The sequence below is a fragment of the Microcaecilia unicolor genome, chromosome 5 (genome assembly GCF_901765095.1).
Source record: "Microcaecilia unicolor chromosome 5, aMicUni1.1, whole genome shotgun sequence".
Classification (NCBI taxonomy): domain Eukaryota; kingdom Metazoa; phylum Chordata; class Amphibia; order Gymnophiona; family Siphonopidae; genus Microcaecilia; species Microcaecilia unicolor.
Window position 1 is genome coordinate 362941013 of NC_044035.1, and position 119507 is coordinate 363060519.

Genomic DNA, 119507 nt, shown 5'->3' on the forward strand with positions numbered 1-119507 from the left:
TGGGAGGGTATGGGTAAGTGGGGGTGGGTGGGGGGTTGGGGTAGGTGTTGGTGTGTGTGGAAGAGAGGGGGTGAGGTGTGTGGGGAGGGTGAGGGGGGGGGTGTGTGTGGGGAGGGTAGGGTAAGTGGGGGTGGGGGTAGGTGTTGGTGTGTGTGGAAGAGAGGGGGGGGGGTGTGTGGGGGAGGGTATGGGTAAGTGGGGGTGGGGGGTTGGGGGTAGGTGTTGGGTGTGTGGAAGAGAGGGGGTAGGGTGTGTGCGGGTGTGTGTGGGAGGGTATGGGTAAGGGGGTGGAAGAGAGGGGGGGGGTGTGTGGGGAGGGTAAGGGGTGGGGGTGTGTGGGGGGGGTATGGGTAAGTGGGGGGTGGGGGGTTGGGGTAGGTGTTGGTGTGTGTGGAAGAGAGGGAGTGGGGGTGGAAGAGAGGGTGGGGGTGTGTGGGGAGGGTAAGAGGGGGGGGTTGTGTGGGAGGGTATGGGTAAGTGGGGGTGGAAGAGAGGGGGGGGGAGGTATGGGCAGTGGGGGTGGAAGAGAGGGGGTGGGGTGTGTGGGAAGGGTAAGATGGTGGGGGTAGGTGTTGGTGTGTGTGGAAGAGAGGGGTGGGGGAGGGTATGGGCAAGTGGGGGTGGAAGAGAGGGGGTGGGGTGTGGGGAAGGGTAAGATGGTGGGGGTAGGTGTTGTGTGTGGGAAGAGAGGGGGGGGGGGAGGGGAGGGTAAGTGGGGGTGGAAGAGAGGGGTGGGGTGTGTGTGGGGGGGGTAAGAGGGTGGTGGTGTGTGTGGGAGGGTATGGGTAAGTGGGGGTGGGTGGGGTTGGGGGTAGGTGTTGGTGTGTGTGGAAGAGAGGGGGTGGGGGAGGGTATGGGTAGTGGGGGTGGGGGGTTGGGGGTAGGTGTTGGTGTGTGGAAGAGAGGAGGTGGGGGAGGGTATAGGTAAGTGGGGGTTGGGGTTGAGGGTAGGTTGGGGTGTGTGAGGAGGGTGAGGGTGGAAGAGTTAGGGTGTGTGTGTGTGGAGGGTATAGGTAAGTGGGGGTTGGGGTTGAGGGTAGTAGGTGGGGTGTGTGTGAGGAGGGTGAGGGTAGAAGAGAGGGGGGTGGGGTGTGGTGGGGAGGGATGGGTAAGTGGGGTTGGGGTTGAGGGTAGTAGGGGGTGTGTGTGAGGAGGGTGAGGGTTAGAAGAGAGGGGGTGGGGTGTGTGGGGAGGGTATGGGTAAGTGGGGGTTGGGGTTGAGGGTAGGTGTGGGGTGTGTGTGAGGAGGGTGAGGGTTGGAAGAGTTAGGTGTGTGGTGTGGAGGGTATGGGTAAGTGGGGGTTGGGGTTGAGGGTAGTAGGTGGGGTGTGTGTGTGAGGAGGGTGAGGGTAGAAGGAGGGGGTGGGGTGTGTGGGGAGGGTATGGGTAAGTGGGGGTTGGGGTTGAGGGTAGGTGTTGGGGCTTGTGTGAGGAGGTGAGGGTGGAAGAGTTAGGTGTGTGTGTGTGTGGAGGGTATGGGTAAGTGGGGGTTGGGGTTGAGGGTAGTAGGTGGGGTGTGTGTGAGGAGGGTGAGGGTAGAAGAGAGGGGGTGGGGTGTGTGTGGGAGGGTATGGGTAAGTGGGGGTTGGGGTTGAGGGTAGTAGGTGGGGGTGGTGTGAGGAGGGTGAGGGTGGAAGAGAGGGGGTGGGGTGTGTGGGGAGGGTAAGAGGGTGGGGTGTGTGTGTGGGAGGGTAGGGTAAGTGGGGGTGGGGGGTTGGGGTAGGTGTTGGTGTGTGTGGAAGAGAGGGAGTGGGGGTGGAAAGAGGGGTAGGGCGTGTGGGTGTGTGTGTGGGAGGGTATGGGTAAGGGGTGGGGGTGTGTGGGGAGGGTATGGGTAAGTGGGGGTGGAAGAGAGGGGGTGGGGTGTGTGGGGAGGGTAAGAGGGTGGTGTGTGTGTGTGGGAGGGTAGGGTAAGTGGGGGTTGGGGTTGAGGGTAGGTGTTGGGGTGTGTGAGGAGGGTGAGGGTAGAAGAGAGGGGGTGGGGTGTGGTGTGGGGGGGGGGTAAGAGGGTGGTGGGTGTGTGTGGGAGGGTATGGGTAAGTGGGGGTGGGGGGTTGGGGTAGGTGTTGGTGTGTGTGGAAGAGAGGGAGTGGGGGTGGAAGAGAGGGGGTGGGGTGTGTGGGGGGGGTAAGAGGGTGGTGGTGTGTGTGGGAGGGTATGGGTAAGTGGGGGTGGGTGGGGGGTTGGGGGTAGGTGTTGGTGTGTGTGGAAGAGAGGGGGTGAGGTGTGTGGGGAGGGTAAGAGGGGGTGGGGTGTGTGTGGGAGGGTAGGGTAAGTGGGGGTGGGGGTAGGTGTTGGTGTGTGTGGAAGAGAGGGGGTGGGGGTGTGTGGGGGAGGGTATGGGTAAGTGGGGGGGGGGGGGTTGGGGGTAGGTGTTGGTGTGTGTGGAAGAGAGGGGGTAGGGTGTGTGCGGGTGTGTGTGGGAGGGTATGGGTAAGTGGGGGTGGAAGAGAGGGGGTGGGGTGTGTGGGGAGGGTAAGGGGTGGGGGTGTGTGGGGGAGGGTATGGGTAAGTGGGGTGGGGGGTTGGGGGTAGGTGTTGGTGTGTGTGGAAGAGAGGGAGTGGGGGTGGAAGAGAGGGTGGGGTGTGTGGGGAGGGTAAGAGGGTGGGGGTGTGTGTGGGAGGGTATGGGTAAGTGGGGGTGGAAGAGAGGGGGTGGGGGAGGGTATGGGCAAGTGGGGGTGGAAGAGAGGGGGTGGGGTGTGTGGGAAGGGTAAGATGGTGGGGGTAGGTGTTGGTGTGTGTGGAAGAGAGGGGGTGGGGGAGGGTATGGGCAAGTGGGGGTGGAAGAGAGGGGTGGGGTGTGTGGGAAGGGTAAGATGGTGGGGGTAGGTGTTGGTGTGTGTGGAAGAGAGGGGGTGGGGGAGGGGAGGGTAAGTGGGGGTGGAAGAGAGGGGGTGGGGTGTGTGTGGGGGGGGTAAGAGGGTGGTGGTGTGTGTGGGAGGGTATGGGTAAGTGGGGGTGGGTGGGGGGTTGGGGGTAGGTGTTGGTGTGTGTGGAAGAGAGGGAGTGGGGGTGGAAGAGAGGGGGTGAGGTGTGTGGGGAGGGTATGGGTAAGTGGGGGTGGAAGAGAGGGGGTGGGGTGTGTGGGGAGGGTAAGAGGGTGGTGGTGTGTGTGGGAGGGTATGGGTAAGTGGGGGTGGGTGGGGGGTTGGGGGTAGGTGTTGGTGTGTGTGGAAGAGAGGGGGTGGGGGAGGGGAGGGCAAGTGGGGGCGGGGCTTCCGTTATTCTCTGCTGGGTGTCGGTTGTTTTTTCTCCTCAGTTTAGTTATCGTTGCGCGCGCTCATGTCTCCCTCGTTCACATGTCTGCGCGCGCCTCCGCTCCGGTCACCGTGGCCGCGGGGCGGGTTCCCGCTACCGCCGCCATCTTGTCCGTCTGTCTGTCCGCTGACCCAGTCTATTCGTTGGCGCATTTGCTCAGAGTCCAGAACCGAAGAAACGGCAGAAGCTGCGTCGCAGAAAGAAAGAAAAGCGGATCAGCGGGTCTGTAAAGTGGTCCCGAACCGTCTCTGTCCGTCTGTCCCCTCCCCTCCCCTCCCCTCCCCCTCTCTTTGTCTGTCTGTCTCTGCCCCTCCCTCTCTGGCAGAGATTTCCTCCTTCTCTACCTTGGGGCTTCTTTTTGGCTGGCTCTGGGCTTTCCTCTCCTCTCTGTCTCACACACTGTCTCTTTGTGCACTCCTCTCTCTGTTATACACTGCATGTCTCTTTTTGCACCCCACTCCCCTCTCTCATGCACTGCCTATCTGTGCACTACACTTCTCCCTCATGCACTGTCTCTTTTTGCACTCCCCTCTCACACACACACTGCCTGTCTCTTTGTGCACTTCCCTTTCAGTCATATGCTGCCTGTTTCCTTCTGCACTGTACTCCTCTCTCTCTCTCACACACACTGTCTCTTTGTGCATTCCTCTCTCTGTCTCGCTGTCATACGCTGCCTGTCTCTTTTTGCACTGGACTCCCCTCTCTGTCATGCATTGTCTGCCTTTTTGTGCACTGGACTCCCCTCTTTATCATTTACTGTCTGTCTGTTTGTACACTTCCCTCTGTCATGCATTGCCTATCTCTTTTTGCACTGCACTCCCTCTCCCTCCCTCACGCACTGTCTCTTTGTGCACTCCTCTCTCTGTTACGCACGGCCTGTCTCTTTGTGCATTGCACTCCCTCTCCCTCACGCACTGTCTCTTTCTGCACTTCCCTCTCTCTCGTGCACTGCCTATCTCTTTGTGCACTGCACTCCCTATCTGTTTGTGCACTGCACTCCCTCTCCCTCACGCACTGTCTCTTTGTGCACTCCTCTCTCTGTCACGCACTGCCACTCTCTTTGTGCACTTCCCTTTCTGTCATATGCTGCCTGTCTAATTTTGCACTGGACTCCCCTCTCTGTCATGCACTGTCTGCCTTTTTGTGCACCTCACTCCCTTCTCTCTCATGCACTGCCTATCTCTTTGTGCACTGTACTCCCTCTCCTCTCTCTATCACACACTGCCTGTCTGTTTTTCACTGGACTCCTCTCTCTATCAATTACTGTCTGTCTCTTTGTGCACTTCCCTCACTATCATACACTGCCTGTCTGTTTTTGCACTGGACTCCCCTCTCCCTCACGCACTGTCTGCCTTTTTGTGCACTGAACTCCCCTCTCCCTCACGTACTGTCTCTTTGTGCACTCCTCTCTCTGTTACGCACGGCCTTCTCCCCTCTCACACACACTGCCTATCTCTTTGTGCACTTCCCTCTCTCACATGCACTGTCTCTCTCTTTGTGCACTTCCCTCTCTGTTATACACTGCATGTCTCTTTTTGCACTGGACTCCCCTGTATGTCACACACTGTCTGCCTCTTTGTGCACTGCACTCCCCTCTCTCTCATGCACTGCCTATCTCTTTGTACACTGCACTCCCTCTCCCTCACGCACTGTCTCTTTGTGCACTGCCTATCTCTTTGTGCACTTCCCTCTCTGTTATACACTGCATGTCTCTTTTTGCACTGGAGTCCCCTCTCTGTCACGCACTGTCTGTCTCTTTGTGCACTGCACTCCCCTCTCTCTCACACACACTGCCTGTCTCTTTGTGGTCTCTTGTATTCTGCCTGTCTCCCTCTTAGTGGTAGTCTGTGTTCAAGGCCTCTCTCTGTCAGAGATGTCCTCCCTGTGTATCTTGAGTCGTTTTTTTTGTCTGTCTGTCTGTCTGGGGCATTTTCTGTCTCTGCCAGCCTGAGATTAACCATTAAGCAAAATAAGCAGGTGCTTGGGGCATCACAGAGAGTTTTTTTTCCCCTAGCCGTGTCTTTAACTCTTCCGCTGAAGTCTGCCACAGCCATTATCCAACTTGAATTTCTGTGTTTTTCTAATTATTATGATGTGTTGCTTCCTACAATATTTCTTGTCAGCTCTTATTCAGTCTTATTGTATTGTTAGTTAAGCAATAGAAGGGATGAGGAGCAGCTCAGTGCTCCCCTCTCTTGTCTGTGCATCTGTCTGTCTCGCAGGGCAGTGCCAAGGGTTGTGCGGTCACATTGGATGCAGTGGAAACAGGGGCACAAATATCAGTCCACATCGGTTGTCTTTCTCTGCTGCAAAGGCTGTAGTGCAGTGGGTGGGGTGGGTACTAGAGGCCTTGTGGTACAGGAGGCCTTAGGATTCTCCTGCCATTTTAGGGGGGGGGGGGTTGTCCGCCCCTCTGTGTCTGGGCTCCATTGTTCCTGCTAAAGAGCAAGAATGTACCTGAGAGTCCTCCGCCAACGTTCCTGCTGGTGAGAGATGGTACAAATGTGTCCTGCTTTCCGTCAGCAGAGCATTGCAGTATTTTTGCACTACCCCCACTGGCGTGGACGTTGGTGGAGGACTCTGTGCAGCTTTTTCTGCTGCTTTTTTTTTTAAGCAGGAATATTGCTGTGCCCCCACCCCCAGCCCTCTGTCTCTCTCTCTTCGGGGTCTCTGTGTCTGTCAATCTCTATGTTCTCCTGTGTCTGTCTGTTTCTCTCCCCGTAGGGACTCCCTTCTCTTGTACTTTGGGTCTTTTCTGTCTTTTCTCAGGGGTCTTTGCCTCTCTGTCTTTAGGGTCTCTGCTCTCAACATCTCTGCTGTCTTGAGCTACTATTGTCTGTCTTTTTTTAATCTCTCCTCTTTTGGTGTGGCTGAGAGATCTGTTTCCAAGATCTCCATTTGTTTGTTTTTCTGCCTATCTCACCTCTATCCTTGTTTTTATCATATGCAGGGGCTCATTTTCAAAGCACTTAGACTTACAAAGTTCCATTGGTTATTGTGAAACTTTGTAAGTCTAAGTTCTTTGAAAATATGCCTCCAGATACGATTCTGATACAAATGTACAGAGAGACAGTTTCATCTTCATGGAGTTTTTATTCTAGTCAGCACACAGAGGTGATAAAATAAGAAATGTCAGGGGTATGATCTATCATAGTAAATATGGGTAAAGTCGGCAGTATTAGCAGATGAACACAGTTGAAGATTTAAAAAGAGGGTTTTAGGTGATATTTGAATATAGCTGGAGGGAGGGGGGCTGATGCACCAACTCAAGAAGGCCATGCCAGACGTATAGCATAGCAGGTGAAAAGCATAGGGCCAGCTTAATTGGTCCTGGTCTGTAGGTGGCGAACAACTGTGACAAGGCAAGCGTTAATGCCCCTGTACAAGTTGTTGAAACTTTTGTGGTGATCCAAATAAACTGACCCAGAACCTGTTGGTGAAGCCCCAATTCTCCTTACCCACAAGTCCTTTACTCTGGTTGCCTGTCATATCTGTCCTCTGTCATCCCCTACACCCCGGCCCATTCCTTTCGTTCCCTAAACGGCCACCGTTTAGTCCTTTCTCTCTCCGGTTTGCACACTATGAATCTACTTCTCCCTCCTCTTCAGTCTGAACTTTCTTTCTATGGAGTTCCTGTCCCTCTTTTTTATTACTGTATGTAAACTGCTTTGACTTCACCTATGTAAATGTGGTATATCAAGTAAAGAAATCAACGTAAAATTGAAGTATTGTCTTCAGTTTTGGAGGGACATAAAAAGACTTTGAGGCCCTCCACCACGGGCTTGCTATGCACCGATCCGACACTACCGCCGGGCTATCGCAGGAGCCTACCCCCACCACGTAACATTTCCAGTGCTTCAAAAATATTTTTCTATTTTTAGCACCGGGGGCTTACCCGGTTACCGTCGGGTTAGCGTGGGAGCCCTTACCACCTCTTAAATAGGTGGCAGTAAGGGCTCCCTGGAAAATGGCCGTGTGGCAAGTGGTAACTTACCACGTCGCCATTAACTTTTTTTTAAATAAAAAAAAAAAAGTCCTTTTACCCGCTGCAGTAAAAGGAGGCTATTGTGCGCAGTAAACCTGCACACCATGATGCCACCGCAAGGGGCCTTTTACCACAGCTTGGTAAAAGGACCTCTTGAAGTGGTTCCCAGACAAGTTTGTGCCAAAAGATGTAGTAAAATGAGCTTGAGAAGCTGAATATGTATACCCTAAGGGAAAGGAGGGATAGGGGTGATATGATACAGACATATTTGAAAATATTGATATACAAACAGATCATGTCCAGGGAAGGGGACGTGGGCGAACTAGAGAATATTACAAGTTGGGTTGAAAGGAGACTTAAGGGCTGGTGGTTGGGAGGCGGGGATAGTGCTGGGCAGACTTATACGGTCTGTGCCAGAACCGGTGGTGGGAGGTGGGACTGGTGGTTGGGAGGCGGGGATAGTGCTGGACAGACTTATACGGTCTGTGCCAGAACCGGTGGTGGGAGGTGGGACTGGTGGTTGGGAGGCGGGGATAGTGCTGGACAGACTTATACGGTCTATGCCAGAGTCGGTGGTGGGAGGCGGGGATAGTGCTGGGCAGACTTATACGGTCTGTGCCAGAACCGGTGGTTGGGAGGCGGGGCTGGTGGTTGGGAGGCGGGGATAGTGCTGGGCAGACTTATACGGTCTGTGCCAGAGCCGGTGGTGGGAGGAGGGGATAGTGCTGGGCAGACTTATACGGTCTGTGCCCTGAAGAGGACAGGTACAAATCAAGGTAGGATATACACAGAAAGTAGCACAATTGAGTTTATCTTGTTGGGCAGACTGGATGGACCGTGCAGGTCTTTTTCTGCCGTCATCTACTATGTTACTATGTTAACGAATGAGAAACTGATTGCTACAGTGGCTGTATTGTTACCTGATTGTATGGAGTCAGATCTTGAGACGGAGGAGGGTGCTTTTGTTTTCCTTCCTAGGCAAGTTGACAAATGATTTGATATAAACATGTTGGACTTTCACTGGCACTAGAGCCTACAGTTGGTTACATTGTGGTTTAGTTTTAGCCCATCACCAATTGCAGCATTTGGAAAGAAAATGACGCAAAGACAAATTGGATGAGTCTAAGAGACCGTGTAGGCTGCGTAGTGCTTACTGTCTTCAAGAAATTTATTAAAAGAAGGACAACGTGAATAAAGGATTACAGAGGCTGGCAATATTTCTCCCCAATTGTTTAACATAGTTAAGGAATTTACAGATATAAAAGATGTCTCCTCTGTAAGTTCATAAACCCATGAAGGATTTGCTCTTTTTTTTTTTTTTTCAAATGAAGATTGAAAAGGTGTCAGATCAAGAGGAGGTTGGTATTCTGGGAGATTCTCGATTAGAAGATTCAAAGATTTTTTAAATTTGTTACTAAGATGGAGATTCTTCTGTATATGAAATCTATTAAATCTTTAGCAGTGTTGTTGGAATCCTATTCCTTGATCCATTATTAATAAAGTGTAGTGAGATGTTATGTTTTCTGATGATGCATATAGTGAAACTTTCACTTCAGAATGGAGTGGTTCCAAAACAACTCAAATGAGGCTATTGTTACTCTTTCACTAGAAAGATTATGAGCTCATTTCAAATTTGCCTTTCTTATCCAAGGTTCTTGAGAAAGTTGTACTAGCTCAACTATTGGAATTTTTGGAACAAAGTAGTATTTTGCATTATTGACAGTCCTACTTGCAGTTATGGATAGTATACATACAAGAGCTGACCAAGACAATGGTAATGTTATTCATTCAACTTGATCTAACAGCAGCCTTTGACTCGGTTTCAGGTTTTTTTTTTGTTGATTGATCAACTAAGTAGTATTGGTCTTGATTCTAATATGCTAAACTCTGCCTGCAGTAGACTTCCTAAATCTGCACGTCAAGCTCCATCTCTGGCCGTCTTCAAATCGAGGCTAAAAGCTCACCCTTTTGATGCTGCTTTAACTCCTAACCCTTACTCACTTGCTCAGTACCCATGTTTTATCATTCCCGCCTTAGTAATTCCCTTATCCTTTATTTGTCCTGTTTTCTGTCCTAATTAGATTGTAAGCTCTGTCGAGCAGGGATTGTCTCTTCATGTCCAGTGTACAGCACTGCGTATGTATTTATTTATTTGTTGCATTTGTATCCCACATTTTCCCACCTCTTTGCAGGCTCAGTGTGGCTTACATGATACCGTACTCGGCGATTTCGGTATGAACAAATACAAGTTACGAGTAATGTCAATGTGATATTATGGTAGAGTGAGATACATGTATGGTAAAGACAATTGGGGAGAACTTAATGAGGGAAAGGAAGAGTTAGGATATGTCCGTTATGATCTTTGATTAAGTTGTGTCGCAGATGTCCAGGTTTTTTATGTTGGGTCGGTGGGGTATGCCCTTCTGAACAGTTCTGTTTTTAGTGCTTTCCGGAAATTCATGTGGTCTAGTGTGGTTTTTACTGCTTTTGGCAGTGCGTTCCACAATTGTGCTCTCAGGTAGGAAAAGCTGGAAACATAGGTGGATTTGTATTTGAGTCCTTTACTGCTTGAGTAATGAAGGTTTAGGTATGATCGTGCTGTTTTTATGGTGTTTCTGAGTGGTAAGTCGATGAGGTCTGTCATGTATCGCGGTGCATCGCCATAGATGATTTTTTTGAACTGTCGTGCAGATTTTGAATGCAATGCGTTCCTTCATTGGAAGCCAGTGCAATTTTTCTCGGAGTGGTTTGGCGCTGTCAAAACGTGTTTTTCCATATTTAAGCAGTGCTGCTGTGTTTTGGGCGGTTTGAAGTTTCTTTATGATTTGTTCTTTGCATCCCGCATAGATTCCGTTACAGTAGTCTGTGTGGCTTAGTACCATTGATTGTACCAGGTTGCGAAATATTTCCCTCGGGAAGAATGGTTTCACACGTTTTAGTTTCCACATTGAGCGAAACATTTTCTTTATGTTGAGTTTAGCTTGGGACTCTAGTTGGAGGTTTCGGTTGATAGTTACTCTGAGAATTTTCAGGCTGTCTGAAATAGGTAGGGTGTATCCTATCGTGTATAGAAATAAGTAGTAGTAGTTTGGAATGACGGGTCTCTTCATTGCAAAACATAGGTAGAGGAGTTCCTCAAGGATCCATTTTGTCTCCAGTTCTTTTCAATTTATATTTGATACCTACCATTAGCAAGGAGTTTGGAAAATTTTAATCTAGAATGTAATTTTTTCACTGGTGATATTCAATTGATTTTATTTGTGAAGGATGATCAGAAGGAAATGATTATGAAAATGAATGGTATTTTATCAGTGGTAAATTCTTGGCTTAATGCTCATAATCTTAATTTAAATTCTGACAAAACTGGTGTTATGTGGTTGTCTGGAAAGGATTCTTATATTATTCGGACCTTCCACCTGGAAGCATGATATATTAAGTTGTTGCCTATGTCTTTGCTGTATGGTTTTGTGTGTGTGTGTGTTGAAGTTCTTTTTCCTTCTCAAACATTTGTTTTAATTTTATTATAATTGTACACTGCTTAGATCCATCATGTGTGGCTTATGCGGTATAGTAAGTTGAATAAAACATAAACATATTGTAGCATCCTGTGGTTCAGGATAAAATCACTACTCTCTGTGTTCAAATTGATTGAGCAATGAAATTTTATCTGCATGTTGGGACTGTTGTTCGTACTTGTTTTTATCATATGAAAATGATACATTAATTGAGACCATTACTTTCTTTAGCAAATATGGTGTAAAAGTTTTATATTTTAACCATGAACTTTTAATGTGCTGATCATTTAATATTGTATGCTTTAATACTGTCGTGCTAAGTGGTAAATTAAGGTAATAAATCAGATTTGAATTGAGGTTGCAGGGTGGTAAACTTAGGAGTAACATGGTGGTGGATGCATAGAATAGCCTCCCAGTTGAGGTGGTGGAGACAAAAACTGTGATGGAATTCAAAAATGCATGGGAGAAGCATAGAGGATCCCTATATAAAAAGAGGATTGTTGGTTTACTCAATATTGATGATGAACGTGACTGTTGGCATGATATTGTGGCATCATATAGAGCTGCCTATATTGATAACCATTTGTTATCATGTCTCACTGCCCTGGTTGTGATGCCAGAGTTCAATTATGAAGGTGTGTAACCTGCATAGAGAGATGGATGAGGCTATGGCTGCCTTGTTAGGCAAACTAGATGGATCATGCAAGTCTTTATCTTATTTATTTATTTATTAGGATTTATTTACCACCTTTTTGAAGGAATTCACTCAAGGTGGTGTAAAGTAAACTGTAAGAATAAATCAAACATGAGCAATAGACAGTTACAGCAGTAAAAACATTTGAATAACAATACAAAGTATGGCATAGTATACTACTTACAATTGACAGTGTAGGGTATAAGCAAAGCTGGAACATATAAGTAAGAGAGTAAGAAGGTAAGGTGACTAATTTAAAGAAAGTTGCACATGAGGTCAAAGAGATGGTTAACATATAGTTAGGTAAGAGAGTAAGAGGAGTTAGAAAATAAGGTGACTAATTTAAAGAAAGTTGCACATGAGGTCAGAGAGATGGTTAACATATAGTTAGGTAAGAGAGTAAGAGGAGTTAGAAAATAAGGTGACTAATTTTAAGAAAGTTGTCATCATTTACTGTATTGTTCTGTTAATTTAGCAATGAAAGAGAAGAAGACAAATAAGAAGAATTTGCCCTGCATACAGACTTGTCAGGAGGAATGGGACCTGAAGATCAATAGTGTGGCTGGATGAGAGGATGGGGTAACCTGAACAGTGTGTTTTTTCTAGCGAAAAAGATGCCGGTACTCAAATGCCAGGCCATCCTTCAGGGGTGGGGTGATCACTGAGGGACCCACCCTACAATAGCCAGACCCCTGCAACCAGTCGCAGAATTGGTGTGTAGGGCCTGAGCTCTTTCACTAGGAGACCATGGATCAATTTTAGCAGACAATGAAAAAGGTGCCGGTACTCAGTACCCCCTCAAAAAAAGCCCTGAACCTGAATGAAGTGGGCAAAGTTACATCCCCTAACATCAATGAGCACAGGCCAGCCACATTCTTGGACTACAGCCTTGCTAGTTTTGCTAGCAGTTTGCAAAACTCATTGGTAAGACATGGGAGGGGGATTGATGTTGATTAAGCATGGACTTTTAAAGTGGAATATGGCAACAAAAACTGACCTAGATGCTGAACAATATTCTCTGAAGCAAGGACATAGTATGGCCTTCTTTGTGGTGGAATTTGGTCATTCGTGAGAAAGATACAGAGAACAGTGTTGAGGGAATGAATAAAAAGCATGGAGCATATGAGAGCTGGTGTCTAATCTACCCAAAGTGGAAATAATCAGAGAAGAGGACTGGGTAGGCTATCAGGGGCATTTTCGAAAGAGAAGGGCGCCCATCTTCCAATACAAATCGGGAGATGGGCGTCCTTCTCTCAGGGTCGCACAAATCGGCATAATCAAAAGCCGATTTTGGGCGTCCTCAACTGCTTTCCATCGCGGGGACGACCAAAGTTCCCGGGGACGTGTCGGAAGCGTACCGAAGGCAGGACGGGGGCGTGTTTAAGAGATGGGCTTCCTCAGCCGATAATGGAAAAAAGAAGGGCGTCCCTGACGAGCACTTGACCGACTTTACTTGGTCCTTTTTTTCTTACGACCAAGCCACAAAAAGGTGCCCGAACTGACCAGATGACCACCAGAGAGAATTGGGGATGACCTTCCTTACTCCCCCAGTGGTCACCAACCCCCTCCCACCCTAAAAAAAAAACTTAAATTTTTTTTTTGCCAGCCTCAAATGTCATACCCATCTCCATGACAGCAGTATGCAGGTCCCTGGAGCAGTTTTAGTGGGTGCAGTGCACGTCAGGCAGGCGGACCCAGGCCCATCCCCCCCCACCTGCTACACTTGCGGTGGTAAATATGAGCCCCTCAAAACCCAATGTACCCACATGTAGGTGCCCTTCTTCATCCCTTAGGGCTATGGTAGTGGTGTACAGTTGTGGGGAGTGGGTTTTGTGGGGGGGTTGGGGGGCTCAGCACACAAGGTAAGGGAGCTATGCACCTGGGAGCAATTTGTGAAGTCCACTGCAGTGCCCCCTAGGGTGCCCGGTTGGTGTCCTGGCATGTGAGGGGAACTACTGCACTACGAATGCTGGCTCCTCCCATGACCAAATGGCTTGGATTTGGTCTTTTTTGAGATGGGCATCCTCGGTTTCCATTATCGCCTAAAACCGAGGTCGCCCATCTCTAAGGTCGACGATCTCAACATTTAGGTCGACCATCTCTTAGGTCGACCTAAATGTTGAGATTTGGGTGTCCCTGACCATATTATCGAAACGAAAGATGGACACCCATCTTGTTTCGATAATACGGGATGCCCTGCCCCTTCACGGGACCGTCCTTAGAGATGGGCGCCCTTAGAGATGGTCGTCCCTGTTCGATTATGCCCCTCCACGTCACCAAGGGCGACCAGCTGGTCCGGAGCCCGCCATTAACAGGGGGGTGAGCTTCGCCCCAGCGTTGACCTGAGCAATCATGGTGGGCTTCAGAAAGAACCTTGCTCACCCTGGCCGCAATAGATAAAAAGGGGCAAGGAGTTTTGTTGGCCTGTGGCTCCACTGGCCAAGAAAAAAGTTTAAAAGACAGTGTGCCTTCTTTCACCCATGCAGCAACTGTGATTTGCTCTCCGCCTGGCCTTGCTTCCTATGCTATGTTGGGAAATAAAGGGGAAGGGTTGCTGGTGACAGTACCGTCTGCTGGGACTGCTTCCTCTCTACAGTTTGCCTTTTCTGTCCGGCTTCAAAACAGCATGGCAGAGGCAAGCTTCTGCAGCAAGGTGTCAGGAATGCCTCTGTGAGGTGCTGAGCCTTCTTGCTCAAACCATGTAGGGCCTGCGTGGGGGGAAGTGTACTGAAAGAACTCAAACATAAAATTGCTGATCTGCTATTAGTGATTTGTAACCTGTCATTAATATTGCCCATAGTACCTGAAGATTGGAGGGTGGCTATAACGCCAATTTAAAAAAAAAAGTTCCAGGGGTGATCTGGGAAATTACAGACTGGTAAGCCTGTCTTCAGTACCAGACAAAATAGTGGAAACAGTTATAACGAATAAAATTATGGAACACGTACACAAATATGGTTTAATGGGACAGAGTCAGCATGGGTTCAGCCAAGGGAAGTCGTACCTTGCCAATTTGCTTCATTTCTTTGAAGGCTTGAATAAACATGTGGATAATGGTTGATGTAAGGTATCTAGATTTCTGCAAGCTTTTGACAAAGTTCCTCATGAGAGACTCCTGAGAAAATGAAAAAGTCATGCGATAGGAGGCAATGTCCATCTGTGGATTAGAAATTGGTTATTGGACAGAAAACAGAGGGTAGGGTTGAATGGCCATTTTTCTCAGTGGAAGAGGGTGAATAGTGGAGTGCCACAGGGATCTCTGTACTGGGACCGGTGCTGTTTAACATATTTATAAATGATCTGGAAATCAGAAGGACAAGTGAGGTGATTAAATTTGCAGATGATTCAAAACTATTCAAAGTTGTCAAAAAACAACATGCAGACTGTGAAAAATTGCATGAAGACCTTAGGAAACTGGAAGACTGGGCATCCAAATGACAAATGAAATTGAATGTAGACAAATGCAAAGTGATGCACATTTGGAAGAATAATCTGAATTATAGTTACCTAATGCCACCTTAGGAGTCAGCATTCACGAAAAAGATCTAGATGTCGTAGACAATGCACTGAAATCTTCTGCCCAGTGTGTTGCGGTGACCAAAAAAGCAAACAGGATGCTAGGAATTATTAGGAAAAGAATGCAAAATAAGATCACGAATATTATAATGCCTCTGTATTGCTCCATTGTGCGACCTCAGCTTCAGTATTGTGTTCAGTTCTGGTCACTGTATCAAAAAAGATAGCGGAATTATAAAAGGTTCAAAGAAGAGTGGCCCAAATGATAAATGGGATGGAACTCCTCTCCTATGAGGAAAGGTTAAAGAGGTTAGGGCTGTTCAGCTTGGAAAAGAGACGGCTGAGGGGGGATATGATTGAGGTCTATAAAATCCTGAGAGGTGTAGACGGATAAAAGTGAATCGCTTTTTCATTCTTTCAAAAAATGCAAAGACCAGGGGACACTCAATGAAATTACATGGAAATACCTTTTAAGCAAATAGTAGGGAATATATTTTCACGCAAAGAATAGTTAAGCTCTAGAACTTGCTGCTGGAGGATGTGGTAACAACGGTTAGTGTATCTGGGTTTAAAATAGGTTTGGACAAGTTCCTGGAGGACATGGGAGAAGCCACTGCTTGCCCCTGGATTGGTACCATGAAATGTTGCTACTAATTGGGTTTCTGCCAGGTACTTGTGACCTGGATTGGACACTGTTGGAAGCAGGATACTGGCCTAAGTGGACCATTGGTCTGACCCAGTATGGCTATTATGCTCATATGTAGGAGGATGATTGGAATTACCCACTTACCCCTCCATGGGCCCGGAGCTGGGGACCTAGGCCAAAAGGCTCTCCCCTTCTTGGTGGGAGTGCCACAGAACTTATGGGGACTGGGACTGGGGGGGTGGGAAGTACCCTTACCCCCACTAGGAAGACTCTGGGTCTTATGGGCAAGGACATGTCCTTCATGGGATGCTGCTCCTGCTTACTCTTCTTATCCACAGGTGCAGCTAGAGAACGAGGACCCGGCCTTTCCTGGACAGAGATCTACAGAATCATGCAGTGTGTGCCAGCGGCAGAGTTCTGCTTCTCATCAGAGCCCGGCATTACCAGTGGAACTATCTACTTCTGCATCTTCAGCCAATCTTATGTCTACAAATCGGTCTGAAGCTTCGGGTGAGGTTGGGGAGGGGGGCTCTTGTAGCTGCCGGATTCATTGACATTTTCTAATAAAGTAAAACCGGAAAAGTCTAGAACTTCTTCTAAACACAAGAAGGGAAAGGGTAGAAAGTGTAGGGATTCTCCTTCATCTAGTTCTTCCTCCTCCATGCCCGGCTTCTTCTCTTCCAGCTCTAACTCCTCCCCCGAGTGTTGGTTGACCCCTGCTATTTCTGCACCTGCTAGTGGGGGGGGGGGGGGGGGCTCCTCCCCTCATGGTGTTGACTGAGCTTTGGGAAACCGTTCCAAAATCACTGTGAAGAAAGATCAAATAACGTACTAGCAAGGGATATGTAAGTTTAAAGCTAAAAAGAAGTCCAAGTTGGACTCCGCCTCCAAGGACAGGATTGTGTCAAGAAATGTGAATTGGGTCCATTCCTTCCTGTGTTTGGGGGCATGAGGAGCTGTCTCAGTATGGTCTACTTCTTAGATATGCTGACATCATCCTTGATGCGTAGCAGCGCTACGGTGGATGGTATTAGCTTATCTATGATAAAGAATTCAGGGAGAAGATGGAGGAAAACCTCCTTATGTCCTGGGGGACCCAAGATGCGAACCTGTGGTTGACTCGCATGCAGAAATCTACAGGCTGTGCCATGCCCTTTAAAGCCCCTGTTATTTTGACCTCGGGCAGTTCTCGTTCCTTTTATCCCTCCCCAGCCGCTCAAATAGCAGCTGGTGGTTCCACTTCTGCAGACTTGTGTTGGAGGTACAAGTTGGGTTGCCCCTTCATAAACTGTAAGTTCAAACATGTCTGTGCTGGCTATGGTGTGGCAAGTTCAGTTAACAAATGTCTCAAAAATGGGCCTGCCTCTTCCACCTTGTTGGGAAAATAATTATGTTATTGATCTAGCTCCCACATCTGTTTGTGTTCGAGCAGTGCAACTATGGCTCCAGGGACACCTGGATAAAGTGGCAGCGAATGTTCTTTTATCTGGTTTTTCATTTGGTTTTCTAATCCCTTTTAATGGCTCAGTTGAGAACACTTCTGTCTGCAATTCATCTTCTACTATTAAATTGGTGGAGGTGGTTCTCGCCAAACTCAGTGAGGAAATTGCTCTGGGTCGTGTTGCTAGCCCATTTTCATCTTCTCCGTTTCTGGCCATGAAACTGGTTGTCATTCCCAAAAAGGAGCTAGGTAAGTTTTGACTTATCCACAACCTATCCTATACCCCTGGAACGTTGGTTATTATGTGATGCGTTATGCCTCCTTCGATCAAGCGGTGGCTCTTATACGCAGATGTGGCTTGGGTTCTTTATTGGTCAAGGTTGATATTGACTCTGCATTTTGTGTGTTACCAGTTCACCCTGACCCTTTCCCACTTTTAGGATTTCGGTTCTGCGATTCCTACTACTTTGACAAATATATGCCCATGAGCTGCTCTAGTTCCTGTGCCTGTTTTGAGTGTTTTAGTACCTTTGTGCACTGGGTTGTGGAACATAAATTAGATCTATCTACCTTGCTCACTATTTAGACCGGTGGTTCCCAAACTTTCTTGGTTCAAGGCGTCCTTAGCGTGTCAGTAGTTTTTTTTAATGGCGCCCCAAAGTCACAAGAAAGTCCTGCTTATTAAATAGGACCAAATTCTATAGGCCCCTGTTCTATATTGGCACCTGGGCACCTAGATACTGTTACAGAAGTCGAGAGTAACCCAGTATTGGGGCACCTAAGATCAAGCACCCACAGTTACACTAGCTATAGACCCAATGTACCTAAATGCAGCAAGGGCACACTTTGCTGCTAAACTCGCCCTTAAAGAAGAGCACTTAACTGTTTTGCTAATACTTACATGTATAGTTCCTTCAAGTGTCAGGTATTATATACATTCATGTGCAAACCCAGTTTTAGAATTGCCGCCTTTATTTTCAGTCAGAAAACTGTCATTCATTAGGTAGATTCCAAGCTTCCATTCCAGCCTTGTAGCTTCCTGAAGTCTCCAACATGTATTGTGACAAATCCAAGCATGGTAACAGGGTTGCCAGCACAATTCTTAAGAATTCCTCAGGTCTGAAAGCTGCATTAGAAAGCCAGTGTCATTCATGCTTCATATGCCTAAAATAAATTTTGTTTTTAATCCCAAACCCTCCTTTTAGAGACCTTTTCCCTAAAGGGCAGAAGCTTAGCCAGGTTTTTATGTCAGTGGGAGCAGACATTTTGTAAAATAGGCACCTGTTGAAGGCTGAAGGGCCAATTTGCACAGGCACCTCTGCTAAAGGGCTACTGCTGTATCTTTAGGGTTTGCTGCTGTTTAACATATTTATAAATGATCTTGATTTGGGAATAACTAGTGAGGTAATTAAGTTTGCTGATGACACACAGATATTCAAAGTTGTGAAGTCGCAAGAGGATTATGAAAAATTGCAAGAGGCCCTTGGAAGACTGAGAGACTAGGCAACCAAATGGCAGATGGCTTTTAATGTGAGCAAGTGCAAATTGATTCCTCCTTCGGTCTGTCCCAGTATGGCAATGCTTATGTTCTTACCACTATACAGTCATACAAGGCCACTATTTAGAAGCATAGCGTGTGCTAGAACAGTAGCCGCTATGTTCCCGTCCCTCTGGACACCCTTCTGCCCCGGCACTCACCACAGTGGAAGTTCCCCATGTCCAGTTCATAAAAATAAGCGACTGTCTTGGCCATGGTTGTCCTCAGCGCTGCTGGCCACCTGTGGTGGGGAGGGATCAAAAGTCCACGCACTCTTCTGCGACTCGCAGCCGAGCAGCGCTACCTACTGGCCTATTCTGCAACCTCTAGCTTGGTCACCACCATGCCCTACGCGTCACCGCATCCTGAATGTTACAACAGCATGCTCCGCCCAGAAGCCAGCACACCGTGTGCAGCGTCATCTCCCTCTGTGGCATCCCTTTGAGTTGGTGCACTGCAGTGCAGTTTGGGAAACACTGATTTAGACTAATTTCCTTTTCGTTGGCCATTCGTTTTCAAGTGATTGTCATTCTCTGATGTCTGTTTTCTTGCAAGTGGTGGGTGATTTTGGTATAACACTGTCAAGGGAAAAAACTGAGGGCCCAGTAAGGATCCTGACCGTTCTGGGTATTGAAATTGGTATGGTCCACATGGCGACTAGATTACCTCAGGGAAAGTTTCTGATCTCCCAGACCTGGTTTCTCAAGTCTTGCTTGCAGGTTACTTCCTATGAATTCTTCACCGGCTGCCTGCTGCTACTGCTAAAATCTCCAAGCCTCAACATTTTGTTTGCCTTTTGGCAGGCATCTGCAAGGATTTCGATGTTTAGGCTTCATTTTTACATTTCAATGGTGTACAACCTATCGAGCAGACAGAGGTGTTTAATGCAGATTCCTTAGCGTCCCTCCGGACCGGACCAGGATTGGACTGATGGGTTGTGCTCGCCTACCAGCAGGTGGAGACTGAGAAAAAAACTCTGACTCTAGAGAGCCAATAGGAGCCTGTGGAGCTATTTTTAGACGCAACAGGGGTGCGGATTTAGGTGCAATGGCCACCCAAGGGAACAAGACTGATTTGACTACAAACATCACCATTCTCGAGTTGTTTCCTATCTGGGTGGGTTGCAGACTCTGGTCGGACAGGCTGCTTGATCATAAAGTTATTTTTTGGTGCGATAATCAAGGTGTTGTTGAGGTTGTTATCTGATATCCAGTACATTGCCCCAAAGTTGATGCCTTAATGTGGCAAATTATTCTCAAATATCTAAATTAATAGTGTTTTCAGGGCTCATGATGTGCCAGGGGTGCACAATCCTATTGCTGATGTACTTTCTCATTTTCATTTTCAGCGATTCCGCAAGTCCTCGGGTGGACCGATACTGTACTCTTTTCCTGATCTATCTCTGGCATGTGGGACTAGCGCAGTCTACGGAATGTTGAGACGTGGTAGTCATATGTGACTGGCTTCAAGAAGATTGACACCTAGGGAGGACTCTCTTGTTTCTCATTTGGTGAGTTACATTCTATTCACTAAAGATTGGGGATTTTCAAAACGATCTGTTGCACAATATATTGTGGGTTTTGTATCCTTTTTCAAAGTTGTTCTTTTTCATGCCGCATTCAGTCTGGCCTTCTATGCGGCTTTGCGAGTAAGCGAGTTGGTACCTAAATCCACTTGTCATGGCAGTGAAGGACTGCGGATCAAGCACGCTAGCCTGTTGTCCGATATGCTACAGATCACAATCGCTAGATCTAAAACAGACCAATACTATCACATTGCGAAGGATAGTTGGGACTAGTCACTTGTCCCCATTCTAATATGCTTCAGTTTCTGCAGTTCCAACCTCATTGGTTGTCCTTCTTCCTTTTCCATGCCAACGATTCACCACTGACGAGATTTCAGTTTGCGTTGGTCCTTTGAATGTTTGTACTTCACATTGAATATACCACTCACTCCTTCCGTATTGGTGTGGCTACCATTGCTGAGGTGGCAACAGGCCTTAGTCATGAAGCTATACAGCTACTGGGCAGATGGAAGTCGGGGTCTATCAAGAGCTATATCAGGCAGATTCAATAACCCAGTTAGTCTTGTTACTAAGTTGCATGTTTTTCTGTGTGGCTTTGTGCTCTCTCTTTTCTTTTACAGGTGTTCTCTCTCCTTATGCTGTATGGATGGTCGGGCATTCCTTAATTCATTGGGCGGGTTGACATGCAGCGATTTATCCAGGCAGACTGCACCTAGGGCTGATGGCTTGAGGAGTTCAACTGTTGTGGCGGGGTGATTGGGGAATGCGCTCGCAAGACCTCTAGTCCCCTTACTTTGGACTTTCAAGCGGCAGAACAGGGGGCCAGACCTTCTAATGAGCCACCTCAGGGGAAATAATATTGGTTCCTTCACCAACAAACAGCTCATCAATGTCATCAAGGATGATCTGGCAATTTTATTGGAATGTTTCCCGTCTCTTCCCTATTCTGGTCAGACATTATCCCCCTCCCTCTTTGTGTCAGTGACAGGACATGGACTAGAGGACTTGTAAAAGTTAATTGTCCAGGAGCCAAATGGCTTCTCTCCAGAGGGGTTACCAGATCTGACACCCTTGGGTTGACTTTGCTTGCTGTGAACTGTATGGCCTGGACAGCGTCCACTTGTCGGATGTTGGCCTTGAGTTGCTGCTCAACAATTTTCAAGAAGCCGTGGAGTGGGTTTTGTGGCCTGCATCTTTGTTTTTTGGTCGAAGGGCCACCAGTTTGGCAGTCCCTGTGCTGGGGTGGTGGGGGTTACCTGAGCCTGGAACACCTTCAAAGGAGGTCCTTTGAATGAGGCCTTAACATTCACTGGGCGGTCAATGTTAAGTCTATGCTTACAAGCTCAGGCCTGTTTTTGCTGTAACTGGTATGGCAGGGTAAATGTTTCTCTCAGGTTTTGTTTAAAGTTTACTGTGTATGGCAGGATGTTCGCCTTGTTATGGTCGAGTTTTATGTTATCCAGTGCTTGAGTAAATTTTGTATTCCACCAATAAAGCACAGCTATGGCCTTGTTATCTTCCACTTGAAATATGTTTATTTCTTAAAATACATAGTGTGATGGGGTGAATAGTCTCAAATCCCCTGTTTATTGGTCCTTGTCAACAATCATCTATTTGGTTACCTTGAGGAGTGCAAAATAAAGGCATTTGTGAGTTGGAGAATCTTGGACTGTATATGGGAGCAGATAGGGAGGCACTGAAGTGACATAAGAAAAGGGATTACATGATTGTAGCAACATTGAAGGAAGATAAGTCCAAGTATGTAACATAAGTAGTTGAAATTTTTCTAGATTGTAGTGTAATAGTGTAGAAAAATGGTTAGCAGGAGACCTGTGAAGAGCAGGTTACAGTAGTTTAAATGTTAGGTAATGAGAAAACGGAAAAGGTTTTAGAAGTGTAATCAGAAAGGATAGGATAGATATTTTTTTGATGATTGTATAGAGAAAGAAACAAGCAGGTTGATATTCAAAGCAATTTAACTGGCCAGAAATGGCTCCTGAATGGTTAAATTGCCTGTTCAGGGAGCTAACCACTAATTTTCAGCGGCAGGTGAGTGTTGCTGAAACTAACTAGTTAGCACCAAACTGCAAACTGGCTATTGTGGGTCTTCTGGGAGTGGAGCCAGCACTTGGCCTATTAGGTGCCAATATTCAGCACTTAACCAGCCAGGTTAACCGTATAAATGGGACAGCATAAAAGTCAGTCCGATCTTTATGCAGTAACCTATAGCCGGTTAGATGCTGAAGGTCAGACTTAGCTGGCTATGTGTTGGCCGGCTCCACAAAACTGGATATTCAGTGCCGGTCTGGACAGGGACCGGTATTAAATATCCGGGAATAACGCCGGCAGTGGTCAGCAAAATGCTAATATTGACCCCCAACATTTCCAGTGTTTCTTTTTTTATACAGTATGTAAGATTGTTGCTATTTGTGTTGTGGAAGCTACTGCTGTTATGGTGTAGGATGAGTAGAAGTAAATCGATTTTTTACTTGTTCCAAAAGTACAAAGACTAGAAGACACTCGAAGTTACAAGGAAATACTTTTAAAACAAATAGGAGGAAATATTTTTTCACTCAACGAATAGTTAAGTTGTGGAACTCTTTGCCGGAGGATATGGTAACAGCGGTTAGCGTATCTGGGTTTAAAAAAGGTTTTGACAAATTCCTGGAGGAAAATCGTTCATAGTCTGCTAGTGAGACAGACATGGGAAGCAACTGCTTACCCTGAGATTTGTTGTATGGAGTGTGGCTACAATTCGGGTTTCTGCCAGGTACTTGTGACCTGGATTGGCCACTGTTTGTTTGGAAAACAGGATACTGGGCTAGATGGACCATTGGTCTGACCCAATAGGGCTACTCTTATGTTCTTATATATTAACCTAATGCTTTCTGATTCAGTTAGTATTATTATTATTATTTTTATTATTATTTGTTACATTTGTATCCCACATTTTCCCACCCTTTGCAGGCTCAATGTGGTTCACATATAACCGTTAACGGTGTTAGCCGATTCCAGTTTGAACAAATACATAGAATGAACGAATGCAAAGCGATATTGTGGTATAATGAGGTATATGTATGGTAGGAAACAGTTGGGGGAACTTAGAGAGGGAAAGGGGGAAGAAGAGTCAGGTAATGTCCGTTGCCGTCTTTGATTATGTTGTGTTGCAAGTGACCGGTATTTTTATGTTGGGTCATTGGGGTATGCTCTTATGAACAGGTCTGTCTTTAGTGCTTTCCGAAAATTTAGGTGGTCAAGCGTAGTTTTTACTGCTTTTGGCAATGTGTTCCATAGTTGTGCGCTTAGATAGGAAAAGCTGGTTGCATAGGTGGTTGCATTTGTATTTGAGTCCTTTGCTGCTTGGGTAGTGGAGGTTTAGATATGATCGTGCAGATTTTGTGGTGTTTCTGGTTGACAGGTCAATGAGGTCTGTCATGTATCCTGGTGCCTCGCCGTAAATAATTTTGTGAACCGTCGTGCAAATTTTGAAAGTGATGCGCTCTTTGATTGGTAGCCAGTGCAGTTTTTCTCTGAGTGGTTTGGCGCTGTCAAAATGTGTTTTTCCAAATATAAGCCTGGCTGCTGTATTTTGGGCGGTCTGAAGTTTCTTTATGATTTGATCCTTGCATCCCGCATAGATTCCATTACAGTAATCTGTGTGGCTTAATACCGTGGACTGTACCAGGTTACAAAATATTTCCCTCGGGAAGAATGGTTTTACGTGTTTGAGTTTCCACATTGAGAAAATCATTTTCTTTATGGTGGATTTCGCTTGGGTCTCTAATGATAGGTTACGGTCGATTGTACTCCGAGAATTTTCAGGCTGTCTGAGACAGGGAGGGTGTATCCTGGGGTGTTAATGTTTGTGGGTTTGTATGTATTGTATTGGGATGAGATGATGAGACAGTGTGTTTTTTCTGTATTGAGTTTTAGTTGGAATGCATTTGCCCATGAGTTCATGATGTTTAAGCTTAGTTTGATTTCGTTGGTGATTTCTGCCAGATCATGTTTGAAGGGGATGTATAATGTAACGTCATCTGCTTAGATAAATGGGTTAAGGCCTTGGGTGGATAGGGTCTTAGCTAGTGGAGTCACCATGAGGTTGAAGAGGATCGGTGATAGTGGTGATCCTTGCGGTACTCCGCAGCCTGGTTTCCACGTTAATGATATGTTTGTTTTTGATTTCACTTGATATGTTCTTGTGGTTAGAAACCCTTAATCCAATTCAGAGTGCCACCACTGATTCCGAGGTATTCTAGGATTCTTAGCAGTATGTTATGGTTAACCAGGTCAAATGCACTTGACATGTCAAATTGGAGGAGGAGAATGCTCTTGCCTATTGCTATTTCCTGCTTGAATTTGGTTAGGAGAGTGAGTAGTACTGTTTTGGTGCTGTGTAGGGGTCGAAATCCTGATTGTGACTCATGTAGTGGCCTGTGCTGTCCCTAGTGTGGGTCTCTCCTGCATGCTGAGGCTATTTTTAGCATGGCTGTAAAATGGTCCCATTTCCCGTTATTCCCATTAATGACCACATGCTAATTTCCCCATTAGCTCGTGGCCAATAGTGTGTGAGCACGTACCAATGCCTATTATTAGATGATAAAGGCTCACATTAGCCAAGTGTTTTTATTGTAAGACCAGGGAATAAGTGGCAGTTTCCATCCATCATTGGTGCAGCTTCTGGATTCTTTCCCAGCACATAGTTTTCTTTCCACTTTCTCCAGAGGCTTGTTGTCAGCACAAATTCTGGAATGCTTGTTCTGTTTTTTTTTTTTTCTTAAGAATGTCATAGCTCTTAGTGAGTTTAGCCATGCAGTATACAAATTCCTGCTTTGTTCTTCAAGGTGTGATCATGTTACCCAAGACCCTTCTGTAACACCTAATGTCTATTTTGTACTATATTTCCACCTATCATGATGTGTTGTAAGCCACATTGAGCCTGCAAAGAGGTGGGAAAATGTGGGATACAAATGCAATAAATAAATACATTTTTATATGCCGCTTACAGGTTAGAAAAAAAAAACTATCGAAGCGGTTATAATCTTCTCTAAAAACATGCCTAGAAAATATAGGAGTGGAGGAGTGGCCTAGTGGTTAGGGTGGTGGACTTTGGTCCTGAGGAACTGAGTTGGATTCCCACTTCAGGCACAGGCAGCTCCTTGTGACTCTGGGCAAGTCACTTAACCCTCCATTGCCCCATGTAAGCCGCATTGAGCCTGCCATGAGTGGGAAAGCGCAAGGTACAAATAAAATAAAAATAAATAAATCTAGCAAATACTGTAAATAAAGAAAGAAAACAGAAGAGTTGTTCCATGAGCAGTGCTAGTAGCAAACGCATGGGCGTATTAACAAAATGAGGAGGGAATCTGACTTGGGAGGAGGAGGAGGAGGAGGGCTGGGGACAAGATGATGACAGCTGACTTAGAAGAGAGAATGATAGGGATTGAGACTGGTGGGATGGGAGTGAGGGACAGATAACACACTGAAACCTTCTGCTCAGTGTGCTGCTGCGGCTAAGAAAGCGAATAGAATGTTGGGTATTATTAGGAAAGGTATGGAAAACAGGTGTGAGGATGTTATAATGCCGTTGTATCGCTCCATGGTGCGACCGCACCTTGAGTATTGTGTTCAATTCTGGTCGCCGCATCTCAAGAAAGATATAGTAGAATTGGAAAAGGTGCAGCGAAGGGCGACTAAAATGATAGCGGGGATGGGACGACTTCCCTATGAAGAAAGACTAAGGAGGCTAGGGCTATACAGCTTGGAGAAGAGACGGCTAAGGGGAGACATGATTGAGGTATATAAAATAATGAGTGGAGTGGAACAGGTGGATGTGAAGCTTCTGTTCACGCTTTCCAAAAATACTAGGACTAGGGGGCATGCGATGAAACTACAGTGTAGTAAATTTAAAACAAATCAGAGGAAATGTTTCTTCACCCAACGTGTAATTAAACTCTGGAATTCGTTGCCGGAGAAAGTGGTGAAGGCGGTTAGCTTAGCAGAGTTTAAAAAGGGGTTGGATGGTTTCCTAAAGGAGAAGTCCATAAACCGCTACTAAACGGACTTGGAAAAATCAAAAATTCCAGGAATAACATGTATAGAATGTTTGTACGTTTGGGAAGCTTGCCAGGTGCCCTTGGCCTGGATTGGCCGCTGTCGTGGACAGGATGCTGGGCTCGATGGACCCTTGGTCTTTTCCCAGTATGGCATTACTTATGTACTTATGTACTTATGTACATTGCGAAAAGAACATGTGGAGAATAACTGGGGAAATTGTGTTGAGGGAAACAAGATGAGCTGAGAGACAAAGAGTGTCGGGGGAATTATTCAATTAAACAAAATGTGTATACTGCTAATACAGTAAATACCATTCAAAGCAATAAACAATCATTCTTGCACTGAACATATAATATGATAAAAATCCCAAATACAAAAGCATAAAAATTCATAAAACAACTAAAACAACTTCAAATAACAAATAAAACTAAATAAAATAAAACAGAGACAACCTGCACTTAAAAGCTAGAACTCAGTATTCAGCCATGGTGGTGAGTGTTTTTAACACCAGCTGTAGTGTTAGAACATAAGAATAGCCATACTGGGTCAGACCAGTGGTACATCCAGCCCAGTATCCAAATAGTAGCAACATTCCATGCTACCAATCCCAGGGCAAGCAGTGGCTTCCCCCATGTCCATCTCAAAAACAGACTGTGATAAGAACATAAGAATATTCCTGGGTCAGACCAATGGTCCATCTAGCACCCAGTTATTGATAGTTAAGGGCTTGTTTCTCAATTAAGTTGCATGTTCATCTTGGGCACGTGCCCAAATTTCGGCACACAATTGTAGGCACTATGTATAGAATACAGGCTTTAGTGTCCTGGATTGCCCTACCATGTCTCTCATAGGTGCTGACATTTCAAAATGATAGGGTTTGCCACAGAAAATACAAATTATCACTCAATATTTGGGGTGCTTGGCACCTATGACATCTCTTTTGATGTTGTCAAAACCTCTAAAGGATTCAATGAATCAACCACTCCAGACATCTGTTTTTTTTTTTCTTTTAAGGAAGAGTGTGAGTCTACGCTACAGAGTTGCATGGGGACAGAAATCTTGCCTGTCCCCGCTGGAATCTTACCCATCCCCACAAGAATATAACGCGTCCCCGCAAGACTTTAACCTGTCCCCATTCAGTGCTGCAAGAATTTAATTGTACATAAAAAAAAAATTGTGTTTGGCTCTCTGTCTCTCTCTTGGGTTTGAGCTGCAGCACTGCAGGCAAGGAAGGAACAGAAGTTGGAACTTGGAACACTCTGGTGTGCACATGTAAGATTTGTCTCTGATTTGCTGGCACCGTGTGGTCAGTGGTCGCCACATGCACGTGAAAGTAGGTCAGGTGACATCTGATAATAGTGCCTGTGTCAGAACTGAGGTCTGCGCATCAGCTCGGGAGCAGAGAGGATTTACATAGTAAGTGACATCACTGCCGTTGCCCAAACACCATCCTGTCATTATCAGTCTTTTTAAAGGTATGTTGCAAATTACCAGATCACATTGCTTTTCTGAACCCCAACACATGGTCTTTATTCCTTCAGTTTGTTCGTTACTCTTCTGTCTTCATTCATTTTTTTTCTTTAAAGTTCGTGTTCTCTTTTCACACTGATACAAGTCAGTACACTATCCCAGATACCTACTTGAAACTTTTTTCCGTTCTATCTTAATCAGTTCTTTGTAATTCAAGATGCACTGTGATATATTTCCCTTTGGTTATCTATCAGCCTCATTTCTCTGTATCATTTTGAAACCATCATCTTAAATACGTGTTGAGTTTCGGATTTTACCTTTTGCAGATGGGCTTTCCCTCACCTTGACATTCTAAACCTGTCTGTTCATTTTCATTATTCTGCTGTAAACCTCAATGTATATTCACTGCCCTATGTATAAATGCTGTTATTTCTTTACTGTAGACTGTTTTACTTTTGTACAACTCCATGGTTCACCATTGGGTTACAACTAAATACAGGTTAGCTTTCCGTTTAGTCACAATTTGTCACTTATTTAGATTTTTACATGTATCTTCTTGTGTGTAATATTCTTTAACTAGTAAAAAAGGCCCGTTTCTGACACAAATGAAACGGGCGCTAGCAAGGTTTTCCTCGGAGTGTGTATGTTTGGGAGAGTGTATGTGAGAGTGACTGTTTGAGAGTCAGAGTGAAAGTGTGAGTGTGTGAGAGAGAGAGTGAGTCTGGGTGTGAGTGTGTTTGTGACAGAGTGTGTGTGTGAGAATGAGAGTGTGTGCATGTGAGACACAGTGTGAGAGAGAGTGTGTGTGTGTGGGCGAGAGAGAGAGAGTGTGTGTGAGACACAGATTCTCTGTGAGAGTGAGTGTATGAGACCAAGCGAGTGTGTGAGTGACTGTGTGGCACATAGAGAGTGAATGTGATACAGTGTGAGATAGAGTGTGTGAGAGTGAGAGTCAGAAAGACATTGTATATGAGAGAGAGAGTGTGAGCCCTGCCCTCCCAATCCATGCCCATCTGTCCCCTGCCCCCTCCATTCATCCTTTTCCAGCAATTCCCCTCTCTTCCTGAGCCCTGCCCTCCCAATCCATGCCAATCCATGCTCCTCTATCACCTGTCCCCTCCATTCATCCCTATCCAGCAATTCCCCTCTCTCCCTGAGCCCTGCCCTCCCAATCCATGCCCATCCATGTTCCTCTGTCACCTGACCCCTCCATTCATCCCTATCCAGCAATTCCCATCTCTCCCTGAGGCCTGCCCTGCAATCCATATCCATCCATGCCCATCTGTCCCCTCCATTCATCCCTATCCAGCAATTCCCCTCTCCCTGAGTCCTGCCCTTCCAATCCATGCTCCTCTGTCACCTGGCCCCTCCATTCATCCCTATCCAGCAATTCCCCTCTCTGCCTGAGGCCTGCCCTGCAATCCATATGCATCCATGCCCATCTGTGCCCTCCATTCATCCCTATCCAGCAATTCCCCTCTCCCTGAGCCCTGCCCTTCCAATCCATGCTCATCCATGCTCCTCTGTCCCCTGCCCCCTCCATTCATCCCTTTCCAGCAATTCCCCTCTCTCCCTGAGCCCTCCCCTCCCAATCCATGGCCATCCATGCTCCTCTGTCCCCTGCCGCCTCCATTCATCTTTTCCAGCAAGTCCCCTCTCTCCCTTCCATGACCCCCCCTCGCATCCATGCTCCTCTCTCTCCCATGTCCCAGCCTGGCCCGCCCTCTTCTCCCCCCCCCCCCCTTCGCATCCATGCTGTCGTTTCTCCCCTGCCCTCCCGCTCCCATTGTTGTACTTTACTGGCCATCCTCTTCTGTCCCCCCAACATGCGTTTTTTTTTTTTTTTTCTTCTTGTTAAATTTACTTCCGTGGCGGTTCCGGCAGCGAAGCGTCAGGGAAGGAGGCGGTGCTCCCGACGTCTAGGTTTCCCTTCGCTGTGTTCCGCCTTCTTTTGACGTCATCCTTGACGTCAGAAGAAGGCGGAACACAGCGAAGGGAAGGCTAGACGTCGAGAGCGCCGCCTCCTTCCCTGACGCTTCGCTGCCGAGCGATGCGATTGGTTGAGTGTCATTGCTCCGCCCTCGACGTCATCACGTTTGACGCGTGGGCGGGGCAGACACAAAGCGATCTCACCCCCTTCACTTTTAGAATGTTGGCTAAGAGAGGCTTCATTAGAACGTTGGAGGTGCGTTTTATATAGAGAGATAAGATGATCATTTGATTTTCATTGTAATCTATGGTTGGGAGGCGGGGCTTCTACGGTCTGTGCCATGAAAATGGTAAATACAAATCAAGGTCAGGTAAACACAAAAAGTAGCGCATATGAGTTTATCTTGTTGGGCAGACTGGATGGACCATGCAGGTCTTTTTCTGCCGTCATCTACTATGTTACTATGCTTTATTTTCCAACTAAGGCCCTTTTGTGACTCCTCCTCCATTTATGTTTTACATAAAATGTATATATGTGCTCACATCATCACTTAGGGCCCTGTTTAGTAAGCTGCGCTGTAGCCACGCACTTTTTAGAGCACACTGCTAGAGACACGCATAGAAATATAATGGGTGTCTCTATCATTAGCGCACTCTGATTTTTAGTGCACGCTAAAAAGTTAGCGGGCCTACAGTACGGCTTAGTAAACAGGTCCCTCAATGTCTTATTATTTTTAAAAATTTTTATCCTTATTGTTTATCTTTTTTATGAGAATGTATTTTTATGTATATGTATTTACTAGTTTTTGTTGTGATTTTTAGACTCCTGAGGCAGACACTATTGCCAAAACACGGTGCCATGTCAATGTTAATACGGAATAAAGTGCATTATTTTTCATCTTGTCTCCTGGGTTTTCTGGAAAAGTCTTGTTGATCACGCTACTCCCCCTTCCTTGATGAGCAAAGAACTAGTCTTAAAACATTGCACTGAGTCAATCTGAAGAATGAGTAGCAAAACAATGCTATCATCTACATTAGAGATGAACAATGCATTGTAAGCCTCACTAGTTTTAACATGTTGAACTCCCACTACCCCCTCTAACAAAATGATCTGCTTAAAGTTGCAGAACATTAGCCATGCAAGAATAAATGAACTCTGAACTAACCCAAAAATGTCTCCTCAAAAAATGTTTGTGTTTCTTGTGATAAAACCAATTTACTTACCTTTAGCAGGTTTTTTCTGTGGATGGCAGTATACAAGTCCTCATTGATGGGTGATGTCATTGATGGAACCCAGTGAAGGAAACCTTCTCCAGCTTAGATGCATACAAAAGCTTTTGAGATGCCTACCATGCATGCATGTCACGAACAGAGATTGCCTACAGTCTTTATTCAACCTTAGATTAGAACTATTTGAGGGGGGGGGGGGAATAGGGTGGGTATGCAAGGACTTGTACTGTGCTATTTATAGAGAAGACCTGCTACAGATAGGTAATGTGGTTTTCTCCAAGGACAAGCAGAATAGCAAGTCTCCCCAGTGGGACTGCCCTCAACAGTAAAGGCGGTTAGCTTAGCGGAGTTTAAAAAAAGGTTTGGACGGCTTCCTAAAGGAAAAGTCTATAGACCAGTATTGAATGGACTTGGGGAAAATCCACTATTTCTGGGATAAGCAGTATAAAATGTTTTGTACTTTTTTGGGATCTTGCCAGGTATATTGTAACATGGATTGGCCACTGTTGGAAACAAGATGCTGGACTTGATTGGCCTTTGGTCTTTCCCAGTATGGCAATACTTATGTACTTATGTAACAAAAATAAAGGATATAATTATGAAAGGCAATATAACAGGCAAACACCAATATATTTTTGGTGGCAACCAGATTTTTTTTTTCTAATGTATTTTTTTAAGGGCAGCCTGGAAATGAAGCCAAGTGGCCTAAGGGGAAAAAGTTGGAGACTAATTTCTAAAGACATTCTGGAGACCAGACTGGCCAAATCTATTGTCACATTGGGAGTCTCTTTCTAAACCAATGGTCTTTGCTAATTTTTATGGGGGCTTTCTTTGGAACCAAGGGTGCTGAAGGAGAGTTGACATATCTTCCCACATACCTTGTGCTACCACACTGTCTCTCATCCCATTTCCACCTTGTACCACCATTCTCTCTCCCTCTCTCTGAAACCCACCACGGGGAAAGACACGTGTTTTAAAGACTTGTATTGCAGATACTGAGGAATTTATATATTCTAATGATTAATTTTTAAATGTTAATTGGAAATTGTATTTATGATGAACATATTATATGTTAATTTCAGCTATGAAGTATAGTTGTGATCTGCTTTGATTAATATCCAATCATTGTGGCTGTCTGGGTTGTATTGCATTCAGGTAAATGAAACCAATGTTTCAATTTCCATGCTGTCGCTGTGATGAGTATTTATTGGAAGGGTGGGAGTTAAAAAACAGAAGATTAAAGATAAAATTTGGATTTACCGGATAATTACCTCTCCTTGATTCCTGCTACACCAGTCCAGACCAATAGGATGAACCAAGGTTTATCCCATGGGGTGGCGCAAGGACAAGGTCCCGTCTAAAACTGCTATGCCAGAAGTCTGTCACTTCTGGCTCAGACATCAACTTTATTGTTATTATCCTACAAATATCCTCCAGGGTTATTCCTTGGCCTCTGTGCAAGAAGCTGCCTGAGACCTCATAGAATGAGCATGAATCCTTGCAGGACCACCTTCTGGCTGAGAATGGACACTGTGGGCGCATACAAATACAACCCTTTTTGAGATGTTATTGGGGTACTTGACACAGCATAAATTCTAAAAGGAATAGGTCTCTGGTAATACCAACCTTAGGGAGTGAAGTGTCAGAAGCAAATGTGTTCCCTCTTATCCTTAGATCCAAGATCACTATGCCCTACATAATAGAAAGAACTCCACAACCAAGTATTATAAAACAGTGTGTTTATTTTTTTACAATAGCAGAAAAGATTATGTGCAAAGAAGGCAAGAATAAAGACATAGGAAGTCTTCCCATAGAAACGGCTCAGAGTAAACACACATAAATCCCTAAGCTAGTCTTCTAAGTAAGAGTCACCCTAAGCCCACAACACTTATACAAAAGTACATGGCACATATATGACCTGATGCAGACTTCTAGCAGGTGGCAGCGTGTTCCTCAGATGTGCAGTCAGATTCAGTGCAGGTCCGCTCCTCGAATGAAATGTCAATACAGCAGCCTTTTGCCTCAGATAAGAGCCCCTTTTTATACAGGAATCACGGGCTGCAGCTGTGTAAAGAACGTACATTCTGGCCTTGGGGGTGTGCACACATAACACTATTATCCCCATTATTATGACTTTAGGTGCTCCAACATTGTCTCACTGGCTCCACATTGATGGGGTCACCTTGTCAAGAAGCCGAGGTTTCATAAACAATGTGCAATTTGCAGCTACAGCGTCTGTCCAGCTGCAAGGATAATTCCAAGAGTCCTTGGCTGTTCTGTCCATGATATCGAAACTGATAACAACTTTGTTATTCTAGCACATCGGGACCCTTGTCAGCAGTCTTCATCTGTATGCAAGGTTACAACTTCAGCAAATAATAGGCTTTGCATTAAAAGATGGAATAATGTCATTAATAACCTGAAGTCACGTTATTGATGCTGGATAGTGCCATGTATTATAATCCCATATATCTTTGTTATATAGGAAGATGTATAGGGGGAAATTCTATATATGGCGCCTGGAAAATCCGCACAAAGCATATTCTATAAGATTTAAGTGCAGTATATAGAATACTACGCTTAGTAGATATCTCAGCGCCTAAAACAAGGAGCCTCCATTTACACCAATGAAAACATGGCGTAAATCCCTGCACATAGATTTACGTGGACTGGGCCATATTCTATAACAACATGCGTAAATTTTGGAACACCCATGAAATGACCATGTCCCCACCCATAACCACATTCCTTTTTGGATGTGCACGTTAGAATTTAGGTGCAGTGAGTTACAGCATACGCTTAGCGAGTTATGTGTGTAAATTCTAATTATTGCCAATTAGTGCTCATCATTAGTGCTGTTAACAATGCTGACAGACGTGGGGAAGCTACTACTTGCCCTGAGGTTGGTACATGGAATGTTGCCACTGTTTGGGTTTCTGCTGGAAACAGGATACTGGGCTAGATGGACCATTGGAGTGAACCAGTATGGCTTTTCTTATGTTCTAACTATTTTTCATCGAATGGAAACTCTGAATATCTTCAAGGACTGATGGAAGAATGTCAAATGTATGGAAACTTTTCAGTCTTAAGGCCAGACAAGCAGGCTATCAATCCAGTAGCCAGTCATGCCAATATTAAATTGGATGTCCAGCAGTCTGTTGTGATAGAAACGTATGTCTGTTCATTAAGAACTGCAACCAGCTTGAGCTTCATCTCCACGTCAAAGTGACTGAACTCATCACTGCTCTGTTTGGCTGGAAACTAGTAACCAGTTCAACAAGCACCTTAAAGCTAAATCAAAAGGAAACAAAAGAAAGCAAAAAGTAAAAAAAAAACCATATGTGATAATAAAGAGGAAACACCCCAGAGGTGGCAACTGTTATCTAACATATTAGTAAAATAGTAGGTGACGGCAGAAAAAGACCTGTACAGTCCATCCAGTCTGCCCAACACAGTAAACTCACATGCGCTACTTTATATGTATATCTGACCTTGATTTGTATCTACCATTTTCAGGGCACAGACCGTATAAGTCTGCCCAATACTAGCCCTGCCTCCCAACCACTAGCCCCACCTCCCAACCACCGGTGCTGCCACCCAATCTCTGCTAAGCTTCTGAGGATCCATTCCTTCTGAACAGGATTCCTTTATGTTTATCCCACACATTTTTGAATTTCGTTACCATTTTCATCTCCACCACCTCCCACGGGAGGGCATTCCAAGTATCCACCACTCTCTCCATGAAAAAATACTTCCTGACATTTTTCTTGAGTCTGTCCCCCTTCAACCTCATTTCATGTCCTCTAGTTCTACAGCCGCCTTGTCTCCGGAAAAGGTTCGTTTGCGGATTAATACCTTTCAAATATTTGAACGTCTGTATCATATCACCCCTATTTCTCCTTTCCTCCAAGGTATACATGTTCAAGTCAGCAAGTCTCTCATACGTTTTGTAACACAAATCCCATACCATATGTGATAGTCTAGTAGAAGGGGAAACCATCGTAGAAAAAGCAAATTACTTTGGCTCCTTTGCAAGTACTTGAAAGTGCGTGCACACACAGTTTAACCAATGGAGCATGTGGTAATGGTGGAATAGTTCTCTATATCATATCAATTATGGGTGACAATTGTAAAAACGGTGCTCCATGTAGTGAGCTTGATAAATAGACTGAAAGTGCAGTCGGGAGAGGAAAGTACAATCACGGAAGAAAAGGGTGAAGTGTTGACGAACCTTTAAAATAATTTTAAAACCATAAGTTAGACAGTCCTAATCATTTTTAAATTAAATACCTCTGGACCAAGTGATAATCCATGAACGCCAAATGTAGAACTCTGCTTTGACAGCAGTGAATGGTGCGTGTGATGTAATGTGTATTTAAATGAAAAAAAGAGCACCAAAAATGCTCCATTTCTCATCCCGATATATATTATTTGACTTTAAATATGTCAGTTCCTGGCTTCTGTCTGCTCCCATCTATAGAAATATGTTTACCTGCTCAGAATCAAGGTTTGTTACTTGCGGTCATTTGTGGCTTGGTCTAGTTTTGGCAATTGTAGTTCTTCTGTTTCCCTTTGTACTTCTGCTTCAGACTAAACGATTGCGCCTAAATTTGTGTTAGTATTGTGTAACAGGTTAGGCTGATCCTAACGCCATTATAGATTTGGTACTAAGTGCGAAACCTTTGTGGTGCCTTAGAGTTTAGAACTGCCACCTTTGTGTGTTAGGCCCTGAAAAGTAGAATTAGTTATTTCTTGCTTTAAGACAGAATTTAAAAATGTTTCTTTTATATTTTCTGTTTTGTTTTTTTAAATATATTTCTATTCTAGATAGATTATTTTTACTTCAAACAGATGATTTTTTTTAATTAAGCTTTAGGGTTGAATTTTTTTCCTGTCTATACGTATTTGAATTCTGTTTCTTATTAATTTTGGGCCCTGTTTACAAAGGTGTGCTAGTGTTTTAACCCGTGCTAAAAACTAGCGAACACTAATGCTAGAGGCATTCATATGGGTGACTCTAGCATTAGCGTGTGCTAATTTTTTGCATGCGCTGAAAGCGCTAGTGCAGCGTAGTAAACAGGACTCTATCCAGCTCATTTTCGAAAGAGATGGGCACCCTTCTCTCAGGGGCGTCAGAATCGGCATAATCGAAAGCCGATTTTGGGCGTCCCCAACTGCTTTCCGTCGCCAGGACGGCCGAAGTTCCCGGGGACGTGTCGGAACGGTAGCAAAGGCGGGACAGGGGCGTGCCGGGGCGTGGTTAAGAGATGGGCGCCCTCGACCGATAATGGAAAAAAGAAGGGCGTCCGTGGCGAGAATTTGCTCCACTTTATTTGGTCCCTTTTTTTTCAGGTCCAAGTCTCAAAAAAGTGCCCGAACTAACTAGATGACCACCGGAGGGAATCGGGGATGACCTCCCCTGACTCCCCTAGTGGTCACTAACCCCCTCCCACCCTCAAAAAAACAACTTTAAAAACTTTTTTTGCCAGCCTCAAATGTCCATGTCAGGTCCATGACAGCAGTATACAGGTCCCTGGAGCAGTTTTAGTGGTTGCAGTGGACTTCAGGCAGGTGGAACCAAGCCCATCCCCCCCCCTACTTGCTCCACGTGGTGGAAAATGGGAGCCCTCCAAAACCCACCCGAAACCCAGTGTACCCACATGTAGGTGCCCCCCCTTCACCCCTTAGAGCTATGGTAGTGGTGTATAGTTGTGGGGAGTGGGTTTTCGGGGGGCTCAGCACCCAAGGTAAGGGAGCTATGTACCTGGGAGCAATCTGTGAAGTCCACTGTAGTGACCCCCTAGGGTGCCCGGTTGGTGTCCTGGCATATGAGGGGGACCAGTGCCCTACGAATCCTGGCCCCTCCCACGACCAAATGCTTTGGAGTTATTCGTTTTTGAGATGGGCGCCCTCGGTTTCCATTATGGCTGAAAACCGAGGGCGCCCATCTACAGTCGGCGATTTCAGCATTTGACCCAAATGTTGAGATTTGGCCTCCTCCAACGATATTTTTGAAACGAAAGATGGACGCCCATCTCATTTAGAAAATACAGTTGGCACCGCCCCTTCACGGCGCCGTCCTCGGAGATGGGCACCCTTATAAATGGGCGTCCACATTCGAAAATGCCCCCCACGTCTGCAAGCCATTTTTAATGAATTTTATTGAGTAAGATGGCATATAAAACCTTTAGATAAATAAAATAGTTTAGGACCCTAGTGAAGTATAAATTCAGGCACTCCGCCCTAATAAGTTTTCATAGAGGCTAATTTAGGAACCTAACTCTCAAACCCTTTGAATATTGGCCTGCATTTGATTCCCAGATGCTCCATTCTTATGGAACAGTCTTTTCAATTACTTGTATGTTTTTATAATAATATTATTTAATAAATCTCTTTGATTTATTTGTTAAATAAGGTGATTCATCTTTATAAGAACATCCCAAGGATGAATTTAAACAAGATGGAGGTATAGGAGTAAACCAGTAATCACACTGACTACTGATGGACAGTGTAGGATAGAGACATATATGAAACAATTACCTTTTCCAAGCTCAAACTGTTTATACTACTGGCCTAGTGGTTAGAGTGGTGGACTTTTGGTCCTGGGGAACTGGGTTCGATTCCCACTGCAGTCACAGGCAGCTCCTTGTTACTCTGGGCAAGTCACCTAACCCTCCATTGCCCCAGGTACAAATAAGTACCTGTATATAATATGTAAGCCGCATTGAGCCTGCCATGAGTGGGAAAGCGCGGGGTACAAATGTAATAAATTATTATAATAATTATAAATTACATTATTCTGAAGGCTTTTCTTGGAATTCTGGGCACAGCATGACAAAGTCCTTTCACGTTCCCATGTTTCTTTGTCTTGCATCACTCAGATTGCTTAACAGGGATACGGGCATGCCTGAGCAAGTTGTAAATGCAGCAAAGGTCTTTTCTTTGTTATAGCATTGCACTGAATTCTGTGATCTTGAGCAATACTGTAGGCATGGCATAACCAAGTGCTGTAATACACTGATTATATTGTGACAGGGGGTTTTACCCCCACAGAGGAAGTGAGGATCCTTGCAGCAAATCCCTGGGTCATGAATAAGGTGCTAAGCATACTTTGAAATGTCTGTATACAAATGCTAGAAGTTTAAAAAGATGAGAAGGTTAGTACTGAATAGATATAATTGGCATATCAGAGATCTTGTGGCTATAGGATGGATCAAACTGCTGAAGGGGTGGCAATATATGTTAAAGAGGGCATTGAGACAAACAGGATCGAAGTTCTGCAGCAAACAAAATGCATTATAGAATCTTTATGGATAGAAATTCTATATGAGAATTTGCTTATTTCCGATCTGAGGAAGAAGGGCAACCTTTGAAAGCTACTCAAGAAATGTATTAAGTTATGTCCAATAAAAAAGGTATTGTCTTATTTTCTTTTCCATGTTTTATTTTGTTTGATTTCTAATGATAACCTATATGAGAAGAGGAAGAGAACTGTAGTGGGGATATACTACTGTTCATCTAGCCAGAATGGACAGAAAGACAATGACATGCTGATAGGAATTAGGGAAGCTAACACGTTTGAAAACACAACAATAATGATATCATTTACCCAAGTATTAACTGGGTAAATGGTACATCAGTACATGCTAGAGAGCTAACATTTCTAGATGAAATAAATGATTGCTTCATGGAGTAGCTGGTTCAGGAACTGACAAGAGGGGGAGTGATTTTAGACCTAGCCCTTAATGGAACACAGGATTTGGTGCAAGAGGTAATGATTTTGAGGCTGGTTGGCAACAAAAGTGCTGGCCAAAACTGGCACAAATTGCACAGGGACTCCTGTGTATTCCTGCTACCAGCATGTCTTCTGGGAGGACATTTTCTATTGTGGGAAGGACTGTGGAAGACTGGAGAGCTAGACTGAGTCCTGCAATTGTTGATGACTTTATTATTCATCCACAGATTAAAAAATCATAAAAGTGCTTCATAGGACATATTTCTCCCCTGCTAGGGCATACAGAGCGGGCTGTATTTTGTCCCACTGGAAATTTTAACAGGGTGGATTAGGGTTCCTTGGGCAAGTAGAAGCAATTGTTGGGGTTGGAAGGGCGGGGCATCACCTTATGCCTGGAACAGACTTCCCGAACCCATACGCCATGCGCCCTCCCTGCCCATCTTCAAGTCCTTACTCAAAGCCCATCTCTTCTCCCTTGCTTTTGGTGCCTAACCACCTTCCCCATTCATGATACCTACACTGACTACATAGTTTGTAACCTTTAGATTGTAAGCTCTCCTGAGCAGGGACTGTCCTTCCCCATGTTAAACTTGTACAGCGCTGCGTAACCCTGGCAGCGCTATAGAAGTGCTAAGTAGTAGTAGTAGGGGTAAGGGGGTTATTATAGTTGCTCGTTGTTATGCTTGTTTTTTATTTGTGGTTTATAAACAGTTGTACGGAATATTGTTCCTTTATGTACTTTAATAAAGAGATTTATATATAAAATCATAAGTGTTCGAGGCTTGTGCAGATGAGGACAGGGCCCATGGGGATGGGGCCTGGATGAGGCAGGGATGGGGACTAACTTTGTCCCCGTGTCATTCTATAATACAAAACTTAAGGCATACACAACAAATGCAAAGTCTTGGATTTCAAACACTGCAGTAAAATAAGTACCTGAAGCAGGAACTGGCTGGGTGGGAGGAGATAAGCGATGTGGAAAGACGGTAGGTTAAACCGAAAGAAGTTATAAAAAAAACCAATAGATCTTTATATAAAGTAAATTAAAGCAAGAGGAAAAGGAAACCAATATGGATCTCCAAAGAAGTGGCTGCAAAAATAAACGCAACAAAGGTAAATGTTCACAAAATGCAGAATATTGCAACTAGAGGAACACAAAAAAGAATATTGGATAAAGCTGAAAAAGACAAAGAAAGAAATCAGAATGGCAAAAGCACAGGCCCAACAAAAATGTCTAAAAATGGGTTTCTGTCAAGTACTTGTGACCTGGATTGGCCACTGTTGGAAGCAGGATACTGGGCTAATTCGACCAGTGGTCTGACCCAGTATAGCTATTCTTATGTTCTTATGTAAACAGAGGTGATGAGACTTTTTACTTTTTAGGTATTCTGGGGAAAGGAGCAAGGCTAGAGGTGGAATTGCAAGACTAAAAGGTGCTGAGGACTGATGAATGGAAAATAAAGAGATAAAAGAAGAAATGTTAAACAAATACCTCTGTTCGATGTTCACAGAAGAAAATCCTAGAGAAGGACTGCAGATGATTGACAAAGCTACATATGTGAATGAAGTATATACCACACCATTTCAGGGACAAAAAAAGTGTTTATAAGCAACTTGCAAAACTGAAAATAGAAAAAGCCAGGGGCCGGATGAGATACATCCTAAAATGCTAAGGGAGCTCAGAGATATTCTGGCAGGTCCTCTAAAAGAAGCGTTTAATAGATCCTTGGAGGTGGGGGAGGTTCCATGGGATTGGAAAAGGGCTGATCTGGCCTCTCTTATCAAAAGTGACAATAGGGCAGAAGTGGAAAACTGCCAGTTGTTAAAGCCCTACCTCAATGGTGGAAAAAGTAGCGGAGAAGCTGCTGAAGGAAAGCATAGTGAACTTCCTACAATCCAGTAGGTTGTAAGATCTGAGGCAACATGGCTTTTACCAAAGGCAGATTGTGCGAAATGAATTTAATTGATTTCTTTGGGTGACCAAAGGTTGAGGGCGAGTGCGATGTGGTCTACTTAAATTATAGCAAAACCTTTGATATTATTCCTTAAAGGAGGCTAATGAATAAACTGAGCAGCGTGAGGATGGAATTCGAGGTAGATAAATGACAGATGGTGGTGGTAATTGGAGTTCACTCAGAGGAAAGAAAAGTGAGTAGTTGAGTGCCTCCAACTAGTTCTTGGACTAGTTCTGCTCAATATGTTTTTGAGTGATGTTGGTAAAGGATTAAATGTTGTTGTTTTTTTGGCAGATGACATGAAGATTTTACAGGTGTAGTTTGAGGTGGACATGGGTGGGTGGTGCTAATGCTGAACTTGGGCTCCTGCTGCCCACTACCAGTATGACTTCCTTACCCTTTCCTCCCCCCCCCCCTTCCCCCAAAGTAACCTGGAGAACTATGCCTGTGAACCAAGTGGATGCTCTGGAGTGAATGGGAAACATGAGAAATGAGCTACAAAATGTAAAAGTATGGGTTAATGCTTGGAAGTTAAACGGTTTAATCTGAAGACGTGTAGAGTGATGCACTTGGAATTCAGAAATCAAAAAAAAAAAAAGCTCTATATGATAGGAGTTGAGAGCCTGATACGCAGAGACAAAGAATGGACCGTGGGCAATAGTGTCTGAGAATCTCAAGGTGGTGAAACAATATTATAGGACAGTGACTGAAGCCAGAAGGATGCTGGGCTACATAAAGAGGAGCATAGCCAGCAGAAAGGTGTGGAGGCGATAATGCCCCCTTACAGGTCACTGGTTGGACTCACTTGCAGTACTGTGTTCGGTGTTGGAGGCCATCTCTTTCTGTCTAAGGTTATAAAAAGACTTAAAGCAGTTCAGAGGAAAATGACCAAAATGGTATGGGTTCTGTACCAAAAACATATGAGGAGAGATTTAAAAACTTGAATATGTATACCATAGAGGAGAAGGGGGACAGGGGGCGTATGATGGAGATGTTTAAATGCTTTAAAGGTATTAATGAATAATTAAACTTTTTTTCAAAGATGTGGATGCACAGAACTAGAGGATATCGAATGAAGCTGCAAGGAAACAAACTTAAAAGCAATATCAGTTCATATCTTTTTTCATGGCCTATCCAGGCCATCTACTCTCCTGTCATATATCACTAGGCTACTCATATATCCTTGGAATTCAAAAAGGTGGGATAAACACAGTAGATCTCTATAGCATGAGGATGAAACTTAATTGACTTACCCTCCTCACATGGAGAGGGAGATACAACCCTAAACAACAACAGGTACAGACCTCACCCCCTTATTGGGCAGGCTAGATGGGTCATACAGGTCTTCATCTGCCATCATTTAGGGGATGGGACTTGATATACCACCTTTCTGTGGTTTTTGCAACTACATTCAAAGCGGTTTACATAGTATATACGGGTACTTATTTGTTCCTGGGGCAACAGATGATTAAGTGACTTGCCCAGAGTCAGAAGGAGCTGCAGTAGAAACCAAACCCAGTTCCCCAGCATCAAAGTCCGCTGCACTAACCACTAGGCTACTCCTAGTTGAGGGAGAATATGTGCACGTATTTGGAGGAGAGTGAGTGGGTTTGGTTGGAAGGGGTGTTCTTACATCTTTCTTCTTGTCTGGTTCTCACCCTGGAAAGTATTGGTTTAGTTTTTTTGGTATCTAATTTTGAATGTTTCAGATGTGCATAGGGAAGGTATTTGCAGCTGCATTGGGGTTGGCCAGCCCTGGCTTTCTGTCCTGGTACTAACAGTTATCTTCAAGAGGCAGGATTCAGCCAGTATTGTAAAGAAAGAGACTGGAGACTATCCGCTTCAGGACTTTTCATATTTTTTCTTCTTTTTTCTAGTTGGTTATGCTATGGTGAGCTGTTTCTGAATAGGCAGCAGTTTTTGTGCTGGGTGTGGCAGAAGAAGCAGCTTGGCCTTTGGAGGGCAGAAGATGTCCCGACGCAAACAGACAAATCCAAATAAAGTGCACTGTAAGTACACTCCCTCTCCTTTATTCTGTGGGGGACGTGCAGGCTAATAGAGGGGGAAACACGTTCACATTGCTCACCCGGACTGAATTGTTGAGAAGAGGGCTCAGCTTCAAAGTAGAAGAGACTTTCAAAGACGAAACAAAAAACCAAAATGATTACAAACTACTTCAAAAGCACGTTTTAAAATGTCACCAAAGAATCAGTTCTGCCAAATTAATTTTGGGCTTTGAGGTTCAAATAGCAACAGGTATGCACTTGCTTAAATACTCAGTATTGTAAAAGCAACTATTTGGGTGACATTCAGCAAGAACTCGCCTCTCACCCCCACCCCCCAGCAAACAAATCTCTATACTAATTACCATACCAATATAGAACGATTGCAATTATTCAAAATGTATACAGAGAGGTGCCAATGTAAAGTTAGTGTTGCTTAAGCAGTGATGAGATTGTTTGTTTATGCCACACTGAACATCTTCCTTTGAGTAGTCAGATTATGTCCCTGTGTAACCCCCTTGGTTGTTTACGTGGGCTAGGCAGATCTCTCACTAGTAACTACTAACTGTTTACCTACTATCTCCGAATCCTGGGGTTTGCCACTCAAATGCGCTACATCAAAGAAAGGTGTCTAGCTTCATTTCCTTTAACAGTTCTTACATAATGTCTTAGCTCTGGACAAGGGTTCCTTAAACAAGATTCCCATTCAGAGTTCAAAGGTATTCCTCACCACAACCCCATACAGCTACTTCAGTCTGTCTGTATGTATATTCCACGGGATAGAACTGTCTGCATCTACCAAGTGCATTGTACACTGATGGCAAGACAGCAACCATCCCAGCCTCTAATTCTATCCCTGTTTCTTTATAGTAACAAAGTAGATGACAGCAGAGAAAGACCTGCACGGTCCATCCAGTCTGCCCAACAAGATAAACTCATATGTGCTACTTTATGTGTATACCTGACCTTGATTTGTATCTGCCATTTTCAGGGCACAGACCGTTGAAGTCTGCCCAGCACTAACCCCGCCTCCCACCACCGGCTGTGCCACCCAATCTCCGCTAAGCTTCTAAGGATCCATTCCTTCTGAACAGGATTCCTTTATGTTTATCCCACACGTTTTTTAATTCCGTTACCGTTTTCATCTCCACCACCTCCCGCGGGAGGGCATTCCAAATATCCAACACTCTCTCTGTGAAAAAATACTTCCTGACATTTTTCTAGAGTCTGCCCCCCTTCAACCTCATTTCATGTCTTCTAGTTCTATCGCCTTCCCATCTACGGAAAAAATTTGTTTGCGGATTAATACCTTTCAAATATTTGAACGCCTGTATCATATCACCCCTGTTTCTCCTTTCCTCCAGGGTATACATGTTCAGGTCAGCAAGTCTCTCCTCATATGTCTTGTAACGCAAATCCCATACCATTTTTGTAGATTTTCTTTGCACCGCTTCAATTCTTTTTACATTATTATTATTATTATTTATTGCATTTGTATCCCACATTATCCCACCTCTTTGCAGGCTCAATGTGGCTTACAATTCATCATGGATACTGGAAACAGAAGTAAATATACAATTAGTTTACAGAGGGTTTTGTGTTACATGGTGGCGAGATACATGATAGTGTTAAAGCTAAAAGACATTATAAGACAGTTCTAGAAGTTTTCAAGATTATACAGTTACACATGTTGATCTTTGTGATATATCTTGTCGAAGAGATAAGTTTTCAGTAGTTTGCGGAAGTTGGTCAATTCATAGATCGTTCTCAGGTTACGTGGCAGCGCGTTCCAGAGCTGCGTGCTCGTATAGGAAAAGGTATATGCATGCATTGATTTGTATTTCAGACCCTTACACTTGGGAGGATGAAGATTAAGGGGTGTGCGAGAAGATTTTTTTGCGTTCCTGGGCAGTAGTTCTATCAGGTCTGACATGTAGGCAGGGGCGTTACCATGGATGATTTTATGGACTAGGGTGCAAAGTTTGAACGTGATGCGTTTTTTCAGTGGGAGCCAGTGCAGTTTTTCTCGTAGGGGTTTCGCGCTTTCGTATTTTGGTGTGCCGAATATTAGTCTGGCTGCCGTATTCTGGGCTGTCTGGAGTTTTTTAAGTATTTGCTCTTTGCAGCCATCGTAGAGTGAATTACAATAGTCCAGATGACTGAGTACCAGTAGTACCAGTGATTGTACCAGATTGCGGAAGACCATTCTTGGGAAAAATGGTCTGACTCTTTTTAGTTTCCACATTGAATGAAACATCTTTTTAGTTATGTTGATTGCATGGTTCTCAAGTGTTAGGTGTCGATCAATGGTGACTCCAATGATTTTTAGGGTGTCCGAGACTGGTAGATTTAGTTTAGGTGTGTTGATGGTAGTAAATTTATTCTTGTTGTATTGCGAGGTGAGTACCAGGCATTGGGTTTTCTCAGCATTGAGTTTCAGCTGAAATGCATCTGCCCAGGAATAGTAGTGTGCAGAGATTGAGTAAGGGAGGAAAGAGGAAGTGATTAGGCAGGTGATTGTGGGGGTGGATTTTCATAGCTGGTTGGGTTGGTAAAGTGGGTCATTAAAGCTGTTGGTTCTCTTTGTAGGCCTTGTTGAAGAGGTGGGTCTTCAGAGATTTGCAAAAGTTATTTGTTTCGACGATTGATTTCAGATCTGTGGGTAGAGCATTCCATATCTGCGTGCTCGTGTAAGAGAAGGTGGTGGCATGCATCAGCTTGTATTTTAGTCCTTTACAGCTGGGGAAGTGAAAAATTGAGAAATTTGAGGGATGTTCTTGTGGCATTTCTGGGTGGTAGGTCCACTCGGTTCAACATGTAGGTAGGGGCGTCTGCGTGAATGATTTTGTGTACAATCGTACATATCTTGAACGCAATGCGTTCCTTAAGTGGGAGCCAGTGCAGTTTCTCTCTAAGGGGTTTTGCACTTTCGTATTTGGTTTTTCCAAATATAAGTCTGGCGGCAGTATCCTTAGCAAGATACGGCCTCCAAAACTGAACACAATACTCCAGGTGAGGCCTCACCAACGACTTATACAGGGGCATCAACACCTCCTTTCTTTTGCTGGTCACACCTCTCTCTATACAGCCTGGCAATCTTCTAGCTACGGTCACCGCCTTGTCACACTGTTTCATCGCCTTCAGATCCTCAGATACTATCACCCCAAGATTCCTCTCCCTGTCTGTACATATCAGACTCTCACCGCCTAACACATACATCTCCCGTGGATTTCTACTCCCTAAGTGCATCACTTTGCATTTCTTCGTATTGACTTTTAATTGCCAAACCTTAGACCATTCTTCTAGCTTCTGCAGATCCTTTTTCATGTGTTCCACTCCCTCCCGGGTGTCCACTCTGTTACAAATCTTAGTATCATCCACAAAAAGGCAAACTTTACCTTCTAACCCTTCGGCAATGTCACTCACAAATATATTGAACAGAATCGGCCCCAGCACCGATCCCTGATGCACTCCACTACTCACCTTTCCCTCATCTGAGCGAATTCCATTAACCACCACCCTCTGGCGTATGTCCGTCAACCAGTTCCTAATCCAGTTTACCACGTCGGGTCCTATCTTCAGCCTGTCAAGTTTATTCAAGAGCCTCCTGTGGGGAACCGTGTCAAAAACTTTGCTGAAATCTAAGTAGATTACGTCTATAGCATGTCCATGATTCAGTTCTCCAGTCACCCAGTCAAAGAATTCAATGAGATTTGTTTGGCATGATTTACCTTTGGTAAAACCATGTTCTCTCGGATCTTGTAACTTATTTGCTTCCAGGAAATTCACTATCCTTTCCTTCAGCATCACTTCCATTACTTTTCCAATAACCGAAGTGAGGCGTAATTACCGGCCTGTAGTTTCCAGCTTCTTCCCTATCACCACTTTTATGAAGAGGGCAGTGGCATAGCCAGACCTGACTTTTTGGCTGGGCCAAGAGCTAATATGGGTGGGCACTATATATATATATAGATAGAGAGAGAGAGAGAGACGGTGATTTTTAAATTATGATGTAAAAAAAAGCATTTAAAATTTTATTACCTGCTGGGCTGGGCTAGTGGGCTGGGCTGGCAGCTGCTTGGCAGTAAAGTTGCACCATGGTTCGGCACCGACGAGACTGGAACTCGATTCTTGAAGAACCTTTCCTATGTTTCCAGGGCCAGGCTCACACTTGTTCAATGCTCAGCAGCTCAACCCTGCGTCCAGCTATTTTTTTAGCTTGCCCTGATGGCCACGAGCGAGCGGACGGAGCAGAGCGAGGCTGAGCACACCGCCGCCGCCGCGCACAGCCACATCATACGGTTGGGTCATACCATGTAGGATGGAACAACAAGCTGCACCAAGATGCGACCTGCATTTCAGTGCTGACTGCCGACTCCAAGTCTGCCTCTGAAAGCCCGAAAGGTAGGTGGGCTGGACTCGCTGGAGCCTGGAGATCAGCTGAGCGGGTGCCGTCTGCCGTGGTACGCTACACGATGACTCACGTCACACAGTAGAAAACATGTGATAAAAGGCTGCTGCAGTGTGGGTGGGTGGGCGGGCCTGAGCTGAAATTGGAAGGGCCTGGGCCCACCCAGGCCCACCCGTGGCTATGCCCCTGGAAGAGGGACCACATCCGCTGTTCTCCAATCCCACGGAACCTCTCCTGTCTCCAAGGATTTATTAAACAAATCTTTAAGAGGACCCGCCAGAATCTCTCAAATTTATGCTGACATTTGTTTTTTTACTGAGCATTGTAACATTTGTCTTCTCTCCTGTTCTATCCCTGATCTACAAGTTATAGTCAAATTCAGTTTGATCAACAAGTCACGTCCCAGCAAATTAACGGGTGAATCAGGTGCATATAGAAATCGGGTATTGTTGCATTCTCCTCCTAGTTCAAGCTCCATGGGAACTGTGAATCTTGAAGAGTGTGATCTTCCTGAGAACCCAGTAGTTTTTGCAGTTTTATTAGATAGTGGGTAGGGGCTTTTCCCTCTTTCTCTTGCCCCAATGCTAGAAATAATGGCTCCAGTATCAATTAGGAAATCTACAGGTTTTCCAGCAATGCTAGCTGTAATAACAGGTTCCTCTTCTCCAAAGCTAGCTGGTCTAGTCATTGCATGCTTATTAGGTGTATCATTAGTATTATACTACCATTGTAACATAGTAACATAGTAAATGACGGCAGATAAAGACCTGTACGGTCCATCCAGTCTGCATTGTATTATATCTCTGGTATTTGAATTCCAGGTCCGTTAAATATGTATATTTTTGATACTGTATCGTGGTAGTTCTGTTATTAGGTTTTAATTTACTGTTTTCAAGATTACCTCATTTTTTTGTATTTATGTTTATTCTTGGTTATTTTATTTATTTGTTTGTTACATTTGTACCCCCCATTTTTCCACCTATTTGCAGGCTCAATGTGGCTTACATAGTACCGTAAAGGCGTTCGCCAAATCCGGTGGAGAACAAATACAAGGTTATATTGTGGTTGGATAAGGTCGGTGTGTTTCAGACACCATGAAGGTCCAAGGAAGGTTAGGTTGTATATTGTTCAGTACGATCTTTGGTTTTGCTGTGTTGCCGGGTGTGGGGATTTACGTTGGATCGGTAGGGTAAGCCTTCTTGAACAGGTTGGTTTTTAATGATTTCCTGAAGTTTAGGTGGTCATTGATTGTTTTCACAGCTTTTGGGAGTGCGTTCCATAGTTGTGCGCTTATATAGGAGAAGCTGGATGCATAGGTTGTTTTGTATTTGAGTCCTTTGCAATTTGGGTAATGGAGGTTTAAGTATGTTCGTGATGATCCGGTACTGTTTCTGGGTGGTAGGTCTATGAGGTCTATCATGTATCCTGGGACAACGCCGTAGATGATTTTGTGGACAAGGGCGCAGATTTTGAAGGTGATCCATTCTTTGATTGGGAGCCAGTGCAGCTTTTCTCGGAGGGGCTTGGCACTTTCGAATCGTGTTTTACCAAATATCAGCCTAGCTGCTCTGTTTTGGGCGGTCTGGAGTTTCTTTGTGAGTTGTTCTTTACATCCCGCATGGATTCCGTTGCAGTAATCTGCATGGCTTAGAACCATTGATTGTACTAGGTTTCTAAATATTTCCCTTGGGAAGAACGGTTTTACGCGTTTAAGTTTCCACATTGAGTAGAACATTTTCTTTGTTACGGAGTTTACTTGGCTCTCAAGAGTAAGGTTGCGGTCAATTGTGACGCCGAGTATTTTTAGGCTGTCTGAGATAGTGAGGGTGTGTTCTGGGGTGTTTATGGTTGTGGGTTTGTGTTTATTGTGTTGAAATGAGAGGATGAGGCAGTGTGTTTTTTTCAGTGTTCAGTTTCAATTGGAATGAATTTGCCCATGATGTTCAGGCCTGTCTTGATTTCATTGGTTATTTCTGTTAGATCATGTCTGAAGGGAATGTAGATTGTGACACCATCTGCATAGATGAACGGGTTGAAACCTTGATTGGATAAGGACTTTGCCAGTGGGATTGTTGCAGGACCCATCATTATATTGAAGAGTATCGGTGATAACAGTGATCCTTGAGGTACTCCGCAGGCTGCTTTCCATGATGATGATATGTTTGAGTTTGATTTTATTTGGTATGTTCTGGTGGTTAGAAAACCTTTGATCCAATTAATTATGTTTCCACAAATCCCAAAGTGGTCAAGGAGTCTTAGTAGTATGTTATGTTGTGGTTTACCATGTCGAATGCGCTCGACATGTCAAATTGGAGGAGAAGTATGCTTTTGTCTGTAGCTATTTCCTGTTTGTATTTGGCCAGGAGAGTGACTAGGACAGTTTCAGTACTATGGTGGGGGCGGAATCCTGATTGTGATTCGTGTAGTATTGAGAACTTGTCCATGTAGTCGGTAAGCTGTTTGGTCACCAAGCTCTCCATCAGCTTGTGGGATAGAAGCAACTGGGCGGTAGTTGGTGAGATCATTTGTGTTTTTCTTGGAATCTTAAGTACATAAGTCTTGCCATACTGGGAAAGACCAAAGGTCCATCAAGCCCAGTATCCTGTTTCCAACAGTGGCCAATCCAGGTCACAAATACCCGGCAAGATCCCCAAAATGTACAAAACATTTTATACTGCTTATCCCAGAAATAGTGGATTTTCCCCAAGTCCATTTAATAATGGTTTATGGACTTTTCCTTTAGGAAGCCGTCCAAACCTTTTTTAAATCTTTTGGAATTGGAGTGAGTAGGATGTTACCATATTCCTCGGGGAAGAGACCTTGTTGTAGCATGAAGTTTAGGTGGGATGTGAGGTCTGCTGTGAAGTGGTTGGGGGCGGATTTAAGAGTGGCCTAGTGGTTAGGGTGGTGGACTTTGGTCCTGGGGAACTGAGGAACTGAGTTCAATTCCCACTTCAGGCACAGGCAGCTCCTTGTGACTCTGGGCAAGTCACTTAACACTCCATTGCCCCATGTAAGCCGCATTGAGCCTGCCATGAGTGGGAAAGCACAGGGTACAAATGTAACAAAAATAAATAGATGGCTGGGACAAGTATCCAGTTTGCATTGGGTGTTGGCGAACCTATGAGTTGCTTGTGTAACTGACTCAGTGGTGAGGAGAGTAAATGTTGACCAGATACAGTCAGCTGGGTATCCACCAGGGGTTAGGTCCAGGTCGTTGATGAAGTTTTCAATTTTACTATTGTTATGCTATTAACAATATTGCAAGTTTTATGTTAAACTGTACCTGCTATACACCGCCTTGGGTGAATCTCTTCAAACAGGCAGTTAATAAATCCCAATAAATAAATAAATTGTGAACTTCATCCTGCTTCCACTGAGGTCATAGAGGTTGAAAATTCTCAAAATGTCTTCTGCGCTGCCTTCACCCCTTGCTAAGGTGGCCCATCCTCTCACAGTTCCAACACTGTAATTAAATTCACTCTCCTGTTCCCCCAGTTCTGTTTTGAGGGTTATTGAGAAGAGGGGATTTAAACTGAATGTTTGCCTTCTGAGTCTGTATCTGCTCAATGTGAGTTAACAGAAATTTATTTCCTAACTCTTTGTGTTTGTTCAGTTTCTTCTCCTTTTCTTCCTGTCGCTGTTTCAAGAAGTGATTTATGTGGGCTACTATGTCAGCCCCATGGTTTTACTTCTAACCTGACCACATCCTCTAGGTTATTCTGCAGTTCTTTTGGCAACCCTTTCTTCACCACATGAAAAAATATCACCGGGGACCCTCCTGTTTCATCCCAGCGAGTGCCCACCTCAGCAAACCACAGGTCTTGCAAATGCTTAATATACTGGTGGATATCATCACCCTCTTTTAACTGCCTGCTAGTTATGTTATTAAAATCTCAGACGTCCAGGTATATATTCCTCAGGGACTTCCTGTCTGAAGTGATGTAATGGGAGCTCTATTGTATTGTGATGAGATCATAGTAACTTGAGGCAATGTACCCCAACAAAAACTTGTGAGCTCTGTGCCCAGTGACTTTAGCCAAGAGGACTTTAATATTTGCCACAGCCAGGCTATACCCTTCTTTTAAAAATTCCACTTTTCCTATCCATGCTGATGTTCCTTTCTCTACTGGGGGCAGATACTTTGTACAATTTTCCATATCAGTAAAGTTCCAATTAACATAGTGCCTGACCGGAGCCTGTCCCAGTCCACTACTATACACAATGGGATATATTTTAACATCTTCATATTTCTTCCCTGCTGCATATAATTCATTTTTCACCCAGGATCTTTTAATCCTCCTCTAATATGTATTCTGGCAGTATTTAAATCTCGGGGGACTCAGGATACCATTTTGTGGCCACAGTTTTACTTGGTCCCCTAATTTTTCAGTCCAGCCCGCCAAATTATCTGACCATGGTTGCACATAAAATGCTGACTGTTCCTGGGCAGCCACCTATTCACATGCTGTCTTTTGGGATCTTGGGCAATTTACCTTCACTTGTACTGCTTCCAAATCAGGCATCGATATAACTACTTGTCCCTTTTTATCCAGCATACTCCTAGTTTTATTGCCTAAAGAGGCATTAGGGGTAGAACTGCCCACCCACTCCTTTACTGTTCCCCAAGTCACCTGTCTGGTTCTTTAGAAACCCTCTGAGTATGTCCATTGATCACTGTCAGGGTTAGTATCAGTAATAGAAATAAACCTTGACCTCCCAGGGGAATAAACTCAGCCTCCTGAGGGGTCTCAGTTGGGCTAGGTCTCTCCGTTAACAATGCTGGATTGCAATATCCTATTGTGGGGACAACTGCCTGGGGGTCTGATTTCTCACTCATACTCTTCTTTACTTGTCCCTGTGTCAAAGGTGCCATAACATGAGACATTGAATAGGAAGGGGAATCGGACTTAGTTACATCCGATTCCCCAGCCCTCAGTCCCTAAGATAGTCACGTGCTTTGCTACAGTGTACCATAATTTAAACATTTTCTGATGATTCTCTCTACTTTTTCTTTTCTTTTTCTACATTCAATCTAAGTACTCGATGTGTCTAGACAATGACTACCGAGGGACCCTTCTTTTGGCCCCCTCGTGCTTCTGTACCATTTATCACATATTTGTCTCAGCAATTTCAGACTTATCTAAAGGGATAGACATTCTTAATTTTGTTTCTGAAGACTACTCAACGCTGGCACAGGGCGTAGCCACGTAGGCTATGTGTGTTGGAAGTGCTCTCTTGTATGAAGAAAAAAACACTTAGAGAGATAGGTAGAAAAGCATAAATTTATGGGTGTTCACAATAAAGACCACGTCTCAGAACTATGCTTACAAAAGTTTACCATCTCATGAAAGACTGGAAATTTAGGTTTGAATTATAGAAAAAGAGATATGTTAAAAGAGTAAAAAGGGTGTCAGGTATCAGTTCCGGCACACGTATAATCGTGTGCTTTCACCAATTTACATGCTGACAGAAATTTAGACAAAAGAAGCATAAAGTGAAATTTGCTGTTAAAAAGGGGAAACATATGAGAAGACTGTTCTACAGGTAGGACACAAGACAAGGCAGAAGTGCTCCTATCAGCACCAGGAGGGTAATCCTTCCCCATGTTTTAACTTGTACAGCGCTGCGTAACCCTAGTAGCGCTATAGAAATGCTAAGTAGTAGTAGTAGTAGTTAATGCAGGGAAGCTTAAACAAGCAAGACAGAAGTGCTTTAAACGGCACAGCAATACAGAAGTGCTCCTGTCAGCACCAGACACTAACCTGGACCTTTGGCGTTGCAAAGGCCCTGAATGGAAGAACACCACTTCCTTATCAAGGCCCTGACTGATGATATCGCCACTACAGGACACAGGCAGAAAGCATACTGAAGCACAGAGAGGCTTAACACACACAGGTGCAGTATAGTGAAGTAATTAGAGTCATGCTGGAAGCAACCAGCACACAGAGACAGAGGCAGAGCTAACTCAGGAAGAACAGACAGAAGCCAGCTCAGAAGCTGACCGCCGGAAATAAGGTGAGTCTGAGAGGGGTCACGACCACAATCGTGACATGTTGTAGTCGTTTTGGTCAAATAGGTTGGTAATGACCATGAATTTAGGTTTTTTTTCTTTATTTAGCTTTAGTTTATTTTTTATTTTGCTGCATTTATATCCCACATTTCCCCACCTATTTGCAGGCTCAATGTGGCTTACAATATAATACTAGCCGTTGAGCCCATAAAAACGGGCTAGTAAAGGAAGGGTTGAAAGCCCCACCCGGATAGGTCGCCGCCGCTCCTCCCCCCCCCCCCCCCCCCCGGAGTGGCCGCCACCCCCCCCCCCCCCCCCCCCCCGGAGTCCCCTCCGCCGCCGAGGGACGCCACAGTTCGGTGACCAAGCAGAGGATAAGGTTCCTTTCATTTTCACTTTGTAAGATCTTGATTTCAGGAATCCTTGAAACCATCTCTGAACTGTGCCATATATACCAAAGTTGTCTAGTATATTTAGTAGGATATTATGATCTACTCAGTGGTGTAGCTAGGGTAGTTGACACCCGGGGCCGGTCATTTTTTAACACCCCCCCCCCCCCCCCCCCCCCCAAATCCAGTACTAGGCATACCGAGAATACAAAGCACTACTACTACTACTACTTGACATTTCTAAAGCGCTACTAGGGTTACGCAGCGCTGTACAGTTTAACATAGAAGGACAGTCCCTGCTCAAAGGAGCTTACAATCTAAAGGACAAATGTACAGTCAGTCAAATAGGGGCAGTCTAGATTTCCTATAGAGCAATTCTAGCATACCATAAGCAGTAATTTGTACGAGTCACACAAGGAAAAGGAAAGCATCTTAAACACTACAGTGAGCGCTAGAACATCAATTCACCTATTGTAAAACGAAAACAGACAGATTAGTACAGATCGTCAATACTGCACAGTCAGTGCCAACCGAAAGCCATATCTTTTTCACAAACACAGATACACCCTAATCCACTATAGAATAAGTAATCATAAACTTTCTATTTAGTCAAACATTAAACTGCCAGACTCTGCATACAATGCAACACCACAGAAACAGAAAATGTCCCCTAGTACTGTGCAAAATATAAAGACAGCAGATGTAAATTTGAAAAAACTAACAAATACCAATCACCACTTTACAAATTAACAAATAGAAATAAAACAAATACAGAAAATAAAATAATACCATTTTATTGGACTAATACATTTAGCTTCCAGAGGCCAAAATCTCCTTCCTCAGGTCAGTACAATATAGTGCTGTTACAGTATCCTATCCTGACCTGAGGAAGGGGGTTTTGTTCTCTGAAAGTTAAGTCAAAATGTATTAAAATTAGTCCAATAAAAAGATTTCCTTATTTACATGTTCTATTTATAAAAATTTATTAACACGGCTACAATACTATATCCTAAAGCAAAAAAATAAAAATATATATTTTATTTACAGTTTGTTGTCTCTGGTTTCTGCTTTCCTCATCTTCTTTTCACTGTCTTCCTTCCATCCAGCATCTGTCTTCACTCTCTCTCTGCCATCCAGTGTCTGCCCTCTCTAATGTCCCTTCCATCCAGTGTCTGCCCTCTCTCTCTGCCCGTTCCATCCACTGTCTGCCCTCTCTCGCCCTTCCATCCACATCTGCCCTCTATTTCTGCCCCTTCCATCCACCATCTGCCCCAGTCTGCCATCTCTCCCTCCTCCTTCCATCAACATCTGCCCTCTCTCTCTTCTTTCCATCCACATCTGCCCTCTATCTCTGCCCCTTCCATCCACCATTTGCCCCAGTCTGCCCTCTTTCTTTCTCCCCCTTCCACCCACCATCTGCCCTTTCAATCCGTCTGCCCTCCCTCTCCCATCCATCCAAGGTCTGCCCTCCCTCACGCTCCCCCTTCCATCCAGGGTCTGTCCCCTCTCTCTCTGCCCCCTCTGTTCAGCCCCCTTATTCCACCTGCCCCTAGTTCCAGCCCCAGCCCACATCTTCCACCTGCCCCCCTTTTCAGCCCCACTATCCCACCAGTCCCCAGCCCTTTTCTCCCATCAGTCCTGAGCTTCAGCCCCCAGCCACTTCTCCTTGTCCCCTTTTCAACCCCAGCCCTTTTCTCTCACCAGTCCCGAGCTTCAGCCCCTGCCAGTTCTCCCTGTCCCCTTTAAAGCCCACAGTTTCAGCCCCTGCCCCTTTTCAGCCCCCAGTTCCAGTACTAGCCCCCTTAACCCAACTACCCCCCTTTTCAGCCCCCAGTTCCAGCCCCCTTCATCCACCACATGCCTTACATCCCCCTTTTTCAGCCCCAGACCCATTCTCCCACCTGCCCCAGGCATGGACCCATTTTCCCTCCTGCCCCCTTGTCAGACCCCAGTTCCAGCTTCAGACCCCTTCTCCCATCTGAGCACTCCCCTCCCCAGTCCCCTTCTCCCCTCTGAGCACCCCCACCCCTCTTCTCCCCTCTGAGCACCCCTCTGAACTCCCCCACCCCTCCCCAATCCCTTTCTCCCCTCTGAGCACCCCTCTGAACTCACCCACCCCTTCCCAATCCCCTTCTCCCCTCTGAGCACCCATCTGAGCTTCCCACCCCTCCCCAATTCCCTTCTCCCCTCTGAGCACCCATCTGAGCTCCCCCACCCTCACCAATCCCCTTCTCCCCTCTGAGCACCCATCTAAGCTCCCCACCCTCCCCAATCCCCTTCTCCCCTCTGATCTCCCCCTCTCCCATCTGAGCCCCCCCCCCCGACCCGGTCCCGTCCCCCCTCCATCGAGAGCCGACAGAGCCCTCTTCTCCTGCCACCACCCTGCCTTTTTTTTTAATCCATGCAGCGACGCAGGCAGCACCTCGCGTCTGCCCTGCGTGTGCTGTGAAAAGAGAAAATCGCATAGCTGGCGTTGGGCCTTCCCTCGCTGTGTCCCGTCCTCGAGGAAATAGGAAGTTACCTCAGAAGAGGGCAGGACACAGCGAGGGAAGGGCTGACGCCAGCGAGGCGATTTTCTCCTTCACAGCACTCGCAGGGCAGACGCGAGGCGCTGCCTGCATTGCTGCATGGATTTTTAAAAAAAAGGCAGGATGGTGGCAGGAGACGAGAGCTGTCGGCTCTCGACAGAGCACCCCCCACCCGCTGACACCCAGGGCGGACCGCCCCGCCCTTGCTACGCCACTGGATCTACTACATCGAATCACTAGACATATCAAACTGCACTATTAAGATCTTCAACTCTAAGCTAATTTCTTTTCTGAGATTTGATACTAGGGTAGTAAGGACAGTCTCGGTGCTATAGCATAATCTGAAACTTGATTGCGATTTGTGTAGTAGGGAGAAATGTGAAAGGTAGTCCATAGTTTATGCTGCTATTATTCCTTCCATCACCTTTATCATCAAAGGAACGGAGCTGTAATTTGTTACATTAGTTATGATGTTTGAATTATTTGGTGTTAGGATAATAGAATCTTTATTATCAGGGAAAGTGCCATGGAAGAGTAGGAAGCAGAGATGTTGCTGAAGCAGATTGATGAATATATAAGGAGCTTCCTTTATAAGGTAACTAGGACAAGGATCTAGTATGCATTGCGAGGTTGAGTATTTTAGGAGGTGATGTTGTACTGTGTCATGGGTTGGTAGTTGGAAGGAAGACCAGATTCTGTTGGTGGCTATACCTCTATGTGTGTCTGACTGTTTTTCGTAAATATCTTGAGGGTTGATTTTTAATTTGAGGACTCCTCTGATTTTAACTATTTTTTGTTCGAAAAAAGTAGCCAGTTGCTCTGCTGTTGGTGGATACTCTGTGGTTGTGGTTATTTCTTTTGTGGATAATAGGCTTTTTATCAGATCGAAAAGTTTACTGGTATTAAGGAAATTGCCACTGATTATTTTGTTATATTATTGAGTTTTTGCAATGTTTTGATGGCAATTTTCCAAGTTAATTTGTTTTCGTTTGATTTGTCTTTAGCCTGTTTTCTTTCCAGTTTTCTTCATTTCCTTTTCAAAAGAAAGATAGATTAATTAAACCAAGGTGAAATTTTCTGGGTTGGTTTGGATGTAGATTTGAAGGGAGCTATGTTATTTAAGACATTTTCACATAGGTCATCCTATTTAATCATGAAGTTGTTATTGTCTTCTGGAGGAAGAGCAAGATTGTTCAAGGCGTTAGACCAGAAGGTTGTGGTATTTATTTTTCCTCTAGTTTTGTGAGGAGTCCTAATACTTTTATTTTTCATTGATTTTGTATTTTCCCTCCAATACAGGGAGAACTCGAGTTTACTGTGATCTTCCCTGTTTTGGTGATATCTTTGAAAGATACCTTATTCCGAACCATGTTCTTTTGAGTGACTGTCGGCCTTTCCCCAGTTTCTAGTTTAAAAGTTTGTCTATCTGTTTTTTAAATGTTGATTCCAGCAGGCTTGTCCCACCATGGTTAAGGTGAAGCCCATCCTTTTGGAATAGGTTCCCACTTCCCCAGAATGTAGCCCAGTTCCTAACAACTCTAAAACCCTCCTTCCTGCACTATCGCTTCATCCACACATTGAGACTCCGGAGCTCTGCCTGTTTCTTGAGCCCTGCGCGTAGAACGGGGAGCGTTTCTGAAAGCAGTGATGCTGAAAGTGACACATGGTCACTAGACTTCTGGGATAGTGACAGTGAAACACTTTAGTCTTTGAAGGGTAGAGTTTTATTATAGGCAGTGGAACAAGGTGGGCCCCACACAGGATCAGCAAGTAGGGAGGATGGGGGTAGGGCTGTGGGGAACAGGAACAGACCTTGGTACATTTGACCTTCCCAAGCAAAAAGATGTTCCGCTCCCCCTGACTTTAACAAAGCATTTTCCACATGGAAAGCATGTTTTGCACATAGAAAATAACTCTTATAAAATTGTGCAGACATAAAAGTAGATGCCTATAAATATAGGGGTCGATATTCGAAGTGATGTAAACGTCTCCTGGTCATTTAAATCACTTATGTGGGGTATTGGGGGATATTCAGCAGCCTTTAACTGGATAGTACCACTGAATTTTCCCTCTAACTGCCTATGCCCAAACCAGCTAGTTTGTTGGCGATCCATAGGCGGGTTTATGGTGGAGTTCCAAAAGTACTAAAGGTTTTGTTTTTTTTGCAGCATGATTATGAAATTTTGATTATTTGGAACTACATTTTAAAGTGTGAGGGATTTTTATTTTTTTTTTGGCCGATTAGTCTGTCAGAAGGCATTATAAATTCATGCTTGAATCAGTTGCGGCATAAGCCTTCCCCCCCTCTCACGTTATCAATTATACATCTAAAAATGAATTTATGAATGCTGATTCACTTAGAATGGTGGTATAGCTGCCCATATAGGAATAGCTTGAACAGCCTTCTGTCTCGCTGCACCCTACGCCTGGAATAAACTTCCTGAGCCCCTACGTCTTGCCCCATCCTTGGCCACCTTTAAATCTAGACTGAAAGCCCACCTCTTTAACATTGCTTTGACTCGTAACCACTCACCTCCACCTACCCTCCTCTCCTCCTTCCTGTACACATTAATTGATTTGATTTGCTTACTTTATTCATTTTTGTCTATTAGATTGTAAGCTCTTTGAGCAGGGACTGTCTTTCTTCTATGTTTCTGCAGCGCTGCGTACGCCTTGTAGCGCTATAGAAATGCTAAATAGTAGTAGTAGTAGTCTCTTGTAACCAGAGCTAATATTGTGATGTCATAATGCCTCAGTCCACCAATAAGAGCCAACCTCATCAGTGATGTCACAATGGCTTGATTGTCCTATACTTGGCTCACTTTTATTACATAGCTCTTTGAGCAGGGACTGTCTTTCGTCTATGTTTGTGCAGCGCTGCGTACGCCTTGTAGCGCTATAGAAATGCTAAATAGTAGTAGTAGTAGGAGTGGAAACTTAGCCAGTTAGTGGCAGTTTTTAGTCTGCTAAATGGTAAAATAACCATATAAAATGAGGACAGCAAAACAACTGTCCTAACCAGGACTGGTGGTTGGGAGGTGGGGATAGTGCTGGGCAGACTTATACAGTCTGTGCCAGAGCCGGTGGTGGGAGGCGGGGCTGGTGGTTGGGAGGCAGGGATAGTGCTGGGCAGACTTATACGGTCTGTGCCAGAGCCGGTGGTGGGAGGCGGGGCTGGTGGTTGGGAGGAGGGGATAGTGCTGGGCAGACTTATACGGTCTGTGCCCTGAAAAAGACAGGTACAAATCAAGATAGTGCTGGGCAGACTTATACGGTCTGTGCCAGAGCCGGTGGTGGGAGGCGGGGCTGGTGGTTGGGAGGCAGGGATAGTGCTGGGCAGACTTATACGGTCTGTGCCAGAGCTGGTGGTGGGAGGTGGGGCTGGTGGTTGGGAGACAGGGATAGTGCTGGGCAGACTTATACGGTCTGTGCCAGAGCCGGTAGTGGGAGGCGGGGCTGGTGGTTGGGAGGAGGGGATAGTGCTGGGCAGACTTATACGGTCTGTGCCCTGAAAAAGACAGGTACAAATCAAGATAGTGCTGGGCACACTTATACGGTCTGTGCCAGAGCCAGTGGTGGGAGGTGGGACTGGTGGTGGGGAGGCGGGGAATAGTGCTGGGCAGACTTATACGGTCTGTGCCAGAGCTGGTGGTGGGAGGCGGGGCTGGTGGTTGGGAGGAGGGGATAGTGCTGGGCAGACTTATACGGTCTGTGCCCTGAAAAAGACAGGTACAAATCAAGATAGTGCTGGGCAGACTTATACGGTCTGTGCCAGAGCCAGTGGTGGGAGGTGGGACTGGTGGTGGGGAGGCGGGGAATAGTGCTGGGCAGACTTATACGGTCTGTGCCAGAGCTGGTGGTGGGAGGCGGGGCTGGTGGTGGGGAGGCGGGGAATAGTGCTGGGCAGACTTATACGGTCTGTGCCAGAGCTGGTGGTGGGAGGTGGGGCTGGTGGTTGGGAGGCAGGGATAGTGCTGGGCAGACTTATACGGTCTGTGCCAGAGCCGGTGGTGGGAGGTGGGACTGGTGGTGGGGAGGCGGGGAATAGTGCTGGGCAGACTTATACGGTCTGTGCCAGAGCTGGTGGTGGGAGGCGGGGCTGGTGGTGGGGAGGCGGGGAATAGTGCTGGGCAGACTTATACGGTCTGTGCCAGAGCCAGTGGTGGGAGGTGGGGCTGGTGGTTGGGAGGCGGGGAATAGTGCTGGGCAGACTTATACGGTCTGTGCCAGAGCTGGTGGTGGGAGGTGGGGCTGGTGGTTGGGAGGAGGAGATAGTGCTGGGAAGACTTATACAGTCAGTGCCGTGAAAAAGACAGGTACAAATCAAGGTAAGGTATACACAAAAAATGACACGTGAGTTTATCTTGTTGGGCAGACTGGGTGGACCGTGCAGGTCTTTTTCTGCCGTCATCTACTATATAACTTTATGCAGCGAGTTAACTTCCAGTTCAGTGGTCATACCTGGATATTCAGTGCTGAGAGCTGCACATGCCCTAGTATTGAAGATGCGAGGTTAGTTCAACCAGCAGTTAGTTACTGCTGCAGGCTGAATATCGGGCCCGTAATATCTGTTTTTACCTGACAACTTTCTGGGCATTTCAGGGAGTCCAGTTTGAGTAAAATAAGGGTAGAGTTCTTATGTGTGTACATACTTGCACAGAGGTGCATCTCCCTCTTAGCAGGTGTAAATCTGTATGACAGCATTTGTGCACTATTTGGGGTTATTATAGGATCCTATTTATAAAGATACATAGACATAACATAAGCGTCTTTTTAAGAATCTTTACAGGTGTCATGTTATAAAATGTATTTCTGACCTGGATTGGCCACTGTTGGAAACAGGATGCTGGGCTTGATGGACCTTTGGTCTGTCCCAGTGTGGCAATACTTATGTACTTAATGCTAAATTTCAAATACTGCTCTGCATTCATTTTGATGGAATAACCCATGTTCTCTTTCCCATGTAGCTAAAATGTGGCATGATATTTGTCCTTTCTTCCAGGGGAGCAGGTGATTGCAGGACTTGAGGAGCAGGCTCGCCAAGCAATGATGAAAACTGAATTCTCAAGACAGTTTGCTCAACAGCACCCATCACTACAGCAGCCAGCAGATCAGGATGTCAGTAGCAGTAAGTCAAAAGCTACTAAAAAGGAGTTAATGGGCCCAATATTCATATGATTTATGCTTCTAACTTTGACAGTTATGTACGTTTGGGTAGCTTGCCAGGTGCCCTTGACCTGGATTGGCCGCTGTCGGGGACAGGATGCTGGGCTCGATGGACCTTTGGTCTTTTCCCAGTATGGCATTACTTATGTACGTTTGTACTTATGTACTAAATTGGCCTCTCTGAAAATTTTCTAGGGTTGACTGCCTAAATTTATACTCAGAATTTCACTGAACTCCTAAACTAGGAACATAAACGGGTGGCAACAGGGGTGGATTTAGGGCGGGATAAACTTAAAAGCTTAGTGACAATTTTCGGGATTATTCTCATAAATCTAGATAAATAAATGATATTCTCTGAAGACAAGTAGGCATAATATTCTCACTTGTGGGTGACATTCTCCAAGTGTACTGTCACTTTAAATCTTTGAGGCAGTACTCCCACTGCACATGCACGGGTGCCTTCCCACCCAACTTGGTTCAGCACAGAGCAGAGAGGTTATGTTTTTAATCTCTCTTCAGCACGAAAAACTTTGCCTTTTTAGTGCCTTCTCTTTTTCTGGATATTTTTTTATTGTATTTTACTTTTTTCAGTGATACTTTATATAGTTTATTCACTTTTTCTACATTTTTATCGATTTTTCAAATTTCAGCCTGAGGAGCCTCTGAACCCTTTCTCATACCCCAAAATCATCGACCTTTTTCGGATACGTGACTACTTGAGCTCCCCAGGCCATAGAGCCTTTTGACCTTGTGTCAGCATTTTTCTTCCATGTCATCGAGAATGCCAAATGGCTTTAAGAAGTGTACAAGAGAGAAGCAAGTGGAAACACAGTTTCAAGAGATCAAGCCAGGATCAGGGGTGAGATGCTCCAAAAAACTTTATTGAGGACCCAACACGGTCCGTGTTTCGGTTTTTAAAAAAACCTTCATCAGGGGTCAATCAGTAGTAGCACAGGGGATATACTGACAGACAAAGGAGCTTGTAAAAATGTAGTCTCTTGAATGAAATAAAAAGTGTTGCCTCGTACCAACAGGTATAATTTAAAATGGTATATCCCCTGTGCTACTACTGATTGACCCCTGATGAAGGTTTTTTTAAAAACCGAAACACGGACCGTGTTGGGTCCTCAATAAAGTTTTTTGGAGCATCTCACCCCTGATCCTGGCTTGATCTCTTGAAACTGTGTTTCCACTTGCTTCTCTCTTGTGTTGAACTTTTGTGGAAATTTTTGGACCTTTTATTTCTACGGTTTAAGAAGTGTACTCAATACAGTAGGACTATTTCAGGCAAAGACTCCCATAACTGGTGTGTTCAGTGCCTAGGTCCAGAGCAATGAGACATTAACTGTAACCTCTGCCAGTGCATGCAAGAGAGGTCCCTTAAAGTCCGCAGAATTCAGTGCAAAAAACATTTTGGTTCTGCATAGACATCGACATCAAGTATGGCAGGAGACTTGGTACACGATGTGGAACCGGTATCAACATCGCATGCACCCATTTAACATCAAGAGGGTGCTACATCATATTCGATGCCGTAAAAGCGTCAGGACTCTACGTCCTCGTCATCGGTGCAGTATGCACAAAAAGCCTAAAAAGCATTGTTTTCCCTCCACACACTCGTCCTATATCTCTCCTGCATCGATGTCCTCAATGCACGGGAAGGGTCTTTGCTGCAGTGACCGCTCTCCTTCTCTCCAGGTCATTTCGTATCGAGAGCCTTGGAGATCTCCGAGATATGCACAGGCTTGATTTTGATTTATTAAAACTTAAATAATCGCTTTTCCTCTAGAGATGATAAAGCGATATATGTAAAAATGTTATAAAATTAACATGAAAGAGGAAAAGAACTCCAAAATATAATAGGAAAGAAAAGGATAACAAAGAAATAGGAGATAAAAGAAAAAAGGTGCAAAAGCTGCAATGTTAATGGCTATATCTCAGGCTGTTCCCACACTGCTTTCTCAGCTAGTACCAACACCTACCCTTCATGAAGAAATCCAGGCTGTGCTCAAGGAGGAGTTTTTCAGGGCTATTGCATTTGCAGTCTATACAGGCTTACAGGGTGTTTGCGCTGGCCTTAGCCCAGCCCATGGATACATTGGAGAGACAGTCACAGGAGAGGTTCCACACACCAGCTCAACTTTGACCATCAGAGGCAGCTTGCACCCGACTGATGCATGTGTTATCGGCAAAAGAGCTTTCTCTAACTTCAGAAGCTCATATGCTTCGACGCACCTAACATAGTAACATAGTAGATGACGGCAGAAAAAGGCCTGCACGGTCCATCCAGTCTGCCCAACAAGACAACTCATGTGTGCTACTTTTTGTGTATACCCTACTTTGATTTGTACCTATGCTTTTCAGGGCACAGACCGTATAAGTCTGCCCAGCACTATCCCCGCCTCCCACCACCGGCTCTGGCATAGACCGTATAAGTCTGCCCAGCACTATCCCTGTCTCCCACCACCGGCTCTGACACAGACCGTATAAGTCTGCCCAGCACTATCCCTGCCTCCCAACCTCCAGTCCCGCCTCCCACCACTGGCTCTGGCACAGACCGTATAAGTGTGCCCAGCACTATCCCCGCCTCCCAACCTCCAGCCCCGCCTCCCACCACCGGCTCTGCTATCCAATCTCGGTTAAGCTCCTGAGGATCTATTCCTTCTGAACAGGATTCCTTTATGTTTATCCCACGCATGTTTGAATTCCTTTACCGTTTTCATCTCCACCTCAACACAAAGCCGACGTTCTGGTCAACACTTTCTTCCATGTATTTCTCATGAGCAGTACTTTGAAGAGTCAGACTTGGTCCTCTCCTGGGAGACAGATAACACCCACAAGACCTCTCAGATGAAGAGTCCTATGGCATTCCATCTGATCCTTCTCCGCCACTTCAGCAACTACTATTTGGATTTCTGCCAGGTATTTGTGACCTGGCTTGGCCACTGTTGGAAGCAGGATACTGGGCTGGATGGACCATTGGTCTGACCCAGTATGGCTATTCTTATGTTCTCCCCCAGAAAGTATATGCTTTCCAGGCTTTGTCTGTGAAATGGCTTAAGCTATAGCTATAAAACTAAAAAGTCATGGGATATGAGACTATGTCCTTCTGTGGATTAGGAATTGGTTATTGGACAGAAAACAGAGGGTAAGTTAATGTCCATTTTTCTCAATGGAGGAGGGTGAATAGTTGAGTGCTATTTAACATATTTATAAATAATCTGAAGTAGAGAGGTGTGGTAGCTGTGTTAGTCCACTCTTAAAGGTTATCAATAGAAATCAAACAAAATAAAACATGGAAAAGAAAATAAGATGATACCTTTTTTATTGGACATAACTTAATACATTTCTCGATTAGCTTTCGAAGGTTGCCCTTCTTCGTCAGATCGGAAATAAGCAAATGTGTTAGTTGATAGTATATGTAAGTGAAGCTTCAAAGCATTTCAATGACAGTCTAGCAAGGTGGTGCCAGTCAGATTCCCACCCCACTTCATTTGGGCTTGAATCCCACAAGGCCTGTGGAACTGCAAGAAGATGAGTTTCCAGTTCTGGATCCATGCTATCAGTATGGACAGGCTCCTTGAGAGACATAAACATTATGGCTTCAATGTCCTGTAAGAGTTGCTCTGGAACTTGAAGAAATATAGGCAAACCAAACCACCACAAGGTGGTTTACATATGCACTCGAGTGTATATTTAAATAAAGAGATTGTTCCTAACTCACGTCGCCTACTGGTGTTGTTGAAGAGCCCACTCCTCCTACTCCCCCCTTTCCTCAGACTTGAAGAAATATACCATCTGGGGTACAGTAGATCGTACAGTCCAGACGGCACAAAAGGTCTCTGCCCATCAGATTGACTGGAAGGGTAGGGCTCATAAGCAAAGTGTTTCCTTGATATGAAGGCTTGTGACCTGGATTGGCCACTGTTGGAAACAGGATGCTGGACTTGATGGACCTTCGGCCTGGCCCAATATGGCAATATTTATGTACTTATGTAAGGTCTCTCTTGAATAAACACAGGTTCAGATAATGCATGAGGTATAGGGTTCCCAGATAGTCCTTCAGCTTGGACCATTTCCCCTGACAGAGAAATTGTGGGAAATTCTGAACATTTGAGAGCAGAGCATGTGGCTCCAGTGTCAATCAGCAACCGGGTTGGTTGTCCATTCACTATAGCATTAAACGATCAATCAGCATCAAAGGATATGAAAGGATAGAGGGTCTTAGGTGATGGTTCTCCATGAAAAGTCTTCTTGGGTTCTTCAGTACTGGAGTTCCCCATATGTAGTCAGTCACTTGGTGGATCATGGATATACAGGGATTGTTCCACTCCAGAATCAAGGGGTCCTCATGGAGGCTTTTCAGGACATGAAATTTTCCAGTGTCCCATTTGGTCACATATAAAACATGGTCCTGTTAGTAGGCCATTGTTATTTCCAGGCCCTTGACCTCTTCCGCTTCCCTGGTTATTTGAGCTCTGGAAAGATCGCAATTGCAAATTCAATAATCGTTCTTGTTTCTTAGCTAATTTGGAGCCTTTCTCTGCTTCCTGATCAAGTATTTTGTGATGACAATGTTTAGCTACTTCAAAGAGTCTGAGGTGTTTCTGTACTCCATCCAACACATATGGTTTTGAGCAATGATTGTACAGAGGGCAGGAGCCAATTTAACATATACTGCACTGACACCTGGAACAGCATTCTCCAAAGCATTGTCTATTCCAGAATATTTCTTAAATTCATTTGCCAGTTGGTCCCAATATTTAGAGGGATCTTCCCCAGGTTTCTGTTGACATGTATTTATAGTACCCAGGGTACTAAATGTAGCTCACCTTGAGCTACTACTAAAAAAGGTGTGAGCAAAATCCAAATAAATAAATAAAATTATACTCCAGTCAGCCTTTGTATTCTATAGTTCTGTAACTTTAGTTACTATCTCATTACATTTGGCTTTAAGTTCATCTAAGTTGTCATCTTTCGAATAATCAATAGTTGGATCCTCTTGTTTACCATTTAGCATCCTTGAAGAGTTTACTTAATTTGATATCAGGACGAAGAGCTCTCGAGACAATTCACATCAGTGGGATTATAACCATCAAACATGCTACGCAGTTCTTTCTGCCACTTTACTGGATCTTCCTCGCTATCAGGAAAATCTTTGACTATGGCTCTGATCGCAGAGACATTCCAAGGGACTGGGGCCCAGATGCATCAACCAAACGTAAAAAAATCTAAAACATAAAAGTGCATACCGAATTTGAAAAAACGAAGAATGCACCAAAAAAACAAGTCACACATGTTCGGTGCGGTATTGTAAAGTACAGTGCATTACAGATTCATAATCCCTGTCGGTAATCGGCTCCTAAAACATGCGCAGAGCCACAAACTTCAACACAAACGTATTAAACCTATGTAGGTTGCTTACGTCAGATGGGAGCGTGCGAGGGGGGGGGGGATTGGGACATGCGAGCATTTAGCTCTGTGATCCTAGCAGGAGAGTGCAGTTGAAGAGGTCCTCCTCAAGACTCCAAAAAGGATGTCCTTCATAAACCCCCCTTTCTAACAAAAGACCTCTTTCACTGTGATTGCCTATAGCTCAGCAGAGAGACCTGGGCCCGCCCCCGGCTGGGGGAAACAGAGGAAGGGAGGGGGACCTGACCTGAGCAGCTTAAAGTTGTTTTCAGAACCCGGAAATTGGCTTCAGAGGAGAGCAGAGAAGCGAGGAGGTGTTGTTTATCTCACTTTTGTTTTTAAACATGCCAGCTTGGAATTTTAAGGTGAGGGGGGGGGAAGCGGGGAGATGACAACTTAGGCCTTTACGACTGCTCTGACCATACATTTAATATGTCGCGGTAAATGATTCGGTGTAATCGTCGGTATTGTTAGTGCATCCCGCATCGTCCACATTACAATGGTAGTTACTCTTTTGTATTCCGTTTTTGTTAGCTGCTTGCTTCGTCGGAAAAAAGGCCTTTAATGCATGCAAAGGTTAGGAATTTCCTTCGTTAAAGGGTTGTTAGAGGGTCGTTAAGGTTTAGTGCATCTGGCCCTGGGACTCTCACTAATTTATCTTGTTCCCCAGGCAACAATCATAATGGATAAGCTGTAACCAGTGGCGTAGCCAGAAGTCAACTTTTGAGTGGGCCAACAGGTTGGATGGGTGGGCACTAGACCGTGGTTTGCTGGTAAATGTTTAACAACAGGCTCTCTCCCCGGTCCACCTCTGCGCCCCCCCCCCCCCCCCCACCTCCCCTCCAAATTGCAGAGCTGGCTATAGCTGGGGAGAGAGCCTGGGGGGGGGGGGGGGAGGCAATGCATTACTCTCTCCAGGAAAAAAAAATAAATGATCCCAGGTTCCAATCTAATTCATGTTTAATGTGGGATAAAATGCCATAAATAAGTGAATAAATATAAACGTTTAATGTTGAGCATCTGATTCTCAAAGTGGACATATTCCAACACTATAATGAAAATAAAATTATTTTTTTCTACCTTTGTTGTCTGATGACTTTATTTTTCTGATCATGCTGGCCCAGTATCTGATTCTGCTGCTATCTGTCCTCTTAACTCTGTTTCCGGGGCTTCCTTTCCATTTATTTCTTTATTTTCCTCCTTTCTTCTTCATTTCTTGCTCTACATCTGTAAGTAAAAGCTGGGTCCTCCGCAGACTTGACTGTTCAGTGGATCCAGCTTCTGCCTGTTTTCTCCATCCATGTGCAGTTTTTCTCCTCTCTTCCTTTTCCCTCATATCATCTCTTTCCTCTCTCTTCCCTCCCCTCCATCCATATCATCTCTTTCCTCTCTCTTCCCTCCCCTCCATCCATGTCAGCATTTCTTCTCTCTCCCTTCCCCTCCATCAATGTGCATCTCCTTCCTGTCTTCCCTTCCTTCCCCTCCATCCATGTCCAACAATTCTCTCCCTGCCCTCCCCTGGTCCACCCATGTCCAGCAACCCTCCTCTCCATGTCCAGCAATTTCTCCTCTCTCCCTGGGCCCTGTCCTCCCCTCCATGTCCATCGATGCTCCTCTCTCCCCTTTGACCATCTCCCTCTCATTCCCTCTCCAGCACTCCCATTCCCCCCTCTGTCTCTCCCTTACCCAGTCTCCTAAATTCCTCCCCCATCTTTCACCCACTTCATTAGTCCCCCATTCCCCAAACTCTGTACTCACCACCCTCCCAGTCCCATCCATCTCCTGCTCCTTCCCTCTGCTCACCACCCCTCCCAGTCCCATCTATTTCCTGCTCCTTCCCTCTGCTCACCACCCCTCCCAGTCCCATCCATTTCCTGCTCCTTCCCTCTGCTCACCACCCCTCCCAGTCCCATCCATCTTCTGCTCTTTCCCTCTGCTCCCCACCCCTCCCAGTCCCATCCTTCCCTCTGCTCACAACCCTCTGCTTACCAACAATAAAGAACGACAACGTGGATGCAGGCAGCAGCTCACAGGTTTGCTTGCTGTGATTTGAGTGAACGGCGACGGCTGTGCGGGGGAGTAGACAGAGATTTTCTAAATGGCTTCCAGTTCCTTCCCTCCATCTCTAGTCGCAGCGGCGAACTGGCGGTAGTAAAAGCATAAAGCAGCCAGGCTCCTCGACTCCGTTCTTCGCTTCCCTGCCCTCTCTGCGTCCCGGCCGCCCGCCCGAAAGGAAATGACATCAGAGGATTCCTCTGATGTCATTTCCTTTCGGGCGGGTGGCCGGGACGCAAAGAGGGCAGGGAAGCGAAGAACGGAGTCGAGGAGCCTGGCTACTTTATGCTTTTACTACCGCCGCCTGCCAGTTCGCCGCTGCGAGTCTGGAGAGATCAGCTGAGCCAGAGCGGGTGCCGTTTCTGCTGCAGTGTGTGCACGCTTGGGCGGGCCTGAGCTGAAATTGGGTGGGCCTGGGCCCATCCAGGCCCACCCGTAGCTACGCCCCTGGCTGTAACCCTCTCTGTCTCTGATTCTGAGTCCTGCTTACTAGCATTTGTGTGCCTAAGCCTGGACTTATCCTGAATTATGTGCCTTGCATCAAAACAAGCCTGGACTTGTTTTGATGCAAGGCACATAATTCAGGATAAGACAATTTTTTATAATCTTTTTCTAATTTCTCATAATTGTCAACACTTTTACAATTAGCCCTTGTCAGTAAATCTTTAAGTAAACCTTTTACTTCTGTGTCATTAATTTTTTTAGCTTTTCTATATATTTCCTGCAACTCATTAAGAGACAAATCATTATACATTCTTTTTAACTCCAATCCAACCTGTATAAATATTGCATCATATTTTCTCTTGTCACACTGTAAGATTTACCCCCTGTATCTGGAAAAGCAGGTGATTGTTTTTCTCCGAGGTGTCCCTGAATCAGATGGAATACATCAGGATTTCTACCACTAATCCCCTTCTGCAGGACAGAAAAAGGTCTGCTATATCTTCCTCTGTGTTATCATCTGCTTGATAATCAGAAGGTGGGACACTGGGCTGAAGTACTGGATACAAAGAAGCACATCTTTTTTCAAAATAATCAGCTTTATTTTTTACCTCAGCTAATTTCTTTTCCATATTACATTTAACATCCTCAATCTGTTTCTCCTTCGTGTTTTTCAAACCTGACAGAGCATGTACTTTATCACGTTTCAAACATTCCTCATACCATTTAAAATACTGGTAGGCATATTTTCAAAGCACTTAGCCTTCCAAAGTTCCATAGGTTTCTAATTCCTAGAGTCTATAATCTGGCCCCCCAATCGTTTATTGATTGGAAATATATGTGAAGATTGGCTCTCAATTTTCTTAAGCCACAAAGTGACTTTTAAGCTTAGTGGGTCTAAACCAATCAATAAACGATTCACAAACATTTAAAAGCTTATTTTCCACATGTATTTTAAAACTTTGAAATACATACAATATCCATTTTACCCAGAAAAGGGCAATGTTGATCAATACAAATAGTTCACAGACAGCAGAACATAGCTGTCAACCAAACAAAAGGAGCAAGGAAGTAATTTTGTTGTAAAATGTGGATAACACCCGAATTTTAAAAGCAGAATACTTAGTATAAATGAATAGAAACACAAACCTCAAATTGACCCAAAGCCATTCACAAAAACACAACATATATTTCTGGAAAAAGGAAGTTAACCGACCAGTCCTAATAGCAGAAGTGTTCATTAATCATTAAGTCTCAGCTGGGACTCAGTACTACATTAAGCGTAATCCCAGGCAATAAAGAGAGTCTGTTTTTCTCTTACCTTTTATGTAGGCTGAATCTCAATGCAAAGCCAACTGGAACCCAAGGATCACGTTGGAGTCGCAGAATTGTTGATTCTGACTGAATAGATTTAACACTTCACAGCAGGATAATAGTTTAGAATTCCTTTATTCAGAATAACACGTATTGCTAGCAATGAAGAAGCTTCAAAGGAGAGACCACTGGCAAATTAAAGTCTTCAATGAACTTCTTGTCTTCCAGAGTGAACATACGGTTTATATGAGCAATCTTTGTACAAACAACTTACATCAGACGGTCTGCTAACAATCAGTCTTAATCAAAGGATTCAATAGGTCAGCAAGAATACATAGAAGTAAAATATAAATTGATAGGTGAGATACAGATAGTTTGTTTCAGGACTATGAAATATAATATTTTCTTAACTATAAACAAGTCAACTGGAACTTAGGAGTCAAAAAGAAACATTATTCATTAGGTATGCTTAATCTTTAGAGATATGTGTGGTGCCTGGGGTCTTTCAAACCCCCAAGAGCAATCAATCTACATAAATTGATTGCTTCCAGAGGTGAGGGAAAAGGCTGATGAGAGTAAGTCACTCAAATTTTCTACTAACAAATGAAGGTTATTTTTCCTTTAATTTTGAGGTTTAAAAATTAACTATTCATTCACCAAATCCACAGTTCTAAGCCATGGACTCACTGTACGCTCAAATTCAAATAACTCTACATCTATACTACTCTCTACAGTGGTGGATGGCATCCAACAATCTCAGCCAAGGCCTTCTGTTCCAACCCCCTTCAAATCACAAGGTCCTCACTATGGACACTTCCATGACGGGTTGGGGAGCACACATCAACAGTCTACACACACAAGGTTCTTGGTTCCCACAAGATAAAGCGCATCATATCAACCTCCCAGAAATGCAAGCAGTTTGGAACACTCTCAAAACCTTCCAGGACCGAATTCTCAATCAGGAACTGCTAATTGGCACAGACAACCAAGTAGCAATATATTACCTGAACAAACAGGGAAGAACCGATTGTTACCTCCTTTGTCGACAATCAATCCAAATTTGGACTTGGGCAGCTTCTCGAAACATCTTTCTTAGAGCTGTTTATCTAGCTGCCAAACTGAATACTGTAGCAGACAAACTGAGCAGAGTCAACCTCTTGAATGATCTCTCTGCAGCTTGTGACCGTGGACATAGGCCAAGGCCTAAGTCAGACTGAGCCTATGCTAGCGAAAGAGACTAAAGGCTATGAGGCCCTGCAAGCCCAGGGAGACTAGAGAGCACAACAAGGAAGGAAAGGTAGAACACTCATATGGGACGCAAGGCCGAACTGGAACCCACACGTAACAGAGTCCAAGCACACAGGCCACAAGGCCAAACTGGAACTCAAACAGCTAGGAAGAAAGAAACAGAACAGGATCCCCTAAGAATATACTAGGCTGAGGGTGAACCCGCAGCAGCCAGGCCTCACACGCTGTGCTGAGCACACACAACAAAAGGTCAATAAAGGGCCAGTACACGCAGACTCAAATAGTAGAAACAGCAAATGAAGGGTTAAAGGCAAACCCACACAGAGAGACTGCACACACTTTGCTTGAAGGCACAGACAAATGGAAGATCCGTGAAGGTAAGCTCTGACAGACCTAACTACTACTACTCATCATTTCTATAGTGCTACTAGACGTACGCAGCGCTGTACACCTGACCATGAAGAGACAGTCCCTGCTCGACAGAGCTTACAACCTAAGCAGTAGATTCAGCAAGTAAATGATTAAAGGCAAACCCATACAGAGAGAAACAGCACATGCTGTGCTGAAAGCACAGAGAAACGGAAAATCAGTGAAGACAAGCTCACAGCTGAGGGGATTGATGCCAGAGCGTCCAATACAAGCAGGGGTGGGCTTAAATAGGGTCTGACATCATCTGCCTCAGATGCCAGCCCAATCCCTGACAAGGCCAATCAGGGCCAAGTCGCTGTCGCTACCATGCTTGTCCCAGTAAGGTAATTACAGGACCCCAACAATAGACCTCTTTGTTTCCCCTCAGAACAACAAACTTCCCCAATTCTGTTCCAGACTCTATGCTCCCAACCACACAGTTCCATTGGGGAATAGATCTTTTATACACCTTTCCCCCACTGCCTCTCATAGGGAAAACTCTTCTCAAAGTACGCTGAGACCAAGGGACCATGATTCTAATTTCTCCCTACTGGTCATGTCAAATCTGGTTTCCTGTTCTCCTAGAGTTGTCATCCAGGGAACCATTCAGGTTAGATCCTTTCCCAACCCTAATAACTCAGAACGAGGGATCCCTCTTTCATCCAGATCCTCACTCTCTGGCCCTCACGGCTTGGTACCTGACGAAATAGAGTTATGTTCATTGAATCTTCCTCACACAGTCTCTAAAATACTTCTTGCCTCTAGAAAACCTTCTGTTTAAAGTGAAAAACATTCTCTATCCTACTACATGCTCTCTACCTGCTCTATGGAGTACTTCCTCCACCTTTTGGATTTGGGACTCAAAACTAGCTCAGTCAAAGTACATTTGAGTGCCATAAGTACATAAGTAGTGCCATACTGGGAAAGACCAAAGGTCCATCTAGCCCAGCATCCTGTCACCGACAGTGGCCAATCCAGGTCAAGGGCACCTGGCACGCTCCCCAAACGTAAAAACATTCCAGACAAGTTATACCTAAAAATGCGGAATTTTTCCAAGTCCATTTAATAGCGGTCTATGGACTTGTCCTTTAGGAATCTATCTAACCCCTTTTTAAACTCCGTCAAGCTAACCGCCCTTACCACGTTCTCCGGCAACGAATTCCAGAGTCTAATTACACGTTGGGTGAAGAAAAATTTTCTCCGATTCGTTTTAAATTTACCACACTGTAGCTTCAACTCATGCCCTCTAGTCCTAGTATTTTTGGATAGCGTGAACAGTCGCTTCACATCCACCCGATCCATTCCACTCATTATTTTATACACTTCTATCATATCTCCCCTCAGCCGTCTCTTCTCCAAGCTGAAAAGCCCTAGCCTTCTCAGCCTCTCTTCGTAGGAAAGTCGTCCCATCCCCACTATCATTTTCGTCGCCCTTCGCTGTACCTTTTCCAATTCTACTATATCTTTTTTGAGATACGGAGACCAGTACTGAACACAATACTCCAGGTGCGGTCGCACCATGGAGCGATACAACGGCATTATAACATCCGCACACCTGGACTCCATACCCTTCCTAATAACACCCAACATCAGTGTTTTTCATACTAAAATGAATAATAAACCAGTTTCAGTTCATCCCTTGATAGCTAGATTCATGAAGGGTTTATTTCATACCAAACCTCCTATCAAACCACCTCGGTGACGTGGGACCTCAATGTCATCCTCACTGCTCTTTGAACCACTCCGTTCTTGTTCTCTCAAATTCCTCATGTATAAAGTAGTGTTCTTAATAGCTCGCTCTTCTGCCAGAAGAGTCAATGAGCTTCAAGCCCTTGTGGCAGACCCTCCTTACACCAGGGTCTACCAGAACAGCGTTGAACTCCAAACCCACCCTAAATTCCTCCCAAAGGTGGTTTCGGAGTTCCATGTCCACCATTCCATTGTACTACCTGTCTTCTTTCCTAAACCTTGTTCTCATCCTGGAAAAGCAGCACTGCATACTTTAGACTGCAAGCATGCTCTAGCATATTATCTAGAACGAACAAAACCTCATCAGAAATCCTCCAAGCTTTTTGTATCATTTGATCCTAACAGATTGGGAATTCCCAGCACCAAGCATGCAATCTCTGCTTGGTTGGTTGACTGTATCTCCTGTACATATACTCAGGCTGGGCTGACCCTCAATGGCCGAGTCACCCCTCATAATGTAGAGTCATGGCGGCCTCAGTAGCCCATTTCCGCTCTGCCTCTATTTAAGATATTTGCAATGCAGCTATGTGGTCTTCTATCCACACCTTTACTGCTCACTACTGTCTGGAGCAGTATTCCAGGTAAGTTAGCCAGTTTGGACAAGCAGTCCCGCAGAATCTTTTTACTGTTTAAAATCTACCTCCGCCCCCCAGCCCATTATTTCCACCAGGCTCACTATCTACTTAGTTACAAAAAATTCATCTTTCCTGTGAGCTTGGTAACTATTGAGTTCCATATGTGAGAATATTATGCCTGCTTGTCCTTGGAGAAAGCTGAGTTACAAGCCTGCAGCAGGTGTTCTCCAAGGACAGCAGGCATAAATTCTCACATCCCTCCCGCCTCCCCTTGGAGTTGTCTTCTTAGTTTTATTTCAAAATATTTTTTATTCATGAATAATAAAGAATTATTACAAAGTGCAAAGAGTCCATTAGTTTTTCTCCATTATAAACATACATTGGTAAAAGACAATACATAATGTAGAAGATCCCACCGATCCCTTTGTGTAAAACAACAACTGTAACAGATAAAGTATTGTCATAATCCCATTTTGTCTTCTTAGTTTTAACACTATACTGCTGATCCCGCACTTGTGCGTCGGGTGGGAAGGCACTCGCACATGCTCAGTGGGGGTACTTCCTCAAAGATTTAAAGTGACAGTGCACTTGGCAGTATCCGTACCGGGCTTCATGGATCATATCACCCATATGTGAGAATATATGCATGCTGTCTTCGGGAAAACACCTGCTACAGGTAAGTAACTTAGCTGTCTAAATTTATAAATGTAACTTTTAAGCTCCTAAATTACAATGAATTTTCAGCTTCAAACTTAAGCTCTTATGTTTGGCTAAAAATAGACACTAATTTAGAAATCTAACTTAGTAACATAAATTTAGTAGCTCAGCTTTTTTTTTTTTTTAATTTATTTTTGTTACATTTGTACCCCGCACTTTTTCCCACTCATGGCAGGCTCAATGCGGCAGGCATTTTGAATATCAGACCTATAGATTACATTCTTAGGTCATAACATCTCTTCTCCAGCCTATTGAAACTGGAAGTGCACAAAAATGTGGTGAGTTAGTCACATTGATGTCAAATTGGTTCATGCTTGGACCCAATCTTCCAGTAGGCAGTTTAGGCAGTTGTCTAGGGGTTCCAAGCTAAAAAGGGGTTTCTTCTCCTCCTTCCTAGTAGCACTTTCTAAGTGACATTGTCTTGTTGACGTTGCCTTCTTAAAGGTGCAGGGGCTTAAAGTCTGAAGGCATTAAGATTGTAAAATATAACTACTACTGGCTTGCTCCTAGGTTGTCAAGGGGGTGAGTGTGACATAATACCTTCTCATTGGACCTACATTCCAAAATGTTAGGGGTTGAATTGGATAACTTGCTTACAATGCAGCTTCAGGTAAATATCATGGTGAAGTCTGCTTACTATAGTCCAGTGGCGTAGCCAGACTGCCAATTTTGGATGGGCCTGAACCCAAAGTGGGTGGGCACAAAATTTTCTCTCTACCCCCCTCCCCCAGCAAAATTTAGTCACGCTAATCAGATGCATTTGTCACACAGGGTAAAGTGCTGCTTTTCAGTGCATCAGATTTCAGAAAATTTATTTAATAGCCTAACACCCTTTTCAATGAGCTTTCAGAGGCCAAAACCTCCTGCCTCAGGTCAGTATAATGCTGTTACGGTATCCTCGCCTGACCTAAGGAAGGAAGTATTGGTCTCTGAAACTTCATTAACACAGGTACCATATTACTTTATCCTAAATTAAAAATAAAATTATTTTCTTTACCTTTCTTGTATGGCCATTTACTTTTTCTCATTGTGTCGCTCCCAGTCTCTAGATTCTGCTTTCCTTCGTTTTCGCTTAACTTCTGCCACGGTTTCCTGGCCATTTCTCATTTTTCTCTCCTTTTTCTTTGCTTTCTTCAATATTTTTCTGCCTCTCTCTCTCTGTCCTGATTTAATTCATTCTTACTATCCATTCTTTAATTTCCTTCATCTACTTATGGCTTTTCATCTTTTTCTCACCCTTGTTCTCCCCATGCCCCTTATTCTCCAGTCTTTCACTACTCTCCTTTTCCATCCAGCAGCTCTCTTCTTTCTCTCCCCATCCTTCCAGTCTCCCCTCTCTCTCCCCATTCTTCCAGTAGTCTCCCCTCTTTCTTTCTGCATCCTTCCGTCCAGTGTCACCTCTTTCTCCCTACCCTTCCATCCAGCGTCTTCGCTCTTTCTCTCCCCATCCTTCCATCCATCTATCCTCTCTCCTGATCCTTCCATCTAATGTCTCTCTCCCTCTTTCTAACCAGTGTCTCTGTATCACTCTACCCTTTTCTGTTCAGTGTCCCTTCTCTCTCCACATCCTTCCAGTCTCTCACCTTTCTCTGCATCCTTCCAGTCTCTCCCCTTTCTCTCCCCATCCTTCCATCCAGAGTCTCTCTCCCCATCCATCCGTTTTCCCTCTTTCTCTCCCCATCCTTCCATCTGTTTTCTATCTTTTCTCCCCATCCTTCCATGTTTTCCCTCTTTCTCCCCATCCTTCCATGTTTTCCCTCATTCTCTGCCATCCTTCCATCTGTTTTCCCTCTTTTCTCCCCATCCTTCCAAGTTTTCCCTCTTTCTCCCCATCCTTCCATGTTTTCCCTCATTCTCTGCCATCCTTCCATCTGTTTTCCCTCTTTTCTCCCCATCCTTCCATGTTTTCCCTCATTCTCCCCATCCTTCCATGTTTCCCTCTTTCTCCCCATCCTTCCATGTTTCCCTCTTTCTCCCCATCCTTCCATGTTTTCCCTCATTCTCTGCCATCCTTCCATCTGTTTTCCCTCTTTTCTCCCCATCCTTCCATGTTTTCCCTCATTCTCTGCCATCCTTCCATCTGTTTTCCCTCTTTTCTCCCCATCCTTCCAAGTTTTCCCTCTTTCTCCCCATCCTTCCATGTTTTCCCTCATTCTCCCCATCCTTCCATGTTTCCCTCTTTCTCCCCATCCTTCCATGTTTTCCCTCATTCTCTGCCATCCTTCCATCTGTTTTCCCTCTTTTCTCCCCATCCTTCCATGTTTTCCCTCTTTCTCCCCATCCTTCCATCTGTTTTCCCTCTTTTTCTCCCCATCCTTCCATGTTTTCCCTCTTTTCTTCGACGAGGCCCGCCCTGCATGCCAGCGCCAGCCCCCATTGCCGGCCACTGCTGCTTTTCCTGTTGAGCAGCAGGGCCGGCGCTACAAAAAAGAAGAAGCGCTAACGGCGCTAAGGACGAGAAATGTTTAAAAAAAAAAAAGCGCGGCACCGGCAGGCACTGTCTTGGCAGCCTTAAGGCATTGGCTGCTGAGGCATTGGCTGCTGGCTCGCAGGCTCCTCCCGCAGACGGGATATAACATAACATAACATCTCTTGAGGGAGACCGCTGCATGTTTCTCCTCTTTTCTCCTCCATGATGCTCTTTTATTGGAGGAAACCCCCTGCTGCATCTTCAGGTGAATCCAACCCTCTCTAGAGGCAGCTGCATTGTACCCTCAGCCACAGGAGAACTCAAATCATCTAAAAGGCTAGTAACGATCATGTTATAGAAAGCCTGGTTATACCCTTGGTCTAATGGTTGAAATGTGGATCTGTGCGCAGGAGGTGTTTGCATGAGTGATTGGAGTGTTTATTCCAGGTGACAGTGAAGTAGACGAAGAGACTACAGTGGATGAAATCTCTTCCCCAGCTTCAGAGGAAGATGGGACACTTATGAAAGTGAAGAAAGAGCCTGAAATTGCATCAGCAGGTCGATGTGAGGAGCAGGAGGCAAGTCTACCTTTTTTGTCATTATCTCTTTATTAAACTTTAATTTAATTCAGGCATCTGTGGTACATCTGTGGCAAACAAACCATAACAACAAGCAACACAGCTAAATTGTAATCCACAAGATTTCTTTTATGTTTTACCACTATAACCCATACTACTTATACTACAAACACAGTTCCTCATATCAGATGTAGACCCTGGAACAGTATCTCTCATATCACAAAACTGAAAATTAAGAATCGGAGAAAAATGAAATCATATCTAAAAAAACAAAAAAAAAATGCGAGAGAATTTTGAATTTCTTTTGAAACAGCATTTGCAATTTTTCTTCTCTTTAGTTTATTACTGGGGAGGAATTTCCGGAAGTTAGTACAATGTCATTAAATATATAGTTCACTATCAGTTGTTCCCTTTGTTTAATCATAGACCTCCAGGCTACTTAAGTGTCAAATAAGCAAAAAATGTTGAAATATGAAAGTCAATGTCCAGAATATTTCTCCGTAATTAAACTTGGACAAGTGTTTTGACACATTTCAAGCACTTCATCTAGGCATCCCCTCATATCTTGCTACTGTTGTAATCCGTTGGGTTGGTCGTGAGCCCTTGGGCCCTGGCCGAGGCCAGCAGGGCGCCGACCCAGGCCAAGGGGAGACCGACCCACCACCGCACACCCCAGCTACACAATACCCCCTAAGCTACCCCTCCCCCCAGTCCCTCAGGAAGAAGGGAAATAGGCATACAGGCGGGCCTCGCGGCCGAACCGGAACCCACGCAGACAGAGCCACTCGTGCGAGCCTCACGGCTGAACTGGAACCCAATCACACACAGGGAGGGGTGAAAGAACCCAGAGGGCCCCAAGATGCCAGACACGCGCTGAACACCAGCAATAGGGCAGAGGGGGAAACAAAGGACCAGAGCGGGCCACGCCCACGCAGGGGACTAGCGCAGGACAGGGGAACTAACACAGCAACCCCCTCCCCACCAGGGTAGGAGCCCCAGGCAGAAGCCAGAGGAACCAAACACAAAGGAAGGCAGAAAGCCTTTGCCTCAAACCCACTGTAGACAGAGGCACACAGAACATAAAGGGTTAAGCTTGTAGAGCCAGCAGAGAGAGAGTGCCATAAATCAACAAACAATCAGAGAGAATGCTTCCCCTCCCGAGAGGGAGTGGGGCCCATCCAAACAAACACACTGGCAGAGGCAGGAATACAATACACACAGTACACAAAGGGTTAAACTCACTGAGCCAGCAGGCCAGGACACTGGGAAGAGAAATCCTTAAAACAAACAAACAAAGGAGAAGGCTCTCACTCAGCCCAGAGCCCCAGAGGCTGAGCAATGCCCAGCCCCCACTAAACAAACGAGCAGCTGACCCTGATTACAGAGCTACGCGCGCACACACACACACACACAGCAGCAGCTAACCCAGAGGGAAGGAAAAGAATACTCTAAATCAACACAGATCCCTGTCAGAACCTAGAGCACGTTCTGAGAGAAACCTATCAGGCTTTCCTGTTACCACCAGATAAGTAACGCAAAAGCAGAGAAACTCTTCAGCTGCAGGCTAAAGTACTATCCCCTGACGTCAGCACAACCCCTGGCAGCCAATCAGAAGAGACGTCCCCCCTCCCCCTCAGCCAAACCGGCAGAATCATAACATCACCCCCCCTTCAAGGGCCCCCCCTACCCCGTCCACGAGGTTTAGGTTTGTGAGGGAAAAGGCGATGGAACCGTCTGACTAGGATTGGCGCGTGGACATGAGTAGCGTCCTCCCAGGAATTGTCTGCCGGTCCATATCCCATCCACGCAATGAGATACTGGAGATGTCCCCGGAAGCGTCTTGCATCCAAGACATCCCGGACTTCGTATTCCCCCTGGGAGGCTGAGATGGCTGGACTAGCAGGCAACGCGGGCAAAGCCCCTTTTCTCAGAATCACAGGCTTCAGCAAGGACACATGAAAGGTGTTATGTACCCGTAATGTAGGTGGTAACTTTAGCTGATAACAGACCCGATTCACTTGCCTCACAATGGGATACGGGCCCACAAATCGAGGTGCAAAGCGGGAGGAGGGAATCTTCAGACGAAGATTACGCGTGGACAACCACACCAAGTCGCCAGGCTGGAAGTGCGGTTCCACTCTGCGAGACCGATCCGCTTGGCGTTTCATACGAGTGGAGGTCACTCGCAGCGCTTTCTGAACTGATGACCAAATTGCTTGGAGCGAGGTCACCGCATCAACCGCTGCCGGGACATCCAAGTTGGTTTTCAAGGGGGCTGGTATCCGCGGGTGTCGTCCATATACGATGTAAAAGGGCGACGCGCCCGTGGCCGAGCTCACTCGGTTGTTATGAGCGAATTCTGCCCAAGGCAGCAGCTGACTCCAGTTGTTGTGGTGCTCATTGACATACATCCGTAGGAACTGCTTCAAGCATTGGTTCACTCGTTCTGTTTGGCCATTGGATTGTGGGTGATATCCCGACGAAAAGTTCAGCTTTACTTCAAGGGCCCGATTCAGGGCTCTCCAGAACTTTGAGACAAACTGTACTCCTCGATCAGAGGTAATAGATTCTGGCAGACCATGGAGACGAAAAATAGAGCTGATGAAATACTGTGCCAGCTTCACCGCCGAAGGAAGGGTAGGCATGGGTATGAAGTGGGCCATTTTAGAAAACCGGTCCACCACTACCAAGACAACTGTGTGCCCTTCAGAGTTAGGCAGATCCGTAACAAAGTCCATGGCAATGTGGGTCCACGGTCTCTCAGGTACCGGTAAAGGCATCAGCAACCCCTGGGGTCTCCGACGGTCAGCCTTATGCTGGGCGCACTCAGGACACGCAGCCACAAACTCCTGCACATCCCAATCAAGTGAAGGCCACCAATACTGCTGGAAGATGAACCGCTTGGTTCCCAGGATCCCGGGATGTCCTGCCATTCGAGAGGCATGCCCCCATTGGAGTGTCTTTTCTCTCAGCCGGGGTGGCACAAAGGTCATACCTGCAGGTACTGCTAGCGTCATCGCGGGCACAATGACATCAGGTTTAATTACATACTGCAGGGGTTCTTCCTCCAGGTCAGCCTCCATGGACCTGGAGAGGGCATCTGCCTTGATGTTCTTCTCCGCTGGACGATAGGTCAGAATGAAATCAAAGCGGGGGAAGAATAGTGCCCACCGGGCCTGGCGAGGATTCAGCCTTCTCGCTTCTCGTAAATAAGTCAGGTTTTTATGGTCCGTGAACACCGTGAAGGGCTCCTGCGCCCCTTCCAGCAGATGACGCCATTCTTCCAGGGCCAATTTAATGGCTAATAGCTCCTGATCCCCGATGGCATAATTCTTCTCGGCAGGGGTATACTTTCTAGAGAAGAATGCACATGGGAGAAGTTTCCCACTGGGGTGGGCCTGGGACAGCACTGCTCCTACGCCAACCGATGATGCATCCACTTCCACGAAAAATTTATTTGTCGGGTTGGGATGGCGCAACACTGGAGCTCCAACAAATGCCTGTTTCAGATTCTCAAAGGCCTGACACGCCTCAGGCGACCAGTTGCGAGCGTCAGCGTTCTTCTTAGTCAAGGCAGTAAGAGGGGCAGTCAGGGACGAGTAATTCCAAATAAACTGCCTATAGTAGTTGGCAAAACCTAAGAAGCGCTGTAGAGCCTTACGCCCCGTAGGTTGCTGCCAGTGCAGGATGGCTGTCAGCTTACTGGGGTCCATACGCAGCCCGTGGTTAGAAATGATGTACCCCAGGAAGAGCAGTTCGGAGCGATGGAATTCACATTTTTCCAATTTCACATAGAGGTGGTTCTCCCTCAACCGCTGCAATACGGTCTTCAGGTGCTCCTGGTGCTCTTCCTCAGCCCTTGAAAAAATCAAAATATCGTCCAAGTAGACCATCACAAACTTATACAGGAGATCCCTGAAGATGTCATTCATGAAGGCTTGGAAGACGGCTGGAGCATTAGCAAGTCCAAAGGGCATTACCAGATATTCGTAATGCCCGTCGCGGGTGTTAAACGCCGTCTTCCACTCATCCCCCTCCTTGATCCGCACAAGGTTGTAGGCCCCCCTGAGATCGAGCTTGGAGAAGATCTGGGCTCCCTGGAGGCGGTCAAACATCTCAGAAATCAAGGGAAGGGGGTATTTGTCCTTCCGCGTGATGGCATTGAGTCCCCTGTAGTCAATACAGGGGCGCAACCCCCCATCCTTCTTCTCCACAAAGAAGAATCCAGCCCCCGCGGGTGATTTAGAGGGCCGGATGAAGCCTCGAGCTAGGTTCTCTCGAATATACTGGGACATGGCTTCCGTCTCTGGCCGGGATAGGGGGTATACGCGGCCACGGGGAGGTTCAGTGCCAGGTAGTAGCTCTATGGCACAGTCATAGGAGCGATGAGGAGGCAGAATCTCTGCTTGCTGTTTGGAAAAAACATCTCCAAAGGATCTGTAGGGCCCCGGTAACACAACATTGGCTCGATCCAAAGGAAGCGTCACTGGGGCTGGCGAGACCTTATCCAAACAGACCTTCTGGCAGCCCGGGCCCCACGCCGTCAATTCACCCCGGGCCCAATCAATGCAAGGGTTATGCAGGCGAAGCCAGGGTAATCCCAGGATTATGGCCTCAGTGGCCGACGGAAGGACGTAGAAGGAGATAACTTCTTTGTGTAAGACTCCTACCCGTATGGTCATAGGCACGGTTCTGGAGCGGAGAACTCCCCGAACCAGTCCCCAAGCCGCTGAGACGGTGATGGGCTGAGGTAACTCCATCGTAGGAATTTGATGAACCCGCACCAGGTCCGCGCTGATAAAGTTGCCTCCCGCCCCCGAGTCAACTAGCGCCTCAAAACAAGGGGTATCCTTAATCGCCAGTAGAACTGGCACCAAAACCTGCATCCAAGGGGAGAAGGACTTTGGCCCTGACCCGGTCTCCCTAGCCGGTATCAGGGCTGCTGGTTTCCCAACTTCTTTCTCTTCGGGCACTCACGGACAAAGTGCCCTTTCACTCCACAATGCAGGCACAGCCCCTTAGAGCGTCTCCGCTGTCTCTCCTGGGCCGCCCGGTCAACCTGCATAGGTTCAGACCCAGCGGGCACACCCAGCGACGGGGAAGCAGGGCTCTTGTGCGAGCTCCTCAAGTTAGCCCCTGCAACCTGCTGACCAGCGCGACGTTCACAGGCCCGCTCCCTGAACCGGATGTCCACCTGGGTACAGAGACGGATGAGGTCATTCAGATCTGAGGGCAGCTCCCGGCCTGTGAGTTCGTCCTTAATGTTGGCCGAGACACCATGCCAAAATACCGCAGTCAGGCTTGGGTTATCCCAACCTAGCTCTGCGGCCAAAGTCCGAAACTGGATGGCGTACTCACCCAGAGAGAGTCGCCCCTGATGTAGGTTCAACAGCTGAGTCGCCGCCGAGGAGGGCTTCCCGGGTTCCTCAAAGATGAGCCGAAATTGTTTCAAAAACTCTGCCAAATTATCCAGGAGGGGATCCTTCTTCTCCCATAAGGGCGAGGCCCAGGCCAGAGCGGGGCCTGCCAGTAGAGAGATAATATAAGCCACCTTCGCCCGATCCGAAGGAAAATCCTGGGCCTGCAACTCGAAGACAATTTGGCATTGATTGAGGAACCCCCGGCAGGTCTTACTGTCGCCCTCGTACCTCGGGGGCGTAGCCACCCGAATCCCTCGGCCACATGCGTGGGAACTAGGCGGAGTAGCTGCTGGCGGGACCTCCGCAGCCCCCGTGACAGTCAGCGAGTCTACCCGTTGAGACAGTGCGTTCACGACTCCCGATACCTGTTGTAGCTGAGCATGCAATTGCTGGAGCAGCTGCATGGGGGATGGATCGGTCGAGCTCATGGCTTTTGCGTTCTGTAATCCGTTGGGTTGGTCGTGAGCCCTTGGGCCCTGGCCGAGGCCAGCAGGGCGCCAACCCAGGCCAAGGGGAGACCAACCCACCACCGCACACCCCAGCTACACAATACCCCCTAAGCTACCCCTCCCCCCAGTCCCTCAGGAAGAAGGGAAATAGGCATACAGGCGGGCCTCGCGGCCGAACCGGAACCCACGCAGACAGAGCCACTCGTGCGAGCCTCACGGCTGAACTGGAACCCAATCACACACAGGGAGGGGTGAAAGAACCCAGAGGGCCCCAAGATGCCAGACACGCGCTGAACACCAGCAATAGGGCAGAGGGGGAAACAAAGGACCAGAGCGGGCCACGCCCACGCAGGGGACTAGCGCAGGACAGGGGAACTAACACAGCAACCCCCTCCCCACCAGGGTAGGAGCCCCAGGCAGAAGCCAGAGGAACCAAACACAAAGGAAGGCAGAAAGCCTTTGCCTCAAACCCACTGTAGACAGAGGCACACAGAACATAAAGGGTTAAGCTTGTAGAGCCAGCAGAGAGAGAGTGCCATAAATCAACAAACAATCAGAGAGAATGCTTCCCCTCCCGAGAGGGAGTGGGGCCCATCCAAACAAACACACTGGCAGAGGCAGGAATACAATACACACAGTACACAAAGGGTTAAACTCACTGAGCCAGCAGGCCAGGACACTGGGAAGAGAAATCCTTAAAACAAACAAACAAAGGAGAAGGCTCTCACTCAGCCCAGAGCCCCTGAGGCTGAGCAATGCCCAGCCCCCACTAAACAAACGAGCAGCTGACCCTGATTACAGAGCTACCACACACACACACACACAGCAGCAGCTAACCCAGAGGGAAGGAAAAGAATACTCTAAATCAACACAGATCCCTGTCAGAACCTAGAGCATGTTCTGAGAGAAACCTATCAGGCTTTCCTGTTACCACCAGATAAGTAACGCAAAAGCAGAGAAACTCTTCAGCTGCAGGCTAAAGTACTATCCCCTGACGTCAGCACAACCCCTGGCAGCCAATCAGAAGAGACGTCCCCCCTCCCCCTCAGCCAAACCGGCAGAATCATAACAACTGTAGTCAACCCTTAAACTCCTTCTCGCTCCCTTCATTCCCTTGATGCACACTGACTTACCCTTCCTGCCCCTAAATTGGACCACTAAGAATCAACCCGTAAGTCTGCTTTCTTTTTTCTAGCCCCTAAGCTTTGGAACGATCATCCTCCCTCTTTGAGGTCTGAACTTTCATTCCCCCGCTTCAAATCCCTGCTAAAAGCTCCCTCGGCATCCCTCTGTGAGAACTGTGCTTACTGTTGCTAGAGTCTTACTAATCTTAGTATGTTTCAGTGTAGTTTGTGTTGTTCTTAGTATGATTGTTGTCTTGATACGAGTGATTCTTTACTATCGAATTTGGAGTTCTTCTCTATTTTGTGTTCTTTTATGTTATTGATTTTACCTGTAAACTACCTTGTCCTATCGTTTTAGTGAAGGTGGTATATCAAGTTTTAATAAACATAAACAAGTAGAAAGAATGAGTGAAAATCCACCAGTATAAATAAGGAAGGAAGCAACAGAATATGTGAAAGAAGAGAAAAAGTGCTTAATGTGTTTTCTCATGCTCTCTTTGTCTAACTAGCCGTTGAGCCCGTAAAAACGGGCTCGTATAGGAAAGGGGGGGTTGAAAGCCCCTTCCCGTCGCCGCTGCAAGGCCCCCCCCCCCCGCCGCCGAACTTGCCCCCCCCCCCGAGTCGCCGCCACCCCTCCATCTGGCCCGGGCCCTCACTCCGCTGCCGAACTTGCCCCCCCCCCCGAGTCGCCGCCACCCCTCCATCTGGCCCGGGCCCTCACTCCGCTATTGAAACAGCGAGGGAACGCAGCACACAGCTCTGCTGAGCTGCCGTCCTTCCTTCTTCTTCTCTGCCTGTGTCCCGGCTTCATGTGATGTAACGTCGTCGAGGGCGGGACACAGGCAGAGAAGAAGAAGGAAGGACGGCAGCTCAGCAGAGCTGTGTGCTGCGTTCCCTCGCTGTTTCAATAGCGGAGCGAGGGCCCGGCCGGGTGGGGGGAGCGTTAACGACGGCGGTTTCGTCCCTCACAAATGCGCAGTAGAGACCCTCTCTGTTCCGCCCTCATCATAACGTATTGACACGGGGCGGGGCAGAGAGGGTCTCTACTGCGCATTTGCGAGTGAGTACGCCACTCGCCATTTATATGTTTGATATTACATTTGTTTAAAGATCAGAAACCATTCCGTGTGACATATATGCAATAAGGCAAATCGGGAGGGGGGATAAACCTTATCACCATCATTGTATTTCCCATTGTATTTGGAGCCACAGGCTTTATTAAAAAGAATTTTCAAGGGCATCTAGATTCTATTCTATCCTATTCTCTAGGATTTATAAACTGATGAATCCCATAAAGTTCAAAGCAGTGTACAGTCATAACATATATCTAAACATAATCATGCAAACTACAAAATAATAACAAATGACACAAAAACTAATCAACACTTAAAAGCCTACTTACAAACAAGATATTTCTGAAATAAGTAAGTTTTCAACATTTCCAAAAGAAAAAGAAAAATGCTGCTGTTTTAACAAATACAGGAATATTATTCTATATGGAGACCATCCAATATGACAAAGAGCTGTTATAAATCTTCTTAAAATGTACACCTTTGCAACTTGGGAAACCTAATAAATGAAAATCATTCATTCAAGAACTTTTCTGAGGGGCATAATCGAACTCGAACGCCCATCTCCATGGGCGTCTATGTCCGAGAATGGGTACGTGAAGGGGCGGGACAGACCGTATTTTCGAAAAAAAATGGGCGCCCATCTTTTTTTTTTTCGATAATACGGTTTGTACCGGGCAAATGCATTGGATTTCTGCGGATTTGAGCTGGGCAGTTTCGTTTTTCAGCGATAATGGAAACCGAAGGCGCCCATCTCAAAAACGAACAAATCCAAGGCATTTGGTCATGGGAGGAGTCAGCATTCGTAATGCACTGTCCATCTGACAATCCAGGACACCAGCCGGGCACCCTAGGGGGCACTGCAGTGGACTTCACAAATTGCTCCCAGGTGCATAGCTCCCTTACCTTCGTTGCTGAGCCCCCCCAAAACCCACTCCCCACAACTATACACCACTACCATAGCCCTAAGGAGTGAAGGGGGGCACCTACATGTGGGTACAGTGGGTTTTGGGTGGGTTTTGGAGGGCTCACATTTACCAGCACAAGTGTAACAGGTGGGGGGATGGGCCTGGGTCCGCCAGACTAAAGTGCACTGCACCCACTAAAACTGCTCCAGGGACCTGCATACTGCTGCCATGGAGCTGGGTATGCCATTTGAGGCTGGCAAAAAAAAAAAAATTATTTTTTTTTTTTTTTAGGGTGGGAAGGGGGTTGGTGACCACTGGGGGAGTAAGGGGAGGTCATCCCCGATAGCCTCCGGTGGTCATCTGGTCAGTTCGGGCACCTTTTGGAGGCTTGATCGTGAAAAATAATGGACCAAGTAAAGTCGACCAAATGCTCGTCAGGGATGCCCTTCTTTTTTCCATTATCGGCCAAGGACGCCCATCTCTTAATCACGCCCCAGTCCCGCCTTTGCTATGGTGCCAACATGCCCCCATGAACTTTGCTCGTCCCCACGACGGGAAGCAGTTGAGGATGCCCAAAATCGGCTTTCGATTATGCCGATTTAGGCGACTCTGAGAGAAGGAGGCACATCTCCCGATTTGTGTTGGAAGATGGGCATCCTTCTCTTTCGAAAATGCCCCTGAAAGCATACCATCTTGAATATCACTCTTGCCTTAAAGATTGGGGTTTAGAGGAGGAATTGTAGGTTAGTGATAGGCAAAATAAAAATATAAAAAAGCAAATTTTATCAACTAATCTCCATAGTCTTTTCCCCTTACTTTTAAAACTTGAACTTTGTACCACAGCATTAACAGAGGTAGCCTCTAGCAGGACTTCAGGTTCTAGTTTAGTATTAAGGGGAAATAAAAAGAGAGAGAGAGAGGGAAAAGCAAGCAGGATCTAGTTTAGTATTAAGGGGGGAATAAAAAATAAAGAGAGAGAGAGAGAGAAAAGCAAGCATTATTAACTAGTTGCCATAGAGGGGCATAATTGAAAGTTTGTTGAGGACGTCCTCGCAAAACGTCCCGATGGAGGGGCGGGGAAACCCATATTATCGAAACATTATGGACGTCCATCTTTTGTTTCGATAATATGGTCAGGGACGCCCAAATCTTGAAATTTAGGTCATCCTTGGAGATGGTCGTCCCTAGACATGGTTGTTTCTGATTTTCGGCGATAATGGAAACCAAGGACTCCCATCTAAGAAACGACCAAAATGCAAGCCCTTTGGTCGTGGAAGGAGCATTTCTAGTGCACTGGTCCCCCTGATACGCTAGGACACCAACCGGGCACCCTAGGGGGCAATGCAGTAGATTTCATAAAATGCTGCCAGGAACATAGCTCCCTTACCTTGTCTGCTTAGTCCCCCCAACCCCCCCCCCTAAAACCCACTACCCACAACTGTACACCACTACCATAGACCTTATGGGTGAAGGGGGGCACCTAGATGTGGGTACAGTGGTTTCTGCTGGGTTTTGGAGGGCTCGCTGTTTCCTCCACAAACGTAACAGGTAGGGAGGGGGATGGGCCTGGGTCCACCTGATGAAGTGCACTGCACCCACTAAAACTGCTCCAGGGACCTGCATATTGCTGTGATGGGCCTGAGTATTACGTCTGAGGCTGGCAAAAAACATTTTTAAAGATGTCTTTTGAGGGTGGGAGGGGGTTAGTGACTACTGGGGAGTAAGAGGAGGTCATCCCCGGTTCTCTCCGGTGGTCATCTGGTCATTTCGGCCACTTTTTTGTGCCTTGGTTGCAAGAAAAAATGGACCAAGTAAAGTTGACCAAGTGCTCGTCAGGGACGCCCTTCTTTTTTCCATTATCGGCCGAGGATGCCCATGTGTTAAGCACGCCCCAGTCCCGCCTTCGCTATGCTTCCGACACGCCCCCGGGAACTTTGGTCATCCCCGCGACGGAAAGCAGTTGGGGACGCCCAAAATCGGCTTTCGATTATGCCGATTTGGGCGACCCTGGAAGAAGGACACCCATCTCCCGATTTGTATCGAAAGATTGGTGCCCTTCTCTTTCGAAAATAAGCCTGATAGTGTAAAGAATATACCAACATGAAACAGTAGGTAAAGAAATTATAAAAGCAAAAAAAATGTGTCGCAAAAATCGCAGTGCTCAGTGAACACTAGCGAAATCTACATTGGAGACTAGCAACAAAGAAAACATAAGATAGTGGTGGAGCTATAGAAAAAAAGGGGAAAATAGTGATTAAATGTGAGAAAATAGATAGTGAGCAAGTTCTGTGTGATGATGTGAATAATATAAGATGTATATGAAGCGTAAATGGCAAACAGTGACAAACATGAATGTAGTGCTGTGACTCAATAGGTAGAAATATAAAGTGGTCATGTGATGAATCAAAAAGAGCCAGAAAATAGTGGAAATATCACAGATACTGTGAGGAAGGCATACCTGGTAGAGAAATCACTCCAAATTTCAAAGTAAATCACAAAATGAAAGCATCGGACAGTACCGAGAGCTTAAAGGAGCAACGCACTGAGGTGATGAGTATTTAAATGCTTGTTTGGCGCCAAGATGCCATATGAAAATATACACATGCGTGAAAAAAGGCAAGTTTCTAAAATGGAGAGTACCATGCACAAGTTATGCCATGCAGCTGGAAAACAAAAGAACAGCATAGAATGTGCATAAGAACATAAGAAAAGCCATACTGGGTCAGACCAGTGGTCCATCTAGCCCAGTATCCTGTTTCCAACGGTGACCAAGCAGAAACACAAATAGTTGCAATATTCCATGCTACCAGTCCCAGGGCAAGCAGTAGCTTACCATGTCTGTCTCAATAGCAAACTATGGACTTTTCCATTTATTTAAAAATGTATATTCCACCTACAACTAAGCAGATTATAGTATCACATACATAATCAAAGTAAAAACAAATAAAATTCAAATCAAAACAAATGCAAATGAAAATATAACATATTAGCCCCAATGTAACGCCGGTTTTTAAAAAAGGTTCCAGAGGAGATCTGGAAAATTATAGACCAGTGAACCTGACGTCAGTGCCGGGCAAATTGGTAGAGACTATTATAAAGAACAAAATTACAGAGTATATTCAAAAGCATGGATTAATAAGACAAAGCCAACGGATTTAGTGAAGGGAAATCTTGCCTCACTAATCTACTACATTTCTTTGAAGGGGTGAACAAACATGTGGATAAAGGTGAGCCAGTTGATATTGTGTATCTGGATTTTCAAAATGCATTTGACAAAGTACCTCATGAAAGACTCCAGAGGAAATTGGAGAGTCATGGGATAGGAAGTAGTGTTCTATTGTGGATTAAAAACTGGTTAAAAGATAGAAAGCAGGGTTAAATGGAGAAGGGTAGTTAGTGGGGTTCCCCAAAGGTCTGTGCTGGGACCGCTGCTTTTTAACATATTTATAAATGACCTAGAGATTGGAGTAACTAGTTAGGTAATTAAATTTGCTGATGACATAAAGTTATTCAAAGTCGTTAAGTCATGGGAGGATTATGAAAAATTACAAGAGGACCTTACGAGACTGGGAGACTGGGCATCTAAATGGCAGATGACGTTTAATGTGAACAAGTGCAAAGTGATGCACGTGGGAAAGAGGAACCCAAACTATAACTACATCATGCAAGGTTCAGCGTTGGGAGTCACGGACCGAGAAAGGGATCTAGGAGTCGTCGTAGATGATACGTGGAAAACTTCTGCTCAATGTGCTGCTGCGGCTAGGAAAGGGATTGAAAACAAAAATAAGGATATTATTCTGCCATTGTATTGCTCCATGGTGCGACCGCACCTCGAGTATTGTGTTCAATTCTGGTCGCCGCACCTCAAAAAAGACATAGCGGAATTGGAAAAGGTGCAGAGAAGGGCGACAAAGATGATACAGGGGATGGGATGACTTCCTTATCAGGATAGGCTGAAGAGGTTGGGGCTGTTCAGCCTGGAGAAAAGGCAGCTGAGGGGAGATATGATAGAGGTCTATAAGATAATGAGTGGAATGGAACCGGTCGATGTGGAGCGTCTGTTTACACTTTCCAAAAATACTAGGACAAGAGGGCATGCGATGAAGCTGCAGTGTGGTAAATTTAAAACTAATCGGAGGAAATTTTTCTTCACTCAACGAGTAGTTAAACTCTGGAATTTGCTGCCGGAAAAGGTGGTTAAGGCGGTTAACTTAGCGAACTTCAAAAGAGGGTTGGATGGCTTCCTGGAGGAAAAAGCCATAGAATGTTATTGAATGGACGAGGGAATAATACAGTATTTCTAGGATGGGCGGGACAAATTGCATGTTCTTTTGGCCGCTGTTGGTGACAGGGTGCTGGGCTCGATGGACCCTTGGTCTGTCTCAGCATGGCAATGATTATATACTTATGATATTTATTTTATTTAAAAACTAGTAAAAAAGGCCCGTTTCTCAAAAAAATGAAACGGGCGCTAGCAAGGCTATCTTGTAATGGTGATTATGTTTTTAAGGCTCTTGTCGAAGCGATTTCTCCTCTCTCCCCTGCCCTCCCCTCCATGTCCAGCGATTCTTCCCTCCCCTCCCATCCCCTCCGTATCCTGCGATTCTGACCTCCCCTCCATGTGCAGCGATTCTCGTGCCCTACCGTCCCCTCTGTGTCCCACGATTCTAGCCTCCCCTCCATTTCCTTGGAGACGGGAGAGGTTCTGAGGGACTGGAGAACGGCGGAGGTGGTCCCTCTTCACAAAAGTGGTGATAGGGAAGAAGCTGGAAACTACAGGCCGGGAAGCCTCACTTCGGTTATTGGAAAAGTAATGGAAGCGATGCTGAAGGAAAGGATAGTGAATTTCCTGGAAGCCAATAAGTTGCAAGATCCGAGACAACATGGTTTTACCAGAGGGAAATCGTGCCAAACGAATCTCATTTAATTCTTTGATTGGGTAACTGGAGAATTGAATCATCGACGTGCTATAGACGTAATCTACTTAGATTTTAGCAAAGCTTTTGACACGGTTCCCCACAGGAGGCTCTTAAATAAACTAGATGGGCTGAAGATAGGACCCGAAGTGGTGAACTGGATTAGGAACTGGTTGACGGACAGACGCCAGAGGGTGGTGGTAAATGGAGTTCGCTCGGAGGAGGGAAAGGTGAGTAGTGGAGTGCCTCAGGGATCGGTGCTGGGGCTGATTCTGTTCAATATATTTGTGAGTGACATTGCCGAAGGGTTAGAAGGTAAAGTTTGCCTATTTGCGGATGATACTAAGATTTGCAACAGAGTGGACACCCGGGAGGGAGTGGAAAGCATGAAAAGGGATCTGAGGAAGCTAGAAGAATGGTCTAAGGTTTGGCAATTAAAATTCAATGCGAAGAAATGCAAAGTGATGCATTTAGGGAGTAGAAACCCACGAGAGACTTATGTGTTAGGCGGGGAGAGTCTGATAGGTACTGAGGGGGAGAGGGATCTTGGGGTGATAGTATCCGAGGATCTGAAGGCGACGAAACAGTGTGACAAGGCGGTGGCCGTAGTGAGAAGGTTGCTAGGCTGTATAGAGAGAGGTGTGATCAGCAGAAGAAAGGAAGTGTTGATGCCTCTTTACAAGTCGTCGGTGAGGCCCCACCTGGAGTATTGTGTTCAGTTTTGGAGGCCGTACCTTGCGAAGGATGTTAAAAAAATGGAAGCGGTGCAAAGAAAAGCTACGAGAATGGTATGGGATTTGTGTTCCAAGACGTATGAGCAGAGACTTGCTGACCTGAACATGTATACCCTGGAGGAAAGGAGGAACAGGGGTGATATGATACAGACGTTCAAATACTTGAAAGGTATTAATCCGCAAAAAAATATTTTCCGGAGATGGGAAGGCGGTAGAACGAGAGGACATGAAATGAGATTGAAGGGGGGCAGACTCAAAAAAGATGTCAGGAGGTATTTTTTCACGGAGAGGGTGGTGGATGCTTGGAATGCCCTCCCGCGGGAGGTGGTGGAGATGAAAACGGTAACGGAATTCAAACATGCGTGGGATATGCATAAAGGAATCCTATGCAGTAGGAATGGATCCTCAGAAGCTTAGCCAAAATTGGGTGGTGGAGCAGGTGGGGGAAGAGAAGTTGGTGGTTGGGAGGTGAGGATAGCGGAGGGCAGACTTATACGGTCTGTGCCAGAGCCGGTGATGGGAGGCGGGACTGGTGGTTGGGAGGCAGGAAATACTGCTGGGCAGACTTGTACGGTCTGTGCCCTGAAAAAGGCAGGTACAAATCAAGGTAAGGTATACACATATGAGTTTATCTTGTTGGGCAGACTGGATGGACCATGCAGGTCTTTTTCTGCCGTCATCTACTATTTTACTATGTTACTATTTCAAGCGATCCTCCTCTGCCCTGCCCTCCCCTCGATGTCCCACAATTCTGGCCTCCCCTCCATGTCCAGCGATTCTCCTCTGCCGTGCCCTCCCCTTGGTGTCCCGCAATTCTGGCGTCCCCTCCATGTCCAGCGATTCTCCTCTGCCCTCCCCTCCATGTCCAGTGATTGTCCTCTACCCTGCTCTCCCCTCCGTATCCCAGGATTCTGGCCTCCCCTCCATGTCCAGTGATTGTCCTCTACCCTGCCCTCCCCTCCGTATCCCATGATTCTGGCCTCCCCTCCATGTCCAGCGATTCTCCTCTGCCCTGCCCTCCCCTCCGTATCCCAGGATTCTGGCCTCCCCTCCATGTCCAGTGATTGTCCTCTACCCTGCCCTCCCATCCGTGTCCCATGATTCTCTCCTCTCTTCTCTTCCCATCCCAGCCATGTCGATTCTCCTCTGCCCTGCCCTCCATGTCCAGCGTTCCGTTGCCTTCACTTGTCTTGCTTGCGTTCGTAACATCCTGACGTCAGCTCGCCTCCAGCGTTCCCTTCCCTCTCACTGTTCCGCCCTCTGACATCATTTTGTCTTTACGCGAAGGTGGCACAGTGAGAGGGAATGAAACGCTGGAGGCTTGCTGACGTCAGGATGTTATGAACCCAGACAGCCAGACAGCCATGGAACGCTGACGGTACAATTTATTCTATTAGGTATTTATAACCCACTGATCCACACTCTTCTTCTGCAATTCATATAGAACATAGACTATTAATAATAACATACAAGACAAAAATAATAACAATCAAAACTATAAAACTTACTTATTTTAACTCATCTCAGGACATGCCTGTGTAAATGAAAAAGTTTTTAATTTCTTCTGAAACTTTTAAGAATATCCTGCAATAACTCTAGGGACAAATGATTCCAGCTTTCAGTCTCAGCTACTGAAAAGATGCATAAATGTGTGGTCTTCTTAGGATCACTTAATGCTGGACAAATTAACACACATGCGTCTGCTGATCATAGAGCAGGATCTGGGATATAGCAATGAAGTAAAGACTACAAATCAGTATGACACTCCGTAATGACTGCAGTACTGGCTGGTTGTAGTTTTGCTGAAATATGTTTTTGTTTGCTGGTTTGAGTAGGAGTACATAGGAGGCCAAATTATTCAGCTTAGGGAACATTGGGTGGTCAGGATTGCTTGCAGAGATTTAAAATAAGAGATCTGTTTTGCTGCTTGTATTTTTAGGTGATTGATGGTTTTAATGTTCATGTTTTGGCGGGGATTTACCAGTGCTCACTCTGTCACCTGGACTGCTTTAGCCGCGAGCAGCTCATCACTCATGTATACCAGGTATGAATATGTGTGTGACTAAGAGCAGAGATGAATATAAATGAAATCACATACTTGTTTTTATTCTCAGTATGTTCACAAACAGATTGAAGTGTATTACAGCATTGTTTCTGGTGTCATTTAAACATTCTAGGAGTGGAGGAGTGGCCTAGTGGTTAGGGTGGTGGACTTTGGTCCTGGGGAACTGAGGAACTGAGTTTGATTCCCACTTCAAGCACAGGCAGCTCCTTGTGACTCTGGGCAAGTCACTTAACCCTCCATTGCCCCATGTAAGCCGCATTGAGCCTGCCATGAGTGGGGAAGTGCGGGGTACAAATGTAACAAAACTAAATAAATAAATATATGTGGTGCCTTACTGTCCAAAACCCTTTGCAGATGTTGAAAGTCTCTATAACTGCAGATATAAGTATTCACAGTCCTCCCTTTCATTATGACCTGTATATAGTTAGTTCCATTACACACTGGGAGCAACAGTCCAAGCCCTTTTCTACAGAAATTAGTGATTTTAAAAAATGACCAATATTTTTGCAGCTAAAAATGTGCATATCATTTAACCATGGCCAGCGCACGTGATCCTGGGGTAGGAAAAGTGTAGGGGACTGAACAACATGCACAGTTTTTGACCGTTCAAGACCATGTCCTGAAAACTCTTGCACAAAAAAAGCAGACACCAATATCTGCACGTTTATTTTCCCAAGTTAATAAAATGTATTTGCTTACCAGTAACAAGGTTACTTTACTATCTATAGAGACATCAGGATATTTCAGACAGGCAAGTGGTGGATGATGTCATCCAGCAAAACTGACACTGGTTCTCAAAGAGCTCAGAAAAACCTAGAGGTGTTTTCTGTGTGTGTGTGGGGGGGGGGGGGGGGGGGGGCTTCCTTAACAGCTGCTGCCTAGCATGTCCCCTCAGTCTAAGGCAGTGGTTCCCAAAACCTGGTCCTGCAGGCACCCCAGCCAGTCAGATTTTCAGTATATCCACAATGAGTATTCATCAGATAAATTTGCATGCAGTGGAGGCAGTGCATGCAAATCTCTCTCATGACTGGCTGGGGTGCCTGCAGGACCAGGTTTGGGAACCACTGGTCTAAGCTATACCATGGAAGTCAACCCTGGGCAGTTGGGTGGGTATATGTGTCTGATCTTTCCTAATGTCTTAAAACATTCGTTGCCGGAGAACGTGGTACGGGCGGTTAGCTTGACGGAGTTTAAAAAGGGGTTAGATAGATTCCTAAAGGACAAGTCCATAGACCGCTATTAAATGGACTTGGAAAAATTCCGCATTTTTAGGTATAACTTGTCTGGAATGTTTTTACGTTTGGGGAGCGTGCCAGGTGCCCTTGACCTGGATTGGCCACTGTCGGTGACAGGATGCTGGGCTAGATGGACCTTTGGTCTTTCCCAGTATGGCACTACTTATGTACTTATGTACTTATGTACATGTAAGAAACTATTCATTTTCTCTCTAGACAAGAAGGGTGAAATCTGCCACACAAGTGGGGAATTCCATAGCTGAGAGGTTTCCTGTTTCCCCTCTGTTATTGAAACATTAGGGCAATCTGAACAGGAGATCAGAGAACTTGGCTATTACTTTAAAAATTTTTAGAGATTCTGCTTGGTCAAATACACTGGCTTTTTGAGCACTGTCCAGACAGTAATGAGATATGAAAATGTGAATAATTGACCACCGAGGTGGGTTGAGGCCATCCATATGTTAGGCACCCCCAAGTCCCGCCTTCGCTACATCGCCGATACACCCCCTTGAACTTTGGCCATCCCTGCGATGGAAAGCAGTTGGGGACGTCCAAACTCGGCTTTCGATTATACCGATTTGGACAACCTTGTGAAAAGGACGCCCATCTTCCGATTTGTGTCGAAAGATGGGCATCCTTCTCTTTCGAAAATAAGCCTGATGGACTTTCTCTGTTTCTATGAATATCTACAGTCTGAGATAGCAAGATTTATTTTATTGAAATATGTATTTATATGTATTCAAATGATATATGTTTATAGAGTATGCAAATGTAACCCTGCCCGGTTGGCCACAACATCCAGGGAGGAACCTTTCCCAGTCGGTTCACTTGGCCTGACATTAAAATGAGTCTGACAACCCTAGCATAGGGACATACTAAACTTACACATTGTGATTTATCTGTACAAGAAACTGTCAATAAATAAATCCAGTCCTCTAAAAGTTAGAATACTTAAATGATCATCAGATGCAGATCAGAGGGGGAGCAGTGTTCCTTGTGCCCTCCGATCTCTCTGAGCAGCAGGAACCCTTTTTATCTTTATTAGAAATAGACATTTGAAGATTGAGGATAAGACATGCAAATAGCCTAAGAATGCGATGGTTGGTATCAAGGAGTGAGACTGTAATGGATTTTACAGAATATTGCTTGAATTCCTGTGTTTGATATGCTGATATCTTGGATATGTTTTTCAGCACACAGCTGCAGTCATGAGTTCTAAGAGATACATGTGTCCAGTGTGTGGACGGGCCCTCAGCTCCCCTGGATCCTTGGGCCGACATCTCCTGATCCACTCTCAAGACCAGATGTCAAATTGTGCTGTGTGTGGAGCTCATTTCACCAGCCATGCTACCTTCAACAGGTGAGCCCATAGCACCTTCACATGTGACTGAGGAAGGAGCTCATTAGTAGAAGAAGGTGAAAAACGTACTGCAAGCATACAAACAGGAATTTAAGGAGGGAAATAAACAACCTCCATTTATAAAAGTCTGAAATAAGAGAAGGTACTTGATGAGCATCGAAAAAGGTAGTAAACTTCAGCCATTCTGACTCAACAACTCTCGGGCACCAGGTCACCATGGCACCTAGAAATTGCACCCGGGTACCAGAGATTTCAGCAGAAAGATATTGTAGCTCTTCTTTTGCAGAGCTACCTCAAACTGCTTCTCTCGGCTCAGTACAGTGATCAGGCTTTCCATATACTTGAGCCCCAGGGGACTTGAAACCGCAGAACTGAACGTCCTGCACCATGACTCAAGCATATGGAGAGCCTGATCTGTTCCAAGCCAAAAGAGCTGGTGGCTGCTGTAAGACAGAGAGCCAAGAGAGAAACAGGTAAAGGCTGGGGAGGGGGGGGGGGGGCGGAGAATGAGAGAGACAGACTGGGTGAAGGCTGGAGGAGGCCATGAGAGAGACTGGGTGAAGACTGGAGGAGGGCATGAGAGAGGCTTCGTGAAGGCTGGAGGGGGGCATGAGAGAGGCTGGGTGAAGGCTGTGGGGAGGGAAATGAGAGAGACTGACTTGGTGAAGGCTGTGGGGCAAGGAAGAGAAAGAGACAGACAGACAGACAGGCTGGGAGAGCTGGTATCATAGAAGAGCTGATAGGGACCCAGCCTATAGGTGAAACAAAGGCAATTGCTCTTTGCTTCATCTATCTAGACTAGGGGGGTTCTGCTTTGGAAAGGGAAGCTGTTGACTTCTGCAATGATTAGCAGAGGCACCTTAAGGAACTGATTTATTAAAGTTTGTTGGAACACAAACAAAAAATAAGGAAGGGAGGGAGTAAAAACCTTCTAAAGTTGATACTGCTAATCTGGGAGGGGATTCCAACCCCCCCCCCCCCCCCCAAACTTCACTGGAGACAATGTTGAAAGGTGGGGAAGCTAGCTCCTAAGTTTTTGGGCCGGCTCCTAGATTTAATGAAAATTTGTGAGGCTTGTTGTAGGGAATAGTGCAGGAACAATCTTGGGAGAAGGGACAGACAGAAATTAAATTTCTTCAACTCAATCACTCAAGTTTCAGAATTATTCAGTACTTGAAAACTGCAATGGAGGAGTAGCCTAGATTTTGATCCTGGGGAACTGGGTTCAATTCCCACTGCCGCTCCTTGTGACACTGGGTAAGTCACTTAACCCTCCATCACCCCAGGTACAAATAAGTACCTGTATATACCATGTAAACTGCTTTGAATGTAGTTGCAAAATACCACAGAAAGGCAGTATATCAAGCCTCATTTCCCTTCCCCTTTTCACCCCTCATCAATAAATGCATATAAGCAGTTTGCAATCATCAATTATTAACAATACTAAATAAAAAATACTACTACTACTACTTAACATTTCTAGAGCGCTACTAGGGTTACGCAGCGCTGTACAGATTAACAAAAAAGGACAGTCCCTGCTCCAAGGAGCTTACAATCTAATGGGCGAAATGTCAAGTAGGGGCAGTCTAGATTTCCTGAATTAGAGGTATAATGGTTAGGTGCCGAAAGCGACATTGAAGAGGTGGGCTTTGAGCAAGGCTTTGAAGATGGGCAGGGAGGGGGCCTGGCGTATGGGCTCAGGGACTTTATTCCAGGCATGGGGTGAGGCGAGGCAGAAAGGGCGGAGCCTGGAGTTGGCGGTGGTGGAGAAGGGTACTGACAGGAGGGATTTGTCTTGAGAACGGAGGTTATGAGTAGGAATGTAAGGGGAGATGAGGGTAGGGAGGGGCTGTAGATCGAGTGCATTTGTAGGTGAGTAGGAGAAGCTTGAACTGTATGCGGTACCTGATCGGAAGCCAGTGAAGTGACTTGAGGAGAGGGGTGATATGAGCATATCGGTCTAGGCGGAAGATAAGACGGGCAGCAGAGTTCTGAACGGATTGAAGGTGGGATAGATGGGTAAGAGGGAGGTCAGTGAGGAGTAGGTTGCAGTAGTCAAGGCGAGAGGTAATGAGAGAGTGAATGAGAGTTCGGGTGGTGTGCTCAGAGAGGAAGGGGCGAATTTTGCTGATGTTATAGAGGAAGAAGCGACAGGTCTTGGCTATCTGCTGGATATGCGCAGAGAAGGAGAATACAGAGCAAGAAAGAGAGGGAAACAGCAAACAAATAAGAGAAAGTTACATATTTGGTACAGTGAATAGTAAGTAAAAATTACATAACAAAAAGTTGTTCATCTACCATTTCTAGGCCTGCTGCCTCCTCCAGCCTAAGTAGTTTGACTGTTGAAGTATTTAGAGGTCAAAACTCTTAGGAGCTCTTTCACTAAACTGTGTTAGGCACTAATGTGTCTAAAGCAGCTTATATTGGCATAGCCCAGGTCGCAATTGAGCATCCTTCATTAATTGTGAAATGTGTGTGCACTAAGCAAGGACAGGCAGCAGGCCATTAGTATTCTCACGTCCAGTGATGACATCTGATAGAGCCCAGTGTGGATGTTGCCTAGTGTATACAGAGAGTAAAAAATTCGAGCAGTGTCCCACCGCACATGCGCGAGTGCCTTCTAGCCCGACACACAAGTGCAGGTTCCTCAGTCTGTTTTTATCCACGAAGCTGAGAGATCGCACCTGCTTGGTCTCTCTTCAGCGTATATTAACAGTTACTTTTTCAGTTCCTTCCCTTGTATGTTTTTCCTTAATTTCTCTCTTTTTTTTTTTTTTATATTTTGTTTTTGGTACTTTTCCCTTTATTTTACTAGGTGTTTGGCTTTTCTTTTTTGCACTGCTTTTTAGTCCTGAGCACCAACCTAGATTTGAACTTTGTCCCTTTTTGACACTCAAGATTAAGGAATATAATTTGGTCACGATTCTTTTCTTTATGTCTAGAAAGACCCCCAGTGGCTTCAAAAGAGTGGAGGAGTGGCCTAGTGGTTAGGGTAGTGGACTTTGGTCCTGAGGAACTGAGTTCGATTCCCACATCAAGCACAGGCAGCTCCTTGTGACTCTGGGCAAGTCACTTAACCCTCCATTGCCCCATGTAAGCCGCATTGAGCCTGCCATGAGTGGGAAAGTGCGGGGTACAAATGTAACAAAAAAAAAAAGATGACCCAATGTAATCGGGTGATTTCTGCTACGGACCCGCTCAATTGGTGCATTGGGTTCCTTGGACCGGAGCACCAGCCTGATTCTTGTTCTCTCTGTTTACAAATGCAGCTGAGGACACATAGGGAACATCAGGTCCAGCAGGAGAAACATTTTGGCTCCTCGAAGGCTGGTCCATGGACATTGACACCGAAAGCATCAAACTTGATAGCTGCCCAGACTTCATCTACCACTGGAAGTGCACTGGCATTGAGGAGGTCTCCACCTCCCTCGACATTGGGCAATGATAGTGGGCCCTGGGACCAGTCAGGCATCCGACAAGACACCAAGAACGCATACAAGTTCAATGTTGTCCTCATTAGCGCCAAGGAACTGCGATGCTGAGCATCAAGGGAAGCCCAAGAAGTACAAGTATCAGTCCCCTTCGAAGCACAGTGCTGGAAGCACTGGGGCATTGTCATTGCCAATACCCAAGAAATGCCGGCACCGAGAGGATAGCTCCCCCTCTGTGGTGGAGGTGCCGGTGCGCCAGTCTTCAGGCAGCCGGGTTCCCATTTCTGGCTTGACACTGGCTGTTTCTGAACCAGCTCCACAGCCTTTGCCTACCCTCGATGAGTGTTCTGGGCCATTCTCATGGAGGAGCTGCGTAGATGTTTCAGCTGCACACTGCTCAGGCATCAAGGGTGCTTGCGCTAGCTGCAGCTTAATCTCAACTCTTTCCTGAGACCTCAAGTCTGCCTATGGAGTGGTCTTTGACACAGATACCTCAATGGATGTTGACATCAACCCGTGCTGTACTGCTCTCTATATCGGGGGAGGAAGCTTCCCCAGAGTCTGAGATTAGAGCTGTACCTCAGCACCCTTCAGGGTGTGGACATGGTTCCACTGAGCCAGGGCAGGCACAGACTCACTCTGCCCATATGGAGTATTGCAAGTAGTTCCCCTAATTTACAGTCAACTCACTTAGGTGAAGAACCATATCATATTAATTCTAACAGTACCAATGGTTTTTTTGTCTGGGGAGAAGAGGAAAGGGAAAGAAAGAACCGTTAAAGGAATCCAACACGTGAACATTATGAAATGACACCCACATCTATAAAAGGGCTCACGATATATGATAACTCTATGCTGATGACTCCCAAATCTACCTTTCTACCCCTGATATCTCACTTTGCATCCAAACCAAAGTTTCAGCGTGCTTGTCTCACATTGCTGTCTGGATGTCTCAACGCCACCTGAAATTAAACATGACCAAAACCGAGCTTCTCATTTTCCCCCCCAAACCCACCTCCCCACTTCCACTGTTTTCTATTTCTGTTGATGGCTCTCTCATTCTCCCCGTCTCCTCAGCTCGAAACCTTGGGGTCATCTTTGACTCTTCTCTCTCCTTCTCTGCTCATATCCAGCAGATCGCCAAGACCTGTCGTTTCTTTCTTTATTCCCAGTTAAGCTTGACTCTTGAGGGTCATGTCGCAGCTCATAATGTTAGAGCTATGGTGGTGTAAATAGCCCACGTCAGATCGGCTCTATGGAAGAGATTTGCTGAGCTGCAACTGAACATCTGTCCACACATTCACATCACACTATTGTCTAGAACAAAACTCCCAATGCAACAGTAGGTTTATGTATTACCTTCTGCCTTGAAAACAATTGACGAAATATCTTTCATAAATCTCTGAAGATGTATCTCTTAAACAAGGCCTACAAAGAGAACCCATAACCTAACTAGATCACCTCACCAATCCACCCCAGTCATGAAAGTCTTCCTTCTACATTTATATGCTCAAATCTTCTCTTTTTTCCTCCTTAAACTTTTTGCATCGCTAATTGTATCTGATATCCTGGAATGACAATGCCATAACAGGACTCTGTAAGCCACATTGAGCCTGCAAATAGGTGGGAAAATGTGGGATACAAATGCAATAAATAAATAAATATTCCACCTATCTAAAAAAAATCTAGGCTTGGCCAGACAGTCCTCCAGAGTCTATTTGGGTATTAGAATCCAACTCCATCCCCTCTTTCAAATTTCTTTCAGCAACAGGATTTTTGCCACCAAAAACAATTGGTATCTCTCTATTGCAACACATCTATGCACGTTATCTCTGTTTTCTGTTGAAGGCAGCCTATAGTTAGGGAATCTCATGTTGTGATGAATTCATTATCCTGGTTGTTCTTTGAGGACAGCATATTCTCCTGCCTCCCCAAGGAGTTGTATTCTGAAGATGGGCTAGCATGGATCCATGTGACAGCAGCAGGCAGGAAATGACACACATGTACAGATTATCAGTCTGAGGTTAGAGTTCCTGTGGTGGACTTTGTCAGATACCGTCACTCATGTTTGAGATTTGTAGTCTGTTGTCCTTGGAGAACATCTGCTACAGGTAAGTAGCTCAGTTATTAATGATGAGTTTGTTTTTTTTACTCAAGAAGTGAACATATAACAAAACTGAAGCATTTAATGGATGGTAATTTTTTGTGTGTGCTTTGCTGTTATTATCTGAACATGTTCTTCATATGCAGTGGGTGCAATTTTATAAAGCATTTTCTACAAATGGGGTAATTTTCTAATTTGTTTTTACTTGTAAAGCTTGTTTTACATAAACTGTACAGCTGTATACGTTCACGTATTCCAGAGGCATAGTTTGGGAGGAGCAGGGATGGAGTTGAGTGTATGATTGTATATTGTAAAGCAGGTTTATAATGTGTGCATCAGTATTTGCTCTGTACTGGGGCTGGTTCTGGGAGCTTAATTTGTAAAGGCAAATAGGTTTGTTTATTTATTTATTTAGGTTCCTTTGTTGCCTTTATAAATTTGGTGCATTTTTGGACTACTTACAGTGGTGGAAATAAGTATTTGATCCCTTGCTGATTTTGTAAGTTTGCCCACTGACAAAGACATGAGCAGCCCATAATTGAAGGGTAGGTTATTGGTAACAGTGAGAGATAGCACATCACAAATTAAATCCGGAAAATCACATTGTGGAAAGTATATGAATTTCTTTGCATTCTGCAGAGGGAAATAAGTATTTGATCCCCCACCAACCAGTAAGAGATCTGGCCCCTACAGACCAGGTAGATGCTCCAAATCAACTCGTTACCTGCATGACAGACAGCTGTCGGCAATGGTCACCTGTATGAAAGACACCTGTCCACAGACTCAGTGAATCAGTCAGACTCTAACCTCTACAAAATGGCCAAGAGCAAGGAGCTGTCTAAGGATGTCAGGGACAAGATCATACACCTGCACAAGGCTGGAATGGGCTACAAAACCATCAGTAAGACGCTGGGCGAGAAGGAGACAACTGTTGGTGCCATAGTAAGAAAATGGAAGAAGTACAAAATGACTGTCAATCGACAAAGATCTGGGGCTCCACGCAAAATCTCACCTCGTGGGGTATCCTTGATCATGAGGAAGGTTAGAAATCAGCCTACAACTACAAGGGGGGAACTTGTCAATGATCTCAAGGCAGCTGGGACCACTGTCACCACGAAAACCATTGGTAACACATTACGACATAACGGATTGCAATCCTGCAGTGCCCGCAAGGTCCCCCTGCTCCGGAAGGCACATGTGACGGCCCGTCTGAAGTTTGCCAGTGAACACCTGGATGATGCCGAGAGTGATTGGGAGAAGGTGCTGTGGTCAGATGAGACAAAAATTGAGCTCTTTGGCATGAACTCAACTCGCCGTGTTTGGAGGAAGAGAAATGCTGCCTATGACCCAAAGAACACCGTCCCCACTGTCAAGCATGGAGGTGGAAATGTTATGTTTTGGGGGTGTTTCTCTGCTAAGGGCACAGGACTACTTCACCGCATCAATGGGAGAATGGATGGGGCCATGTACCGTACAATTCTGAGTGACAACCTCCTTCCCTCCGCCAGGGCCTTAAAAATGGGTCGTGGCTGGGTCTTCCAGCACGACAATGACCCAAAATATACAGCCAAGGCAACAAAGGAGTGGCTCAGGAAGAAGCACATTAGGGTCATGGAGTGGCCTAGCCAGTCACCAGACCTTAATCCCATTGAAAACTTATGGAGGGAGCTGAAGCTGCGAGTTGCCAAGCGACAGCCCAGAACTCTTAATGATTTAGAGATGATCTGCAAAGAGGAGTGGACCAAAATTCCTCCTGACATGTGTGCAAACCTCATCATCAACTACAGAAGACGTCTGACCGCTGTGCTTGCCAACAAGGGTTTTGCCACCAAGTATTAGGTCTTGTTTGCCAGAGGGATTAAATACTTATTTCCCTCTGCAGAATGCAAATAAATTCATATACTTTCCACAATGTGATTTTCCGGATTTAATTTGTGATGTGCTATCTCTCACTGTTACCAATAACCTACCCTTCAATTATGGGCTGCTCATGTCTTTGTCAGTGGGCAAACTTACAAAATCAGCAAGGGATCAAATACTTATTTCCACCACTGTACATAGGCACCCGTTATAAAATTGGGCCCAAACAGCATGTTTAAAATGCAGAAAATGGCTCTTTCAAACCTGCAGAGGGGTAAAAATTAATTGATGAGCATGTAGGCATTCCTGGGATTCTAGTTTGAGTGGAATAAGCACAGAGTTGTGATGTAAATGCATTCTTTTCGCACATTCAGCAAAGCAGGTAAGACTATTCTATAAGGATGTGATAAGTGGCAAGGGGCATTCAAATAGGCCCTGTTGCCACTTAAGCTTGGCATTTACAGAACACTGTAAGTTACGTGTGCCCTTGCCCCATTTAGGTGCCCCCAGTTGGCGCTAGGCTTCTATAACGGAATCTGGGCACCCGGATTTCATTATAGAATTAGGCCATCACTTAAAAGGAGGGACCACTTGCTGAATGTACCCCTTTGAGTACATGTACATATATGCATCTGCCTCAAACTGGGTGTAAATTTGTGTGAGACCATTGTAGGAGCCTAATTTATACAGACATGTAGGAACTTATGTTGCTTTTACAAAATAGGCATTTTGATAGAAATTTCTATAGACACCTGTTAAAGAACTTCCCCACTCATGTGCATCGCTTGGGCTTTCTCTCTCACATATTGCATACACATGCATTAAGATGAAACATACATTTAATTGTGTAAATTGTGGTTTATTATGTGTATATTATTATTGTTGTTTTCTAATCATAGTGAGAAGCTCCCTGAAGTTCTTAACCCAGAGACTTGGAACCAAAATAACAGCGAAAGTTCCTCCAGCACTGACACAAAACAAGCGGACCTTAGCGCTGTCTATCCTGCTGGTATCTTACTGGTGTGTAATAACTGTGCTGCCTATAGGAAGCTTTTGGAGGTACAGACATCTACTGTGCGCAAATGGGCCATCCGTCGGCAGAATGAGCCTCTGGAGGTCAGGTTGCAGCGGTTGGAAAGAGAACGAACAGCTAAGAAAAGCCGGCGGGACAGCGAGAGTGCAGAGGAGAGGGAGTTGAGACGCCTACGGGACAGGGAAGCAAAACGCCTACAGCGGATGCAAGAGACAGATGAACAACGTTCAAGGCGCCTCCAACGGGACAGAGAAGCTATGAGGGTGAAACGTGCTAATGAGACCCCAGAGAAACGACAAGCCCGACTTATCCGAGAACGTGAGGCCAAGAGACTGAAACGGCGACTGGAGAAAATGGACATGATGTTGCATGCACAATTTGGACAGGACTCTGCTGCCATGGCAGCTTTAGCAGCAGAGATGAATTTCTTCCAACTTCCAGTTGGTGGCACTGACCTAGACACCCAGCTGCTGAACAAGATGGCTTTTGAAGAGCAGGCAAACAGTATGCTACAGTGATATACAATGCTTCCCCCTGGAGCCACACAGGAGGTTAAAAAGAGAGCAGCTGCTAGTGTTTTCTTGAACAGTTGTGGTGCTGGATTGAAGTTCTCTTTTTGTCCCTATCCCCAAAGACTACATCACCAAAATGATGCCTAGCAAGTGCTACTGGAACACTGGACTGTAGAGTTGTCCCTTTAATGTAAGGTTGGTCAATGAAATATAACTTGGAGGCAAATTAGAAGACACTTCTGCTCCTTGAAGATGATTTGCTTGTTACTAATTTAACAAAATTACTGTCTCTTGAAGAGGGTAGTGTTGATGAAACTCTTTGGAGAGAGTACTTAACAAACTGGGTTAGACCAAATGTCCATGTAACCTAGCATCTAGCACAGAGAGTTTAGAGACAGTGGATACGAAACAAGGAGTATTTGCGTTGAGAGATCCAAAGTCTGCCAGAAGCTTCCATTTTCTAGCTGTCAGGATCAAGAAATGCACTAAACTAGGATGACATCCCTGATTATTATGTTAAATAGGTGGTGATTGATATACGTTGCAAAATTGTGTAATCTGTTTGAATTCAGATCTACTGTTTGCCACCCATTCACATAAACCATAAATCTTGCATAGGTTAAAGGCTAGCCCTATACTAGCAGCTGTGATGGTTTAATTCAGGACCTAGCCAGTTGCCTGATTCATGAAGTTGAGCAAGGAATGCAGCCGAATGCCATTTTCTCAGATCAGTAAGAGGCTTGCAGGAGACACTCGTAGCAATGACCTTGCTATATTCTGCTTGATTCTATACTGTATGTTACTGTGATGGCCAGTGTAGCACAAACAGGGCACTTTTCACTGCATTGGGTTGGTAGGGAGCACGGAATATAAAGATCAAGGAGACAATGCTGAGATTCAGACTTCAAAAGTGCAATGTTTTCTGAGATGGGGCAATGTTCCTTGACATTTGTTAGTGCTTGAATTAAAGATGCAGAGGACTCTGATTAACAGTTAAGGCCATTTGTGCTCTATTGCTTGCAATTTACAGGTGCTTCCTTTTCTTTTTAATCCAAAGGACGTTACTAAGATCCAAATGTGTGTGCGCTGAGTACAGAACATTCCAGAACCCACAAAAATGGAAATAATAAACTAATTCAATGTGTTGACATTTCTGGAAGCTACTTTCTATTATGTGTATTTCTGAAATGGGGATGACAGGAAATCCCTCTCTTGCTTCCTGAATTGGAAGGCTTTCTCTGTTATAATAACCTTTTTTTTCCCTGCTTGATTAATATGCTTTGGAAAAAGCCCAAATGATAAATGTTAGGTAACTTATTTATTGTAGGATTTCTATGACACCATTCATCAAATTGCAATAAAATAGCAGCCCAATTAATTTAGAGGGCAAGTCTGCAACCCATAGTAATGTTAACACAGATTAACTTCATTGTTATTTATTTTGTTTATTTAAACAATTTGTGTCCTGTTTTGCCTTCAAATATAGGTGGATTCCAAATCACTATGCATAATTAAAACAATTCACAAATAATAAATAAATTAAAAACGCTCAGGACTCTAAAATTAAAAAAAATAATGAGTGGACTGCTAGATTACCTGTAACCAGCTATCAAAAACAAATAGACTGTCTGCTCACAGTAAAATTGTAGCAGGGTTCAATGCAATGCTTCATATGCTAGCTGAAGGGCTTCTTTTACAAAACCACGCAGCAAATGAGAGGAAGCCCATAGGAATTGAATGGACTTCCTCTCATTTGCCGTACTGAGAATCGGTAGCGCAGCTTTGTAAAAGAGGCCCTTAAATAGCTACACTTTCAAATATTTTATGGAACAAAATGAAGCTGGCTACAGGTCCACAGCTCAACTGGCAAAATGTTCCACAAAATTGGAGCAGCAATAAAAACAATTGTGTTTATGAATCTCAACATCTCTGGGATCAGTAGCATGAATCTTGCTACCATTTGGGTTTCTGCCAGGTACTTGTGACCTGCATTGGACCCAGCCTGGCTATTCTTGATAGAGAGAATATCGATGATTTGGGTGGTTGATAAATTCTCAGGGCACTGCATTTGCTCATTGGAGCCTATGTAGTAACTATTGGCAATAATGGTAAATAATATTAATATAATCTGATGTGTCCATTCACATCATACACTTAAGTTGGGGAGGAAAGGGTAAGGAAGCATATGGGCAGTTGGGGAGGTGGACTGATTCAGCATGAGCACAGGTAACATTTGGGGAGGCACTGCTCTTCCTGCCCACCCTCGACTATGCCTATGATTAACATTGGTTGATGAATGCTGTAAACTAAGGGAAAAAGCATGCCAAGGTCGGATCAGACAGAGAAGCACAGATGGAAACAGGTAAGTGAAAAGGAATAGGCAGGGAATTATGGGTGCTGAGCACCTCAGTTTTTGGAGAGGATTAAGCTGGAGATGGTGAGCAAAGGTAAGCTGTGAAAGAGATTTTTGGACATTCTTCTGCTTAGAAATAGCCTGTCCCTTGGGCTATGCGTCTTATTTATAACATTACAGAATACTTTGTTCATTTTCAGATACTCCTCTTCCTGCCATCACTTTATTGTTTAAAATTTGATTAAAAAAAAAACCCTCTCCAAAAAATCCAAAGTGAGGTACAATAAAATCTAATCAATAATACAAGTAGTCAATCCAAACCAACCCCTCCAACTCTGAAGAAGGGAACAATAATATCCTCTCCCTTAAATTCTAATTGTACATGAAGATAAATACACCTATATGTACATAATACTCTAATTAGCAGAAACAGGCTGCTGGTAAAACCTCCATAAAAATCATTAGTGAAATGTGTACAGCGCTGCGTACCTCTTGTAGCGCCAAAGAAATGATAAGTTGCAAGAGTAGTAGTAGAAGTAAATGTCCTATAGAGTATTTTTCCAGTTCTGTAAATCAGATTGCTAAGCAAGAACAGCTGCTCTTCACATTTATTTATTTTTTATTATTGGGATTTATTAACTGCTTAAGGGGCCCTTTTTACCGCAGCAAGAAAAAAGACATGGCCATGCAGTAAGATTGCTCTGACGGTGTGGCCATGCGGGGGGGGGGGGGGGGGGGGGGGGGAGGAGCACTTATCACCCACCCATTGAGGTTGCGGTAACCCCTGTGGAAATAGTTTTCAAATATTTCCGCTAGTACTGGAAATGCGGTGCACTGGGGGTGGTTACGGATTGCCGAGCGCTAAGCTCCAGTTGGCCTTACTGCTGCTTAGTAAAAGGGCCCCTTTATGAAGAGATTCACCCAAGGTGTTGTATGCAGCAGGTATAGGTCGACATAAAACTTTAAATTTTTATAAGTGAGGTGATCAGATTTTCTGATGACAGTGTTATTCAAAGTTGTTAAATCACAAGAAGATTGTGAGAAATTGCTAGAGAATCTTATAAGACTGGGAGACTCATTTTCAAAGCTCCTACACACAAGTTCCATAGGTTACTATTCGGCTCATTTTCGACATAAATCGAATTAAGTCAATTAATTCTCTTAATTGACTTAATTATCTTAATTGACATCACTCTTAATTGTCTTGTCTGTCTGTATTACTTTTAGATTGTAAGCTCTATTGAGCAGGGACTGTCTCTCTATGTCAGGTGTTCAGCGCTGCGTGCGTCTGGTAGCGCTATACAAATGTTAATAATAATAATAAATGGATGTCCAAATTGGTATAATCAAAACCCGATTTAGGACATCTCCAAATGCACTTCATCACAAGGACGGCTAAAGTTCAAGGGGGCATGTCGGAGGCGTAGCGAAGGCGGGACTTGGGCGTGCCTAACACTTGGACGTCCTTGACCCATAATCGAAAAAAACAAGGACATCCCTGATGAACACGTGGTCGTTTTCACCTGGATCTGTTTTTCTTACGACTAAGGCACAAAAAGGTGCCCAAAATGACCAGATGACCACTGGTGAGAATCAGGGATGAACTCCCGTTACTCCCCCAGTGGTCACTAACCCCCTCCCACCCTCAAAAACATCTTTAAAAACATTTTGTGCCAGCCTCAGATGTCATACTCAGGTCCATGACAGCACATGCAGGTCCCTGGAGTAGTTTCATAGTAGGTGCAGTGCATTTCAGACAGGTGGACCCAGGCCCATACCCCCCCTACCTGTTACATTTGTGGAGGAAACAGCAAGCCCTCCAAAACCCACCACAAACCCACTGTACCCACATCTAGGTGCCCCCCTTCACCCATAAGGGCTATGGTACTGGTGTACAGTTGTGGGTTTTGGGAGACTCAGCACACAAGATAAGGGAGCTATGTACCTGGAAGCAATTTATGAAGTCCACTGCAGTGCTCCCTAGGGCATAGGAGCCAACTTTTCAAAATGATTGGGGCTGCTGAATTATTATTTTTTTACAGGTAGTACATTCCCCCCCCCCCCCCCCCCCCCCGGTACCTTAACATCCTGTCTGCTGCAGTCTTCACCTGGGCAGTGGCAGCGCCACTCAAAGACTGCCTGCAACCTGCACCAGGACTTCTTCTCTGAATAGTCCTGCCCCTCAGTCCCCCTGTACTGTGCAAATATAAGGAGATGCAAATTTCAAAAACTGACATATTTCAATCACTATACTATAGGTTAACATCCTATATAATAAAACTCACCCTCAACGTTCTGAGGACACTGACGTCACTGCAGCCAAGCCACTGACGTCACTTCCGTCATGAAGGGTTCGTGGTGGTGAAGCCACCGAAAGCACCAAGTCTCTGGGCCCCACCCTCGCGTCAAACATGATGATGACGAGGGCGGAGCAATGGCATCACGCATCGAGGGCGGAGCAATGGCGTCAGTGGCTTCACAACGACGAACAGGTGGGTAGGTAGGAAGGGAGGGGGGGTGTTGGGGAGGAAAACCTTGGTAGCGCCCGTTTCATTTGCTTCAGAAACGGGCCTTTTTTACTAGTATACAAATAAAACAAAAAATGGAAAATATGATATCATTTTATTGGACTAAATACATTTTTCAATTAGCTTTCAGAGGCCAAAACTTCTTTCCTCGGGTCAGGACAGTATAGTGCTGTTACGGTATTCTGTTCTGACATGGGAAAGGAGGGTTTGGTCTCAAAACGGTCAAAAATGTATTAAAATTAGTCCAATAAAGATATTACCTTATTTCCATTTTCTGTATTTATTAACCCAGCTAACACACTACTTTATACTAAACTAAAAATAAAATTCATTTTTTCCTACCTTTGTTGTCTGGCCATTTACTGTTTCTAATTGTGTTGGTCTCAGTCTCTTGTTTCTTCTTTCCTCGAGCTTAACTCTCCCCCCTTTCCATCCAGCATCTACCCCCTCTCTCTCTCGCCCCCCTTTCCATCCAGCATCTGCCCCCTCTCTTCCCTCTTTCCATCCAGCGTCTATTTTCTCCATCCATGTGTAGTTTTTCTCCTGTTTTCCCTTTCCCTCATCTCAGTCAGTATGCATCTCCTTCCTCTTTCTTCCCTCTCCTCCATCCATGTCCAGCATTTTTCCTCTACCCCCCCCCCATCCATGTCCAGCATTTCTCCTCTACGCCGTCTCCCCCAGCTGCCGACCCGCCACTGCTGACAACCCTCCCCCGCCACTTTCGGCCCCCCGCCACTGCAAGGTACCTTGGCTGGCAGGGGTCCCCAACCCCCGCCAGCCTTAGTGTTCTTCAGCACCGGTCTCCGGCGCATTCGCTCAATTCGCTGATCTGTGCTGTGAGTCCTGATGGCTTGTACTGCGGTACCTGCAGGAGCCAGCAGCTGAGTGCAGCTGCCAGTTCCTTGTGCTCCCGCCTGTGATGGACTGTTTCCGACTTCAGAAACAACCACGGGAGGGTAGGAGAGCTGCCAAAGTGTCCCTGAGGTTCCCCTGCACAGAGGCATCAGGACCCACAGTCCTAATGTCTGGAGGGAATAGTGGCAATCTCAGATGCAGCATTTTTTCCCTGTAACAGCTTCTTTGTAGCAGGGAACTTCTCTGCCTCCATTGAGGGGTGGGATGGCTCTCTTGCACCTCCTTTGGTGTGGGGGGGGGGGGTCCAATGAGGGGCCTTACCCTAATTTTGGCTCCAGAGCTTGGCCCAGCTGGTTAAGCATACCCTGCAGGAGAAAGCTGGGTCCCCCTGAGCTGGGGGGGGGGGGGATACCTAAGGGCTTGAAGGACCGTAGATGGGGGGTCCTTCTCAGGGCCAGATGATACAGGACAGAACGTGGCATCAGACTTCTTGAAATTGTAGCCTTTTTGTGGAGGAGTTGGAGGATCATTTGAACCTACTGTGATTTTTGGAGTTGGGTGCAGAGGCGTATTCTCCTCAAGAGGAGGAGCAGGAGGAGTGATCTCATGTTTTCCAGCTCTTCAGGAAAGAGGAAAATTCCTGCTTGATCGATTCTATCTCCAATGCCCTTAGCCTTTTGAAAGCCTCAACTGCAGATCCATCAGCAGATGCAGGATCCCCTGAAGCATTTTCTGTTCCACAAGGTGCTTTCAGATATGATGTTTCCAGAATGGGAGAACCTGGATGAGGCTCTTCAGGAAGCTCAGGTTCAAGATAGGCTATACCCTTTGCACCTGAGGAGGTAGGTTGGTACTGGCAGTACCCGGTCAGTGCCCTGGTTATGGTTGCCACAAAGAATATCACCATGCCTGTTCAGAGGGTTCTGCTGTCAGGGAGATGCACAACAAGAGACTGGAACATCAGCTCAAGTTGGTGTTTGCCTTGGGGGCTACCAGTGTACAGGCTGCCATTTGCAGGGGTTATGTTGCTTGGGCTATGCTGCAGTGGTCTCCCGCTTAAAATCAAGGGAAACCTTTTTGGCCAACATGCTGTACGACCTAGTGCATCTGTCCTCCCACTCTGTAGCAGATTTGATGGTAGGTTGTGGTTTGCCATTGGGCAGCAGATGGAGCTTCCAAGGAGCTCCTCAACCACCCACCCTTTCAGTGCAAACCTTGTATGTACAAGATGGCTGCTGATGTATAGAGCTCTGCATGTCATCCTCCTGATGCCCTCAATGACCCCCCTAGGGGTAGAACCCACCTGTCTCGAAACCCATCCAAGCCCCAATAACAGCATAGAAGCTCTGTTCCGACCTAAAACTGAATAGCAGAGCGGGAGAGGGATCTGAAACAGTGGAGGATTAGCCCACAGAGTCACGGGTGCATGTGGTGGAAGACCCCTGATGGTATGGAACCAAGGTCTGTATCTGGCATACCGGAAAAGGCATCCTGTGGCAAGGCTGGGTCAGGGTTAGCAGCAAGGGGAGGAGATCGAAGACAGTGCTGATTTAGAGCTGCAAGCGGCAAGGAGTGTGAAAACCCCATGATGGCGTGTGGTGCTATTTTTTGAACTAACCACTTCTCCAGCCACTCCATGCACACAGAAAGGCCACTGCTGTTGCATTGGTCTACCAGCTAGAGGGCCGCCGATGGAGAGGACAAAAGCACAGCTGGCTCCAGCAACCCAATCGGAAAATTAAAAAGACCAACCTGTTGTGTTCCAGGTGATCTCCACATCAGTCCTCTTTGGGCCCCCACTAGGTCGACCCAAGGCAAATGTGAGGACCAACAGGCATCGAGGGCTCTACTGTTTCTACAGTGGTGATCCTGGTGAGTGTCAACTTAATTTTCAATGCAGCACTGGAGTCATGTGCTCAAGCTTTCTACCTAGGAGCCTAAATTTGGCTTCTAAAGCCTCCCTACCACATTTTCCTATGTCATTGGTACCCACATGTACCAAGTCAGCCAACTCCTCCCCAGCACTATCTAAGATCCTGTCTACGTGACGGGTGAGGTCTGCCACCTTTGCATCAGATGATCCTCATGTCCACCAGCCAAGCAGCTATCTGTATGCCTAATAATTGAACCACTAACAACAGCCGTCTTAACTCTTCGCTCCTGGAGACACATCCTCAGTTTGAGAGAATATTGCATCCCCTGGTGGATTGGTCCTGGCTACAGGATTACTTCCAACTTTTCCAGGGTGATGCTCTCCTTTTAGAAGATCTCTCTCCTCCAAGACACCACAGGAGCTACCAGATTGGAGGTGGGACTTCTATACAATGTTCCTGTAGGCCTCCTCTATGTACCTCTGTCTTTCTCAGCTCCTCCAAATCTGCTTCTCTAACCTCGAGAAAGGACTCATTCTCTGAGAGCTCGGAGCTCTTTGCATCAAGCACATCAACTGGGAGATAATCATACATGTGACACTCAATGCAAAAGACTGAATAGCACCCCTCTCTCTGCTGGACTGCTGTCTTTATCTTAGTATTAGACAGTTGTTTAATTAAAACTGCTTAAGGTACTAGGGATGTTAGATGAGTATAAAGAGCCTTAAGATTATATGGCATAATATAAATAAATAAATTACATATAATTTATTTAGTGATGGCTTCTCAGAAACTAATTAAATGTAATTAAAACTCTAATGAAAACTGTCCTCTTGTTATCCTAATTAGAATAATTGACTATAAATGAAGAGATATGCTGGGGGTGGGAATGAAGAGTCTCGCACAACTCTGCACAATGTATTCCATATCCAAGTTGTTACAAATGTATTCCTACTATTCATATCTTATTGTAAGCCACACTGAGCCTGCAAAAAGGTGGGAAAATGTGGGATACAAATGCAATAAATAAATAAAAATAAATAAGGCTGAACTAGGCCCTGCTCTAGAGGCTGTTAATGCTATGTGGCAGAAAGTTCCAAGTTCTAAAACTACGGGGAAAAGGGTATGGGGGCTAGTATGGTCCTATACGTCTAGCTCCATCTCTACCTGTTTTCAGATCTATGCTGAGAACCCACCTTTTCACTGCTGCTTTTAGCTCCTAGCCACTACTCAGTTGCCCTCCCCTTGTCCCTTCCTTCCTTTTCACCCTGTACTTCCCTCACCCGTAACTGACTTGTCTGTATTATTTAGATTGTAAGCTCTTTTGAGCAGGGACTGTCTCTTTGTGTCAGATGTTCAGCGCTGCATGCGTCTGGTAGCGCTATACAACTGCTAATAATAATAGTTAATAAATTTTTGTTTTTTGTTCTTTTAATTCTGTCTTTATCAATAACCTACAATTCATGTTTTAAATCCCAATCTAAGTTACCAAAGAACAGAGCAAAATAAAGTTCACTTACCAGAGAAATGTTCTCTTCTCTCATAACTTCTCAGGCAACAATAGGCATCTTTCAGAAGTGGTGTACATAAATACATAAGTATTGCCATACTGGGACAGACCAAAGGTCCATCAAGCCCAGCATCCTGTTTCCAACAGTGGCCAATCCAGGTCACAAATACCTGGCAAGATCCCCAAAAAGTACAAAACATTTTATACTGCTTATCCCAGAAATAGTGGATTTTCCCTAAGTCCATTTAATAACAGTCTATGGACCTTTTTTTTTTTTATTTGTACTGCGCTTTCCCACTCATGGCAGGCTCAATGCGGCTTAGGTACTTATTTGTACCTGTGGCAATTGAGGGTTAAGTGACTTGCCCAGAGTCACAAGGAGTTGCCTGTGCCTGCAGTGGGAATTGAACTCAGTTCCCCAGGACCGAAGTCCACCACTCTAACCACTAGGTCACTCCTTTAGGAAGCCATCCAAACCTTTTTTAAACCCCACTATGCTAACTGCCTTTATCACATTCTCTGGCAACGAATAACAGAGTTTAATTGCAAAATGAGTTAATAAACATTTTCTCTGATGCGTTTTAAATTTACTACTTTGTAGTTTTATTGCATGCTCCCTAGTCCTAGTATTTTTGGAAAGAGTAAATAGACGCTTCACGTCTACCCTTTCCACTCCATTCATTATTTTATAGAACTCTATCATATCTCCCCTCAGCCGTCTTTTCTCCAAGCTGAAGAGCCCTAGTCACTTCAGCCTTTCCTCAAAAGGGAAGTCATCCCATCCTCTTTATTTATTTATGGCATTTATATCCCACAATATTCCCGCCCACAGGCAGGCTCAATGTGGCGTACAATAGTCTATTAAGGAAACAATATTACAAAATACAATATTCAAAGTCATAAGAGGGAAAGAGAAACAACTGAAGGGGGAAGGGTGAGAGGAGAGGTAATAATTTGTCACTGAGATAGCCATGGTTCAGAAGGATGTGGCGCCAGGCAGGCTCTCGGCGTATGCTCTACCAAAAAGGAAGGTCTTGAGTCGCCTCTTAAAGGTCTGATGATCTGGAGTGAATTTGACCTCTTGAGGCAGCCCGTTCCACAATTGAGTGCTGAGATAGGGGAAAGAGGAAGCATAGACGGTCTTATATTTGAGGCCACTAAAAGCTGGGTAGTGGAGATTGCGGTACGAACGAGCTGACTTGCAGGAGTTCCTGAGCGGCAGGTTAATGAGAGTGTCCATATAAGCGGGGGCTTCTCCCTAAATGATTTTGTGCACCAATGCGCAGATCTTGAAAGCAATGCGGTCCCTCACAGGAAGCCAGTGCAACCTCTCACGCGGTGGTCTCGAACTTTCAAATCTCGATTTACTGAAGATGAGTCGAGCTGCTGTGTTCTGAGCAGTTTGCAATTTTTTTAGGAGCATGCTTGTGCATCCCCCATAGATACTGTTGCAGTAATCTAGATGGCTTATGACTAGAGACTGGACTAGGTTGCAGAACACTTCTCTAGGGAAATAAGGCTGGATGCGCTTAAGCTTCCAAAGAGAGAAGAACATTTGCTTGACTGTAGAGTTCACATGCTGCTCCAGTGTCAAGAATCTATCAATTATGACTCCCAAGATTTTTAGGGACTCCGAGATTGGCAGGACAAGCTCAGGAGTGAGTAATGTAGGAGGTCTGAGTTTGTTATAGGGAGAGGAGAGAATCAAACAATGTGTTTCTTGGCGTTGAATTTGAATCAAAATGAGTTGGACCAGTCGAGCATGGTGTTGAAGCCTTGCCGAATCTTACTGGTTATTTCATTTAAGTCTTTCTCAAAGGGGATGAAGATAGTGATGTTATCAGCATAGATAAATGGGTTAAGACCCAGTTTGGAGAGAGCCACTGCCAAAGGAATCAACATCATGTTGAAGACGGTTGGTGATAGTGGGGAACCCTGTGCACACCACAGTCTGCTTTCCAGTGAGATGAAAAGTTGGAATTGGTGTTTACTTGGTAAGTTCTTGACGTAAGAAAGCCTCTCAGCCAGGCTAGTACGTTTCCGCTGGTGCCAAAGTAATTTAGAAGCCGCAGCAGGATGCCATGGTGCACCATGTCGAAGGCACTGGACATGTCGAACTGCAAGAGCAAGATACTCTTCCCTACAGCTATTTCACTCTTGAAGTTGGATAGGAGAGTGACAAGTACTGTCTCAGTACTGTGGAGTGGTCGGAATTCCGACTGCGAGGTATGCAGAACATTAAACTTGTCCAAGTGCTCACTAAGCTGTTTATTCACCAAGCTCTCCATGAGTTTCACGAAAAGGGGAATGGATGCTATCGGTCAGTAGTTGGAAGTTGGACAGATCACTACTCTTTTTCTTGGCATCTTTGGGATTTTCGTCGCCCTTCTCTGCACCTTTTCTAATTTCATTATATCTATTTTGAGATAGGGTGACCAGAATTGAACACTATATTTGAGGTGCAGTCACACCATGGAGCAATACAAAGCCATTATAACGTCCTCATTTGTGTTTGCCATTCTTTTCCTAATAATATCTAACATTCTATTTGCTTTCCTAGCCGCCGCAGCACACTGAGCAGAAGGTTTCAATGTATGTAACATGGTCATATTTCTTAAGGCTGGTAAGTATCACTCAGGGATGACAAGGCCATAGCAGAGAAACTGAATGAATGCTTCTGTCTTTACAGAAGTTGTAAGAGATCTGCCTACACTGGAAATAGTTTTCAAGGGTGAAGATGCGGAGGAACTGAAAGAAATCTCGGTGAACCTGGAAGATGTAATGAGGCAAATTGACAAATCGAAGAGTAGTAAGTCACCTGGACTGGATAGCATACATCCAAGGGTACTCAAAGAACTCAAGCATGAAATTGCTGATCTGTTGTTAGTAATATGTAACCTGCCGTTAAAATTGTCCATAACACCTGAAGATTGGAGGGTGGCCAATGTGTTGCTGATTTTTAAAAAGGGTTCTAGGGGCGATCCGGGAAACTATAGCCCAGTAAGTCTGATGTTGGTGCTAGGCAAAACAGTGAAAACTGTTATAAAGAATAAAATTACAGAACACATAGACAAACACGGTTTAATGGGAGAGAGCCAGAATGGGTTCAGCTGAGGGAAGTTTTGCCTCAACAATTTGCTTCATTTCTTTGAAGGCATGAAAAGACATGTGGATAAAGGTGAGCTGGTTGATGTAGTATATCTAGATTTTCAAAAATCTTTTGATAAACTTCCTCATGAGAGACTCCTGAGAAAATTAAAGAGTCATGGGATAGGAGGCAAGGTTCTGCAGTGGATTAGGAATTGGTTATTGGACAGAAAACAGAAGGTAGGGTTAAATGGTCATTTCTCTCAATGGAGGAGGGTGAACAGTGGACTGCCGCAGGGCTCTGTACTGGGACCGGTGCTATTTAACATAATTATAAATGGTATGGAAATCGGAATGAGTGAGGTGATTAAATCTGCAGATGATACAAAACCATTCAAGGTTGTTAAAACACATGTGGACTGTGAAAAATTGCAGGAAGACCATAGGAAATTGGTAGACTGGCCATCCAAATGGCAGATGAAATTTAATGTGGAAAACTGCAAGGTGATGCTCTTTGGAAAGAATAATCCGAATCATAGTTACCTGATGCTAGGGTCCACCTTGGGGGTCAGCACTCAAGAAAAAGAACTTGGTTACATTGTAAATAATACACTGAACTCTTCTGCTCAGTGTGTGGCAGCGGCCAAAAAAGCAAACAGGATGCTAGGAATTATTAGAAAAGGAAACACTATAATGCCTTTATATCGTCCGCACCTTGAGTATTGCATTCAGTTCTGGTCACCGTATCTCAAAAAAGATACAGCAAAATTAGAAAAGGTTCAAAGAAGAGTGACCAAAATGATAAAGGGGATGGAACTCCTCTCGAATGAGGAAAGGCTAAAGAGGTTAGGGCTCTTCAGCTTGGAAAAGAGACGGATGAGGGGAGATATGATTGATGTCTACAAAATCCTGAGTGGTGTAGAACAAGTAGAAGTAAATCAATTTTTTACTTGTAGGGGACACTCGAGGAAGTTGCATGGAAATACTTTTAAAGCAAATAGGAGGAAATATTTTTTCACTCAATGAACAGTTAAGCTCTGGAACACTTTGCCGGAGGATGTGGTAACAGCGGTTAGCATATCTGGGTTTTAAAAAGGTTTGGACAAATTCCTGGAGGTAAAGTCCATAGTCTGCTATTGAGACAGACATGGGAAGCAACTGCTTGCCCT

At 45.3% G+C, this 119507-nt stretch overlaps 1 protein-coding gene across 3 annotated transcripts; it reads left to right on the forward strand.

Annotated features, from left to right (window-relative positions):
• The first annotated feature begins 3278 nt into the window (after positions 1 to 3278).
• ZNF821 (zinc finger protein 821) lies at positions 3279 to 107287 on the forward strand. Of its 3 annotated transcripts, XM_030204677.1 has the most exons (8): positions 3396 to 3483; positions 19944 to 20105; positions 42374 to 42505; positions 60843 to 60968; positions 77783 to 77913; positions 94474 to 94578; positions 97028 to 97194; positions 105489 to 107287. In XM_030204677.1, the coding sequence occupies exons 3-8, from the start codon at positions 42466 to 42468 to the stop codon at positions 106138 to 106140; spliced, it is 1221 nt and encodes a 406-aa protein (XP_030060537.1). In that variant the 5' UTR covers positions 3396 to 3483; positions 19944 to 20105; positions 42374 to 42465; the 3' UTR covers positions 106141 to 107287. The 3 variants fall into 3 exon arrangements, with proteins under 3 accessions (XP_030060535.1, XP_030060537.1, XP_030060538.1); XM_030204678.1 differs by lacking the exon at positions 19944 to 20105 and having other exon boundaries at positions 3402 to 3483; XM_030204675.1 differs by lacking the exons at positions 19944 to 20105; positions 42374 to 42505 and having other exon boundaries at positions 3279 to 3483.
• The last annotated feature ends 12220 nt before the right edge of the window (positions 107288 to 119507 follow it).

Bases quoted from the DNA above. Each gene is read 5' to 3' on its own strand.
- ZNF821 (XM_030204675.1), top strand. From the start codon at position 3,303: ATGTCTGCGCGCGCCTCCGCTCCGGTCACCGTGGCCGCGGGGCGGGTT. The intron at 3,484-60,842 runs GTCTGTAAAGTG...CCTTTCTTCCAG, and splicing joins AAAGAAAAGCGGATCAGCGG to GGGAGCAGGTGATTGCAGGA. The intron at 77,914-94,473 runs GCAAGTCTACCT...TTGTATTTTTAG, and splicing joins GTCGATGTGAGGAGCAGGAG to GTGATTGATGGTTTTAATGT.